The sequence below is a fragment of the Leptosomus discolor genome, chromosome 7 (assembly GCF_034619465.1).
Source record: "Leptosomus discolor isolate bLepDis1 chromosome 7, bLepDis1.hap2, whole genome shotgun sequence".
NCBI classification, from domain to species: Eukaryota; Metazoa; Chordata; class Aves; order Leptosomiformes; family Leptosomidae; genus Leptosomus; species Leptosomus discolor.
The window spans coordinates 41,127,484-41,249,487 of NC_141397.1; the positions used below are offsets into that span (position 1 = coordinate 41,127,484).

Genomic DNA, 122,004 nt, shown 5'->3' on the forward strand with positions numbered 1-122,004 from the left:
TCAGCTGGCTTGCTGGCAGCTGTCTGCTGGAAGCTCAGCCTTGCTTGGTCTGGGGGAAAGAAGCAAACTGTAAAGAAGCAGAAATTTACATATTTTCAATAAATAAATACATAACTTGGGTCAAAGTGCAGTTTGACTTAATACACCACCCCACACATGCTGTCTGTACAAAGCCAGTACATACATCTGTGAGATTTCCAGTTTATTTTTTATCTCCACAGCTATTTCGTTTAGCTCACAGCTAACCATTAAACTTTCAGTTTGATGGTGAGAAGAGTGGTGAACATCTGATGAATCTGAGTATTAGTTTAAAAAATTGATTATGGTGCTCTGCTAGTTCCGCCTCATTGTTACAGCAGCTGAAGTTTCAGCAAGTTTAAAATACTGTTAAAAAATGGAGCTTTTGCAATTTTTCAGCAGGGTATCTTAATTGTCTCTTTTGCAAGAAATTTAAACTTGCGTGAAACTGGTCTTTAGGCAGCATCGTTAGACAGCTTTCAGGACAATTCAACATTAGTTATACAGGAAGGTTCTTTAATCTTAACTCTGTATGCTGTGAGCCAGGGAGCTCAGGAACATGAATGAGCCCTACTTCACAGCTTCCAGCTACCTACAGCCTGTGGAGAAATTAAGTTGACAGATTGCTAGCTACGTAGCTGAGCAGGTGGAAAAATATTAATCTGAGCAGAGATTATGCTGTAGAAAAGTACATATTGCTAATTATTACCAGTAGTAAAAATCATTATTGCATTTTACGTAACTCAATGATCCAAAGTTAGAAACAGTGTAGGTGAGTTGTTAATGCCCTTATGCAAATAAAGGTATTGTGTGAAGTGCAATGATTTAAAATATAAAAAGAGGAAGTGCTGAAAAAGTTGTAGTATTCCTGATGAGGGAGGGAAATAATCTGAGCATGCTTTAACTGCCTGTGTACTGGACTTGAAAGTGTTACGCTGTTAGAAGCCTGCTCATTTGCTAGTTTGTTTTTTAAACTGATCAGAATAATCCCAGTTTAATACAGTCATAACTTTCTGTCTATGAACACAGCAAATTCCTAGCAGCTATGGTCAGAAAAGAACATTACGGTTTCCTAGAACAAGCCCTCCTTCTCCTGTGCAATGTAGGCCAGGCAGTCCCACACTGTGTGAGAACACATGCCCCAGGCTCTACTCTCCCCGGGCTCCTGGGGAGCAAGGGCACCAGCCCACTCTCCAGGCTGATCCTCCTGCAGTCTCCAGCGCCGCATGGGCTCCCACAGACCACTCTGTGGGTGGGCACCCAAGTGTGGCCAAAAGCTCATCAGCTGAACACACCAAGACTCACATACACTTTAGCTTCACTTGCCAACAGGTAGCCCAGAGAGCCTAGGGAGCCAGCACTGGCCGTGCCACGCTGCTGGTGAGCTGTGATTTACCTAGGACAGGAGCGTGCAGGGGAAGCTCAGAGAGCATGGGACAAGGTGTGCTCACAGAGCTCACAGGCTCCAATGCACTTGCAGTATTGACGTACCCCGAGCATCTAAAGCATTGCTGCTCCAGACCTTGGTGGCTGGCAGGAGCAAGGAGCCTCGGGAGGTGCTGTGGAAGCTCCACGGCAGCTGTCAGGTCCAGGGCTGTGCAATCAGCAGGGAAGCTGTCTGGAATGTAGGGCATTGGGACAGCTGCACCAGGCCAGGCGAGGAGCTCAGGAACAACGCTTTGAATTTGGAAACCGTGACAGATACTTGTGCTGGCTGGTATCAGGGCCAGGAGGTGGAGCCCAGCTCGCCGGCTGTGTTAAGTGTTACTGAGCGTCGGGGAGGGAGCTGAGGTGCATCTGACTACGTTTGAAATTTTGGAGGTATGACACTGGAGAAAAAGTGGACCAAAGTCATCTTAGACTTGAGAAAGCAGGTAACTTTTAAAAGTTTGTCAGTTCTAATATTAGGTTCTTAACTTTAGAAATGCTACTTTAATTTTTCTGCCAGTCAATATTAATTTAAAACAATTTAGCTTTCCCATTAAAAAGAGAGTGGAGAATTTTTGTATTCCAGTGCAATTTCCATTTCCGTGATATCTGCCCCAGGGAAAGACAGAAGAGCTTCAGAATTTCATACTCTTGTTAATATGCTTCTGTGTTAGAAAAAAGATGAGCATTATTAGGATTATTTAATTTTAGGAAAAAATATAAATAACATACGTATAATAAGCATCTGAAGAAATGAGGCATGTATTTACCTTTTTATTGCTTCCTGCCTACAGTAATGACGTGTTCCTCATTCCAGTTCTCCTTCCCTTTCAAAATTACAAAATACTGTCTCCTATATATTAAAATGTTAATATAAAAGGCTAAGAAAGCCTATCACAGCATATGTAATATTTTACATCTTCCATTCTTTTCTTCAAGGTTCTGTACCATACTGATGTATGCCAGAAAAGTCTAGTAGCTGGCCACAACATGACAAAACAATCTGTTTATTATCAGAAGCTCATCAACTAACCAATCTTAATTTTACAATCATTTCTGTCTAATGATACTGCTTATGAATTCATGGGTAGGGAAGGCTTAGGATCAAAGAGTAAACCACAGATTTCACAATGTTTTCTTGGCAAAACAATATGTTGATTTAGCTGCTGCACTGGAATCTGCAAACCTCCATTAAGTGTGTTTTTCCTGGGATTACTTTGGCTACCATTTTCTTTCCTGTCTTTGTATAACAAACCTTTGTCCAAGACCGTCGATCTGAAGTTGTTTTAGTCTGGTTTAGGATTTTAATAGAGCTGAGAGCTTTCCTTAGGAAGCATGCAACTCTTTTCCATAGGAGTATTTCAGGTCCAGAAACAGTCCCATTTTAGACCACAGAGCAGGTGCTCAAAATCTTGTTTACGAAGGAGGGGGTGACCAGGATGTTGATCTGGCCTGGGATTTTAAGTGCCGCTCCAATGCAGCTGTATCGGCACAGCAGCTGTTTCCACATCCCTCCCCATCCATCCATCCCCAAGGCAGCCACAGTTTTTTTTTTCTGTGCTGCTCTGCTGGGTGTAGGAAGCCTGGGACTTGAGGACAAACTTGCCAGTTGCCTTTCTGGCATTCCATGATCACTCCATCCTCTGAAAGCCAAGTCTCGGTAGTCAGCTTTGCACCACAATGCCAATAACGGAGAAGCAGCTGCATGTGTCTTAGAAAGCAGGTGCTGTGCCATTCAGCATACCTGGCTGCAAGCAGAGGAGGAAGAAATCATGGAGCTCCTGGTGAACTAACTCTTCCTGGGTTAACTTTACCCAATGAAGCTTTGTTGATAACCAAGGTGAAGGGGTAGCCAAAATTATAAGATGACAAAGGTCATCTAGAGATTTGCCCAAGCATCACCCCTAAGGCACAGCAGCAGCAGACCAGTGTGAGGATCTCCTCAGCATGCAGAGTGGCTGGTCCTGCAGCTGTAAGCTTGCTGTCCCACAGTCACTATTAGGGCTAGCAAGGGTATCAGTCCAAGCTAACCAATTTGTAAGCTTAGGATCTATTCCTCGACCTGTTGCTGGAGGGGTGTGTGTTGCAGAAGTAGCTGGTGGCATGGATCTGCAAGCGTGGAAGTCACTGGTAGCTTTGCAAGTCTGAGATTACTGAATCTGGGATAGTGGCACGCACAAGCCAGTTCAAAATAATGTTTATTTGAAAACTGCCTTGTTTTTTGCTTCACTGGCAGACAAAGCTTTTCACAATCACTTTGGTGACTTTCGGAGAAAAGATTTAACTAGTGAAATTCCCAAAGGTCTCGAAGATGAAGAGGTGCAATTCTCCCGTCTATTAATTGGTTGTGGCATTGGTAAACGGTTTGAGGAGAGAGCTATTAAGTGTGGCTGAAGGGCAGAGCTGGAGCTCTGCAGTAGGGTGCTCTGTGGTGGTGTGGCATAAAGGAAAGGCCAGTGGTGTTGGGATGTGTGAAAAAATACTCTTGTGAGAAAATACTTAATGCAAACAATTGTGGGGCTGTGGTCGGGCTTGAGGTTTCAGGGCTCAGTAGGAACATAATGATAACGCCACATCAGCTCAGGAAACTGTTTTTGCAGGTACCTACCTCATTTTTGCTAGGTTAGTGATGGCACAACATCTGTCTGCCATTCTGCAGCAACAACTGCCTTCAAGTCTTCACCTGTGTGGCCAAGAAGAGCTCAAACAACTTTTATTTCTTTGCTTCTTATTTCTCCCAGAAGAGAAGAACCATAAGAACGCCAGCAAACTCTATCTCCCTTGGTTAGGCACAGGTTTCATGGTGTCTCGATACTGTAAGTGTTGTAAAAAAAGAAACAGTTCAGTGTTTATAGCAGCCATGATGCAATAGGTTCATTCTTCTCAGCTCTGCAATTCCACTCCCATAGTTGTCTCCAAGGCTTGGGAGATGGGAGATATTGGGCGGAAAAATTAGACACACACTTTTTGCACAGGAGCACTATTGGCACAGGCCTTGTTTTGAGACACTTACAGTAGTGAATGGTTACTGGGATGAGTGGGAAGAGAGGGGATTTGCATGGGCTAGGAGCATGGGCTGGCCAAGTGAGGACCAGACTGTACAGGGGGATATGCAACACTAATTGCAGGGCTGAATTAGCAAACATGTTATTGATGTTCTGCCAGGTGTTTTTTGTGCATAAGTGAAGTAAACACTCCCTGGAATCCCGGTGTCTCCCCAGCTGAGCAGGAGCAAGCACCAAGTGTGCAGGCGGTGGGACAGCACCCAGCCCCAGCACTGGGCTTATGGGGACGAGCATGGCTGTAGAGGATGCCCATTTCATTCCCGGTGACAGGGCCTGCACTCATCCTGCCACCTCACCCTGCAGACGGGCACCCAGGGAAGCATTGCCAGCCTGAGCAGAGGGTTAGCACATGCAGCATGTGGGGCCAGAGGAAAGGGGATCTACAGAGTCAGCCAGCAGGCAGTAAAAATGGAAAAGATGAGTAAGAGGTGTCTGGGGAGAGGGAGTACTGGTTTGCCAGGGCCCTTCGCTATTCAAGCGCCAGTGCAGCAATCTGTATTGCAGATGACATTTCCTGGTGCGGCTGCCATTTCAAACAGGTGGTGGGAAAAGGAGAGGCCGAAAGGGAGCGGTCCTGGAAAAGTGCTTTCCACCTTAAATGCTTGTACCTGCTGATTATCCCAGCAGACCAGCTCAAGTCAATGTGACCCACAGGGCTTTTGGCAGGATGATGGTGTTCAAAGTCAAGCGAAGGATTTTAGCAAGTTTTGCTGTGTTCTTTGTATTTCTTTGAGAGGTCTTTTATCACATGAGGAGACCTCGCTGTACCTTCATCCTCATCTAAATCCAGCCTCTTCTTTTTGTGGCTATTTCTGTACACCTCTTCCTTTTCATGTACTGCATCTTAGCAGGTTTTCCTGGCATACCACTATCCCAGATTTGGGAATCTCAGATTTGCAAATACTTCGATAGTTACTGAACTCACTCTTCTGCTCTTCCTCACAAATTTCTATTAACGTCACCTTTCCTTTTGCTCAGTACTGACTATTGTTTGTAATCCTGCTGAATGGCTTCTGTCACTATGTTTTGTGCCTACTTGCGCCAGGATCTGCAATGATGTTGTCACTCAACACCACCTCTTTCCTTTTGAAGCTTTCTGTCCACTAAAACTTCTAGCAATGTCAGAATCTGTTCTCCCTTCTTGTGCTGAGAAGGATTTGTTCCACCTCTGCTCAATTCGTTGCACAGCTCTTCATAATGTTCCTTACGTGGCTTATTCGTTGTCAGCCATTAGCCTGCACTCATCCTCGTCTTAACTCAAATGTCTAAATTCTCTCTTTTATCTGATGATACAATCCCCATGTTGCATTCAGGGTTTTTAATGCTGTTCACTGTTTTATGTTGCTCTCTTCTCAGATCAGCAATCAGGGTTAGGGACGTGGTGCTTAGACTGTCCTCTCCCTTCGTATTCTTCTTCAGCTTCCTGCCCTCAGTTGCTGCAGCTCACCTTCATCTCTTCCTTCCTTCAGCTCCAAGTCCTTCCCCAGACTGGTTAGGATAGGTGTCCATTAGCAGTAAATAGCTACTAAAAGAAATAATGGATTTTCTTTGGTTTTGTTTACTGTGTGTATGAACTACTTGAAAACCACCTGGGGTTTACTTAATTTTAGAAAAATCTGGTAAAGGGTTACAAGGCTCCCCACAGCAGAGGAAAATTCTCAGGAGTACACTGGCACAGAACTTCCCAAAATAGTTAATGTTTCTATTTGGAGCAATGCACTGACCCATTTAGGTGGCATGCTGCATCACTGAAATGTGTCTGAAGAGTGGTGGTGGTGGTATTTAAATTTGACACCACCAGAAAAACACATCAACATCAGTGGATGCATGCCAAAATTTTCACGCAGACTTCTAATTTTAGGCTTTAACCTTTCCAGTGCCCTGAAGATGCCTTCAAAGCCTCCAAAATCACTGACCTCTTCAGAAAATATTGGCCTAAATGCTTTACAAGTACTTTACATTGTTAAAAAAGTAATAACTAAGCTTTATAGAAATGACTAATCTTTAATAATTGGCTCCAGCTTCTCAGGCAGTGTGCAACTGCTTATTTTGAAAGAAATGCTCAGCACAGCTTGAGAGAGAACAGCCAATCCCTCTGCTTGCAGAGGAATGAAGACCAATAAGATGTAGTAGCAACTCAAGTATCCTTAATTTCAGACATCCTCGGTGACGTTGGCTTTCAGAACTGGAAGTGCCTGGATGTGACTGCATGCATACATGTGCATATTATGAAACAATTGATTGCTCAATGAGTATTTGTAATTAGTATTTTCCTTTCAAATGCTCCATTGACCCTCTTCACACAAGATAGTTTTTATTGGAGTAAACATACTCCAATGTTTCAGATAGGTCCTTCAAGCCAATCCAGAGATAGCTTGACCCTCTTTTAATTTTCTTCCTTCCCATGACTCATTCCTTTAATCCCACTTATATTTTCTTAATTCTACATAGTCATACTGACCCCAAGAGTTACAGACTCAAAGCACTGGGGCAGACGAGAGGCTATATCAGACAAGAGATCTATTTTAAGTGAAACATTTTTCCTGGGTCATATACTTTTTAGATTTAATGTCTTTGCAACAAGTATGACTTTAGGTTATTAATCTTTTTGTATTCAGTGGGTGAAATAAGTTATTGCAATGCAACTGTACTATACAAGGTGAACTGTTGGCTGATTTCTCTTTGCTGTTTATGTTGTTTGGGTCCTTCTTGTTTTTCCAGCCAGAGGACGAAAAATGGACGGAATGATCTCACCTCTAATTAAATCTGTTAAGCAGTTCTGAGTTTTAGATTGGCAGGAAAATGGTTGAAGTTTTCAATTTTTTAAGATCTTTGTGAAAACAATCTACATACAAAAATAAATTTACATTTTCAGTCTATTTTCAGAAACTTAGCCTTTTAATTAGTAATTCTAGCTGTTTTGCAAAGCTGCAGTTTACCTGACCCTGGGGAAAAGCAGAGCTCATTTAGCCTATGAAAAACTGAGACTGGTTTGCTCCAGAGAGGATCAATCCCGGAGTCCTAAAATGCTGCTCCTCTACTAGCTTCAGTGAAGGAGCACTGTCATCTACTGCAAAGAGCACAAGACTGAGTACACTTCCTGAGGAGGGCCTAAGGAATAAAAGGAGTAATATCCTGAGGTCAGAAGATTCTGTACGTTCACTATAGGTAAAGATATATTAGCCCTGGATTGATATCTGACATTGAGGAGAGCAAAGTAGGTGGCAGGTAAAATAATAATTGATATTTCTTCCTTTCCCTTGGCAGTAAGGGGCAGGAGGGAGAGCTTATCCTTCTGGGAAGGAGAATGCAGCCAGTTACCTGCCTACATCAGCTCTACGACGTTGCATAAGGCCTCATTTAGTACCTGGTAATGAATTTTATTTAAGCGTGCATGTCCCTGCCCTTGCCTCAGTACTCTGCATTATGGACTTGCAAGTTTGCTTATGCTAAAGGGCAGAGCAAAAATAAATTTCCATACTCCCAGGCATGTTCCATCAGCCTGTGTCGGAGCATGGGCTGGTGTCCAAATAGTTTGGATATGAAGTGAATTTGGGCTCCAGGACAGGCTCAGACCTGCTTTTGAAATTGCATGGCAATGACACCAAGGTCCTGCTTTTATATTTGCAGTTGACTGGCTGCCACCACTGTGACCTCCAGCTGCGACAGTAGTGCTCTTCATGTCCCGGCTTAAAACTAACCTTGGTGTTCTCAGTTAGCAGGGAAGGGGGCACCCCGTTTCGTGTTACTGTTCAACTGGCAAAAAGCTTTGTTGGTTGGAAATTCAGTATTAATTAGGTGAAGCTGTAGCTCAGGTAGACAAAGATCCTCTTTTGGTTGATTTTGTTTGCATAACAGTTTCTATTTTGGTCATGTAGAGTGAAAAACTACAGAGGGACCTGGTGTTTTCTTCGGTCTGGGAGGTGGCTCCTGTTGGGGGTTTTTGGTCGGCCTCCCCAGATCTGGCACAAAGGAGTACCGCAGTGGAAGGTGCGGTGCCAGCGCAGCTCTTCCTCCTCCCGTCCGACTTCTGCGTGCTCACGGCTAGGGGACGAATACCGGCGCGGGGGCGGGGGGGCGATGCCCCCATGGTTCCGGCACGGGGAAGGCAAACGGTTAAGAGCTGGCAGCGACAAACGCCGCTAAGCGTGCGGCGCTGCCGGTGCCGGGGGCTCTCGAGTCCCCTCCACGTCCTTCTGCCGCTTGTCCTCGGTTCCTCCCGGGACGCTGCCGCCGCCGAAATCTAGCGCAGATCACGGTTTCCAGCCGCCCGCGGGCTGGTGTCGCGCCGCCCGGCAGCAGGTCCGCGGACTCCGGGCGGGGCGGCGGGACTACAGCTCCCAGGGCCGCGCGGAGCCGCCGTGACATCATGTGCGGTGGCTCGGCGGTCACATGCCCCGCCGGCCCCTTTGTTTTGAGCGCCGCTGGCAACGGAACTGGCGGCGGCGGAGAGGCCCGAGCGCACCGCACCGCATCGCTCCGCTCCCCACCCGACCCGACCCGGACACCCGGGTGGCAGCAGCTCCCGCGGGGCGCGGCGCGGCGGGGCCCGTTCCCGGCTGTGAGTGCGGGGCAGCGGGCCGGCTCGGGGGCGCGGGGCCACCCTGCGGGCGCGGGGCTCGGGCGGAGACGGGGCACCCGCGGCGGACCGGGAGGGCGCGGGGCCCCACCGAGGCGCGGCTGTTGCGCGGCCGGGACGCGGGGCATGCCGGGACCGTTAGCCGCTGCCGTGGGGACAGCGCGTCACCGGCCCTGATACGCAGCGCGGGGCGACCGCCGCGGCGGTGCCATGGCGGGGGAGGGCCGTTGGCAGCGCCAGTGCCCCGGGACCTGTCGGCTGTGCCTGTGGTGTGTGTGTGTCCCCTGCGTGCGGGCAGCGGGACCCGGCGGGCGGTGCGGCCGTCCCGGCCGGCGGAGCGGGACTGGGGGGGTGCCTAGTGCCCCCAGCTCTCCTGCGGCGGTTTCGTAACGCGGGTCTCCCCCGCGCCCCTACCGTGCCCCCCGGGCGGCAGCGGCAGCGGGGGGGCCCCGCGGCTGAGGATTGGGCGGGCAGGCAGAGGGAGGCGGGGCCGCGGCGCAAGGGCGGCCCGGGGATTGGGCAGGGCGCGGGAGGGGGCCTGTCGCTAAGGCAGCTTGGGGTGAAGGTGAGCTGGAGGGCGCGCGTGCGCGCGGCGGCTCCGCGGGGCGGACTTGTGCCGGGAGGCCGTGGCCGTGCGCATGCGCACTATGTTGAGAAGGGGGGCGGTCTCGCGGTGGGCGGTGCTCTGCCGCGGCGGGGCCGGCCGGTTGGGCGGGGACCCCGCACCGGGGGTGGTGTGTTTCGGTACGCTGTTGTGTGTGGGGCGCTGGCCCGAGGGTGCAGAGCGCCCGGGTTCTCCTGGCGGCTGTGGGGCCGGCCCGCTGCAGCACTGGGGATAAGCCACGGCCTCGGCGATACCCGCGGTGCGGAGCTGGCGGAAGGCGGTTGTTGCCCGTGTGTATTCTGTGCCTGGTACAGATGGCCCCCCCCGGGCTGGGAGCCGCTGCCGCCAGGCGCTGCCATTTTGTGCTGGTGCAGCCGCCTCCAGCCCCGCGAATAAACAAGGGCGAGCGGGCCCGCGAGCCGCCCTCTGCACCGGCCTCTTCCCTAGTGCGCGTGGTTTGCCTGGGGTATTTTTTGTTTGTTTGTTTTTGATGGCGCTGTGTTCCCTTATATAGCAAAAAGGGGTAGCAACAACTTCGGAACGTTCCGGGATAAAGCCGTGCGTGCAGGCGATTACCGTGGGGCACGAGAGCGGGCCGGGCCGCTCCGCGCTCTGGCACCGCCGGGGCGCAGGGCTGGCTCGGGCCGTGCCTTGGGGACAGCGGCGGCGGGGGGGCCGTGCTGACGCGCGTGGTTTTAGGTGTACGGGGTGATGTATTAGTCCAGTTTGGACATCCATATTAAAAACTCCTGCTCTTTTGGATGAAAGTAATCGCACTGGGTTGTGATATCGGCCTGGCTGTTGCTGCGCTGTTTGATTACTGCGGTTTGTTTGTTTCAAATTTACAGGCAGTTGGCTGACCTCCCTGAAGTCCTCGAAAAGCGTAATCGGGATGTGTGCGAGGACTGGGTGCTTTGTTCTGCTTTTTTTAAAAACAAAATCTGAAAATGTGTACAAATGTCAGTAGAACCAAGGTGGAAGAATGTTGACTTTCTCACAGTCTCTTCCCCATAGGTTAATGATAGTATGCAGGGCTTTTTTTCTTTTTTTTTTTTTTCCCCTCCTCCTCCAGTGGGTGTATTCCCTTTTAGGTGACTTTTCACTTACAGAAAGGTAACCTAAAGACTTCTGCGGAGTTTAAAGCTGTTCCTTTTTGTTGCTTGGATTTATTTTGGTTTGTTTTACTTAATAATCATGAGTGTCATGCCAGAATCAGTTCCTGGCTTTGCTGGTTCATTTTTGAGGGCAATTAGAGTGCTTTTTTGTGTGTCATTAGCTTGATTACTGTTGGATTTTGGTATTCAGAGTATATATTTTTTTTTTTTTTAGTCAAAATAGTGTCTTACGTTAGAATAAGAAACTTCTACAGTGCAACTACCTCCTTACCATGTCAATCAGCTTATTCACTTCGAATTCTTGTTTACTAGTTACTCAGTATTCTTAAAGACTCTAATTTTAAAGGCATTCATATCCTCAATTTATATTTAAAAAAAAAAAAGTCCTTTAAAACCAACAGCTTTTTGGTCTTTTTTGTGTATCACAAAGAAGAAGGAAAAATAAATGCTGTGTTTGTTTTTTGGTAGAGGGGAAGATTATGCTTTTCTTTCCCTCTCTCTTCCTCTAAAAGAAAAAAACCTAGAGCACATGTTGTGGTTTAGGCGGTGTGTTGCAGTAGATACAACTGGGATTTTGTTTTCTCTGAGCCTTGTGGTAACCAGATGTCTGAGATGAAGCACATTTGCAGATGATGTTGTCTGAAATCACAAATAGCTAGAACTGGCCAAGCCTGAGTTACAGTTCCCATGCTTCAGAATGAAAATACCATTTATTTTATTAAGCTTGGTTGCGTTACCTTGGGGGTGCTGTTACTAATGTTGTACCAGGTAATATAGATGTGACCAGTCAGTGAGCTTTGCCTGCCAGGCTTGGCACGCCATCAGTGTGCCCTGTGCCTGAGCATGCTGGGCTGCCACGGGGCTGTGCTGGGGCCCTGCGGTGGCTCTTGCCCTTCCCCAGGTCAGCTGCCAGTTCCAGCACCTCCTTTTCTCCCTTACAGACGGTCACCGGTCCGGCCACACCACACAAGTGCTGGTGCTGACATGACGCAGCGGTGAGCACGCTAGTGCTGAGTTGACGCAGCAGCGGGCACAGGTGCAGGGCGGAAGCCACCTCTATTGGCAACAGCAGAAGCCCAGCTCAGCTTCAGGTACTGTTGAAATTACACCCTGAGGGTGAGCTTTGAAGGTAGAGCTCAGGCACACCTGATGACTAGGTGTTACCGAAGGGCCTCGCCCTGGCGGTGTGTTTCCTCTGCTGCCTTCTGTCAGTTCTCCTAACGGACCAAAGGAGTTCTGTACACCAGGGTGGCAGAAAAACAGCTCTACCAGAAGGTGGCTAGCTGTTGCCACAGCTGGGAATGGAGAGGGGTAAATAAAGTACGTGAGGATATTTCAGTGGAGGAAGGAAACGTACAAGTAATTTGCATAGGAGGATTTACTGATAGAAGGTGTAAGGGCAAACATTTCATAGACCTCACTTACCAGCATCTAAATTGGGCTCTTGGATATTTCTGAGGAACATCTTGTGCAGACAAGCCTACAGACAATGTAGATTAAGGAAATAGAGGAACTTAATCTTCTGATGAACCCGGCTTAACTTAGAGATGCGCGTGTGCAGGTAACATCCATGTCTGAGCCATGTCTGTATTTGTAAGCATTTTTAAAACCTGTTGATAAAAGTGTTATTTGCTATTCCATTCCAGTTTTTTGAATGGGCCGACTCTGATTTGCTTAAGGTCCATCCTTGTTGACCCTTCCTCAGTCAAGCAACCCAATGTATTTTGTATTTTATTTATATAGTAACTTCCAGTAGTTGACTTTGGCAAAAGCCACTTTTGTTTTTCTTTGCTTCATTTAAACTTACTGAAGATATCTTAATGTTATGTTCTCTACATGATCGGTGCTTTATAATGCAGAGTCTGTAGGCATGCATGAGTACCTTGATATACATGGAAGGTGCAGACAGGTATATCTTCTTGTAAGTGTTCCCCTCCTTTGTGCACTAAACAAACAGCTCAGCTTCAGGCACAGATTCCCCTCTGCCTTTCCAGCTTTGGGGCTGAAGCATGGGGCAGGCAGCTGAAAGTGGTGACATTTTAAAACTGTCAGAGCAAGATTTGCAAGAATGTTGTATGTATGTTTGATAGAGCTGAACGTGTGATATTGTTACTGATAGTCTTATGGAATTACCTTGTTTAGGCAAGCCTACAGAAGTAATTAACTGGATAGAAATTAAAGCATAGTATATTCAAAGGCGGTAATTTCTGCAATGGAGTGAAATTCTTTTTCCTTTCTGTTTTCCTTGTGAATGTGCAGTATTTGTCCCCTTGATTAGTTTTTGCTCTGTGGATTTTTTTTTTTTTTAGCCTCCCATTTCTTTAAACCATTGGGACATTAGTGCTCGGCAAATGATCTCTTTTTTTTTTAATTTTGTGTTGTTACAAGCATAAAGAAGACATTGCTTCTTTCAGTGAGCAGTCTTAACCCAGAGCCCTTATTGCCATTTATTAGTGATTGCACAATACAGCATCATCTTAAGTCTTAACTTCTCATGTAATAAGAAAGATTTAATCTTGAAGCCTCTTTTACTTAGTTGCCATGTTTTGCCCTTTCGTGCAATATGCCAGTGTCTTGTTTCTGATTTCAAGCTAACTTTGCTTTGGAAAAGCTATATTAGCTTCAGTGAAATTCTTCTGATTTAAATCTGTGACACTAGCATCAAGCCTTTAAGGTTTATATTTATATTTTCATTATTACATTTCCGTTTTCTACTGCTGATGCTTCATTTCTGCCCCCCTTTCTCATGCTAAGTAGTGCAGAGTTAATCGTAGATAAAGTTCAGCGTAAGGGTTAGGGTGTTAGCAACAGAGCCGGTGAGGTGGTGGTGGTTGTTGTTTTTTTTTTTTATCCAGCCTGCATCATTAGAGGCTAAAATGATTGTGAAATACATCATGTGGAATATCAGCTACAGATTAGATGGTCCGTTTCTACCTCATTAAAATCTCTCTGAAGCAATCAGTTACTAGATAGGCTTATTGCAACAGTGTTTTTCAGGCATCAAAGTGACAACTGATCCTATTTAAGTCAAAATAAAATGAAATATTTTGTAGGGTAAACTAGCCATACCAAGAATATGCCTTGTAAATATGTGTTTAAAAAAAAAATTCTGTGGAAAATGATAATTTTAAAACCTCTTTCCTCAATGAGTGAATGTAGCGCGCACATTCTTTTCTTGCTCTTTGTTAAGATCGTGTCTTTTAAAGGTGCTGCGTAGAAAGCCTGTTTAAAAAGTGTTTATTGTGTTCTATATTAAGCGATGACGTAGCCAGACTAGCCAGACTTGGATTGGGTAAGTGCAGCTCTAAAGATGCTAGCACATCAGGAAATGAAACTGCTGCGAGGAGCTGATGTTTACTGACTATGTAAGCAGGGAATGAGGGAAACTGAATATAACTTCTTGGAAGCATGAAAAAAATTTCAGTAAACATTAAAATAATTAAGTGCATGTTCTTCTAGACATGCCAATAAATATTACATGTGTTGAGAATGATACCTATGTCAGACCCAAGGGGGCGTTTTGCCCAGCCTCTTGCTGCCTCCCTATGTTTTGGTGGACATTGATCCAGGTTGTTTTAAAGCTCAGGAGTGGCAAAAAGCCCTGTTGCCGCTAGGTTAATTGATCACGTTACCTCTAATACGCACTATATGCAAAATTAGCTGCGTTTTCTTCACCTACAAACTTCAATGTTGGCATATGCTAACATTTGAGTACTTGATTTTTGCAACTTCAGTGCAAATGTGAGCATATGTTTGCATGCTGGGGGAAACGTCATACACCATGTATGTCAAACTGGAAAGTGAGCAAAAAGTGTTGCTAATAATTATTTGCTAGTAGTACTCAGTTTACGTTCATTTTTAATTGAATCATAGATTATCAGTGAACTAAATTTTAGATGCTAGGAATGAAGAGGTAAAAACTTACGGGCGAGGTTATTTGTTGAGATAACTGAATGTTATTAAACACTAGTATTATAGGACTATGACTTCATTATGATAGACTTTATAAGGAAAACTGAGTGATTTCTCAACTGGATTTTTATTTTGAAAGTTTGTCCTTTTTTTTTTTTTCTTTTTTTTCCCCTCTTTTTGACTAGTGCTGTTACAGTAGTACTTGGAGACTCTAGCTGAAATAAGGATTACACTTAAAAATCAGAAAAGCCCAAGCTCTGGATCTTTATCCAGGAAATCTTTGGCTTCTGTCAGTCAGGTGATTTGCTGGAGCTGAGATCTCTGTTTTTATTATCTTCAAGACTAATGCAATGCCAGTGGTGCTGGGACATTCAGAACTTGCCCTCCATGACACCTGTTCTATGGGTGTGTTTTATGTTTAATGTGTAGCAGATAATGCTGCATTGCCCTGCCAAGGTGCACAGTAATTTGCCCTGTAATACTCTGTCACCTCTAGTAAAGGTCAAAAATTGTACCAGTTCTGAGAGTGACCAAACAATTACCTTGTTTAATTCTCATGATGAAATTAAGAATATACCAGACTGAATACTGAAGTGTTCTAATTTTTCAGACCGTAGCACTGAAAAGGAGAAACTGCAAATTCTTCTCAATGACTCTATAGCCAACTGATGTAACAATGGTACTAATATTGGGACGCAGACTGAATAGAGAGGATAGTGGGATACGAGATTCCCCTGCAACCAAGCGGAAAGTTTTTGAAATGGACCCAAAATCATTGTCAGGCCCTGAGTTTTTCGACTTTTCGTCGGGATCATCCCATGCTGAAAGCATTCTCCAGATCTTCAATGAATTTCGAGACAGCAGGTTGTTCACAGATGTTATTATCTGTGTGGAAGGAAGGGAGTTTCCCTGCCATCGAGCAGTTCTCTCTGCCTGCAGCAGCTACTTCAGAGCTATGTTTTGCAACGATCACAGAGAAAGCAGAGAGATGTTAGTGGAGATCAATGGCATTTTTGCTGAAGCTATGGATTGCTTTTTACAGTATGTATACACTGGCAAGGTGAAAATCACAACTGAGAACGTGCAGTATCTCTTTGAGACATCAAGCCTCTTTCAGATTAGTGTTTTGCGTGACGCCTGCGCCAAGTTCCTTGAAGAACAGCTGGATCCTTGCAATTGCCTGGGAATCCAGCGCTTTGCGGATACGCACTCACTCAAGACATTGTTCACCAAGTGCAGGAATTTTGCACTGCAGACGTTTGAGGATGTGTCCCAGCATGAAGAATTCCTTGAACTGGGGAAGGATGAGCTTATTGATTATATTTGCAGTGATGAACTGGTGATCAGTAAGGAAGAGATGGTGTTTGAAGCTGTCATGCGCTGGGTGTACCGGGCAGTTGAATTGCGAAGGCCAGTGTTACACGAACTTCTGACGCATGTCAGGCTCCCGTTGTTACACCCAAACTACTTTGTTCAGACTGTAGAAGTGGACCAGCTGATTCAGAATTCCCCAGAGTGCTATCAGCTGCTGCATGAAGCCAGGCGATACCATATCCTTGGAAATGAGATGATGTCTCCCAGAACTAGGCCACGCAGGTGAGGAAATTAATTTTTTTTTTTTCGGTATTTCTGTAGAAGGACACAGTTCAGTGTACAGATGTTTGATATACACGTGTCCAGAAAAAAATCTCTTGCAGTTTATTTTATTCTGCATACTGGAGCTTCCACAGTTACACTTCTGCACTTCCTCACAACACATAAAGCTTACACATCTTGAAAATGTGAGTCTTTTTGCACAGATCATTTTATTGCTATGAAATAAACAACTGTTCAGGTAAGTGAAGTTATATTACCTTGTAAGTAATATATTTTCTAAGGGTTAATGTTTGCTAGGTGAGATCTTAAGTTATTTCATACAATAGCAGTGTCTTGAAAAGAACCTACTGTACTACTGAAGCCAAGAAAACTCAGTAACAACTAAGTGTTGTTAAGCAGGTATTCTTTATTGTGGCACCAGGCAGCACGAGGGATAGCTCCTTCCATACATAAGTGCCCAAGCTTTAGGATTCTTGCCTTATATTTACAGCTTTCATGTTTATTCCTTAGATTTCTAAGAAAAGGTTGGGTTATTCTAATTATTTTATTAACATAAGTTCCTCGCATAGTCCCGCCTCAGTCCGCCCAGTTTACGCCCCCTATTGGGGTGCTTGATGGTCGTTGGGGATGAAGGTGCGAGGCTTCCTCAGGGTTGAACTTTTGAACTTGTCCTGTGGCGCATGCCCTGTACCATCCTGAGTCTTTTCCAATTCACAGAACCAGCTCTTGCTAGCTGCCCTCCCTATCTCTCCTGCTTAGTCTTCTGTGTTCCTTGAGCCCCACAGTCTGATTGGAGGATTCCACCTGCTTGGCGGATTCTGCTTCATTCTTATCTTTAAAGTGTTTGTTAGTTAGTCCACAATGGATATATGCATAACGGTTAGTACAAATCAGCCTCCCTCCCTATCTCTAAAGGCTGGTCAGCAGCAGTTTTCCAAAAGCCAGTTTTCCAAAAGCCAGTTTTCCAAAAGCCAGTTTTCCAAAAGCCAGTTTTCCAAAAGCCAGTTTTCCAAAAGCCAGTTTTCCAAAAGCCAGTTTTCCAAAAGCCAGTTTTCCAAAAGCCAGTTTTCCAAAAGCCAGTTTTCCAAAAGCCAGTTTTCCAAAAGCCAGTTTTCCAAAAGCCAGTTTTCCAAAAGCCAGTTTTCCAAAAGCCAGTTTTCCAAAAGCCAGTTTGCCATTCTTTATTACACTATAGCAGATAAACCATTCCATTTCCCAACCTTCTTTCTTTTTATAACCAAGTCATGTAGGTGTACAGCACACTATAAAGGATGTGGATAGGGTTATATTCAGAGCATTCAATTGCTACATCACAATACTTTACAGATGGAGCAGTACATGGATTTGTAATAGATAATAGACAGCAGAACAACATGTTCTTAACTGTAAATAAACTAGATCTTGCATTTTTTAAGAATTATGAAACAATTCCTGAAGCATTTCATGCTTATTCTATGACATATTAATAATTCAGAATTCCTGCTACTTAATAATGTGTTACACGAATAGGTGACTGAAGGTGCAAGGAGAAATAAGGAAGAGTCCATTAGTGGTGCTTATAAGCAATGGTGGTTATGATTTTTTTTCCTGAAAACTATTTTCCCAGTAAAAGCCTTACCTCCATGTGATAGTTGACATGATAGTTTATTGTTAACTCCAGCTGATTTAAACTAATTATAAAATCATGTGTTATATTAAGGTGATGCAATGATCTGGTCTGGAGAAACGGATTGTGTTAGGAGTTAGTCCTCTTTGTTCACTTGTATGACGTATGTGGTTGCTGTACAGTCACCCTTTATTTTTTTGGTTTTTGCATGTGTTAAAGGCATGCTTATGGGAGGCAAAATACTTGGCAAGCGTTTGCCCCGTTAGTGGCTTTCCAGTTTTTAGTCCTGCTGTGAGAGAAGAAATTCTTCTTAAACTCCTTGCAGCCCTGCTGCTAGGTTTTCTAAGCTGTACGCTGCCATGGAGGGTCTTTGGAAACTTTTGGTTCATGGAGTTTGGAAACTGGTGCAGTGATAGTTTGAGGCATTTCATAACCTGAGTCCGGGCCTGAGGGAGGGACCATGGGAATTCAGACCAAAGACCTCCTTGTTTCATGAGCAGTTGGAGGGCCGTATCTCGTGGTATTTGGTGTGGTGTTTATTGTACGTTTATTACTCAATTTGATAAAGAAAGCAAATACACTCAAACCTGCATGGTGTGTATGTACTTGAGAATCTGAATAGCCTCAGTGTAGCATTCCAGTTTGTAAATGAATCACCTAATCCAGGTGATTTCTGAAGCTGAGGGGGAAAGGGGGGTGTTGGTTTGGGATTTTGTGGGTTTTGGTGGTTTTATTGCTGAGCTTATTAGACTGCACTGTGAATTTGAGTAGGCAGGAACCGGAGAAGTAATTTACAAAGAGAAAAACTGGCTGGCCTCCCAGCAGGAATTTTTTCCCCTTTTCTATATTACATTCATGAAATAGTTTGTTGTCATTTTGTTTCTGTTGCCTGTTTGTTTGTGTTGCCTATAGCAAAAAGAGATCACGTTTTAAAAGTTACCAGCTCCTCCTGCCGCCATGTTTTCATCATACCTTTTCTGGGCATTTCTGGGGGGTTGGGGAACAGAGGATGCCGGAGAGCTTTTTCCCTTCTTTCTTGTCTTCCTCCAGTTTCTTTTTTTATATAAACTGTTTCTGAAAGGAGACAGGCTGCAGGATCAGAAATTTCACATGCCAGTGATTTTACTGAAAATTCTGGAAATTCATTGTGAACCCTTGTATGGGTATGTATACACCTACCAGCGAAGTGGGTTCTACCCACTTTTTTTAAAAGAACAGCATGGATTGCAATTTGCTGTTGATTTTTTTTTTGAAGTTAGTGAAGAGTTACCTGAAGCAAAAAAAAAAAAAAAAAGCTTAAAATGTGATGTCATGGTGCCTGCTTGCTCTTTTGCCACTAGGCATTGTTGACAAATGTAGAAGGTCTTTTTGAAAGATCTTTTCAGTGATGTACTTGCAACGACGTAGTGAAATCTTGAGGTTGTCTCTCATGCTTCTTTTAAGTCTCTCTTGTCCCCTGCTGGTTGTGTTGCACAGCAAACCCCCAAGCTGAGATCAAGCAGTGAGCAGTAATGTATTTCCATATACAAAACAAAACAGATCCTTCCTACTGTATGCTCTGAATTATCTTCAGATTTTGAACTACTGAAAGTTCTTCTGTCTGGCTGACGCTGTGCTGGTTGGTGTTCTTATCTGCCTAGAGGTCTGCATGTAGCTCAGGACCCCTTGGAAACCTCCTCTTGGGAATGCATGGGATTATATGACACTGTCGGTCATCTTCCAGTCCCCCTTTTCTATTTTGTGCACTGCTTTCTGACAGGAGGGTGTCTCCTGGAATCTCTCAGGTGTCTGTGTTAGTTTGCCTCTTATTTTGCTGACACCTTTTCTTCTGGGGGCTACAAGGAGGATTTTCTGTACCACTGAGTGAGATCACAGCTTTTTCTAATCTCCATTCAAATATATCTTTAGTCCTTGTTTGGAATTAGCCTTTGCCTGTATGTTCTTTTTGTGTACTCCCACTTTTTTAATTTATTTATTTTTAAACTAATGTGCACTCCATCATTTGCAAAAAATCACTTGGAACTAACCTTAAAACGTATAATGTGCAAGACTCTTTCAAGAAAATGTAATGGAGAAAATATTTCTTAACTAAAGAAAGGATATAGTTATATAGATACTAAAATACCGGGAAAATTTTTAGGTTTCCGAGGATTTGAAATAGTGTACTAAATTAGTACTTTAAAGAGTAAAACTCTTATCATAGCAATTCATAAAGAGCTCTCTGATAAAAGATTTTTGGTTCATTTAGCTTTAAAATAAAGATTGATAACCCAGTACAGTAAGCTTTTCAGTAAGTAAGTGGAAGCCTTCATTCTAATCTAGAAAGTAATCTAGTAATCAACAGGTAAACCTTTCGTACATACAGTTAGCTGATGTATTTGAGCTTGCTTTTAAGGCAAATTATGAGTATCTTCCTGGGTAATGCTTTGTTGGCACAGGAACTTCCCCTCTCTTATGCTTTGAGAGATTCTTTTCAGAGTTTTTTCTCGAAAAAGCAAAAAACAATAGTAGTAAATACCTAGAAACCAGGAATGAGCATGACTTCAAAGCTGAGCACCTGAAGAGGGTGTTTCTTCTGAGTAGTTCAGGTGTGTAAGTATGCTTGTTTGGATACATATAGACATTTATATAATCTTATAGTACATTATCATTTAGCATTGCCTTTGCCTATTTAAAATATTCTAAGTAGAAATATATAGGTATATCTAAATCATGGTGTGTGGTGACAAGGAGACAGAAGGGCTAACTAGTTTTATTCCTGATGTTCCAAAATGAGGAAAACATTATCAGGATTTATAAATTAATAAAGGATGTGCATAAGTTCACATGTTAGGAAATTTGGGGATAGATCACACAACTTTTGCCTCAAATGAAGTCATAAGTTTGGTTTTGTTTTTTTGAGAGGACTGTAGTATTCATCAATGGATGGCTATTCGTATTGGGGTCAAAGTTAAAGCACAATACAACAAAAAGACTTACAAAAATAAAATCAATCTTGTATTCACTTTAATATACAGCAGTCCTTGAAATACCTATATCAGTGCAAAATCCTTTAATCTAAAAATGCCCTGAACAGAAAGAATTTTGACAAATGTTTACAAGAATTTACAAATTTGAGAGAAGGAGTAAAAGTTGGTCATAGTTGGATTTGCACATTGAAGATGGTTGGTTGATCTCCACATTCAAACGTAGATTAACATTTAACGAGTTTTGTTACTGCTGTGAGTATGGAATATGTATAATGCAGAAGCATTAGGTTAGTAGAAGGAGAATGAGTGTGTGAAATAGAATTTAAAGGCTTATTTGTGTTCATTGCAGACTGCATAATGCTTAATTTTTTCACACTGAGTTTTAGTTTTTGTTTTAGGCTTGAATTTGTATTTCATCATTCCTTAATGTTTCCTTCTATCACTGCACTTGTTTTTCACTCTTAACTGTGCATTGGGTCTAAGGTCTGTTTCTTTTCCCTTATTTTGGTGACTATATGCCTTTAGCTTTTGGTTTTGTTTGTTTTGTTTTGTTTTGTTTTTTTTCAGGAAATAACCTAAAACATTTACATTTTCATAATATTTAAGCCATGTAAAGTACTATGAACTTTGTAAAATTCAGGGGGGCACTAGGACTCATTTCTCAGACAATCTGACAGATTGCTCATCTCATTGTCTCAGGCCTTGCTTAAACTCTGTCTCTGATGTCTCTACTTACAGTCAAAGCAAAAATATTATTAGAACAAGGGCTTTCTCTATTTTTTTAATTATTTGATTTTTACATAGATCATTGTGCAGTGCAGCTCCACCACTTAGAACATGAGTCGATGTGGTAGCCTGCTGTGTAGTGAGACAGCTGGAAACAGTGAAAACCTTTAGCTGTTTGCTGTATGACTCTTTCTTCTTTTTTCTTTGATGTAGAAGTTAATGCTAAATTTTCCAGTGTTCACACAGTTTCGAAGACGATGTTGTTTGTCCTCCATGTACTAATAAATATCTTCTACATCTTAGTTTTCTTTGTTCACTTTTTTAGATCAACTGGTTATTCTGAGGTGATAGTTGTTGTTGGAGGCTGTGAACGAGTTGGAGGGTTTAATTTGCCATATACTGAGTGCTACGATCCTGTAACAGGAGAGTGGAAGTCACTGGCTAAACTTCCAGAGTTTACGAAGTCTGAGTATGCAGTGTGTGCTCTACGGAATGATATTCTTGTTTCAGGTGAATAATCCTAAAAAATTTAAGACTTCTTTCTTTCCTTTGTTGTTTGGGTTTTTTGTTTTGTTTTGTTTTTTAAGTAGCGTGGCAGATCTTTGTACTGGGAACTTCCAAAGGCTCAACTGAAAGTCACTTTCTGAACAAAACAGTGAACACCAGCCCAAAACTAACCTTATTGTAGACAAAAGTGTTTTCTGGGTTTTTGTTTGGTGTTAATCGGCAGTTTTTTACAGCTGACTCTAGGAGATCAATTGTATTTAAAGAGATGAGCTTATGCTTGTTAAGTACAGTGCTTTAAAATAGAGTAGAGGCCTGTTTACAGCAACAGTTGGAAAAACTACAAGCAAAAAATCCCAAGCAGTCTTTTCCCAGCAGCATTTTCTCTGCTACAAAATGTGCTGTGTGCTGGTTAAAAACACCAGTTGCCTAGGAGCACTGCAGCACTGGTATGTTTCTGGTGACTTGCTTCTATCGTATGGCTGCCTCGACTCAAAAAGAAAAATAGTTAAAGCTTCTTCTCACCATGGGAATATAAAATGGAAACAAATTCCTTTTAGCACCTGAGTTGGGGATCCATTTATACCAGCCTTTTACAGTGAAATGTGCAATAGCTATAGGTTTTTAAACGCCTCTCATTTGGTCATTTAGCAAGGATAAATTGTAGGGTGCAGCTGATGGTTTAGACACCAAACCCAATGTGTTAGTTTAACTAAAGCATTTGTCTCCTCAGATGTGTAGTGCCTGTGTCGTTTGAACAAAATGTAAACCAAAGGACATGGATACACGAGTCAAACAGGGGAACAGCTGATGTTAGGGCTGTGCAGTGAGGCACATCAATGGTTAAGATTTTGAGTGTCTCATCTGGGTAGTGATGCTAAGGGAACTCTGAAGAGCATGGACAAAAGCCATTAAAATGCATTCCAATCTTAAGAAATAAACTAATGTGATCTCAGCATGTTAAGTGGAAAAGGCACACATAAGTAACCTAACTTACTGTATGTTTTCATGTTTGAAATCCACTGAAACTGACTTTTTCAGTCTAACTTAGAAATATAGATAGATCCTTATTTCTTGCCACCTAAAAAGGACAGGAAGTTTTCATTGCCCATTGTAGAGGGGGCACATTAGTAGTTAACATTTCTCATCCAATAATGAATTCATTCAAATTGGCGTGTGTGCTTTGGTTGTGGTTTTTTTTTTTTTTAGGTGGAAGAATCAATAGCCGGGATGTTTGGATTTATAACTCTCAACTTAACATTTGGATCAGGGTTGCCTCCTTAAATAAAGGCCGATGGCGTCATAAAATGGCTGTTCTTCTTGGTAAAGTAAGAGAGAGAAATATATATATATATAGAGAGAGAATTTTCTTAATAGTGGGGGTGTTTGCTGTATAAAAGAAAACAGTGGAGAAAACATGTACGTATGTAGTATTACTTTGTATTTCCTATAAAATAATGTTTAAAATATATTTTTTCCAATAAAAGAATATTTTAAACAATTAGGCTTTTTATCAGTCAGACACTTATCAGTGGATGTGAAAATCATGTTACCCCTCTGTTGGGATTGGTTTTGTCATTGAAATGTCTTATCCCCAAGAAGCGATTTTTTGGAAAGCAAAGAAGGGTCTGGAGTTGCCTGCGCTTCAGAAGTGCTGTCAAAAGTTTAACAGTTCATGCAGTTATTAACAGTAACTGGTACTGCTCTGAATGTTAGCTCTGTGCTCTTTTATTTGATGTTTTATATTGAAATTAACCAAATATATGCTGTGAGGAAACAGGAGGTTTTGCTGTATTTTGAAGGCATATGTGCCTTAACCAGTAGTTGGGATCAACTGCCTGTGGGGATTCCGTAATGAAAGTCAGGGAAGCTGTGCATGTGATGTCCCTTGGATTTCGTAGAGATGAGACTTGCAGCTGGAGCAAACAGAGGGTAGAAGGTAGACACAATAATGAGCTCTGCTTCTTAAATATGAGAGAAGCAACAGGAAAGTAGAGAGAAGTTTACAAACTGAGAGGAAGAAATGTTTTTGTAAGCAAGTAGGAAAAAAGGAAAACACAGAAAAGCAGAGGTAAATACAGATGGACTTTTGCTGCTGCTGTTGCTGAACGTAATCTGTAAAAACAGAAATGCAGAGAAGTGCCTTTTTTTACAAATGCCATTCAAATAGGAAGTTTCTATCTCAGTATTAATAATACTATGCTTTGGACGTGTGTTTGCAGTGTCATTCCACATGTGACTGAATGGAACTCTCCAGGGAGTCTGTACCTATTATTTTTAGACCATATCCTTCTCCTTCTGTGTAGAAATTAAAATTTGAGGACAGTATCCCTTCACAAACCTAGCAAATTAGGATTCCTGCAGCTTTAAATTAATTCAATTTCATATTTAAATGTAGTAATAGTAAAAATGAAATGATGATAGTTTTCACCACTTTGTATAGGTATATGTTGTTGGAGGATATGATGGGCAAAACCGCCTCAGCAGTGTAGAGTGTTATGATTCGTTTTCTAATCGATGGACAGAGGTGGCTCCCCTTAAAGAAGCTGTGAGCTCTCCTGCAGTCACCAGCTGTGTTGGCAAACTGTTTGTGATCGGGGGTGGTCCTGATGACAACACGTGTTCTGACAAGGTCAGTAATTGTATTTGACTGCGTCTTCTGTCCATGGTAAACAGTATTGCTGGTTGAAAAACGGATGATACAGAGTTCTGTTTTAACTGTTTTGCTGAATGGATTATGGAATTATTATAATACAAAAATACAGAGTAGAAAACGTTAATAATATACTGTCACTGTAGTCTTTCTCATGGATACTGTTAATGGCTTCACAAGTTCTTTGAATTATTCAACCTGAGTGGTAGGCAAATAATGTTGAATATAGTGCATATATAGATGTTATTGATATATGGACCTATATGTGTATTAACTTCATTTTCTTGGTGAGATATTGCCCACCAGGTATTGTTTCTTTGGCTCTCCTTGTATCACCTGTGTGGGTGTGCCAGGTTGTTATTTCAGTTAGGCTTTTAATCATAAATGCATGTATTTCTTTCCAGGTTCAGTCTTACGATCCTGATACTAATTCTTGGCTGCTCCGTGCAACTATCCCTATTGCAAAAAGATGTATTACAGCTGTGTCTTTAAACAATCTGATCTATGTTGCTGGTGGGCTTACCAAAGCAATATACTGCTATGATCCAGTTGAGGACTACTGGATGCATGTACAGAATACATTCAGCAGACAGGTAATTCACACTAAAAGGCATGTAGGCATCTGAAATGTATTTTCTTACGTGAGTATCTTGGCATGAAATGAGTACGTGCTTGTTTAACCCTGTTAAAATTGCATCTGATTCCATTCTTGCTTTACTTCATCTATATGATTGAAAACTTCACAGAAGAGGAAGTCTTTAAAGCAGTAGCTTTTCAGCTTAGTGTCACTGTTAGCCAGTCCATACTCTTTTGTTTGAGAGCAGTTACTGTTGGAGAACAGTGTAATAGTATAATGGATAATGTTTTAATTGTATAGAAATTGATCTCTGTCAAATTCTGCTGCATGTTTTAATTTAGACTGAAGATAGTAATTTTGTTATAATAAATTAAGGCCTTTCAATGTAACAAACAATACTGAAAGCTGTTCTTACGGTGTGAAAAAAAAAAAAAACAACCCTCACTGTATGACACAGAAAGTGTCTGACTTAAGCAGCAAGAGCTGTATCCCTTCCACATACGGAACACTGAGCAGAACTTAAAAATGTGTCCCCTCAGTAGTGAAGCGTGTGTGTATCAGTTAACTTTCCTTATGTTTTTAAAACATCAATCACATACTTTACAGTATCAACCTTAACAGAGGTTCTTTTTTTCCTGGCCTTCCCTCTACTCCTGTTTTGATCTGTGCCCTTTATTTAACTGGGTATTTTTTTCCATGCCTGCTTTTAAGGAAGAAATAAAATCCTCTCTCTCTTTGTTTTAAGTAAGACATAGCGCTGTCTTTGTCTTATGCACTCTTTTCTTAGTCATGGCTTTTTTTGCTCTCCCCTATTTACATCCTTCTTCACTACCTGTTACTCTTCTAAGGTGCTTCTCCTTGTTCCCATTTTTTTTGCATTAATAGTACCTACTGTGGTCCCTCTTCTGAAAATCATTGTTCTTTCTTCTTTCCTTATCGCAGGTGTTTAAATGGCAAGTACAGTGTTCGGCTGTATTCCATTGTATTCCTCATCTGAGCTATGTGTAATGGAGGCTTAGACCTGAAATAGTCTTTCCTGTAGGATTGTGCTGCTGCTTTCCCCAGTTATTGTGCTTCCTGCATTGGCCCTTTCGGGAGGGAATTGTGTAGGCCAGTCTGTTTACAAATGGTAGTCACAATGCTGGCCTTCTGCACTGGGGTAGATATGCAGGAATTGAGGTCTTGTTCTTTAAATGATCATATATTCTTTTGCGTATTTTGAAACAGGAGAATTGTGGCATGTCTGTGTGTAACGGAAAAATCTATATCCTTGGTGGAAGACGAGAAAATGGTGAAGCCACAGACACTATTCTTTGTTACGACCCTGCAACGGGCATTATCACAGGAGTAGCAGCCATGCCCAGGCCAGTATCATATCACGGCTGTGTGACGATTCATAGATATAATGAAAAAGGCTTTAAACTGTAATTTTTTTCTTGGAAAAAAAGAAGATGATGGCATGAATGAATCCAGTGGTCTGCTGCAAGACAGGCTTTTTAAAGATCCATGAAGTGGAAAGATGCCATTTCCCTACTTAAGCGTCATATGAAAATTATATCCTGTGACTTTAGAAAAATGGTTAATTTAACTTAAACAAGTTTACAAATCTATCCAATAACCAGAGTTTAGTTATATCTGCTGTGTGCTCTGATATAAGAGCAGTAATAGTACGTTGTACTAGGGTTCAGAAAGTTTGCCCTATGTGTGACTAGTAGTTAAAATCTTGGAAGCTTTTTGGGGAAAGTGCCTTCACAAGCATTTGTGCCTGTGTCCTGAGAAGTGATATCTGCAAGGTGTTGCAGGTTCTGTGAATTGGAAGAATACATAGGCAAGTAAATTCCAAAGAATCATCTAAGAGAATTACCTACAATTAAAAAAGCTTATATAATTATAATCCATGTGCACAGCATTTTTACAAACAGATTACTTGGATTAACCAAGTAGATTTTATGTCAGATCATGCGTAGTTTGGAATTAAAACAAACAAACAAGACCAACAAACAAAACAGCCTACATAGGACAAATATTAGAGTCTTTGAGGAATGGTGTGTTTTTTCTGAAGGAGAAACTGGTTGTTTAGTGAGCTGCTGCAACACGCTGCAGTAACGATCGTGTACCTTAACACCATGGAACTTATTCATAGTGTTGCTAAATGTTCATCAGAAGTACAAGGTACGTGACATGGAAAACTAGTGACCACTGGGCTGTAGGCATGCATCTGTGAAGCAAATTTTGAATCCCAGTTTTTAACTTTTTGTATGATATGGCTGAAGTCTGAAAGTTACTGGGTTCGCTCTTTGCTCATTGCAAAGTATGTCTAAATTATTCAAGGAATAAAGGGTGATGAACTCTGGATTCTTCTGCTTTTCTGAATCACATTATAAATTACCTGATGATAGAGGTAGGGACTTGGGTTGCACCCTAAATCTTATAAATTCTTTTGGTCATCTCATGTGCAGAGATGGCAGAGTATCTGCCAAGTATTTCTTGGCCTTTCTCCAGACAATCACTTAGTCTAGCACAGTTAAACTACTGTATAAGCTGCTTGGCCACAGATAAAGAAGTTCTGGAAAGATCCCTCCTGTCACCAGAAAAATATCTGTGGACCTGTCCATGTAGCCATATGAGGTAACTCCCACATAATGTTTTGGATGATTTTGAAGCCTAGGAAGCACCTGTATTTTAACACACACCCCTTTGTAGTAAAGGTACTTTTCTAAGTCCTCCCTAGATTTCTGTACTAGATCTCTTTATTTCCAGTACACAGTTGTATAGTTGAGGCACAAGTTCATAAAAACCGAAATAGCACTTGAGAGTTGGAAAATGAATAGGATTGTCTGCGTACCAATTTCCTGTTAATCACCAAACCCCTCAGGAACTGCCTTTCAAAGGAATTCTGAGGACAGCAGCCAGTAAGGAAGTTGGTCAGTGCCAGGGGAGGAAAAAAAAAAAAATAAGCCCCCTGCAGAGACAATCCCTAGGCTCGGGGTTCTGGTCTCTGCTTGCTCAGGAGGATGAAAACAAGCACCATCTCTGGAACGTTGTTTGTTCCATTGGACTTTCTTCATCTGTTTTCCCAGAATATTTCTTCGTAAGATGGAAATTCTGACCCTCAGTGAAGCTATGCCAAACTGGGAGTCATCATTTTTAGTGATATGTGGTTGTGACTTTTAAAGAGCACTAGGAGCTGCACTTTGTGATGCATTAACTTGTAACCTCAGGAAAGGACACAAATTTCAGTTTCTGGCTGAATACCAAACACTGCTCTGTATATGTTAAGAATACTGATAAAATACAAATCTCTGCATATCAGTGATGTAATTAGGAAGTCAGTCCCTGAGCATGTACATTCAAATTGCCCTAAAAAAGAAAGTCCCTCAGGAATGCAAGACAAATTAATCTGATAAATTAATCCTTTTCTAAGTTTCTTGTGTTACTTTGAAAAGGTAATTTCAGTACCTGTGAATAAGGTCCATTGATAGCAATGGTAATTGCCCAGTAACTGATACTATATATTAACACTGTATATAACTTTTGCCATCATTGTAAATGAAAATGTAAAAAATGATAGGAGCACTTCATTAGAGATATTCTTTCCTTTGATTTCTGTTTGTATTAAGACTTGTAATGTTGTCATGTTAAACTGCTTTTAAGCATTCTTTATTCTGTAGGTGTAGAACAATGTCATTTATGTATAGTTATCTCTTAATCTGTGTTTCAATACTGCACTAGTTGTAAATAACAAGATACTGCTTTCTATGGTTTTGAAGATCCATTTTATAGTTTAGTTGTCGTCTTAACAATTTATGACTCTTACTGTTACCTATTATTTTGAAAATGACAGTGTTTAATGAACTAGTAAATGCAGAAATGTAGATGAGGGAAGGAAACTTCTGCTTACAATTGAGAACCTGTATTCAGCGCTGAACAGCTACATGTGTGGAGCATTGCTAAATTGGCAGTTATTCATGCAATGATTTCCCTAAAACAAACAGTGAAAATTTTTTTGCTTGCTAACTTTGTAAATAATTTGCACTTATGGCCTGCTCTGTTAGAACAATTATTTTAGATGTACTAGAAAAGAGCAATTCAACTTTGGATTAATGAAAACACACCATTTTTCTAGAAGGATGCATTAATTTGGAAGTCATGTTCCTGAGCCACCTGTTCTCCAATGCATTTCACTTAGGTATAGATGAATTAAAAGATTTAAACTCTCACCGTTACGCATATCTAGCTGCTTGCAGTTTATGGCCTTGAGCAGCAGGTTGGGGCTTTTTTGTCTCAGCTAGGAGAGAAAATTATTGTCACTAGTATAATGGAAAGATTTCCATCATAAATGGTAGTAGGTTTGGTAGCTCCAAAGTAGAGACACCTGCATAAAGATGTAACTTCAGTGGAACCATACATGGGAAGAGGGCTCAAGTATCTCCAAAGTCACACCTAAAAAATTAATTCTAAGAGTTGTTAATATTTCACTCCACTAAACAGATAATTACCTTTTAAGAGTTTCACTCTTGAAAAGAAATGACAGTAAATGTTTTCCTTCTCCATTTTGATGTTCACTTCATGAATTACATCCTTCTGTTCTTAGCAATATGATGTTAATTGAATATTAATTCCTGGTAGCCTGGCTTCCAGAAGGTTCTGAATAGCTAACTTCAGTACTGTGTTGCAGTGCAGCCGATAGGCTTCTGCTTTTAGATATACCATGCGTTTCCTCATTTTACAGCCATCACGCATGTAACATTGCCTGGTAACCATTTAGTTTTACCTGCAGGCTCCCTTCTTGGTAATGCTTAAATAGGCATAATTTCTGGAATCTCTTCCATTTGTCCTTCAGATGGTTCATTTTATACTACATGCCTGGTATGCATTTTGAGGATTAGGCACTGTGCTTTCCAGTCTAGCACCAGGGGTCCAGAGTTACGGGTTTTTTTGGGTTTTTAATTGGCACCAATGCAGTTCTCATCAAAGGTTGCTTTTGTTTCTGCTCTCTGAAGCACAGATGTTTAATGCAGATTATGTTGATACGGACCCTTATCATAATTTACTGAAGCTTTTTAAATGGTATTTTTAACACTGCAAATTTTTGAGAGGCTGATGATGTAGGAAGAGGAGGTGCTTATCTTGACAGAGCTTCGGAGGAAGCTTTGGTCACCTGTACTTTGTCGCTTGTGCTTGAGAGCAAGGACGCTGCTGACTGCTCCATCTTCCTCAAAATAGTTGAGTTCACTACATTATCTTAGATAATTACTCAACTTATCCTGCTTTTGTTCTATTTGAGCTGCAAGGACAAAACAAGAAGCAGTCCCGCTCCCTATGACTTCAGGTTTCCCTCCTGCCCCAGGCACAGTGTTGTGTGTGCTGGAGCTGTCACTCTTAGCAGGCAGGCAGAGCTGTGAACTTAGGCTAGCTCCAAAGAGAGACAAGAGGGAAACTCATTGGGGTGGGCTGAGAGATGGCAGGAGGAAATGCAGTGCGTTGGAGGTTTGTGTGTTTGGCTGGACTTGCTGAAACTAAGATATTCTGGATGCTCCGAAGTTTGCAATTCCAGATGCTGAAACTCAGGTGGTAAAAAAATATTTCATGTTTGTCAACACTCTGAACTCAGTTGGAGCAATAAAGGTGCATATATGGTCACAGTTCCTCTAGTGGCAATGTTCAGGAAAGGCAAAGGTTCGTTTTTCCTAATTGCCCAATGAGGCAAGTACATGTGGTGTTTTTTCCTACCACTGAAGATGGGAAAAGCCCATTCAAGAGCATTAAGAAACTCACAAGACTTGGTCATTGTGAGGCAAAATGAATGTTTTCATCTGAAAGGAGCCTCTCGCACACAAAGTACAAATGAAAATTTGTTGTGTCTGGCTAAAAAATCTGAGCAACATAGAAAAGGAGTCTTCAAGGTAGGATGAGATTTTTAAGCAGAAATTTGCTGTCTGGTTGGGGGCCAAGCAGTAATTTTTTTTAAGTATGCATAACACAAGTTTCCTTACTGTTGAATTATTTCAGGTGGCATTAATGGATCTTGCTGTCACTTTATCATGATTGTGTCAGTGCTATGAGCATTGCCACAAAACAGTAGGCAGCCTCCTACCAACCCCGAATCACGTGTGAATCGCGTGTTCTCTGCATGCTGGCCTTGGGTCAGCTATCTTCCATAACTGATATTACACATAAGCTCATGTTACTCAAAGTATATAGCCCTGATAACATTGCTGTCTAAGAACTCTATTTACAGGAACACTTCATTTTCTACTGTAGTGCTCCAGTCTGTACTCATATGTTTATGTGTGCATATCTGTGCGTGTGAATAACTTTGTGATCATTTTCTGATTGTGCTGTTACAAGTAATACATGTAAAAGCCCCTGTGTACAGCATGTGGATAATGTAATTATGGCTTACTTTGTATTATTAGTTCCAAAGAAAATAACGTGTGGTGATTTTGAAAATACCTGTGCCTTGAATTCAGCTGTATTTTTATCTATTGTGAAAAAGAGCTTGGATTACTTCTCTCAGTTTATCTTTATTAGGATCAGTCTTACTGTCCAGACTGTGAGAGAGAAATAACTCTTGCCATCATTAACTAGAATAGTTAAACCTCTTGTTTAGAATATGCCTAGAATGCTTCCATTATTACAGTACTATGTCAGATTTAATCTAGGGAGATCAGCATTTGTTTTCCTATTTTTTATTTGCAGCACTCCTCAGTGACAGGGGATTTGAGTTTAGTCTTTGACTTCCTGTCCTTAATGTGTACAGTTTCTTGTTTTAGTCAGTAGCCCCTACGATATTTCTGAATGCTCCAACTTGTCAGTTACGAACCTCTTGTTCAATATACAGCATATGAAGCAATAATATGGTGCAGTATGGCAATAAGCAAATCAAGAGACTTGAATGTACTATTACTAAATTCATATGTGTAAATGCTGGACTGATGAGTCATTCTTTTTGGTGCACCTGTAGCAATTTGGAACCAGATTAACAGGAGCCACTTGGCCATGGAAAGAGAGTTTACCTTCTGAACTGTTACTCATATGATATTTTATCTTCACCTGAAATCATGTTTTGATTTTCCTTTTTTGCTGAGGAAAACAGCAGTTCATGTTATTCCTTTCCAGTTCCTGTATTTACTGAAACATAGAGGGCGTAGTTCCATGAAGAGCTGATCTTGTCTTCAAGAATAATCTGGTGCAGCATAACTGACATTTGAACAAAAAAAGTGCAGATCACTTACTGTGTGCCTGAGTCAACGTAATGTTATCTCGCATATATCATTAAGGTCTTCAGATTGCGCTGACAGTAGAAAAGTGATTTTGTAATGTAGCACAATTGCGATAACACCTGTTATTTAAATATATTTCTTGCATAATTCTTTGAAATTTTTTTAAAGTTCAGTGTACCTAATAAACATTTGCCTTTTGAATAGTTCACTGTGTTTTTTATTTAGGTTATGAGAAGTTCCAGGGTGGGGCTTTGTGGTGCAAGAAGGAAACTCCTTCCTCTTTTTTTTTCTGGGTCATTTTAACTTGTTGGATGCTGCCCCTTTGCAGTCTCTCTATCCATTATCTGTTCTGTTTCCTAGCCTAGGTATCTTCCCTGCTCATCTTTCTGCCCTTGTCATGGAACTTACTGTTGATGTGGATAAAGGCAAGCTGGAGGCTGTGCAGAAGAGTAAGCTTCAAAACAAAACTGGAAAAATGATAAAGCAGGGGGGTGGGACGTGAAACACTGGTTAGTCCTGGGTATTGCAATGGGAAAAGGATGTGAATGGACTTCGAAGACAAAACCAGCCTGAGAAATCAGGAAAAGGTAACATAATGCTAGGAAGGAGACTGGCAACAATTCAGGTTGGAAAGTATCCTATAGAAAGTTTATTCTCCTAAAACTAGTTAGTTGGCTATCTCAAGGTTCCCCCTTGCAGCTGGCAGAGTAAGGGTTCAGACTGGGATGGAGTGGCATGCTGTTGCAGTTGAATTGATACGAAGGAAGTATTTGGTTTAGTACCCCATTTTTTTTACAGATTACATCCATCTTACACGGATTTTTCGAGTGGAATACTAGCTGTACTCCTGGCTTTGCCTTCCCAGTAATGTGCGTTTGGGATCTTGGACTCGGAACTTGCCCTACATGTAAACCTAGTCTTGCCTTCTTCCTTAAAACCTTTCTTTTAGATATTGTGGCAATCAAATACAGCTTCCACGGCTTTGCCCTGTAGCCCACTGAGATCTAATCTGTGTCACAAGTCTATTCCATGTGGGGGGTTCTGGATATACCAAAATAAAGCCCAAGGTACGAGGGCCCTGATATTCGATATACTCTGTGTCTGACACATAGAACTAAGTATAAGGCAAGAGAAGTTCTTTTTAGAAATGGTGCCAGACATTCTGCATTTTAATATAACTTAAATGGACATGATACTGCTGCATCTTTCATGTTTTTTTCTGCAGCTTTGAGATGCAGAAAACTCAAGTAGTTGCATTAGTTTCAACAGTTTTGAACCCATGCCCCCAGAGATGAGAGGCTGTGTTGTACTATTGAGATATGTAGTGGTTTTCAAATAGTTTCTAACATGAAATAAAACATGGCAAGCCAACAGTGACTGCTGCAGTTCTACAGTGTGCCTGGGCTCATTTAGAGCAACTGTGTGGCTCTTGCTGTGGTGCCAGAAGTATGTTGGCCAAGTTCAACACTTGCAGAAGTTTACTTTCCTGAGAGAAGTAACATTGTCTGAAAGGGAATTCACAGGCTGCAAAGCAGGGGAAATATTTCTGAGGGCTGGAAGCCCGTCTTAAGATATTTTTAGTCTTAAACGTAGTCAACCGTCGGCAGTATTTTAACAGCCTCTTTCTCTTTCCATTAAGCAGGAAAACAGAAGAAAATAAAATTGAACTTCATTATATACATACTTTTCCCGATGAGTATGATACAAATCGAATCGAAGAACAGCCTCCATCAATTTGCCATAGTTCATGTTGGTTGCTTGGTAAGGGGTCGGAAAGCCATTGTAGTAGTGGTCCTGAAATCAGACAAAAAGAGGACTTTAAGCCTTGAGCATTCAGCATATACTTGCTAATTAGTGACCTCATAAAGAAATGCAAATGCATGTATGAGCAGGACATTAATTTATGCTGGTTAGCAGCTGACTGCATGAACCATGGGACTACCACAGATCAAAGCACCATTTGTCATTAGCCACACCTGACAGAGGTATTACAGCCTGGCCAAAACTGAACACAAACTGTGGTATTAACTACACTAATTTGGACAATTTTAGCTCCGATTTGAGAAACTATGAACTATGGTGAGTAGTAAGTAAAGTATAAAGTTTTTTTGAAGCCTGACTTCAGTGAGATCAGTGCAGAACTCCCTTCAGTGGCCCTGGTGCGCACAACGCATCAGGGGAGGCTGGGTGACACGGTGCTCCTGTGCACTTGTGGGCTCCTCGTGTCTTGCATCTGCCTCATTTCTTGGGGTGTCTTGCTAATCATCACCCGTTCATTGAATATCTTTGTATTAAAATGTCTTCCTCAAATTTTATTACTTATTAAAATAAGGTAGTTTCACCCAGTAAGTCAGGATTGGGCCAACACACTAATGTATCTAAACAGAAACGTCACAGCGTCGCTAATCTCTCTTTTGTCTGGCGTTGGGGGTAAATTGCCGTCCCCGCACCGCTCGTCGCTCCCGCGGCCAGCGCTGGAGCGGCGCCGCCGGGTCTCCTCAGCAGCCGCGACCCCATTCGGCCGCCGTCCCCTGAGGGACCCTCCCCGCCGCCCGGCTCCTTCCTCCCCTCAGCCGCTCGGGAACCGGCCCACGGCCCGCCCTCCGCTCCCGCCGAGACAGCACCTGCCCGCGGCGGCAGGTGCGGGGCCCCCCCTTGGGGCGGTCGCCGGCCGCGTTCCGCCCCTTCGCCGCTGTCCGCCTGCGCGAGCCCCGCCCCAGCCGCTGACGGGCAGCCAGGCACACGGCCCTGCACTCATGGCGGCGGCGGCGCTGCTGGCGACGGCGGCAGGACGGGGCGGCGGGGGCCGGCGCTGAGTGCCTCCGGGCTGTGGGCGGGGGCGGCCGGTGCAGGCGGCGGCGGGGCCGGGCGGCGCGCGGCGAAGCGCGGGTGAGCGGCGGGGGGGAGGGGGGGGGGGGGGGGGCGGGCGGCGGGGGGAGGGGGGGGGGGGCGGGCGGCGGGGGGAGGGGGGGGGCGGGCGGCGGGGGGAGGGGGAGGAGCGCGCGGCCGCGGCGGCTTTGTGTGCGCGGGCGGGGGGAGGGGAGCGGCGCCGGCCGCGCACGTGGGCCCAGCCGCGCGGGCACTGCCCCGCCCCCCGGGGCGTCCCGCCACCAACGCCGCGCGGCCCCGCGTAGCTCCCCGGAGTGCCCCGCTTGGGGCGGCCTCGGCTTCACTTCGCGCCTCCGGCTGCTGCCCCGCGGCGGTGGGAAGGCGGCAGGGCGGGCTGGGGCGGCCGCACCCGCTGGGCTCGGGGCCTCCCGCCTCAGGGGGCCGTGCGGGCGGTGAGGGCAGGCGGCCCGTTCCCGCGGGAAGGGCCGTGGTTGGGGTGAAGCGGCACCCCTCGGAGGGGGAAGACCCGCGGCGTCGTCTCCCCACGGTGGCGAAGCCACCCAGCCCCGCGGGGAAGCGGGTGGGCGGGGCCTCCCCGCGTTTGGGGTGCGGGTCCTCCCCGCGTTTGGGGTGCGGGTCCTGGGGGCTGCCGAGGGGACCCCCTCGGGGCAGCGGCGGCTGTGTTGAGGGGGGCCCGGCCCCTGGCGCCTCCCGGGGCCCGGCACGGCCCGCCGGGTGTGGGGCGGGGGGCGCCCTGTCCGGCCAGCAGCGATTTGCCATTGCAGCACTGCCCTGGCTGCCCGCACGCAGTCGTCGGGAGGCGGCTGAAGCTCCTGGCCTGGACGGAAAGGGACCGGCTCCGAGCCTTGCAGCTGAGGGTTAACCTGTAGCAACTGAGGGAGGAGGTGTCCCTGCTCTTTCTGGAGGTGCACCAGAGGCCTCCCCGCGGTGAGAGGTTGAAGCCTGCCCAGAAGGTCGCTGTGGGTGGCGTTAATGCTGTTATTTTTTCTCTCAGTGGAGAGAACATGTCTGGGATCAAGAGAGTGATCGCAGAGAAGGACCCAGACTATGAGGAGATCACCATAACGCATCCCAACAAGCGTCACAAAGCAGCTGAACAGTCAGGTAGGAGCTGTCTAAACTGAAGGGGGTCTCCCGGGTGGAAAATGCTGTGAATGTGCGTGCTGACTGCAAACAGGTCAGGGAGGACTGGGGCAGGATCTAAGGGGTCAGAGGGCAGAAACTGAGCTAGTGGTACCTCTGTATATGAAGAGGTGTTTGTCGTACCTGGAACCATTGCTACCTGCTAGCTGAACTGTAAGTAAAGCCTGAGGGTGCAGGCTTTGGTGCATGATAGCAGCTAGAGCACGAGCTCTCCAGGGCTCCAGTGAGGTGCTTTGGCTTCTGTTGCTTGCTGAAGTATTTTCCAGTGTATCTTATCAGTAGGTGCCGATGCTGAGATATGCTCCAGCCTGGGCATCTGTTCTGCAGTTGAAGTCTGCTTCCAGAAAGATTGGCAATTCGTTTATAGTTTGGAGGACACAGGTCGCAGTACAGCATGTAGGGGGCAGGAGGGGAGAATTCCATGGCCCTGCGGTAGGTAGGCTGGCTCTTGGAAGATGACAAATGTTTGCAAGAGTAGGTGGATGCAGTGAAACGGAGCAGTGCGGAAGGGGTAAGTTAGGGAGAAGGAAGGGGCTCTGAAAGATGCAAGGGAGGAGGAGGAGCAGCTACCCCACTGAAGAAAAGGTGGATAAAGTGTCGTGTTGAGAGTAGCTGGATGAGTAGGTTTGCATTTGGCATGCTCGGGTATGCTTCCTTTCGGAGCAAGTCTGTTGGCAGGGTGCCTGGGACAGGTTGCAGTCGTCTGGGCAAATGAAAGCAGAGCTTCTTGCCCCTGGGACGGGGAGTAGGCTAGCAATTTTTGGCATAGCACAGCTAGTGAGAGGATTGTGGGAAGAGCTGACAAACAGGGAGGTGAGAAAACCGAAGCTGGCTGTGGGATCTGAAGGAGATGCAGGAACAGACCAGGATGCCAGAGCTGCCAGTTGGAGAGGGACAGATGATGGCTTCCTGGATGATGTTTTGGAAAGTGGTGTGCAGCTGGACAAGTCTGAGGAGGCTGAACTCTGGGTTCAGTGAGTTGCTGGGCAGGTCCTGTCTGCCAGGTTGGTTCGGGGCCCTGACAGTGGAGCTGTGCTGGAGCTGGCCATGGCGGAAGAGCATCACCACTCCCAGCTGCCTGCCCTTCCTGCCTGCTAGAGGTCACCACTCTCTGTGGTGGAATGTCCCAGGGACTGCAGACGGGTTTTTAATCCGCTTCTGAAGCAACTTTTCAGAAGGTCTTAATAATTAGTGGGCAAAGCCTCAGGCCTTGGAAGGCTGTCCCTGCCAAAGTGAACTTTCTCTTCAGGTGATTCCTCCAAATTGGGTTCTTTCTTCCTCTCATGGAAGATCTCCAACTTTTGATACAAGAATTCCTTAAGTACACAAATTTAACTAACACGATCTTAATTAGGGACTGGTTGATGCTAAGCTGGGAAAAATACGCAAAGTGTTCTTAAAAGCCTCTGTAATATAACCACATATCCTAAAGTGCTTTAATTGTCATAATGCTGGTGTTGCATGGCATCAGTCCTGAGAGAGATGCAGTTGTCCCCATCTGAACTGTGCATCTCATACCTTAATATGTTTACGTTTATTTTAAGTGTAGACTTGCATGTGAATTTCCTGGGCATGGTCCAGAGGAAAATTAGATTTGTCTGTTTTTTTAATTTTGCATTACTCATACAGATTCAACCAGAGCTTTGCTTTAATGTAGGTTTGAACTATTTCTGGTCCTACTAAGTGTGTGTGTGTGTATATGTGTATATATATATATACACACATGCATCTGGAAATAAGTGAAAAATACTTAGGATACCCCTGTTGCATACAGAAGCATCAGTTGCATTAGTCCTGTTGTAGGTACCTGATCACACAGTAACATTATGTATGCTAGCTGTAACATACCAGCAAAGTTTTGATTTGCTTTTGATTTCTTTACTCTTTCTATTGGGATGTTAGAAACCTCTTCAAACAGATATGTACCCTTTAGTAAAACAAATGCTTCCTCCGAAGCTCAAAACAAAGTCTTGGTGCTGTTTCCCGCTATTCCACGTAGAAACAATGAGATTTTTTTTCAGAGGAACCCAGACTGTTTCTCTGATACGCTTTGCAGTGAGGTCACTGTACTTCTGACACAGGCTGGAGGACTTTTTCCAGGTTTCATCTAGAAGTACAATTCCGGCTTTTACAAGTTCTTGCTTAGAAGCTGATAAAAACAGATGCTGTTTGAAACCCCTTGATATAATGGAGGTCACTTAAGGGAAGGGTAATATTAAAGTCTACGGTAGGTGTAGAGCAAAAGGAATTGTTCTTCCTCTGTTTATATATGTTCTAGAAAAACACAATAAGATGCCAATTTAGTTCTTAGCCACTAACTCGCCACAAGGTATTTGCACAGTTTGAAATACGAAACTACATGCTTTCTACCGAGGTCAATAAACTCCTGCTGAAAAGCTAAAATGTTTTGACTGCCGTGCTGGAAGAGGATTTTGTAAGAGGTGGACCAGCTTTCGACAACGTAGTTTCCTTTGTGGGTAATGAAAGGCTTGTAGGCGCTTCAGAGCAGACTGCGCTTCCCACCAATGCTGAATGTACAAAGTATTAGTTTGCCTTATTATTGCTGCATGATGTGCTGTAAATTTCCCGGACATGAATCAGGCCAAAGAGAGCAGAAAAATGTACGTAGTGTTCCAGTGTACTCCTGCGCAATCACAGTGGTAACTGCACTTGGCTGTAGCACATTTGAGTTTTCCTTTTACTGTTTACAGCTTTACTGAGACAGAAGTAAACAAACTAGTCCTGTTCTTCCAATCTTCTGTTATTTGTCATCTCAGACCTAAAAAGGAAAAATAGCTCTTCACATAAGCCAGCTTTTAAAGATACGTATGTTTTTTGTTAAGACAAATTGCTTTCTTTTGCAGAAAAATGATTCTTCCCTTTCTTTGTGTGCGTGTGCTGAGCTTACTATCCCTTCACGTCTCATTCCATAATGATTTCTGATCTTTATGTTTTTCAAATAGAACCTCAAACATAGAAATACAAATCATTTCTCCTTTTTTATTTTCCATGTGTGGCCTTGTACAGCTCGAGATGTTGCTGTGCAGAAGATTGAGACAATTATAAAAGAACAGTTTGCCGTTGAAATGAAGAGTAAAGAACACGAAATTGAAGTTATAGATCAGGTATAAAAGTATTGTTCATGAAACTACATAATGTCCTGGTGTATTGGGGTTTGAGGGGATTGCTATAGTGGTTATCCTTTACTATATGTTACCTCCTCTTTTTGTTCGTAGCGCCTGATTGAAGCAAGAAGGATGATGGATAAGCTGCGTGCCTGTATTGTGGCTAACTATTACGCATCTGCTGGTCTCCTTAAAGCTGGAGAGGTAAAAATTACTTTGGGAATAATAAGACTTTAGGGAATATCTGCAAAGGAAGACGTGTAGTTCACTTGCTTATTCAGCTGATGTTTGATTTTGAGATGTGATTTTCTGAAATGGTGGAGTTTGAACTGCGAATGGGGTGGCAGTGGGAGAGGAGACCTGTGCATCACCAGCTGGGCCTCAGGTCCTCGGCAAAGATGAGCCTTCAAGGAGTGGTTGAGAAGTCACGCAGCAGCTGTTGGTTCTGGTTTCTGAAATACTTTGTATTTTTTTTCATCAGCTCTTGCACGAGAGTGCCTTGCTTCTCACACACTGCACAGTTTGTCCTTGCAAAGCCCTGAAAAGTGGGGAACATGTTTTCCTATTTCACAGGAGAAGAGCGGAGGGAGGTGGGTTTTGGAACTTCTCAGGAGGAAAAAAAAAATAAAAATCAAGATTTCTTGAGGCTTGGGCAGTGCCATGAAACCATCCTCCCTTTACCCTGGCAGCCAGTCTGTTAACGGTTTGGTGAACAGACTGATGGTAGCAGTAAAGGTGGAGGTAAATCAAGGCGATATCACAAAGAGATTAAAAATTCACAAGGAAATTAAAAAAAAAAACCAACAAAGAACCAACCAAACAAAACCCAGCCCAACCCCTATTAGTTAAACTCCAGTTCTGAGCACTCTGTCCTTACTGGGCTGGTAATCGCAGGGTGTTTGTGACTCATGGAGACTCCCCATTGACAGGTAGTTCACTACCAGTGTAGGTTATTTAGTTACCATCTTTTCAGTTGAGGGAGTTGATTTAATTTCCAGTAAAGATCTCAGCTGGGTTTTGAAAGCTGTAGGTGGGTGCTGCAAACCTTGGTTTTACTCTAGTCCGATGAGAATTTCTCTTCCAAGCAGTGGCTCGCACTGCTACTCCTGGTTTTCCTATTGTGGTTTCCAGAAGACTTGAAGTGGGGTAAAACCAAAAAGGTCCAGTTTAGTTTTCCTTTGCTGAACTTGAATTGAGCAACTGGAGTTGAAAAAGGTTATAGTAGTACTGGGAGGCTTGGAGATCTCTCTTCCCCCCTTGGTTTTTGTGTAGGCAGCTGAAGAATGCAAGCTGATCTTTGAAGGTGCTTTTGTCAATGTCATCATGTGACAGCAAAGAGCTGTGCTATCCCCTTGTTTGTTCTGCCATGTAGGGTGTTTGGTTTCTTCATTGCCGATTTTCGCACTTGCCAGAAATATCAACTTTGTAATTGTTTCAAAGTATTCAGAAAACTTACTGATACATCCTTGCTTTGTTTAGTTTTCCTGTAGTTTCTTCGAGCTTATGGCTAGTGTAGCTGTGTTTTTAATTTTTTCTGAAAGTCCCGATTTGCATGCAGGTTAAATCGGTTCTTTTTTTGTTTTGAAATTGTTACTAGTTTCAGTTTTCTTTGTTGTCGGTTTTTAATGCGTGGTTAATGTATGTTTGACTTGGCAGTGAAGGATTATCTTGTTTCTGCTTCTGGTAGAATGGGAGTCTTTGCAGTTTAATTCAGAATTTCTAGGAAGATGATTTGCCAATTCCTAACCTGATCTCTGGAGAAACAGTTCTCCAACCCGGTGCTGATAGATTTTGAGGCTTCTGGTTCCATATGATTACAGTTCTATTACATTTTCCCACAAATTAGTAGACAAGGTGTTGGTTGTTTTGCTTGACTAGGGGTAAAAAAAAAAAAAAAAAGAGATTCTTGGTGGTGGTTTGGTTTGGGTTTTAGGTTGGTGTTGGGTTTTTTTTTTTGTCATGTTGTGTGTGTGTCCCTGCCATTGGATATATGGATATAACTCTCTTGAGAGGTGGTAGTTGTTTGTCTGTTGTACCTAATGGACAATTGGAAAGAAACCTCTCAAATGAACCTTTAAAGTCCAAGGTGGGACAATGTTTAACTCCACTCCTGCTAGCACCTCTCAAGGGCAGTTCTGTTGCTCCATAGTGGTGCTGGTGTCTGTCCCCATGCCACACCCTCTATCACGTTGACAGAATTTTGGATCGGGGAATTTACATGGATTAAAAATAACCCTGCAAAGGAAAGAAAAAACCAAAACCAACAAAAATGAATGAACCAAACAAAAAAAAAAAATCCCAAATCAGTTTATTAATTTGTTTGTGACCTGCCCGTTCTCCATGAATAATTGTGCCAGCCTGGCTGATCTGGGTGGCTCAGGCAGGGAAGAAGGAAGCTGGGAGTCTGTGGCTTCAGAGCTGGACTGAGCCTCTGCTGGCACTCCGCTGGCTGGCAGAGCGGTGTTTCTGCTGACTTGACTCATCATCAAACCAAGGTGACAGGGAAGACTGGTGGCTGGGAGAAGTGGCCAAGGGACACTTGCTTTGAGTGATAGATGTTTTCCTTGTCACTTCCGAGGTTAAAAACAAATGCAGGAGGAAAAAAAAGTAGGGGCCTTTGTCACAGTAATGAAAAAAACGAAAGAGATTTAAGCACTCCCCTGCCCCATCGTCATCGGTGCAGGTTTGGGAGGATCTAAGATTAGCTCTAAGATGTCAATTCTGAGGAAGGTTTGCAAGCATGCCTAAGCACATTATTCATTATCCTCTATTAAGCTTTGGGAGCAGACAGGCTACTAATATATGTAGCTTGCCTTGTAGGCATTGACATGACTACCAGTGAGTATCAGAACTAAAGAGCCTCATGCATTTACATAGCCTGCTTGCCTGCAGGAATCGGCCAGCTGGGGCCTTTCTGTGTATGGCAGAAGACCATAGGTGTCTGCACAGGAAGGGGAGACATTATTTTCAGAGGGACATTATAGGTATTTGAGTAGGCTGCAGTCCTCCACTCCAAAACCAGGTGGGTTTCTGAGATCAAAAGGTCTAAAGGAACAGATTCAATTTGGGGTGCTGTTTCTGTAGAACTGTTTTAAGTTTTTATCTTTTGCAGCATATGTTTTTGCTGCAGGGCAGCTGATTAAATATTTGCTCTTTCTTCATATATTAACTTTTTCTTTTCTGGCACAGCTTCATTTTTATCTGGGCTGCAGGGAAAATAGTGACCAGATCTGCCTGACCTCTTTGTTGCAGGGGACCAGGTCATGTGATGCGACAATTCTTAATCACCCTTCAATCAAGAAATTCCTGGAATCACCCTCTAGATCGTCATCTCCAGCTAACCAGGGCTCAGACACTCCATCTGCCAACCACTCCGAGAGTGACTCTCTCTCTCAGCACAATGACTTTCTCCTGGACAAAGACAATGGCAACTTGGATGCAGATGAGCGGCTGACAAACAGCCTGGACCAGAGACAGAGCAGAAGTACTGGCCGGGTAAAGTAAAACTTGAGTGGTGGTCAATTTGTTGTGTGTGTGTGCTCTGTATGGACTCAGTGCTGGCACCAGGCGCTCTTCGTGTTTTCACCCACCTTACTGAAGATCTGTTTCTTACCCTCTCCAACTGCTTGCTCCCACTCTCTCAGCCTGACGTTGCTGTAAGGCTAACTGAAGTGTATGTAACTTGGATAGCTCCTCTTAACTCAGTCTTGCCCAACAGAGAGGTCAGCTAGGCAGTGATGACAGCACTCATGTTAGGACAGCTGTCTGCAGCTGTCTCAGTTCATAGCCTCTGGGGAAGGAGGTGTTTCACAGCTTGAGCAAAGGGTTTTGCCGTACACATGGAAGTCAGGTCAGGAGGGATAGAGCCTGGAGAGAAAAGCAGCATGTGTCATTCCCAGCAGTGGTTTTGAAAAGTAATGCTGCTGCCTGGCCCTGGGTGCCCATAGGCACTGCATAGCTTCAAGTGGTTGAACCACTGGAGTTTGGGATTTAGCTTCCACAGCAGCCTGGGGTGAAAACACAATGACACCGGTAGATTAGCTCACCCTGGCAGCATGAGCCAGTAGACACTAGGTGCAGAGTTCGAGTTGTTTTTCACTTGGTGGCGCTGCTTGCTGTTGTGTTAGTATCACTGTTTGCTTAATGGACCAGACTGACCCAGGTTAAAAATACCTTCTTTCATTATTCCTCCATACTTTTTTTCTGGGTAATTTTTGACCTGGATCCATTCCTTTATGGCCTGCCATGCAGCTACAGGAATGCTTCACCTGTTGGCTGCAGTTAGCTCCACTGGGGAGGCTCTATCACTGGCTGAAATGTGTGTTACTGCGTGAGGTGAAACTCTTCAGTTTCCTTGCAGTTCCTTTAAGCTGCCAGGCCTGCCACAGGAGTACAGCCTCTAACCCAAACCAGGGATGGGTATATCTCATTGCATATGACTGCATTCTGCAGCTGAACAAGTTGCAGTAGTAGGTGGCACAAAGAGCAATGATTCTGCCTCTGTTGAGCAGCGTGACACCCTTGATAACAGGGCTGCAACCCTGCCTAGGGTCCATAGCAGAAGGCAGATATACAATATATAATGTGGACCCACCTATATCATAAACCACCAGACCAGTATAACTTGTTTCTGCACTGGGAGCATTGACGGAGAAGTTGTATTGCTGGGGAGTAGCATGTTGGTACATCTTTGACCAACACAACCTGTGGCCCAGAGGTGGCTGAGGGAGTGGTGAGGAGCAGGAGCCATCCCATCCTTCTGTGGCTCCTTGCTCCAGTTTGGGGCATCACTGACTTAACAGAGGAGATGTAGTGGTTCCTGGTGAATCCGCTGCTCCCCGCACTGACCCTTATCTGACTAGTGCTCAGTGGAATACGCTCCAGGAAGCTGCAGCACAAACTCGGTTGTTCTCGAGAGAGTGGCAGTCCCTTATTCTCTACACAGCCACTTCATCAAACAGAATCGTAGAAAAACCTCTCATTCCCATGCAAATGACAGTGCAGCCTGCGTTGGCACGGTGGGTGGTCATGTCATCATTTTACCAGGGAGTCCTGGCCACTGCTTGATAGCTGAGGTTGTGTTATAAGGTTGCTTAGGCTGGATTTATTATGCCCAAGTATTGCAGTGGATTTGTAGGCTTATCTAGATGTCAGTGATGTGGCTGACTACTATCCCTGTTGAGTTGGAGCTGAATTCTTGCCTCGAGCCCAGCATGAAGCAATGCTGGAGTCCCTCAAAGCAGCAGAGGCTGGGAGTGAGAGAGATTTAGATTTTCAGATAGCAATTCAAGTATTTTTAGGTATGATTCATTATTGGTCTCTCATTTAACTATGCAGGTTTAGTTTTTTTTAACACCACCTTACTTTTGTAATGCCAAACAAAATTATGTTTAAGAGGAATGTTTGGTTTTTGTTTGCCTTTTTTTTTTTTTTTTTTTCTTCCCCTACCCTCAGGACAGTTCGGGTGTTTCAAGCTCTCAAAAACCAGGACCACGAAATGCCGGACTGTCAAGTGATGAAACTTCACGGCTTTATGTGAAGAAAACGATTGTGGTTGGCAACGTCTCCAAGTTAGTAACCAGAGTCTGAGGAATGGCCATTTATTTCAGGATTAAATGGAATACGAAGTTAAAATTAGGAGACAAATAAAATTGCTAGGCTGTCACAATATGAGGTATTGCCCTTGAATAATCACTGTACTCAAGACTACCTTCCTCAAGTGTCTGCATGAGTGTTTTTTGGTAGGAGGAACAGGTGTTTTAGTAGTTGTTTGTTTATATATATATATATATATATATATGTATGTATATATGTATATATATATAAAATAAAGATCCGTTTCTCTCAAGGGGAGTCTTTCAGCATTTTCTGACCAGTTAGAAATCCCAAGTTTTTCCATGAAAACTTGGAAAAGCAAGTTGTCCTCATGGCCAATTCAGTGTGGCTCTAGGGACAATGTGGTTTAAGACAAACAAACAAAACCCAAACCACCATAATGAGGAAAATTGTGAAAGTCCAGTATAGTCTGAAGAAATTAATTTGTACAGTTTTTATTTATAATTTTTTCCCCAAAAATTTTAGGACAAGTGAATATACATAACTTTTGAACTTTGAGGAAATTAGTGAAGAAAGGCATTCATTTTAGAAACCATATACAAGTCCAGGTTTTAACTCTCTACCCGTGCACTTCTCAAGTCACTCTTTTCCTCTTGCATAGAAAGTAGCAAACATTTGCTAATGAGACTTACAGCATAATTAATTCTTCCTAGTTAAGAGACTGATGTTAAGGTGGATGAATTTCATATGGCAGTCATGCACTAAAATAGAAGAAATGTTAGAAGCATAGAGTAGATTATGGGACCTTTATCTGTTTCTAGATGAACTGTCAGTGTAAGGAATAACGAGCAGAACTGTACAGGGGGCAGGGTTCACAGAGGCATTTTACCATCCCCAATTTTTATGTCTAATCTTTCCCACAATATTTTTTGTGGTATTTATCTGTTTGGGATTCTTATCTTGTGTTTGTTTTTCAATCTTTGCCAGGTACATTCCCCCTGACAAGAGAGAAGAAAATGATCAGTCGACCCATAAATGGATGGTGTATGTCCGAGGCTCTCGGAGAGAACCCAGCATAAATCATTTTGTCAAGAAGGTTTGGTTCTTCCTCCATCCCAGTTACAAACCGAATGACCTGGTAGAAGTGAGGTAATAAGGAATTATTCCGGTCACTATTCCGTCTTTATGCTTGTCAGGCTTACAGTGCCAAGTTTCTTAGAAAGTTATCAACTTCTTTTCCTGGTTTAGCATTCCATGTCTGTCTTTAACCTCTGTCTTGGCTTGACTTACTCCAAAATAATAGTGAAAATAAATTAGTTTTTAGGTAGCAGATGTGCCAAACAGGTTGGTTTGTTTGTTTGTTTTAATTTCCTGCTGAGAAAAAACATTCAGTTGTTGCATTTCATGTTTGTGCATCTCACGAGTTTGTGTGTGTATTACACAGCTGCTGTGCAGGTTAGGCTTCTGTTGCTAAAAGAGATGTTCTCTACCTCCCATCCATTCCATGGAAGAGAAAGAGGAGTCTCAGAAAGCTGTTTTGCCCATAGTTTTAATGATGCGTGTGCATTTGGACAAGAAATCATATGTTTCTCCACTGTAGTAAGATCAGTGGTGGTAGCTTCATGCTTCAAGGAATTTCCCATCACTGTAATGGTGCTGGTGCTACAGAAACAGGGCAGCTTCTCTGTCCTCTCCCAAACCTGTAATTGAAGCTGTGACCCTAATGAGATGAGCAGGGTTGGTTCTGTGTTGCCTGCTGCAGGGAAATGCCCTTTCAATCTTTTATTCTTATTCACTTGGACAAGGGAGCGGGAAGATGCCTTCAAACTACTTTGTGTCTTCCCAAAGAAATTATTCTCCACAGGATGGTCAGCCGCCTCCTGGAGGAGGGTGGGGAGACTGCCTAGGCAGCTTAGGTTTGGCAAAATTAAACTACTGAAAGGCGACTCCGGAAAAACTTATCTGAGATAAGAAGTGTTGGTACGGCTCAGTAATGTTTCTGAGAAGACAGCCCTGAGGAGGACAAAAGCAAACTATTGTATTTCTTGTATAACATACTAAATGATACTTGACTGCTTTTTGTGCCTTTCTCAGTTTCCAGTATCTGATGTCAGTGCTGTTTGTCTTCTGTTTTAATCCTGCCTGATTAATTGATTTCTTGTTGTGTAGTCATTGTAGTGAACATTAATGTTCTGGACTAAAAATAGCCTTTAAACCTCTTGCGTTTTGTTTCATTGCAAAACTACATTTGGGATTTACGATAACAAGCTGAAATACAAATGAAGTAATGGTAAATGTTAGAGATAATGACAGTGGCTGGGTTAGCTTTTCCTTGTTGTCTGTGTGTTGTTCTCTTGGCGTTGTGAAGCATGTGCCTTCTTGCTACTAGATAGGGAATAGCAGAAAGTGATTGCAAAATACTGCATTGAAAGCTCACCTTGCAGCTGTGTCTGAGGAGCTGACTTGGGGTTTTTTGAAACAAGTATTTTTCATTTGGCATTGCACAGGTTTGGGTTTTTTTTTTATTAAAGACACTTGTTTCCCATGTTCTCTGATCCATCAGTGTTTTACCATTTTCTTCCCTGTAACCTTGTGCAAAATAAAAGTATGTTTTCAGCTGTCCAAAGCCATAAAATTCTCATTTCTGTGATTACATTCTCTCTGTGGTGAATAGCAGTCCTGAAGAGAGCTTTAGTTGTCAGCCAGAAAAGCAGTCTTTGGCTTTCTGAAAAAGAGGTAGGTGAAAGCTGTACCTCTTCTGCATCCAAAATGTGAATCACCATTTGCTTCCAGAGAACCTCCGTTTCACCTGACCAGGAGAGGCTGGGGAGAATTTCCTGTGAGAGTCCAAATACACTTCAAGGATAGCCAGAACAAGAGGATTGATATCATACACAATCTGAAGGTATTTGAACAACATATTTGAGAGAGAGGCAATTAAGTGAGCTCTCCTGCATAACCTAGAAGAGGCTCCGCCTCTGTGTGTGTGCTTCTGCCTCCCTCTGTTGTGTCTGTGTCCTGCTGGTTGTTTGCCCATGAGTAGTTGAGCTGGAGAATCAAAAAAGATCCAGGAAAGCCTCTTACGTTATATGGAGTCGATGCCGTAGCCAAGGAACCCAGCCTTGCAGAAGCTGGAACTGTTTCTGCTCAGAGCAGCAAAGCATTTACCTGTTGTTTCCCTGCAGTTTGAGATTTTTATTGTACTCCCGCTGGCTTTAACTTGACAGAGTGCTGCAGGGCTATCTTTCTGTTGGTCAAGTGATTGCTGTATCTGTTCTGTTCCTTTAGCACTTGCATGTATTGGCTAGAGATTATCTCTGTGGGCAGGGAGGGGCTGAGATTCCCCATTTGTTGCATGTTCCTTTTGAAGAAAGCCTTCTTTTTCACCTGCCCTTTGACACTCAGTAGGATTTGCAGTGTTCAGCAGTCCTGGTAACTAGGCCATTGCTCTTTTCCTTTTAATTAGTAGTCCCTAGTGTTAGTGGAATTAAGTCCTGAGCTGATTCAGTTTCCTGTTTCTTTGAGCAGCATGATTGGTTTTATTTAAACTCTGCCTGCATTAATGAATTTCATGCTAATGTAGATACCTCATTGCAACCCCAAATATAGACAGTAGAGTAGGCTGGGAACGTTCCCCTGGAACTTAGGGATGTTGGTAACAGTATGATGGACGTTGTGCAGCAAAGGAAGCCCAGCCTACAGGAGAAAACTGAGCCAGTCTGTGGCACACAAGAACTCAAATCAGCAAATCTTTACTGCTTGCATACTGAGCCTGTGGCTGCTGTGAGGTGTTACGAGTGCGCTGAGCTCTCCACCGTGGCTGGCAGCCTGTCTGCCCATCAGACTCCAGGGCACCGTGAACCTGTCAAACCCAGCTTCCCTCTATAATATCTTAATAGATGCTTCTGGGATTTTCTGCCTCTCTATCAGCTGATACTCAGTGTGAATAGTTATTTAATCAAAAATCATAGTGTAAACATAGCCTTCATGCTGGTCAGTTTAAATCTCTTTAATGAGTTTTTTCTCATTATTATTTCCTTATATTGACATCAGGAATAAAAAGGACACTCCTCAGAGACTCTTCGTTGTTGGGGAACTATTATTGCAATCTGTCTCATTTCCTTCAGCTTTTTTGTTCCTTTCTGCTTGAGTGTGGGCTTTGGGTTGTTGTTGGCTTTTTTGCAGAAGAAGAGGTACTTAATAAAGCACACAGATTTCTGACCCTGTGGCCTCAAAAAGTTGGATGTGCTGCTGCTCAACTTAAATAGCTTCAGCTCCTTTCAAACAAATGGTATTGTAAATTCTAGTTGATATATTGCTTTGCCCTGTTGGTTAATATAAATGTGTTGTTTTGCCCAGTTGGACAGGACCTACACCGGCCTGCAGACACTTGGTGCAGAAACGGTAAGCATGACGTGGAGTAGATGTACTTTGATTCCCTTAAGGATATTCAAAAAGAAGATGATACACAGGACTAAGCACAGAGTCAGACCCATATGATTTCACAATTTCTGGAATGTAGATTTTGCTCTCTTGTTAAATGAAGTGACTATGACACCTTGTCACTATTCATGACAGTCATTTTTTCCCCTTTCTAGTTCAGGGGAGACTGCTTCTGGCTCTTCTTTCATAAAGAACTTATACTGCAGTTTTAATTTTTATTTCTTTATGGAGCTTCTGGTGCCATATGTCTTGTTTGCATTCTGACATGCTGCAGATCTCATATATAAAGAATTTAAGTTAAAGGGGTCACCCAGCTATCCTGCTGAAATGTTGCAGTGTTTTTGCACATCTGTTAAGATTCAGTATCTTCATTGAATATGAACTCTTAAAATTTAAAATGAATTAATAACTCATAGTTTGCTATATTCCTAAAGGTTTTTTGTATTATTTTCCCATTGCTATACTGTAGTGAATGGAAACTTTTCTGGTGAAATTGCATTGCTTCAGCTTTTCAGTCTGTGGAGAAAACACTAATGTGAGATGTCTGCTGTGATTAAAGAACACTTTTGAAGAGTAGTTAATGTGGTGTGTTTCTCAAGGCCTTATCAGAAAAGGCAAGCTGCCGTTTTGTGCCTGTCCCTAAGGGGGTATGCAGTCCTTTCCTTAGTGGGATGCTTGGAGCTGGGCTCTGTATTCCTTCCAGTGTTCGCTCTTCAGAGTTCCCCACAGACTGAGGGGTGTGCCATTTTACCATGGGGTTTAAATGTTGCAAGATTTTTATCTTCGCTCAGGTGCTTCTGGACCTCTAGGAAGTGGCCCTGAAGTGAATGGAAATGTTATGCAAGGGTGGGGAGAGGAGAGGGAGAGGTTTCTAGACATTAAAATAAAAAGAAAAGGCACAGTTGTTTTCACTTTTTCTGTCTTTACCTAGCTACCAAATAATAATGTTGTCCTTTCTCCTATTTCTGGAAGGTAGTGGATGTGGAGCTACATAAGCATTCCCTTAGTGAGGAGTATCTCTTCTCCCAGTCTTCAGAGTCTGACCTTTCTGACGTTTCTACATCTTTACCACTGCCATTGAGTATCCCAGCACCAGTCAAAGCTTCTTCACCAATTAAACAGTTGCAGGACTCCAGCCCAGATGCTTCTGTGGACAAAGGTAAATCAAATGTGTATTGGTGAAATTCGAGTTCTTGGAACTTCAGCTCTTCTGGATGCCTCCTCTTAATTGCTCTTGTGCCTTAAAGGTTGCCAGTGCTACCGGATCCTTCTCATCCCAGATGATCGTTTCCTCAATGTACTCTGAAATGTAATTCAGAAATTGTTATTGTTTATTTTTTGGGTTTGGTGGTTTTGGGTTGTCTTTTTTTTTTTTTTTTTAAATCTGGAGTTTGTTGAGCTGGTTCTGTTTTGCTAAACATAGTGAATATGGAGCTTTATGCAGAGATGCAGTTGGAAAAAAGGTTGTTGAATAGCACTGGTAGTTTTGGTTTGGGCAGGCTGTTTTCAGAGGGTTTTTAGGTTTCTGAGTATTTTGTGGACTATGCATTTAAGAAATTGGTCTAGTGGAGCGTTCAGTTATATATGTTGGTGCCTAACATGAGTTGACTTGGGGGGTAACAAAAATGGCTACATAACTGTGGTGTTGAAAACAGAGTGAAAAGGATGTAGTGTATGTTTGTGTGAGGGATGGCATCTGTGCATGTCATGGTCTCATTCTCACCTTCCCCTGTAAGATCAGGAAGTGCACCGCCCATTGCAATGGGGCAGCAGTTGATGCCTGTTGATCATTTGAGTTGCCTGAAACAAGCTAGTACTGGCCTCTTGGGCACACTGTTACAATTTTTAGTTTGCGTGAAGTAGGAATAACTGTGCCTCTGTTAGCATTTAGCTTTATTTCTGAAATACACGGTGTCGAGGCTTACATGACAGACCTTGGTTAAATGGGCTGAAAACCAAGGATGTCTCTTACGGTTTGCACATTTTAGTGTGAGAAACTTGCTGGAAACAGCAACTTTATATTTCAAAATACGGTTGCATGCAACTTGATCTGATGCCTTTCTTGATTAATCCTGCCATTCCAGTGTTCAAGGAATGGCTTTAACCTCATGTCCTGCATGGTGTGCTTTCTGGTAAGTGCCATAATGCCACTGGCAGTGTTCTGGCTCAGCGAGAAGACTGTCCACTGTTTAAACGCAGTGTTTTCTTGTTGCCAAAAAAGGAGAGAGACAACCAAATTTTACATGCACAGGCTTTTTATTCAAACAGGAAGATATGCAGGACCTTTAGGTGAGCAGTGCTACAACCAACAGGAAGGAAGTAAACCTGCCTCTTACCATGGCAGGGAGTGGCTTATCTCTCAGCTCCAGGTTAACTCCTCCTGCTTCAGATAAGGTGGATTCCTTAATCCAGGTCAAAAGGCAGTAGGTGGTCTCCTTGTGCTTTTACCCCAAAAAATGGGCTACAAGATTATCTGCGAAGGAAATCCAGCCTTAGTCCTGTGGAGGCCTAAACAAGGGCACTTGAAACTACCAGCAGCTTTTGGTCAATGGAAGCGTTGTTCCAAGAAAATGTGTGAGAAGTGGCTGACCACCTGCCACAGCTGAACAGGCTGTGCATGGTACATTTTTATTCTTCTGTTTAGAAACAGATCCAACAGGCTTGCACAGGAGGAACCCCATACCCCACTTTGTCCCCGTTTAGCACTGCCTACCCTTTGCTTTGCCTTCCTTCCTTCAAGAGCATGTTTGTCGTACCTGAGTTTTGTTTGTGTAGAGAAGCACAGTAAGGAATTAGATGTCTTCGCCTAAGAACTGTTTCTCTTGTTTTCCGTGTTTTAATCAGGATTCCCTGGGAATGCTGAAACCGAAAGACATGCCACGTTTTATTCCCTGCCATCTTCGATAGAACGGACTCCCACCAAGTTAGCCACACAGAAAGTTGCCTTTGGCTCTCATGGAAATTCTGCCTTTCAACCCATTGCAGCTAGCTGTAAAATAGTGCCTCAAGGTCAGAGTCCAAGCCCTGCAGAGTCACCAGGAAAATCCTTCCAGCCTATCACCATGAGTTGCAAGATTGTATCAGGTGAATGTTAGTTTACTTATCCAGTGCTTCACCATGGAAAACAAGGGAGTGAATCAGTTGGACTTGTTTTATGTCCTTCCTCTGAATTCCTGCCGATCTTTGAATATCAGGCAGTAGGAAACTCCAGAATAAGGAGCTAAACACACTTCTTAATGTTCAAAGAAAAAAAAAAAACCTAGTGTGAAATGCTTCATATCAGATGAAAAGCAGGATGAGAGCTATTCTCTCCCTATTCTTGAATACTTTTAAATATCAAAAAGATAGTCTTTAACTGGACTGCAACCCACAGAAAGGCCCATGCAAGGACCTGTCTTCCATGTGGGGTATTTCTATGTGGGAAGAAGCCATTCTTCTCCCTCCTGCTTTCAGACAGCTGGGATGGATTAAGAAGAAAATTTGTTTTCTGATTATTGGGCAAATAATTAGATTCAACCTTGTAGACTCAAATGGTCCCTCTTGTACTTGCGATATCTCCTCAGATGGAACAGCTTTGGTCTTCTTCCAAAGTCCACCCTCTGTTGGATTAAATTGCCAGCTGACTGCTGTGAGCAATGTGATACTCTCTTGATAGCTTCTGAACCAAACACTGTCAAGGTGCTGTTTACTCATTTCACTTATAGTCCCTTCCCTGCTTGGTCATGATGCCATCCAGTGGATGAAGTTTTACATCAGAAAGTTTTAATGTGCAGCTCACCATGTCACGTGTTGTGAAGCTGAAAGATGACCTGTTACATCCCTTCATTTTCTGGTGTTCAAAGTAGAAAAGGTGAAGCACCAGCTCCCAGCATGTGTGACTTCTGATGATCTGCTCCCAGATAATTTTCCTCAAGCGTGTTTGGTTTGTTGGTTTTTTATTAAATTTCAATATTGTTTCTTGACATCTTAAAACTGTACTCAGGCTGATTTACATTTGAACTTATGCCAAGTACTTTCTTCTTTCTTAATAAGCTCTTCTCTTGATCTTCTTTTCCCAAGGCATCCCAGAAAGCAAGAATTACAGGGCCATCCTATCTTTAAAATCCTTGGACTATTCTCTGTTGATCTTTGCTATTTGGGCGTTTCCCTGCTAAATATTTTTCCAGGGTTCTGCTGTCTGCTGAGAAGTGTCACCCCTTTCAGATTTCAAAAGCTGTTTATAAGACAAGGGGATTTTATTTGATCAGCATTTGTGTTCTATTTTAATTGTCAGTCACTGCCAAGAAAGCAGATTAACAGGCAGTTGAAGGTCAGTGTGCTTGCTGCCATCTCTTTTTCTCTGATCACTTCCTTGCCTGTCCTTTTCTCTGTGTTTCTTTTTTACCCCCTCATGCAGCTTTTCTCTGGTTTTTCTCTCTCCTGGTCCTGTTACCCAGAAGTTGCACATTTTACAATTTGCTTTCAAGGGCTCCTGCTGTAGTGAGAGCAGTGAAGAGACAAGATCACCCATGCCTGTCTGCTGGCTGCTGTATCGCACAGCCTTTTTGTGTAAACTGCTCGGTTCCTGTCTCTGAATGCTAGTACCATGGGCTCCACATGGGAAAGAGAGTGCCTATCAAGGAGTCTCAGCTCTCTTTCTTCATCTGCTTGGGTGGACTGGTCTTGGCAGTGAGAATGATTTAGGTAGCATCCCTCAGGATTCGGGGATGGACCTTCTCAAGGTCCCTGTGAACCCTGCTTGTCCTGGTAGGCAGAAAGGGCCCAGGGTAGGTATGAGCCATAGTGCTTTATATGCATTTTCCTTTCCTTCTGTCTCCTCTTTCCTCCTCCAAGTCCTGTGATCTCACTCAGGCTGGGAAATGCATCCTCAAAAAATGTTCCTTCTCTAAGCCATTTTAAAAAGTACTACTTCTGCTGGTTTTTTATGTTCTTACAACACTTACAAGATAGAAGCATTGGACTTTTTTTCTTAAGGTTCTCCAATATCGACCCCTAGTCCATCTCCACTACCTCGTACCCCAACCTCCACTCCGGTGCACGTGAAGCAAGGCTCTGCTAGTTCAGTCATTAATAATCCATTTATTATTGTGGACAAGCCTGGACAGATGGTTGGAGCAGCAGCCACAAGCACAGGTGTGTAGTGTGATCACAGAAGGCAGTGGCTTAGTTTTACCCATTCAAGTTTACTCTCCCTTTAAAATTATTAGTATAATGACAGCATTTCAGCTTGTGAAGATGAAAAAGTACTTATCAAAGAAAGAGAGATGTATTGTTGGTTTGCACAACTGGCCTGTGTGAGGTGGTTAAGGGTATCTCAGGCTGTAATGTAACTTCCATTAGGAAACAGCACATAGTGTAAGGCCGAATTGAATTCACAGATACTTCTTCAAAGAGAGCCTGTTCTTTGCAGGCAAAAAGGGAAGGGGAGAAAGTAATGTAGACTGTGGTACACAAAGATTTAGGCAGAAACAGTGCACAGGTGTTTGTGTGAGAATGGTGTTGCTGATGTGGGCAGAAGGCATGGGGGGTTTGCAGTGACTTGCAGATCAATCTTCGGTCCTGGTGTGTGGTGCTCTAGACGTGTTGAAATACAAAGACCTAGGTTACCAGGGTAACAGCCATGCTGGTTTTTGTTACTGCTCTCAACTTCTAGTTGGTCCTATTCCAGCTGGTTTGGATTCCTCTAACTGGATTCCCTCTGCACTTCAGTGGTGACATAAGCCTGGGGTGAGGGGGAACTCTGAACTGCAGGAGACGGATGATGAGTATGGGAGTCAATTGGTAATCTTTGTGTCAGGGCTAGAGGAAAGGTCACTTAAAAGTAATTTATTTGTTGCAATTTGTGGCTGAGAACTACTGTGTATTTAAAATCATGCTTGTTTGTGTATCTGTGTGCTTGCTAGCCATCTCAGAAGGATGCTCAGGGCCATGTGGTGAAGTGCAGCATCCACGTAGCACACAAACCATTTGCTGGACATGATTGGAAAGCACAAAAATTCTCGTCTTAATAACAGTTCCTCCTTTTATCTGAGGGAACACAGCTGTCATGTTCATTTTAACTTCATCACAGAGGGAATTGGTAGGGGGAGCATAGTCATAGGTAAATGGTTTAAAGTATGTTTTGGGGCTTTCTTGGTAACACTGAAGCTGTTTCACCAATAGAGTTTTGTTGATTGGTTGGTTGGTTGGGGGGTTTCTGCCTTTTTTTTTTTTTTTCTGTTTCTTCTTTACCTTCAGCCTGACTGTCTCCTCTGCTTTATTTAGTTTGTCATGGTTTGAGTAACTTTTTTGTTCTCCTAGTAGTGGTTTGTACATGGAGGGTGGGATCTGTAGATGCCCCAGATGGTTTGGACTTCAAGTCATAATGCCATTAAATATACAGTTTCCCACCACAGTAGTGTGATGTAAGAACAGACTGGCTTGGAAGAAACTGTCTGCTACCTCTCACTCCCCTGCACTCCTGCCGCTTCCCCTGTATTCCGCATGAGTCAGATCAATGGCAGAGCAGAAAATTAATACCCTCCTCTCCCCAAATGGAGCTTTATTGTCAGAAAGCCTCATCACCAGATCCTGTATGAGGGAGCAAGAGGGAATGTGGAACTGGCTTTTTGGCAACAGCAGCCAGGCTGGACTGAGTGTAATGTGATACTAAAGACAAAGTCACTGGGATGTTTCTGATAAGGCTGCAGATCATACTTGAAAAGAGGGGTGAGATCGTTATGCTCTGTGAAAGCCAGCCTTCCCAGACCCCATTATTGCAAGAAATGGCTGCTCATTTACTTTTAAACTTAAGTACAGATTGTAGTATAACTGTATGAGAGACTATTACTGTGTTTCCGTGAGCGTAATCCACGGCTTTGGCGTGTTTTGAACAAACGAAGCTAACCAACCCAACAGCAGTAACAAAACCGCTGCTGAGCAACAAAATGTTGTGTACACACTCTGATAATGCAGGGTAAGTTTGCCACTGAACACCAATCCATCTCGGGGGGTCAGGAGAGTGCTGTGGCACATGTATCTGTATGTTAATTTTGCAAGAGCAGTCTTCCACAGAGGGCCCTATGTCTTCATTCTTTATTTTTGTTTCTTCCTTTCCTGCTCACTCTGTCCCTTCCTCTTGTTACTCCTCACTTTGTCTCCCTCCTTTTCTGGCCTTCCTTTTCCTTCCCGCTCCAGCCTCCTCCAAGCCTTCCCCTGTGCCAGTGTCTGAGGCTAGCGTAGGTTCAGAGGGCTTCTGGGCAGTGGAGGACGCTACATCTGCAGCACCAAGTTCTGACTGGTGGTTCATTTACTGTCCTAATTTCACATATTCACACCTGTAGCCAATATCCTCAGCCACCCAGGAGGGTGCCTGACCATTTGCTTGCAGCAAACAGAGCTGTGGGTGGAAAGTGCCTTCTCTGGGGTGTGGATTCTGCAGGTGGAAGTTTGGTAGTAGATTTGTTTTGTGCACATGCATGCCAGCTCCCAGTGGTGTACCTCTGTATACAGAGTTGAAACAAAATGCTGTGTTCCTTGTTAGAAGAGGTTGCATGTGTTCAGTGTCACTGCTCCCCAGCCCTCACCCAGCATCTGCTTTATTTCCTGATACACAGGGAGCCCAAACAGCAAACTGACCAGTGTTTGTCAGGCCTCTCATGGAACTGCATCTCCAGTATCAAAGACCCATGGGAGCACTCTTGTCACCTCAGTTGTCAAGGTAATGTTTTCATTAGGTGCGTACTTCCCATTTTAAAATCCAGCTTCCTATTAAATAGGGCTTTTTAGTATTCTGAATTCTGCATTTTGGGCAAGTTCTTTAGGTTGTCACTTCATAAGAAGGTTTACTGTGTCTAACAGATGGAGCCATATGAGAACATGGTGGTTATACAAGATGATATTGTCACTTTGTGCAGCTCTGATTACACTTGCCTACACCTCTGTTAAAGCCACTGCCCTTTTCCTTCTCTATAAGGAAATCCATGGAAGGCATAGCTTTCAAAATTTCCTTCAAAATGTCTTATCTTTCAAAAAAGCGCTTCTATAGCTGACTCTGATCCTCTTCACTTTGTGACTTTGCAATTCAACCAGAGGTGCCTACCTCAAAAACTTCACTTTTTCCATTATTTTTGTACAGCAGCTGCTCCTAGCAGCATAAAAATAGCTCATTTAGTGGTTTTACAACTGCCTGCATTTAGAAAAATGTTTGTGTAAACAGTGGAGTAATCAAATGTGTAAACAAACAGTGATAAATAGTGTTCATGCTTCTCATCTGCAAAGCCCAAAAGGTACAGAGCTGAACTGTCTCACATAAAATCTCTCCCACATCTTGTGCTAGGAAGGATATTTCTGGGAGGGAAGTGGCATCAGTGAGGCTGGTTCTGAAAGCAGCTAGTGGGTGTGCTGCTGAAACAGGAGAGTTTCCCTGTCTCCAAGTCACAAGAATATTAATGCAGGATATGGCGGGGGGTGGGAAGGCTTGCCAGTCAGCCTGCAGAGAACAAGTCACTTTACATTTGGAGCTGAAATGCTTCCTATGTCTGTTAGTGAAAAAGTGTTAAAGATTGCTGTCTGAAGCAATTAGTTTGGAGTAGCATTTTAAGCGTCAGGTGTGCAGATAGCTATTCAGCTTTCAAGAATCTGCTTGCTCAGATGGATTTCACGTAACTATGTTGAAAACCATTCATTAGTCTTTGTTTTTCTCTGATTTGGGACCATTCTTTCTGAAAGGTTTTCAATGAGTCAGAGTAGGCATGTGTCATTAGTAACAGTTGAATTCTGTTTTTCTAGGGCAGAGTTAAAAACTGAGGATAATTTAAATATATGTGTATATATATATATAAATCATAGCTCTAAACAGAAATGTATTTTGATTTATGTCTTCTGGTTGGTGGAAAAATTGAAAAAAGTTTTACCTTTTCTTTAAGGAGGAAGAGGTGTCTGATGGTTCGGTGGTGTTACAGATTGTTCTTAACTTACTGCTTTTTAATCTCTTCAGTATGTACTAGTTTTCTGGTTTTGGGTTTTTTTTTTTAGTGCCTTAAGGCTGTGTTTCTTCAGCCACTTTATAATGACCAATATGCAGGCTGCTGTTGAGAGAACTGCTTATGCCTCCAGCCTTGTCTTTACACCTCTCCCTGTTTGCCACCAATTGTGCAGCAATGTGGTGAACCAGAGCAGACAACCAATCTGGTTGAAAACTAATCTGTTTTCAGCCTTTTCAGTAGAAGGAAGATGGCAGGACTATTAGATTGAAGTCTGAGGGCTTGCTTTCTGTTCATGATCCAACACAAGGATGGGCCAAGTGATTGCAAAACCATGGCTTTGGAATCCACATTGGTTGTAAAAGAGTACAATTATTTTACTTAAACAAAATGGAACTGTAACAAACTTCCTGAAATGCATTTTGACTTCCTTTACCAGCCTCAGATCCAGAAATGCTAGGTGCATCATATTGCAGGTGTGGAAATGTTTTTTACTTCATTTAGTTATATAGCCTTGCTGCTTCTGCCAAATGTTGAGTTCTGCCTGGAAAGACTGTATGCCATCACATCTTCCTAGTTACATGAGAACAAAAATTCATCTGAGAGAATTTTGCTTGCAGTCTTAAATTGAACATTTTCTTCCCCTCCATAGCTTGTTTCTTCTTAGGTTGTCTTTTCTCTCTGAGATTGCGTATAGAATCACAGAGTGGCTGAGGTTGGCAGGGACCTCTGGACATCATCCAGTCCAACTTTCCTGCTCAAAGTGAGGTCAACTGGAGCAGGTTGCTCAGGAATGTGTCCAGTTGGGTTTTGAGTATCTGCAAGGCTGGAGGGTCCACAGCCTCTCTGGACAACCTGAAATAAAAAAAATCACTGTTTGATTACCATTAAATTTTAAAAAAAAGTCTTATAATTAAACAGAATTTCCTGGGTTTCCGTTTTTCAACTTATGCCCATTGACTCTTGTTCTTTCATTGGATACTATTTAGCATTGGATACTATTCAGCATTGTCTGGCTTGATGATCTTTACACCTTCCCATCAGCTATTTTTATGCATGGATAAGATCCCCCCTCAGCCTATTTGAATTTTACAGCTCTGAAATGCTTTGTATAAAAAGCTGGTCAGGGAACATGGGTCGATTTCTTTCACCTGTATATGATATGGTGAGAAACAGTTACTGCTGTTGGCAATGTAACTTTCCGAATAAAATTTGCTTTGTAGGTTGTATTAAGTATGTTACGCTCCTTTTGCTTAAGTGTGGACTGATCTTGGACATGTCTTATTTGTATGAGTAATTTGGCCTGCCCAGGTGGTCCCTGATACACTTTATTAGCAGTCACTTGTTTTATTTCTTGTATTGGACATTTCACCGATTTTTGTGCCTGTCTTCCTATTTGCAGCAGGAGGATTCTCTGTTTGCCACCATGCCACCCCTTTGTCCCATTGGGAGTCATTCCAAAGTACAAAGCCCCAAATCAGTCACTGGAGGACTTGGAGCTTTTACAAAGGTATTCCTCTTGGCTTTTGTGCCAGGACAAGGACCCCTGTAGTGCCATTTCATGCTGACTTGTGCCACAAACCGTGTAACTTCCAGTGCATGTAAAACTGTTACTGGAACCAGTGTGTCTTGCTGCCAAGGGCTCTCTAGCATCTCTTAAAAATGTATCTTGTTTTGGTTTATTTTTTTTCTTTCCCTGTGGCTCTACTGTACCTATGATCTTTGGTTTAGCTCCTCTTTCATCCTTTCTTGTTTTTCTTTGAATCGCTGTCACATTGAGGCTGGTATTTTAAAAGCTGATTTTATTGGGAATTCAGTAAGAGTAAGCTGCAGATCTGTCAGGAGCTTCTTAAAAAATGGTATAGTGATTTCTGAATCTCAGATGTTGCCACTTCTGAGTACGTTTCCTTAAGTGTTACCATCTGGCATTTAAAATTGTTTCTGGCAATCTTAGGTGATCCAAGTAAAAGGTGGAAGAATGCTTCCTACCAGTTACCGTACCTACAGTAATCTTAACGCAAAAAAACACCAGCCTTTCTTGAGTTGCTGCTCTTAGTAGACATTAGATTTGAGGCCTGTCGCGGAGGATAGTGTCAGCTGTAATAATTTACAATATCTGTAGCTATAATAGTGGTTGTAATTTTGCAGGATAGAAAAAAAAAATCGATGTTTAGAATGTATTCTGAGCAGGAGGGTGCTTAGAAATTTGAAACCTTAAAGTGTGGTGGCTCCATGCATAGATGCAGGGCCTGAAGAAGTCAGGTCTGGCCAAGTCCATTGTTAGTATGACTATTAGTTGTAATATTACCAGCATTTCTGTGATTATGTCGTTTCTATGAGCACCTCTCAAATCTGGAATGCTTTGTAAATACAGCCGTTCCCCCACACACTTATGTGTTGGGAGTAGCACTCGTCTTGGAGCTGAGTTAGAGTCCAAACAGTGGCAAGAACCACAAGTGAGTTTACTGACTGTTGCCTGCCTTTTCCTGCAGGCAGGCTGTTCCAGAAATGATCCCCAGTGATTTAAGGTGTTTGCTTTTCTTCTTATTATTTTTTCCTATTTAAAAGGTGATAATAAAACAGGAGCCGGGAGAGCTGCCCCAGCAACCCCAACTACCAGTGACAGGGACAACCACGCAGACCTCTGTGCAGCAGTATGTCACTGTAAAAGGGAGCCACGTGTTAGCCTTGTCACCACAGAAGCCGGTCGTGAGCACAGGCGAGGGGACGGTGCAGTCTAAGGTATGAGGCACTTTGGCATCTTTGGTGTGGTGTAAGCTGTCTTTCTTGTGGTTTTATTGCAACACTTCATGCTTCTCTCAGCGGTGTAGGGTTGCTTCTGTCTCAGACCCAGGCAGCAGCACCATGGTTAGCTCGCTTCCCCATATGCACAGGGTGGCTCATACCATGCTTACCTGTAGTCCATGAGAAGGGAGCAGGGTGAGCAGGCACTGTCGCAGGAACACCTCCCACTTCCATCTAACCCATTGCAACAGTGGGGTGAATGTGGTTTTGAACTGGAGCTTGTCAACCCAGAAAGCTGGCTGCCATTGTCAGCTCTTGCTGAAAGTTGTCCAGGTCTTTCTGTAAGAGGAGGCAAAGTCTTCACTAGGACTGCAGGCCTGCAACAAAAAAGAACAGGACAAATAGGGAGTGGGCTGGAGCCTGAGCCAGAACTGGCATTAGGTGGAAGCAGTCCTACTTGAGTGGCAACTCCAGTGTTTTATTGTAGGAGTGTGTGCCAATGCAGTGCTTCTATGACAGGAGTGACGCAGCTTCTGAGAAGGCACAGTAACTGTGTAGTGACAAGATGACAGATGTGTCGGAAGTTGTCTCCCATTCTTGCCTGTTTCCATTGTGGACAGAGTCAAATCTTGTGCCAATCACAACAGACTACATAGGGAGCTTTCACTTTAGCATAAGTATATATATATATTTACATTTGCAACAGTTTGTTATCCTTTTTACTGCTTTATTTGCCTGATTGAGCAGGTGTGCAAACTTGTGTTTCCCTGCAGTTATTGTCAACCTGTAAAATTGAAGCACTTCAGAGATTTTACTTTGAGACCATAGTTTTCCCAGGGAGTCTGTTCCCATGAATGTGTTGAAACTAAATTTCTGGATCTCTGTGCTTTGCCAAGGCAAGCTTTATATTCAGCTGGAATTAAGCCATTGCTTATACATAGAAAAAAATGGAAGTGCCCTGTAATATGAATGTACTTAATCTTTTGTGGGTGCTCTGAAATCCTGGTTGTGTTGAACAATTTATCTTTTTACTTGGGATTGGCCTCTTGCCAATTTAATTCTGTTTCTGAATTAATAGCTTTTTTACGTGACTAGACATGTATAAAGTGTCCTGAAATGTCTAGAGATTGAGGTAGTGTACAGCTAGAATTCACATGATTGCTCTTGCCAGCAGTACTTCATCCAATGCTTATTTGTTGCAGGTTGTTGGTGTTCCGGTTGGTTCTGCTTTACAGTCTACAGTGAAACAAGCGGTGGCTATAAGTGGTGGCCAGATACTTGTGGCAAAATCTAGCTCTTCAGTAGCAAAGGCTGTTGGTCCGAAGCAGGTTGTGACTCAAGGTGTAGCTAAAGCCATCGTGAGTGGAGGCGGAGGGACAATTGTTGCTCAGCCTGTGCAGACTATAACAAAAGCACAAGTTTCTTCCACAAGTGCTCAGAAAAGTACATCTCAAGGCTCAGGTAGAGTAATTTTACACCTTGTTGATAGCTCATGATGGGTGCACTTTGAGGCTTTATAATGATTTCTTCAACTGCAAAATAACTGTGTGTAATTGAAAAACCTGAACTTGATAGAGAAGTCTGTAGGCAAATTCAGGCTGACTGGGATTTGAAATAAAGAAAATGTTAACTCATTATCTGTAAGGGGGAAGAGGGAGCACAAGTACTTTAAAACGTGCGGTGTTCTACGAGTGGAGGTCAGACAGATATGCTGGGGGATGTGCTGGAGACCTAGTAGACTTTCATTTCAAGGAGCCAGGTCTCACATTTTTGCTCAGCATTGTAGTCCTTAATACTCAAAGGGCTCCACAGAAATCCAACCAGCAAGAGCCAAACTGTCCTTACTGCACCTTCACATCTTCCCCAGTGCTTACAGTTATGGGAGTATGGGCAGAAGCACCCTGCCTGCTTCTGCACACAGCTGGCTTTATCTGACCATGTTAGCTCAGGCTTGGACTCTTTGAAAGGTGGTGTGTGGCTTCTGGGCTGGAGTAAGCCTGTAGGACCCATGGCTGTGCTGCTCTAGCCTGGAGCTGTAAGTGGTACTGCATGCAGAGATATTTTTTTCTTGGACCTGTTAAAAAATGTGTCTGTGCATCACTGGTGGAGTTAATCTGCAGTTAAGACAGCTAACTATAGATTATTAAAGGCTAGCTGCATGTCACTTCTAGTACTTTCATCCTGTGCAGATTTCAGTGCATGCCACTTTCTCCAAGCAAGTAGTTTTATTTCTTTTTATTCTTTCTTTCTAGTGATGGCTACACTGCAGTTACCAGCCACCAACCTGGCAAACTTGGCAAACTTACCACCAGGCACGAAACTGTACCTCACCACCAACAGCAAGAATCCTTCTGGGAAAGGAAAACTACTTCTGATACCCCAAGGAGCCATACTGCGAGCCACAAATAATGCTAGTTAGTCTTGCAGGGAAATCTAATGAGTTAAATAATGTAATCACTGCATAATTAATGTGTTTGGCTTTTTTGCTGTAAAGCATCCTGGTACCGTGGAAGTCAGTAATGGGATGGGGTTTCTTTGTTCACAACAGCTCAGTATGTGGTGCTTTTTAAGACTGAGATCTCACAAGTGTCTTCTGTTTTAGATTAAACTGCTTTTCATGCAGTGCTCTTGATGTCTTTCTCTCTATGCTGAAAGCAGACGGTGTAATTTTCCTTCAAATTCAGCAAACGATTGTCTTTAGCTCTTCTTTGTAATCTGTAGGAAGACAACTACATTTTCATGATGTAGAGCTGCGATGGATTTGAATGCAGTTGTGAAAGCTATAAGTAATGGAATGACACCCTGAAGAAACTAGAAGCATTAGAAACTAACTTTGAAAAGGACAAGCTACTGGATCTAGAATGAGGGAAAGAAATTGTTTTGATTATTGATATAAGGTTGGCCTCAAGCTGTTGAGACCAGCAGAAACACTTTTTTTATTAATGGGCTTGTGAATCAAACTTGCTGTGAAATACCTGCAGAATATCATTGCTAGAATGGTTCCAATGGGTGATACTTCTTTTATAGTATGCTGATGCTGCAGGGAAAGAAACTACAGGTTTTGACTGTGTAAATGAAGAGTTTTGTCATGAGCCTTCTCCACAATGCTCCTTTTGTGGCTGGAGTTTGGGATGGCAGGTGGATTTGGAGCCAACTTTTTGCTCCCAGTTCTGATACTGGCAGTGAGGAAGAGGTATTATTCAGTATAATATATAAGGCTGTAAGTACCAGCAACATAGCAATGGAGTACATGTCAGTGAAGAAGCAGATTCTCTGCTGAAGGTATTTTTGGACTGTAGAACTTGTGATGGGAGGGAGCCCCATTGCTTGAGATTCAGAGAGGCAGCTGGGGCAGTCCAACTTTGACAAGGAAGTAGTCTCATAGGCATCAAGGAAGAGCAAATACTTGTGATTTTTGTGATAGAGCCATAAACACTTTTTTTTTATCCTTGTTTCTTAACAAGAGACTGCGAAAAAGTCAGCGTTCAGGCTCTTCCTTCTGGAGGCAGAGCAATATCCAAATGTCACTGCAAATTACCACTGCTTGGTATCCACAATCTAATACTCTGTTAACAAAATTGCATTGGAGCAGCCAACGAAAGTAAATTTAAGAAGCCAGTGGGATTCAGAGTGTTTCTAGGCCGTTTGCTGCAGATTCATAACCTGCAGAAGACTGATGAAAAGACTGTTCATCAGTTGGACAGCACTTTCTTTTAACAGAAAATTCAAAACATCCTGAAATGAGCCTTGCTTGTCCTTATTTCCCCCACAGCTCCTTTTGTTCATGGCATTTGCTGAGGTGTAAGGGAGCGCAGCAGCACATCTGAACTGTGCTGTACTGGGTAATAATGTTACTCAGCCACAGAACATGTGGCAGCAAATGTCTTGCAAAGTGTTTTCAATTACTTGTATATACAGGGATGCTTTCACAGCTGACATTGTCTGGTTACCAAGCCTTTTCTTCTGGTTACAGGTCTCCAGTCTGGTTCTTCTACGAACAGTGGAGGAGGAGGAACCCAGAGCACAAGCAGCAGCAGTAACTTGTCACAGCACCTCACCTATACATCGTATATCCTGAAGCAGACACCCCAGGTCAGTGGCATAACCATCTCAGTTGAAGCGGATTGTCATTTCAGGCTGCAGTGGTGTTAGGTGGATGTCCTGTGGTTCTGTAGTACATGAAACATTCTTGGACTATGGGATCTAGATCCTCTCTAACAACCCTTGCATCTCTTCCTTCTGCCAGGCACCTGCTTTACCACTTACTGTTGCTATTGGCCTATCTCTGCCTCTCACCTCCCATTGCAGGGTTGTGCTCTCATGGCCCCTTGCTGGCTGAGAAAGCAGCACTGAGTAAGGCCACGGTAAGCAGTGGGTGGAGAAGAGACAGTGTGGTTAAGAGTGCCTGGTGGCAGGGCTGCAAGGGTCACAGAAACAAGAGAGGTGATATGACGGTGATGATGTTGGAAGAGCTGTCTTACAATGAACGATACATAAGAGTTGGAGGAAAGCACAAAAGATAGGGGAATAACGGAGAGTTATTGGAGTGAAACAGCAGGCTAAGTAAGAAAGAAAAATGAGGAAGCAGAATATTGTGCGAAGGGATCCATGTGTGACAGTGGGTGAATGAAGCCTCTGAAAGGGTAGCAGCTGAACACTGATGTGAAGCAGGAAGGGTGTCAAGGTCTCAGGTTGTAGGTTATTAGGATACACAGCTCCAGTTGTTGCTGTGAATTCTGCATGCTGAGCTCTGGATATATAGCCTTTGGGGGGGCGACTAACTACATTTTGAAGTGAGAAGATGACAGAATGTCTCTCTTTTTTTTTTTTTTTTTTTTTTTTGCTTAGCCCAGCAGTACCCTCTCTCATATTGTGTGCTAAGCAGCATTTGTCACAAAGAGTAAACTTCAAGAGCATAAAGTGTGTTAAATTGTAGTGTGACAGGAGGACAGGAAAATGATTGTGTCTTTTTCACCCCTTCATTCGCATCAGAAGGTGTTCTTCGGCACAGAGAAGAGAAGGCTGTGTCCAGTTCTTAGTGCAGAATCATCCCCTGTAATTAGCAGTGCCGTGTTTTAGAAGGTGAAACGTTGTTGTTGCATTATAGCTGCAGGCTTTTGTTGGGTATTGACACTCCTAGATTCATGTTGACTCTTAATTGTGTTTCAAAGTGCTGACCTTCCTAACTTATTTCTGGAGCAGGGCACCTTTCTGGTTGGCCAGCCTTCTCCTCAGAGTTCTGGGAAGCAGCTGACTCCAGCTTCGGTTGTTCAGGGCAATGTAGGAGTTGGAACATCTTCCACACAAGGACAAGCAGTAAAAGTGATAACTGGACAGAAAACAGCTCTGTTTACACAGGTAATGATGTGTTCTCTCTTACCAGTCAGCATTTTGTCAGATAGAGGAACCACAGCCACACATTTTGAGAGCTTTTCCTTTTGTAGTTATTCCGTTTGGTTTGTTTTTTGTACAATTCTGTTGCTGGCTGTACTATGGTGAGGAAAGCTCGTGAAGGCCTACTTTCATATGCAGATATTGGACCACAGTTTTCCAGCTTTATTTCTGTCCTCAGAGTGGGTCATGTGTAAGCTTGGGTTGCTAGTTTGTAAATGTGCTCTGGGATTTCTTAGTAAAATGGAAATAGAGAAGTGAATAGAGTCAGGTGCAAAAATGTGTTTAAATATTTGAACCTTAGAAATGGGTCACCTGCTAAAGCTCTTCAAAAACTTTTGGTTTTGATATCCCTCAAATGTCCTTCTATTGAAAAGTGTCTCCCTGGGATTATTTGTAATCGATCATCCAAAATTCAAGATTGATAGGCATATTTTTGCCAAGTCAACAGTTTGATAAAGTTGATTTCTGAGGTGATAATTTTGTTCCAGCTATTATTACCACATGTCTATTCAAAAAGTATTTTGAAAATATTTTTCAGTAATCTAAAAAAGCATTTGTCTCATTTGTTTTGTTATTGTTGTGTTTTGGGATTTCTTTAAGTCATTTAAAATAAAATCCAAACAAATACACCATTTTCCTTATCCTAAATGCTTTTTCAAAGGCTGCACCCAGTGGGCAGACATCGCTAGTGAAAATATCAGATGGGTCTATAAAATCAGTGTCTGCCTCATCCCAGCTCTCCAAACCTGGCACCACTGTGCTGAGAGTATCAGGAGGTGTTATCACCACGGCTGCTGCTCCTGCCATGGCCCTTCCCACAAATGGGGTGGCCCAGGTGAGTAACAACATTGCCAGTGTTCTCTAATAGAATGTTTGCAGTCTAGCCGGTATAATCCACAGGAGAGGACTTCCACTGTTTTCTTTTCCCCTATTGGTGGTATTCTTCTCAGTCAGTGTTGCTGGTGGGTCTGCTCTTACTTGTGTACTAGCACAGTGTATGCAGCTCCTTTTCTGTTCAGTTGTTCGGCGTAAAGTAGTATCTGCAAAGAAACAAGGGGAGAAGGAAACTGAAACTTGCACTTTCTTGCTTTTAACGTTGAAATTCAGGTAGGCAGGGAAGACTATCTGAAACAGATTTTGCGATCATACAGATAAAATTTTTGTGCTACACCACTTTCAAACACCAAATCTGCTGCTGGCACAAAAATTTGCAGAAGAATGTGAAATGCCTGAAACTCTGTATCCAGTAGGCCAGGGAAAGCTAGTGGTAATGAAACTGTGGATCCCTCCTCTGAGATCACAGGCTCTGCACAGTGCTTAGTGCCCAATTTGCTATCAGCAGATTTCAGAGGCCAGCAGTAGCCAGAGCTCATGGTGCTTTGATCCCAACTGTGTTCAAAGGATGTCAGTCCTCTCCGCCAGGGGGGTGTTGTAACAGCACAGCCTCAGAACCAGGTGCAAAGAGTGCGGTTGGAAACAAAACACTTATGTTCCTAGAGTGAACACTTTTGTGTACGGATGCAGCCATGTATCCAGTTAATGCAGATTGTCTACCTGCAGTGGAGTTGGAGTTCACGGTGTGGGGAGAAGGCAGCAAAAAGGATGGTGTATCATTCACTCTGAGGGTTCCCCTAGCCTTGTTGCTTTTGCCTGTGAGGAGTCAAAGGTTAAACAAGTGGAGAGTTGACACCATGCTGCCCTCAGAAGGCTGAATGCTGGTCTATGCAGTATATATAGGTGAAAGTGCTAAAATTTGTGTTAAAACCCACTCGGTGTTCTTACAGCTCTCAGTGAAGCTGCAGAGATAGAAATTTTCCATCCAACCTCTTTATGACAAACTTTTTTTTGCCCATTTGTCTACTGTTACCTCTGGACTTCTGAGCAGCAGGGAAATATGAAACGTTCCTGCTTGCTGAAGTTAAGGGACCTGCCTCCAGATACTATCAGAGCACTTGTGGTAGCAGTTTCTGCATGCCCAGTTTCACTTTTTCTGCTTGAAAAAGCCTCCATTCTATATGTACCATCGTTGCATATGGGCTTTTGGATATGTGCTTGAGAACCTCTTGCTTCTTACTGATTGATAGACAAACATTTGATTTTGCTACTTCTAGATAGTACCTCGTTGTGCTTATTGTTGAATCATCTATGACATGAAAAGGAATTTATTATCCCTCTCTACCTCTTTTGTGCAGCAAATAGATAATGCAGGTTCCAGTTCATCATCATCTGGAACTCCTGCAGCAAAAACATCTGGACAGCAACACCAAATCTGTATTAGCCAGAGCCAGTCTACTTCATCAGTGGTGAATAAGAATGCTACTTCCACTGTTGTAAGTGTTGCTTCTCTGGTGACTACACCAACGCCTGTGACTGGAAAAGCTGCGGTATCAGGTATTAAACTCCGTTCATGCCTTTCCTATAGAAAGTTAGAATCCATGTGTGAGTTCTTTAGATGTCTTCACTGTAAATGGAAGAATATAGTCACCTGCATTTGTGAATGTGTAAAGTAAAATCATGCTTTCTAAACCATAACTTATTAGCAAAACTTTGGGCTTGGCCAAAGAGGATGTCTAAATAATTTGGCATCCTATCATATGAGTGCATTGACTGTGTCTGTTACAAATAGTAGTGCAACTTGCCCATTGGCATTGGAGAGGGATTTTAGTTTTCATGCCAAGTTCTCTTTAGAAGATACATTCTGCCTGTTCAAGAGCACAGTGTGTCACTGAATGCTGAAACTGTCCAGGTACCAGCAATACTACAGACTTGATTAGTTTGTTAAAGTGAAACTCACCGAAGCCAGAGAAGCTGCATGAGCAGAATTTGGCTCTGAGGCTTTGCATCTGCTCTGTTTGACTTGGAAAGGAGAGGGATGTTCATTAGGGGGAACTGAAGTCTTTGAAGTCAAAATCCATTAAGTACAGTGAGGTAGGCTGGATATAAAATGTTTTAAGTTAATAAAGATGAGGTAATAAAGATGGACTGCACTTATGTAGAGGGGAGTTTTCCTTATATAGTTTTATTGTCTTCCAGTATCTTCTGTATCATGGAGAGCAAATACAGCAAGTATTGCAGGTTAAAATTTTCATTTTGATTAATTTGCCTGCTGGCATGTTCTGTTCACTTCAAGCGGCTTCTTACTAAGTGGAAACAGAGTAAAAATACAGAAAAGAGAAAATAAGCGATACAGAGCTCATCTGACAGTGTGTTTTTAAAGCAGCTGTTGTTTCCTGTGTATAGTCTTCCAAACTCCTCCTTTTTCATCACTATGTTTTTCCCAGAGCTTAAAAGTTAACAACATAGACTGCTAAGACTGCCACAATTCTGCAATAAGCAGTTGAGTACTTTCCTCTCTGCAAGCAAATCAAGTGGGGTTTTTGGTAGAAAATACACCTTTCTAAATAGCTTATAGGTTAAAACTCCCATTTAGGTGTGAGAATGTTACTAGATTTTGGTTTGGTTTTTGTAAACTGACGCACTGACTTCATCATGAAAAACTATTTCTTGAAGAATCCCAAAAGAAGCAGTGTCTATAAAACACGTTATTTTGATGTTAAAAAAAAAAAAAGATTCTGAAGATTTGTATTTTTAAAGGCAACTTTTCAAAAAGAATCTCAAATTTTCCCTTGTTTTGCAACAAACAATATCTCCCACCCATCAGGCTAATCAGGTTAGTTGAAAATGTCCCTTCTTACTTGCCTTGCTGTTTGGGTCCCTTGCTGTCCTATCCTGACGCATCTGTGCGTCTCACACAGATGAGTTGGTCATGATACTAGGTTAGCCTTCTTGCCTGGAGGTGAAAGCCTCGCTGCCCAGTGCTATGTATCTTTCAAAACCGAGAGACATCTCCGATAGACCTTGCATGTCTAGTGCTTGGAAGGCAGCTGTGTTTCTTAAACAGTAATAAAATATGAGGAGAATGGAAACTGTCTCAAAACAAATCGTGAGTATAAAATTACTGTTGTGAAACTAAGGAGTCAACTGTTATCAATGTTCTAAAATAGAAGCCTATTAAATTTCCACAATCTGAAGACAGGTTAGCTATAGGTTGAATACAATTATATTTAAAATAGCTGGTTTACCAGTGGGAAGGATGGACACAGGCCCAAGTCACGGTATTAAGAGTGCTGACTGTGGTGGCTTTGGGTTGTCATCACGTGGCACTGTGGCATGGCTTGGAGCCATGCTGATTTCCACTGAAGATAGTGGGTGCTGCCGTTGATAATGCTGTTAATATCTGAATGTCCTGCTTGTTCTTTTGTCTTTGACTAAAATCAGTGATTTAATTCAGTTCCCACTTTAATATGCTTCATAGCTTGATTAGCCCTCCTTATGGATGTATTCAGTGCATGTCACAGAAAGACACAGGACACTCAGTTCAGGTATGTCCATCATCAGACTGGCTGCACACCCCTGGGCTTGTCCCTTAGTTAAAACATGGTGGATTGTGCTCTGCCGACTGCAGTGGATTCTGCTAAGTTGAATTGCAGAGGTGCGTGCCGCACTTGGATACCTCAGTGAGAGTGGCTGTGTAAGTACAGCAGAGCTGTAGTTCACTGGCTTGCCTTGAGCACAAGGTCTTGTTCTGAGAGAGTGTTTTACTCTGTGCTGAGCCTGCTTCAATTGAAAGGTTTGCATTACATCAACTTTTGCTTAAGATTACTTAGATAATTAGGAAACTTGCTTTACAAATGTCGGAGCACTGTGCAGCATGTAGTACTGCGCACACCTCAGTATTTTAGCAATCATTTGTATCGGTAAAAACTTGTCTGACAGTTCACTGAACTGTGGCTTGTTAAGAGGGTGGCAGTGCTAGCTTACATGCAATCCTGGTTCAGGGAGAAAGGAAGAGAAGTAGCTGGAGATAAACTAAATGGTATGTTTTATTTAACATTTTGTCTTCCGTTCTTCTTGCAGGGTTGCTAAAAATCCACTCAAATCAGTCTAGTCCACAGCAGGCTGTTCTGACAGTTCCCAGCCAGCTTAAACAGCTCGGTGTAAACACAGCTTCTGGAGGTGTTCAGACAATACTCATGCCTATGAACAAAGGTAAAGGGCAGAGGAGGATGGCAGATGGTGTTTGAAAATCCCCTTTGATACAGGGTAGCTCTCAGTCACTGTTGGCGTACATGGTCCAAAGTTAGAGATAGAAGAAAATGTAGCAAGAAAATTCATCCCTAAACTTTGTGCTGCAAAAAGACTGTGTTGCTTCTGAACATGGTTATTTGTCAAAATGTATGAAATTTGATTATTTTTTTCTTCTTTGTTGTTCTTTTCTTTTTCTTTTCCAGTGGTGCAGTCACTTTCTACCAGCAAAGTTTCAGCTGTTTCAGCTGTCTCAGCAGCAAGTACGGTTGTCCCTAGTCCCTCTACAGCATCAATCACTAAAGGTAACAAGGAATTTCTCAGTAAGATAAGTAGTAGAAATACGCTGATGCTGCTTTATGCAAGTGGCCTGACTGTGAAAGTAGATGCTGTGACTGTGGGCTCCTTTATTTCCATTGTTAGTAGGGTTTAAATCAAGTAAAAATGGCACGTGAGGCTTAGGAAATTGACAGTGATTTCCCCCTCAACAAATCCCAAGGCAAGTACGGAGAGAAATGAGGATGTTCCAGAAAGCTACCATGAGTACCTTAAGCATTCATTGTTTCAGTCTGTTTTTGCAGAAATGCGTAGAGCAGCCTGTATTTAATCACAGTTACTGCTGTCCTCAGAATAGTGACTATGGTGAAATGTACTGGTGAATGCTTTGCAACAGCACTAGACGTAGACAGCATGTGTGCGTGTGCGCACACACAGAGGAAAGACGTAGACAGCATGTGTGCGTGTGCGCACACACAGAGGAAAGACGTAGACAGCATGTGTGCGTGTGCGCACACACAGAGGAAAGACGTTCGTACAGTACTTCCCAGAATGATGCATAGGCCAGGGCTGAGATACTCAAAGTCCAGGTCTTGCAGAACTGTCATGCGTCTCCTAAGATGAATGACCAGACTGCCTGGCTGTTCTGGGTTGGGTACGTCTCTCTCTCTGCTCCTGTCTCACCAGAGTTCTATCCTTGACATGAGAAAGTTCACTGATGTCAAAATCAGTGATGTCTTCAAAAAAGTTATCACTTTGAAATGTCACTTCTTACTAAAAGTGTTAGTAGTTTTCTATCCAGCCCTTTGTTTACAAAAAGGCCAAGGTATGTTTGCGGGCAGTTCAGTTTAGATCAGCCAGTTGTATGTAAAACATCAGCAATCAATTATGCACATTTTCTAAAAAGGATGGGATGTGGGCATGTTGAGATTTGGAGCAGGAGAATGTGTTCTGGTGGCTTGCTTTCAGCAGAACTAAAGGTCAAATTTGTTCATGCTTAACAATCAGAATGCAAACAACGAAGTGATGTTGTGTAAGCCCTTTGTCTTACTGGAATCTCACAAGACGGTGTTTTATCAAGCTGACTGGTACTTTCTGTCTTTTAAAATGTGCTCTGTTTCTTTGAAGTTAAGATGGAGCCTGATTCAACAGGACAGAACTGCAGTTCTGTGGGTACCCAAGAAGGACAAGCAGCAGTAAAAACAGAAGAGAGCTCTGAACTTGGGAATTACATTATCAAGTAATTGTTCATTTCTCTACAACCATTTATGATCTTTGAAATACCAGGGGGAATGGAGGAGATCTGGTGATATGTACAGTAGTGTTAGGTTTGACCTAGAAATACATTATAAAATCTTCTGTCCCATATGTTGCTGTATCAATGCTAGTCCCATTGGGTGGCATTTTTTTCAGACAGTGGTGCAATATTTTATTTGTTAAAGGGATTTGTATGCAGGGCTTGTGAAAAGGGAAAAAAATTATTTGAAGATTGGCATTTATTTTGGGGTTTGCTAAAGTGAAAGGCAGGTCCTGTTTGACCAACCTGATCTCCTTCTATGATCAGGTGACCCCACCTAGTGGATGAGGGAAAAGCTGTGGATGTTGTCTACCTGGACTTCAGTAAGGCGTTTGACACAGTTTCCCACAGCATCCTATTGGACAAGCTGGTGGCTCATGGCTTAGACAGGCTGGATTAGAAAGTAGCTGCATGGCCGAGCACAGAGAGTCGTGGTAAATGGAGTTAAATCCAGTTGGTGACCGGTCACAAGTGGTGTTCCCCAGGGCTCAGTACTGGGGCAGGTCTTGTTTAATATCTTTATCAACGACCTGGATGAGGGGATCAAGTGCACCCTCAGCAAGCTTGCAGATGACACAATATTAAGCAGGAGTGTCAATCTGCTTGAGGATAGGAAGGCTCTGCAGAGGGATCTGGACAGGCTGGATCAGTGGGCTGAGGTCAGTTGTATGACGTTTAACACGGCCAAGTGCCAGATCCTGCGTTTTGGTCACAACAACCCCATGCAGTGCTACAGGGTTGAGGATGAGTGGCTGGAAAGCTGCCCAGCAGAAAAGGACCTGGGGGTGCTGGTCGACAGCTGGCTGAACATGAGCCAGCAGTCTGCCCAGGTGGCCAAGAAGGCCAACAGCATCCTGGCCTGTATCAGAAACAGTGTGGCCAGCAGGAGTAGGGAAGTGATCGTGCCCCTGTACTTGGCACTGGTGAGACCACACCTTGAGTACTGTGTCCAGTTTTGGGTCCCACAGTATAGGAAAGATGTTGACGTGCTGGAGTGGATCCAGAGAAGAGCAGCAAAGCTGCTGAGGGGTCTGGAGAACAGGTCTTATGAGGAGTGCCTGAGGAAACTGGGATTGTTTTAGCCTAGTGAAGAGGAGGCTGAGAGGAGACCTTATGGCTCTTTACAACTACCTGAAAGGAAGTTGTAGTGAAGCTGGTGTTGGTCTCTTCTCCTGAGTAACTAATGACAAGATAAGGGGAAATGGCCTCAATTTGCGCCAGGGGAGATTTAGGTTGGATATTAGGAAAAATTTCTTTACTGAAAGAGTGGTTAGGCATTGGAACAGGCTGCCCAGGGAGGTGGTGGAGTCACCATCCCTGGAGGTGTTCAAAAGATGTATGGATGTGGTGCTTAGGGACATGGTTTAGGGGTGAGCTTGGTAGCATTAGGGTAATGGTTGGACCTGATGATCTTAAAGGTCTTTTCCAACCAAAATGATTCTATGATTCTATGAAATCTCAAGCTGTTAAAACCTCTTTATCTGCTTATATAACTCCCATTGCCATTATGTGTCCTTACTCAGGTCAAACTGCCCACTGAAATGCAGGTCAAAAAAAGGACATCTGAAATAAGTAGAACTATCTGTATTCTTGCCTCTCCAGTCTTGTTAAGTTCGTATACTTCTGTAATTACTTAGTATGCCTTGGTTCAGAATTGAAATTAAATAATAAAGGTGATTGGAGTATTTGTTCACTGGATACTGTGGAATCAAGTGTCTTGTTCATGATTCTCTTGCAAGTGTTTTTTCACCAGAACTCAGTTTGCAAAGATTTCTCTGCGTATTTCTTGAAATGTGTAGGATGTTTCTTTTGCTCTTGATTACTCCAGTAGCTGACTTTTCTGTCTCCGTGTTCTGAAAAGTTTTGTTATCCCAACATGTCCTGCAGATGTTACCCTGGTGGAGACTGTAGGAGGCAGGAATAAATCTTAAGTCACTACACACTGGAAATTATCTTAGTTACTTTATAACTAATGGAAAATACAGTTCTTGCCAGTTAAATACAGTATGGCTGGTTAAGTAAAATTTACCTAAACTCCCATAAGTACAAAGTTTCTTATGCAGTACCCCATGTTCCTACTGGGACAGCCTGCACTAATAGGTACGTCTTGTCCCTCAAAGTAGTGTTGTAGTTTGCGAAATGATACAGGGATTTCTTCCAAGCCTACCCAAAAAAGCCTGGCTTCAGTTTCTTCAGCTTGACAAATGCAGCTTCAGATGTGGACACTTTGGGAAGAGGAACAGCTGTTTAAAATACCTTCTTCAGCCTGGGGCATAACAGTTTATCCTCACACTGCTATTGCTATAATGCCTTGGGGACTTCAAACCATGCAGTGATTTTGAAACCTTTTGCATCTGATTCATTGCTTCCAACAGTATTCTTCATTGTGGTTCTTTTTATCCCTTGCAGCATAGAATATTTGGAGAACATCCAGCAGCTTTTAACAGCAGTAGTGAAGAAGGTTCCATTAATTGCTGAAAAAAGTAAGCAGAAAATGAAAAGGCTTTGCTTTCTATTTTCAGTGTGTCAACAGAATGCCTTTCATACTCTGTAGCCACAAAAATTGGTATAAGGCAGAATGAAATGAAGCCATTCTCCTAGAGACCTTACTCCAGGGGTTATTCTAAAGATGCTTAGAGTGAGGTTCTTCCAATAAAGCCAAATATGTTGTCAGCAATTACTAACTTTCATCTGTTTTTTGCTTAGAAGTAGATTGTATTTCCTCACATAATGGCTGCAAGTAGGTCTTTTTTTCCCTGGTTTGTCCTTAATAGATGTGCTTTTTTCTTTTTTTTTTTCCTTTTTCTTTTCTTTTTTTTCACTTGTGTACAAAGCCAAATATGTACCATTTTTCTCTGTTAACCAATGCACTTTGATCAAAGTGGCCCTGGAGACTGGGTAGAGCAGACCCTCTCAAGATAAGCACAATGAGCAAAGTAGGAGTGGGTGGGACAGTAAAGCTTTCATTGCATACAGCTGTCTGGCCTGCAGTAGCATTCATGAATCTGTTGCTTAGGATTCATATTCCCGCCTCGTGTTTTTGCCAGGAAACCTTTTCACTCTTTCATTTTTATGTTGTAATTTGTTTGCAAAAAAAAAAAAAAAAAGGACCCACAAAAAAAAACCCAAACACAACAATAACAACAAAACCCCAAAGAGTTTTCCAAAGGAAGAGACTTTGACCAGTAAGACAGACTTACAGGTCTGCATCATTACAGTTTTGGGGGAAAAAGAGGCTTAAAACAGCCATAGCTACAGTTGTCTGTTGATGTGACCAAGAGGGATGCTGGTTTTGCATCCAGAAACCACAGTGTCTGCTGCATGTATCTGTGCTGTGTTCAGAGAATGCGGCATTTGTAAGAGTTAGAGAGTTACAGTCCTTGATCCTGTGAGCATGAAAGACATTTCCCTCTTCCTCTCCACTAAATAACATCAAAAAAATAATTTATCTTCCTTCACTTACTAAAATGTAATGCTGGTTTTGGCTTTGTGTTTTGTAGGTGAAGATGCAAGCTCTTCCTGTGCCAGTTCAGTGGAACAGTATTACAGCTGGAATATTGGGAAGAGGAGGGCGGCCGAGGTAATCTTCTCCTGTGTTTCATAAGCAGTCATTAAGGACACAAGAAGGATTTCTGAATTATGGAGCCTTCCTTGTTGTTGGCTGATTTGTTTTCTGAAGCAGTCTTTCACATTTTAAATGGAAGCATTCCTTACTGCAAGACACAGTGATTCAGAGACTTTCTCAAGCAGAAGGTACTCTGAAGGTCATTTTTTGGTTGATTCAAAGAAAGATGTTTTTGAAGCATTTTAGAAATCAGAATTTTTGCGAACTGTCCTGTTAGCGCTTTATCCTCATCACTCCTCTGTGGCATTTTATGATCATGGGAATTTTACCCAACATGCTTTGTCTGTCTTTTCATGGGATTGTGTCTGCTTTCTGTGGGAAGAGAATTGAGGGATCATAAGCAATGCTAGTGCTGAAATACATTGTCAGTTCACCAAAGATAAATATTTCAGTTAATCTGAACCTTTTTGTATTGTGGTTGTTATGTTTCCCCATTTCTTCATTATTTTGTCATCTTGCTAAGGAGTTTTATGGGGAAGGTGTTAAAACTGATTAGACCCTCTGCTGATGCCAACTTAAATGATTAGAGTTCAATGAAAACTTTGAGAAGCATATTTTGCTCAAGTGGGTATCTTGCACTATGCCATATAAATAATTTTCAGTGTTACTTGGGAGATGAGACATTTCAAGACAAATGTGTCTAGGCCTATGTAAATGTGTGTCCCTTTTTCTTGAGGTTTAGTTTGGATGACAAAGCAGAGTTTAAATGACCTGCTGACAGCTGCTTAATACCAGAATTAGGACCATCTTCCACATTTGTTTTTCCTTGTCATTCTGACTTCTGAGAAAATCACGTTCCCTGTAACCTGGATTATTGTTCTGGGCCGTAGTCTAGCTTTAAACATTTTAGCCAGAATGATGAGCTTTCTCTTTGGTTTGTCACAGTGGCAACGAGCAATGACAGTGAGAAAGATCCTACAAGAAATCATAGAGAAGCACCCCAGGTTTCACAATATTACACCCCTGAAAACAAAGCATGTGGTGCACTGGTGTCGATGCCATGGCTACACTCCACCTGACCCTGAGACCTTGCGGAACGATGAGGACTCAATTGAAGACGTGCTGACACAGATAGACAGTGAGCCAGGTGAGTATGGAGGGACAGAAAGCTCCTTTCTGCTGAAGACACTGTTTGTTAAATGGCTCAAGACTGTTTGTGTGCACACATGTGCTGCTGCTTCAGGAGAAGGGGATTCTTACTTTCTTTGTTTTTAGCATAATTCACTCTGGAATAACAGAAGCTAGAGATCATAAGGGCAAACCTACAAGTGAGGCTGTCCTGTGTCCCTATCAGTCCTGAAGTTTTCTGGGGTCTCTTTCGGGTTTTATTGTGCTTTGGGGCCCTTAGAGTCCCACTGTAGATAAATCATACGAATGATAATTCTTGCCCTACAATGTAATCATAAGTGGACACACAAACTAAGCACAGGGAATAATGACACTTGTGCCCTTGGGTAAGATTAGCCTCTCTTAAGACTTACTGTGCAAACAGTGTGAATGAGTTCCAGTACAAAAAAAAAAAACACCCCAACCTGGCAGTGGCAGTGTAGGTGGAGCTTGGTGGGGGTTGATTTAGCTCCAAGTGAGGTGTGTTGGCCTGTGTGAAGCTCCACATTTTGTTATTACAGCTGCTGCATTATTCCACTAGGCATGGCTCTGGGATCTCCACAGTCCATTTTAGTATGTGTTAAACATACATCTTTAATTTCATCCATTCTTCACAGTTAAGCTCCCTCGTTTCACCTTCAAATAATCCTTTTTCCAAAGCGGAATGTTTTTCTGTTCTGATGATACAGGGATTTAAGGTATTTCACAGAAGTGTATGGATTTGATTATTCTTTGCTAAATCTGGCGCTGCATTGCAGTTGTTGAAGGTGGAAAGGAAGCCTACACCCACCTTTTAATATTTATATCTAAATAAGTAGATTTCATGTTTGTCTCTGAAGAAAAGAATCTGTTTATTGCCTAGCTTTCCACTAAAGGTTTTACTGGCAACTGTTGAGCATGCAGAGAAGAGATCACCCTTCTGTAATTTCACTGTGAATCTGTGGAATTCTGATTTTTCTTAAAAAGCATGATAATACTTGTCACAATGTAAAAGGTGATTTAGTGCTACGTGGTGACTACGTAGTAAAAACTCCATTTCTCCAAGCAAGTTGAAGAGCATCAGACTGCTTTGCCACTTGTCAAAAAGCTTCTGTGAGAATGTTTGAGACTCACATTAGCCTGGTTTTCTTTGAACTGCAGCCTTCTTGATTAGTATAGGGGCAGATGAGGGAGAGGACCATGAGTGTCATGAAGATATAATTAGAAGGCTCTCAACAACTGCGTTTCTGTTCATCCTTATATTTGGTAGGAACTACAAAAATATCTTCCAATTACCTTAATTTCTTACCATATTTTGAGTGTGCATCTGTTTTATAAACAGCTTTCCATAACCTGTCATGTATTTAATTGATTGCTTCTTTTTCAGAATGCCCTTCATCTTACAGCAGTGGTGAGGAGCTGTGCCGAAAACTAGAGGAACTACAGCAATTTTTGAAACGAGAACCAGAACACGAAGAGGAAGTAGATGTTCTCAACTTCAGCGAGACATTAAAAATAAACATTAAGAAAGAACAGGAGGAGAAACAAGAGGAGATGAAGTTCTACTTGGCTTCCTTGCCTGCATCAGAGTTCGTGAGGGACACTGCAGAGAAGGTAATAAATGAATCATAAAGCTAATAAGAACTGTTGTTAAGCTAGTTGTCGTCTTACATTTAGTTAGTTGGGTTTCTTTCATCTATCTATATGGGCCTGTGGATGCTTTATGAAAGTTTTTATAAATGCCCTGGAAAAATTGGACCTTCAGACTCATGAACTGGCCACTGCTGGCAGGAGAAGGTCAAGCATGCCAGCTGGGAGGTCATTTCAGAGTAGCTTTGTTGCAGGGCTTAGTACCAGAAAACATCCTGAAAGGCTAGACTCAAGGCGAAATGAGGGAAGAGAAGCCCTAGCACTGAACTCTTCCTGTCCCATCACGTGAAAGATTCGGACTTGTTGCTTAGACCAGTGCTGTTTAATAGCAGCTCCTGAAAAGGGGTTGAGGTAAAGCTTAGACCACAGCAAACTTAGGTACTGCTTGCATTTCTTCCCACTATTCATACTGGGGTAAAAGAAAGGGAGAGTGTGGGTCTTCTGTCATAGCAGCAGGAAGGAAAGAGAGGAGACTGACTCAGCTTCTAGGAAAGAGTGCTCGCCATTGTACCAACAGAGGCAGGAGCAGCAGGAGGAGTTCGCATGCAGCAGTTGTTGGAGAAAGAAAGGATCTCTGTCTCTGCCTCAAATGCTGACATCAAGGGACAAAACTTTAGTTCTGCAGTGTATCTAGTCTCTTGCTACAGAGGTGACAAGTGCATGGGCATGAGAGTGAGACTGGGGGATGAAACACTTTTGATATGGAACTTCTGTGCCAGTAATACTGTTTAAAGTGATTTCAGTTGCCATAGTTGGGTGCAAGGAAGATAATGAATAGATTGATTGAATATATGTACAGTTCTAAAACAGAGCTTCCATTCTCAATCCAAAGGTACCCAGTGCAGCCTGTTTTTTGTGTGGACTTTCTGAAACAAAAATTAAAACCTGCTTTTGTTTCTTGTGTTTTAGAAGCATTTCTGCATGCTGTTCTAATGGTCAAGCTTCATTTTCTCTGATTTTTTTTAAATGAAGCCTGAGATTAAAATGCTTCTGCAGTGTCTGCTTGCTTGGTTTTTAACCATGCTTTGTAATAGATTATTTTCTGTTACTCTCATTCTCGTCTAATCTGTAGTACAATGTGGGTTGTGTTATTTGATGTACTAACTTTTTTCTCTCTCGTATTTTATAGATAGGGATTTCTTTTCAGCCTGCTGAGGTACAAAAGAATGTTTATGCATCAGTAATAGAAGATATGATTTTAAAGGTAAGAAATTACTTCACAATAAGCTTTTCTGTAACTGTATTAACCCTGTAATGTAGGAAGAAAGGTGGAATATCCTTATTAAAATGCATTTATCAGATCAGGAGATGCAGAGTTTGATGTCTCTTTGTACATATATAGAAAGATATATGGCTGGCCAAAGACAGTCATACACTTCTGTGTGTGTTTCCAGCTTTCAAAGTGATTTGTTGTCTTGGACATAGAATAGTGGTTTGCAGATTCTCACCACCAGTACAACAGTGACTCATTCTGTAACTTTGAAAGTACCCATTACTTTGTCCCCCGCTTCAGAATTGGGGGGGCAATCTACTGGGGCACTGCTAAATTCCTGCAGACAGTAGCAATTCTGCCTTGTGTAAGAAACCGTTTCTCTATCATAATCACTTTTGGAAAAACAGACTGTTTCTTACCAAAGACTTGAACAGCATTGAGTTAAGAGATCTTGGGTTTGGACTGAAGGCTAACACAGAGTATTTTTAGCAGTCTACTCTGCTGTGTTTCAAGCCAACAACAATTTTTGGGGTTGTTTATACAGACTACTTCTTATCAGAAGTTCAGTTTCACAAAAGCTAATTGATTCCAGGTTACACACGCACTCTTCTGCTGTGCTCTCTGTTGCTTACCATGGTTGAACTCAAATACAGATACATCCATTTGTAGGCACAGATTGTAACCATCAGATTGCTCCATTATAATTGTAGAGTTACGCCAACTTTCCTGACTGAATGTCCCGGAAACCTCTTCTCTAGTCTTGATACAGGCACAGAAAGCCAAGAGCCTTAATTAGCTTTTGATTAAGCCAAGTGTGTAGGGCATACGGCTGCTGTCTGCTTGCAGACAAGCTGGGACATTTTTGTGAAGGTGTCTTGACATAAGCCTGGTGACCACAGGGAGTGGCTGGCAAGCACATAGCAGCTCCCAGGAGAATATCTGGAATGAAGCTCTGGTATGTGAGAGGAAAGGTCCTAAAATGCTCTTGGAATCACAGGCTCTGGAACATAGGACCCACCCTGTTGTGCACATAATGCTCTGCAGGTCCAGAGGGAAACCAGACTGGGCAGTTGCAGCCTGAGCTCTGTGCATCTATAGGTTTGTCTCTTCCTGTTAAATATATTCAGTTCTTATTACTGTGCTAATAAAACTCACTTAGGCATCTTGAACTGCCCCGTGCTGATCAAATACAGGATTGAAGTGTGCCAGAACTTCAGCTGCTCTTACACTGACACTTGAGCAAATAGCATGTCCCTTTCCTCTTTTCATAGTGCTGTCTCCTCATGTTGTCTTTTGTCACAGGCCACTGAACAGCTTATGAGTGATATCCTACGGCAAGCGCTAGCTGTGGCGTACCAGACAGCTCCTCACAACAGGTACAGCAGCTTGTTTCCTTTTGGACCACTTATGCCAGCAGTAATGGCTGAACTGCTTGAGGAATTTAGTCAGATTTTGCGTGGCTCAGACCATGTGAATGAGGAAATTTATGAACTATATTCTGGGAAGATCCAAGCACTATGAGGGGATTTGTCATCTCCTAGCTCCATAGTGGCAAAGGATAGAAATATAGACAACATTAAAAACTGGGGCAGGATTCTCTGGTGTTGCCACACTCAAAGGCAGATGACCTGTTTCTACAGACCTGTGTTGAAGGACTTCAGGTTACCATGTAGACAACTGACACATGGCCTGCCAGAACTTAAACAACCTAAATAATCTATTATTTATTTTACTGATATACTCTTTTCTGGTTCAGATACTGAGTGATTTTTATGGTAACGATTAGGCCACATTTTGATTTCTGTCCAGCACCGTGATTTGGGATAGCTTGAAAACAAAACCCAAAAACACTACAAGAAAATGCTTAGTTTAAATATTTACTTGTATGCAATATATATTTATATACTAGACATATGTTTGTTATATATAAAAATATATACACATATTCTGTGCTATAGAAGTTCAAGAATTAGTACTTCAGTGCTTAATTTTCCTGTCCCAGTGCCCAAGATGTTTCCCCCAGTCAGTTGAGAGTGGCTTTTTTTGTGCTGTGACATTTTAATGCTTTTCCTGTGTTGCTCTAACACCTGCTCTTTTATCCTTTTTTTTCATAGATCTTTTTTCTTTTTTTTTTCTGTTGGTAAATATATTGACTTACTGCTTTATGGGCATGTGTCTTTTCAGTATTATAATAAATAAAGTATTATAATAGCATCTCTGATGTGTTCCCTGCAGGACTCCAAGAGAGATCACAGTGATGAATATTCATAAAGCTATCTGTAATATTCCCTTTCTTGACTTCCTCACAAACAAACATATGAAGATACTAAATGAGGAACAATGAAATAGAGCAGAGAAGATGCTACAGGAAAGGTGGATTTATGACTGAGTTGACAAATCCAGTATTTCTGTAGGACACTATTATATACATTTATAACATTGGGCTACTAGATTGTTACCTCCAATTAAAGATGCACCTTAATGCAACAAAATAATGCTCTGTTCCAAATCAAGTTGTTAAATGTCGATGTTTACTTGGTAAGTGTGTGTTCAGTGGCTGAACAAACATTGTCAGTTTGCATCAAGTTGCTAGCTGTGAGAGACTCCACAGGCTTGATCCCTCTGAGACCGCTGTATTGATGAGATTGAACTTTTTTTTAAGAAAAGAAATTATGCTTTTTGATGCAGTCTATATATATATGAGTTGATTTCCCCATGCAGTGGTCAGAACACTTGCTTTGGCAGTCAGAATATGAGAAAAGTCAAAGCTAGCTTTTAAAGGTGGGTCATTTGAGTAGATGGGTGGGTTGGTTGGTTCAGTTTGGGTGTGGGGGAGCAGAAGGCTGATGACTGCAACAAATTCTGCCAGTCCTGCTCGAGCGTGATGTATGTGACTGAAAACACAGCTAGGAGGCTTATCATTAGTTTATTCAGCTAAGTGTTACCTAACCAAATTCCTTGCCTCTCTAGAGGAGGTGTCAGATGCTGCCTTTCTTAGTCACTTCAGAAAGGATAGACTGGCACATGCTCAACCAAGATGAATAAACCATGGTCAGGCTTGGTAAGATTTGATTGACCACTTGTCCTGCTTGGAAAGGGAGAGGAGCAAGGACAGTATTCACTGCTTGTGGGCTTGGACTGGCTGAAACCCTTTGCTTGCCCAGCGAGTGCCTCCCTGGGCTGCCAGAAGGTTTGGAGTGTGCTGGAGGGCGGGTAACCAGCTGTGCTGTGCAAGTCTTAATGCTCTGACAGCATTCACTAGTGGTCAGCTTGGATTGTGAAGTGGTGTGAGAGCAGCACCACTTTGGCTTAAATTCTGCTCAACACAGAGAGCCCTGATAGGATCAAAAAGTCAGAGATTTCCTTCTTGTGGGGAGCTCTTGTGATGTCTTGACTTCAGGAAGAAGTTCTGCTACTAACCCCAGCACTTACCTGTCTCAGGAACATCACTGGTGTAGGAGATGTGTCTGCAGCCTGGCTATCAACACCTCGCTGAAGAAGGCTTCGCTGACAACATCCTGACCACCCTACATCCACCACCCCTTTGTCCTTGCCCATGGGTGCTTGTTAGTAGTGTGAATAAGCCATTGTGAAGTTGGTGGGACTCCTGTTGGACTGTCATGCTTTCAGGGTGCTTGTTTTGTGAGGCAGTGCTGTCATGTGAGTGGAGCATGGGTCAAACAGCCAGAATCTCCAATGCACTGATCTCAGCTGGGTCTCTGATCTGCTGCATGGCCTTTGATTTAATCACTGTGTGCCTCAGTTTCCCCGTCTCTGAGCATGGGGAGCAGGATACCTACCTCACAGGGGTGTACTGAGGCCTCACTCTTGTTGGTGCCGTGCTTTGACAATACAAAGCCTTTTATAAACATTAAACTGCAGTTACCTTTCCTGGCCTGGGGTAGGAACAGAAATCTTAAAAATGTTATCTTTTTGGTGCTTTTTTTGGGCTAGAAGACAGGTGATGGTAACTCCAGTAGTGTGCAGGAACTGTGGAAGACGGTTCAGTCAGAGGGTGGTTTTAGGCTTCCAAGGAGAATAGCATAGGTTTGATGCCGTTCTTAAACTGAGGAAGGTACTGTGTACCTCAGAGGAGATGCTGCCTGTCTTCTCCACCTTAAATAAAACTAGGGTCTGCAGGAAAGCCCTTCTCAGTTTATCAGAGCTAACAGGGAGTTACAGTTCACTTGAATATAAGAGTGGCAGAACCTGACCCTTGAATCTAGGAAATGGGACCAATGGAGAAATCCAAACACCATTCAGAGAAGGACTTAAATGCCCCCTAGAAAGGGTGTTTCAGATGCTCTGGATTCAAAAGATAATCCTGGCTTGTTCTAGTGAGCTGAGTGCAGGATTGCCTGCGCAAGTAAAGTGCACAGCTTAGCCCTGACATTAGTTTTTCAGCTGAGGTCAGTGTGAAGGAGTCGAGCAGTGGTGGTTATGTTTGAGCTCAGTTTTGAGAGTAGGGAGGAATCCAGGTAGCTGGGGAACTGTAGGCCCCACACTTTGTTTGCAGGCTGTGGTGACTGTGTGTATGTAAGTCCATACTGCTTTCAGGCACCCCTTTACACAGCTTTTACAAAAGAGAAGGGCATTTTCAAGATATCTTTCACTATTGTTATGACAGCCTGCAGGTTGTGTGGGAACAGCCTTCTGGGCAAACTCAGTCGTGCTATGAGCTTCTGCAATGACACATGCATTTCCAGCCCCCGTCTCTTTTGGGCTTAGTTTCTGGGATTTTGAAACGCCCAGAGCAGCTCTTGAGGATGCAGGAGCTCATCTTTGGGCATCTATTAGCATACTTTTCTGTGAGGAATGGAGTTTCAGAATGAGTCCTGAACCTGGCCCTGAAGCAGGCAGGTAAATGCCCCTTATTCTTAATGGGGTTCTTGCAGTGGAGATATGTTGCTACATTTCTGAGTGACCACAGGTTATTCTCCTAGGAGATGCTATGTTAATAATATATAAAGTTTGCTGAAGAAAAATAAACTGTTAAATGCAGATAGAAAATAATACATTTTAGTCCTTCAGATAGGAAACGTTTGCAACAAGTTCTTTGAATTTTGAAAACTGGTGGGACAAAAAAATTGGTTGGTGAGAAGTTCCTGTGGGAATTGCTTGGAGATGAGGTAGATGTTGTGGAATTTCATGCACCCATTCAGGTGTGTGTGGAACGCTGCAGATGATACAGTGTGTTTGAAACGTTACAGTATATTTCTCTGGATTTCTAAAGAGTCTTGATACAAGTTAAAGATACCTTTACAAATATTGCCCCTATTTGTAATGTTGAGTGTTTAAATCCTTCATGTTATCTGTATTATACTGTATAATTGTGTAAGATAACGTATGTTTACAATAAATTCTTTTATTAGCTGTGCAAGGATTGTCTTGACTGTCATCTGTCACTCAGAAGTTCCTTCAAATCTGTAGATTTTTATGTGCTCTGTATATTCAGAATGTTTTAGTTAGTTCTGGATAAAAATTGGTAGTTGTGGAATTGATCTGAAAGAAAAGGTAACTTTTCCCTTTTCCAGTTATTTTAGAAAGCTTTTGGTTTTGGAGGTTGGAGGAAGGGAAGCCAGGAGCTCCACAAGCTTAGCTCCTCCACCTTCTCGTCCTCCAGAGCAGCCTGTTTAAACAGCAAGTAGTTGTGTGGAAGATTGAAAAGCATGGTGGGTTGATGCTGGCTGCCTGCCAGATGCCCACCCAGCTGCTTTCACTCCCCTCCAGCAGAACAGGGAGAGAAAATAGATAAAAAGCTTATGGGTCAAGATCGAAAAAAGGGACATCACGCAGCAATTACTGTCATAGCAAAACAGGCTCAACTTGGGGAAAATTAGTTGAACGTACCGCCAATTAGAATGGAGTTGGATGGTGAGAAACAAAGACTGAAAAAAACAAAGTGTCTTTCCCCCTACCCCTTTTTTCCTGAGACTTGACATCAGTCCTTCATTCCTGTCTCACTCTGCCCCTGCCAGAGGCACAGGGGAACTGGAGGTTGACCTCAGCAGTCCCTCTGCTGTCCTCCCTCCCTCCTGTACAGGGAGACGGCTCCCCTGAGGGGCTCTGCTCCCTCAGCTGCCCTTGGGCGGCTGGAACTGGCCAAGTCGGGCTTGGCAGCCCCTGCCTTCTCTCAAGGGGACCCCTGGCCCCGCTGCCTGGACACGGGCACCGCATACAAAAAGGAATGGAAAAAAATAAGAAAAGCTAACTTCTCCATTTTCCGCAGGTTGTGGGGAGGAATTGTAGGTGTCTAAACAGGCTTGATGCTCTGTTGTCTTTCAAAATACTGCAAAACTCGTTCTTGTTTGTACTAAATCCTGTAAAAGTGCTGCCTAGTTGAGCACATGCTGCAGTGCCCTTACGCTGCCAGAGCCAAACAAATGGCAATGTGAAGCGGCCAAGGAAGGCTGACTGCACCCTGTGGGCTGGACTGTTGGCACTGACCCCCCTGATGCCTCCTCCTGGCTGCCTTGGACCTGCCCTTGCATTCCTGAACACATCTCCGGGACATGGTGGTCAGGTGCAGCGTGCCCAGAAGGTGCAGGACCACCTGCTTTAGAAATGAAGCTGTTGGCGCAGAGAGCTGGCACAGGAGCAAGCAGCGTGTCTGGGTCCCAGGGTGCAGTCTTGGCGACACTGAAGCCAGCAGGAGCAAGGGATCGCCCATCCCTTCTGTGCCATCTCTGCCCTGAAAGCAAATACGGCCTCTCTGGGCTACGTGGCACCAACACCCATTTGTGTCAAAACAGTATGGTGCTTAGGATTGTACGTTGTTACTGCAGTGGCCAAGATGGAGAAAATTGGTGTGAACAAGGCAGAGGTGATAGGTTTGCATCTGATTGTTCACACTTCAAGAAATTAGTGCAATGCAAAGAGAAATGTGCAGTTTGTGAAAGCAGGTGAATCATTAATGTGCTGCTTGTGAACTTGTCAAGTTCAGATGATGAGAACTGTCCTGAGTAACAGAGTATTTCCCACACCAGAGCTTCACCTGAGCATGTGGAAGTGCAGGTGTTCACAGCTCCCTGGCATAGTGGATGTAGCTGGCACAGAACTTGCTCTCAGCATCCCAGCAGGCCAGGTGTCAGCAAGATGGAATGAAACAAGCAAGTTCAGTGTCACCCTATAGGCAGTAAATTATAATGCCTCAGGTGTAAAACTTTCCTTTTAAAGGATGTTTCATTATGTGTCAAATAACCCTTGTTTGCAGTGTGATTCACAGTTGGAAAGCTTTGATGGACTTGGACATAAACCTAGAGCAATGGGGAAGAAAATACTAGTGTGAGAGCAGCGTTGGAAGCAGCCCTGGCATTGTGACTCACTGGAGCCTGCAAAACCTGTGTAGATTTGCCCTCTTCGGAGGAACTTGGTGTGATACATTTCAGTTTGGTTAAGGCAGACACTTTCTGTGCAAAATCAGGTGTGTTGCAGACATCAGCAGCCAGTTGCATCACCCTGTCCCTGCAGTGGTAAGTACCTGCTTGGGTTTCCTTCCATTTGTCCCTCCTGTAGTTGGAGCCAGGCAACAGTTCATTATTCTTTGGCTTTCTCCTGGAAGTCTTCTGAGGCATAACCAGAAGAGCTGGCATCGCACTGTCTAGGGAAGCTGGTTGTACCTTCAGCACCTTTATTCACTGAAATGTTCTTGGGAGCAACTGTAAAGCCATGATCTCTCTTACAATTCAAAGCTAGCACCATTTTCCTGTGATGTGTGTGGTGTAGCAGAATGAAACTGAGGTGAAATGCAAATTGCTTGTCCCTTTCTGTTAATAGGGCATACTGTGGGCACTGCTGAAAGGGGGTCTTGAGAGTGTGGCACCTGCATCAGAGTAGATACGGCCTCTGTGTGTCCAACAGTGAACATAGCAAGTTGGTATCATTGGTTCATCCCCTTTCCCCCTTCGTGTTGATGGACTGCTTGCTGAACAATTTGCTTTCCCTTTGAAAATGGCTGGGAAAAATCCCGTACGTGATTATGAATTCTGCAGAGCAATGGCTTCCCTTTGGAAAGCAGCTGCGCCTTCAAATCAGCAATTGGGCCACAGCTTAAAATGTGCCTTGGAAGCCATTCCTGGGCTGGGGTCTGTGCCTGCAGGTAAGATTGAGGAGTAAGGAATGGGCTGCTGATGGCTGTGAATTCAGTTGGGCATCTGCTTGACACCTTGCTTGGTGTCCTGTGTGCCCTGCTGTCCTGCACATGCAGCTGTGCAAGAGAGAAATGCAGTGACAAATTGTCCTGCAAGGTTGAATACCCAAGGGTTATGTTTTACAACAAAGAAATTTGGGAAAGAACAATAGTCAAAATACATTTTAATTTATTAAATTAAATCCAGTCTATTTAATAAAATACAAGCTTATTATAGTACCATTTTTTTTTTACAGCTGGGTTGATTTTTTTTTTTTAAGAAATACAGTGAATTAAGAAGAGAGACCGAATAGATGATTTATCCTTTTTTTTTCTTTTTTTCTTTTTTTTTTACTGTTAATAAAGTGTAGGATTGAAATGAACTTAAATTTTTTGAACAAAACCATTAAAAACATTATAAAGAGATTAAACAAGCAGATTGAATTCTTGGAAACATGTAACATGCAAAAACTTTAGTACAGTTTGAATGTTTCAAATTAATTTCCTGAAAAATGAATCTCCTGAAAAATTATTTTGGCAAGCACTGGTATTACTGTAGGTTCCTCTGGGTCCAAGGATGAGTGTGGGAAGTGCCATCCCTTGTACCAACCAAACGCAGCTTACTGCAGGTGTTGCCTATTCTTGTGTTGTGTTCAGTCCTGCTAGTATAGTGAACAGAGGTGGCACCATTAAATTCTCCCATAATGCAGTGAGAAGATGCTGTCTCCATGTATTCCAAATGCAATCCACATGCCAACAGTTCAAAAATTGTTCTTATGGGAATTATCAGCAATGCATATGTGTTTGCAGAATCCCCAAAGTTCAGCTAGTAGGAAGGTTAAGAAAAAAACCTCCTGTGGTAAAGTCTATTTCATTACAGATGAATTAATATCCAATCACTGTTCAAGTCTAAGGATAGTTTCCTTTCGTTCTAGCCAACACATTTCTGTGTGGAAAACACATAAAGTAAAAATTTTTCAGGTTTTTTTTTTTTTCTTCCAAAATAATTAGGAAAACCATGAAATAAGCAGTAGACTAATTATATTGCATAAGTCATTGAGATAGAAACTGTAAACCCACTATAATCTCAATGAACAAAGGCTAAAAAATGGTGTCTTAAAACACATGTACCTCAGCAAAAGTTAAATGCACACCAGTCTAAAAAAATCAGCTTCAGAACAATGACACTTAAAATGGCCTGTCTTAAAAATGAAGGATGTCTTACATTCTATGTTACATTTTTCTTTAAGAAGAGTTTCTAAGTAACATTCATTTCTGGTTGTTCCTAGTATTAGCATTACCAATATACAGGCAATAATTTAGGATTTTCAAGGCAATATTTTCCACCTTGCGTATGCAAAGAGTTAACATTTATTAAAAGTATAAGCATGTCCTTTTCATTAAAGGATCACAAATTGCTTTAGGTAAAATCCATATACAATATTTACACCCACCCTAACAGCTATACAGATTACATAAACATCTTCGATCCTCTGAAGTTTGGCAGGTGCCTAGCTGACTCCATCCATGTAATCCTCTCCAAACCTGGTGCGTTGCTGTCAGGGCTATCTCCAGAAATTCAGTCCCCTCTTGCTCCTGTGTCAGCCTCCCAGTTTTGGAAATACCCAGCTTTCCAGCCTCAAGACACTGCATGTGCCAGATTTATTTTAGAGTTCAATGATGCTACCTTCCTCCAGCTTCTAAAGCAACCCTGGAAGTTCAGACCAGCCTCTGTGATACTGTGATTTCTGGTGATGCCATTTGAGGACCCATTTCCAAAACCCCTCAAGAAGCTCAGAAGCCAGCCAGATGCTCCTTTCCTTTCACTGGCCTACTTAGAGGGTTCTGCTAAATAAACTCTTTTTGGTTTTAATTATCCATCCCACTAGTGATTCTTTTCCCTCCCACCCTGTATAGTTAAGCATAGGGATGTTGCCCACAATACTGCCTTTGCTGCCCAAAGTCAATCTCCTAATGTGATGCCAGCTGGCACAGTAATGAACTTGCTCCTGTGAAAAACTAGGTCACTCCTTGGCAGCGTGTTTTGCCAGTTCCAAACCAAGCGCTTTGCGGTTTGTTGTGTTAACAGAAGCTGTGTGTGCATATCATTAATCACTGGAGCTGCTTTTGATAACACTGATTCTTTGATCTTAACACTGCTCATGAAAATTGCATAGTGATACATCTTAACAGAAAGGCCGTGTTTAAGCTGCCTGGGTGTGAGGAGCATCCAGGTTCACACATTGAGGATTCGTGACGGCGCCTGGAAAACAGCAGAAGGGTTGGGGGAGAACCTGGTCTTCACCTCTGGGATCTAGTGGGGTGAGGGGAGGGAGAGAAACGTTAGTGCAACACAGGATGTGACTGTATGGAGAGCTTGAGGGGTCTGGAGAGTTGTGACAATCTAGCTGCTCTCCCCTGTAACGTGCCACTACCCGAAAAGCGTTAGCTTTTGGCTGGGCATCAATGAGACTGGCCTTGGCCTACAGGGTGATGCAAGGGCATGTGAGATGCTGTGCCACCAAGGAAGGCCTTTGATGTAACCCAGCCCTTGGACCTTGAGGTGTGTGATGTGATGGGGGGATAGCCATGGCTGGGCATGGTCCGGAGTGCAGTGCCCTTGGTGGCGTGTGTTTATATCCGGGATTCCAGTCTTCTTTCCCTTCCTCGAGAACTGGGGTAGGAACTCTGAGGGGTTCATCTAGGACCCTCTGCTTTGCATCCTGTCTGCCAAATAGGAAGATACTGTATTTCGCCCTTCCAGGGTCAAAATATAAGGTTTAACGGTTAGATACCCTCTGTCATCATTGCTGCACCTCAGAAAGCAGCTCAGACTATTCAGAGCAAGGAGGAAGTTTTGGCGAGGTTTGCAAATTCTGTTTTGCCTGAGGTCACTGTCCCACTTTCCGTGGAGCTGGATATACCAATCGTGTGCCTTGATGCAGCAGTGTGCCAGCAATCCTCTGCGGAGGAGGTACTTGACTGTCTGCTGATTAAACACTTTTTCCTTGTCTCCTCCAAGGCAAAGATTTACTTTCTACATGTGGCCCTGGAGTAGCTGCTATTACCTCTAATAGCAGAGCGTGCTGTGGCTGGGGAATTCAGCCCCAGCCCTGTCTCTGCTTTCCAAGTCACTTGGTGCAGCCTGTGAACGGCTTTTGCAGTTGGTTGTGAAACACCATTCTCTTTGGTGGTCTAATGCAAAAAGCAGCTAAACTAGACCCTTGTCAGTGGGCACTTTCCTTTCTCATGGGGACAGGGAGTGTGTGGGTCCCACCAGGGAAAACACCAAGTACAGAGAGAACGTTTCCTTGTGGGATTTTCAGTAACACTTAGATGTATTTTGCCAACAAGAAAACAATCTTACGCTGGTGTAAAGACTTGCAGAAAAATCCCAAGGAAGTTTCAGAGGCCCAAGAGCTGTGTGGCTTGGTTGCTCACCACAGCTATGTCCTCCTTGGTGTTGGTAGTGGGGACAGCTCCTGCCCTTACCATCACAGGGGAGTTTTGTCCTGTCTGGGTGGGTGCTGTTCCTGAGGCAGTGATCTACAAATGTTCCCATGCAAACACCTGGGTCAGTGGTTGATGTTAGCACCAGAGGTTGAATCTCGCGCTATGACCCTAACATTCGTGCACACTGACGGCTCTGAGTGTGCGCAGAGGGTGTTAAATGCACCTTATGCAGAGAGAGAGAATGACACATACCTTGTACATAAGGTATCCAACTGAGGGAATCACAAATCTTGAACTTCCTGACTGTCATACAGTTTAAAATCTTGGTCTCAGGTTGAATTATGACAAGTTACAGTATGACATGCCCTAGCATATCTCTGAAAGCAAGAGATGGCCACGTTACTTAGTGGGTAGTGATGAAAGAGTGGTCAATGAGGACATGGCTTTATTCTACATGCACCATACCAATAAAAAAAGAGGATTTCCTGATGTGTACTTTGGGCTTTACTTACGTTGACTTCAGGATTTTAAAATGTTAATTACCTTAAAATCTGCCTTGTAGCTTGTCTCTTGAACAAAATGGTCTTCTGGGATAATGAAGCCTTGCTTTGTCTTTATAGGTTTGGATGGTTTTGCTCCAGTCCATGGGCGATACTCTTGCCTGAAATGAGATTGTCAAGACAGAAAACCCCATAAAACACAACATACTCACAGGCTACTTCTGCTCAGAGTAGGCAAACCCAGAAGGCAAGGCTGGTTACAATCAGCTCATAACATTGAACTTGTCTAAGGTATCGATTGTCTAAGATATACTGAGAATTAGAGAAGAACTGAGCCTAGAGGCCTGCCTCTCTCAGAAAGCCCAGGCTGAAAGATGCAACAGGGCATAGACTGGGCTGATTGGCTGCCCCGACTTAACTCTTCCTTTATTCCCGGCAAAATGTGCTCTCTCCTGGAGGTGCTTGGTGCTTTCCTCCTGGATAAGAAAAGGTCAGGGTGACTTTTTGCGTGATGGCTTATTGACCACTTACAATGTAAAACATTGTCTGGCTCATTGGCCACTTACAATGTAAAACATCTTGTTCTGGAGCTCCAAGTGCCCAGCCCACACACGTGTGGAGGGAGGCTGCTGATGTTCCCTTACTTGGCTTTATCTCTCTCAACAGCAGGCATGTTTGCCAATGCGTGCTGCGCCTCTGTGGCAACTCAGTCTGAAACGCATCCAAAGGGAGACACCATGTCAGCTGGCAGGTGCTTCCTCTGATGATTTTCCTTCAGATAGGGGCAAGTGCTTTGACTTTGCATGATGATGGCTGAGAAAGCATTTGGCTGACTTACTCTTGGAGCAGTGACATCTGAGAAATAGGTGCAGAGGCCTCACTGAGAAAGGGCAGCACATGTTTTGAGTGAGTGCACTGAAAAACAGCATGGGTAGTCTGGCTTAGCTCAGCTGCCAGGTCCCTTCTGGGGTGAGGAGTCCCTTCAGCCTTCCCTCTGCTTCTCTGTACCTCTTGTCACAAACAGGTTTCACTAATGCCCTCTCCATTAGGGCTTTCTGGATGCTGCAGTAGCAGCCAGCTGAGCTGGCTTGTTTGCTCTCAGGAGAAGACAGAAGTCTGCTCTGTTTGTGTGTGTACGTATCTCTGGCAACTAATTCAGGCAGCTTCTGTAACAAAAGGAGAGGCAACTAACCAAGATGTGGCAATTGTATGTTCATATCCTGGCACACTTAAACAATAACTGCATTTTACTAGCTGCTTATACACAGGATCAAGGGGTGAGACTGAGTCCTGAGCCATGGCTAGGGAAATAGTCTGTCTTTTAATGAGCCAAGCTTAGCTTTGATCTTTCCGATCTTAGTTTTTCCCCAAGCATGCTATTTGCTATTTTGATAGAGGCTGCAAATTCCTCTTCTAAAAATCTTAAAGTATGTAAGTGTGGAGTATTATTTTAGAATGTGTAGTTTGGTCTTGATCCTTTTAGTATGCTACGAAAATATCCACTGCCTGGTTTATGCTTGGTTTCTAAATATAGACTCAGTCTTAAAATGCTACCTATTTTCTTGGTTGATTTGTAGATACAGTGTACAACCCTGGACTGTATATAAGCCAGTGAGAAGCCAGCATGCTAACAAAACTAATTTCAAAAAATTAAGTAACTGTTTCTTGACCGAGTTAGCTGCCAGCACTGGTCTCCTGTCAGGGCAGATGGGTACGAGTGCAGGCACAAGGAAATGGGCAAGAGCCTGCAGCCGGGGCTGACAGCAGTTTGTCAGCTTCAGTGGAGGTGAGGTGAACTCTTAAATCCGCTCAGTTAGTAATGGATATTGCTCTACAGAAGAGCTTCCTGCTGTTGGAAAGCAAAACTGGGGCCCTGTCAGGGCTGACTATGTGCACTGCAAACCTTGTCTCTAATCAGTTAGCTCTCGCTGTTCTGAGCCACAATCTTCTGCCTTCTCTGCATCTTACTCTTCAAGCTTGCTTAGGCGGCAGGTAAGTGCCTGTACAGCTCTCCCAGTGCTGGTGGTGCAGTTCCTGCTTCTTTAGCACCTCAGGATAAGGATGCACCTTTGCAGAAATGTAATTTTGGCCAAGTGATGCCCTAAGAAGGCAACCTTTCAGCAGGGAATCCCAGACATGTCTGAATGCTGAGTTAAACCTGAGCTCTGCTTTGCTGCACAGCCACAAGGACACAAAGCTACTGGGCAAAATGCCAGCAAAATGGTACGAAGCCATCAATTATGTCCCAGCAGTTTCCAGGAACTGGAACCTGCCGCCCCACGTAAACCTGGATTGCCTCAAGGATGCTGGTGGCATTGATTCCCAACCATTCATCCTTATGCCAGCTGGTCTCTCTGCTGCAGTACGCTGCAATGGAGTGTGTGCCCCAGCTTTCAATGAATGACTGTGCTGCCCGTCTCTGCAGCCAGCTCTGTCTCACTGCTTTTAGTAGCTCATTTGCTGATTTGGCAGGCCCCCAAACACAGCCCTTTTGGATCACAGGACCCTCATTTTGGCTGTAAGCCAAACTGTTCTCCTCTCAGCCTGGATAGCCAAAACTATTTTTGAGGCACCTACATGAAATGAGGAAATGCTTTGCCTTCACCCATGGAAACGGAAACATGAGGGCAGCTAAAGTCACAGCTCAGACCCACAGCAGCATTTCTTATTTGGAATTGGGATTTGCCCCTGGGGGAACCCAGGACCCTGACCCACATGGAAGGGCTGGGCAAAATGGAGATTACTTGAATCCTCTGGGAGCTGAGGTACTTGAAACAAAACAAGAAATAAAAATTATACCCTTTGGTCCAGAAAGTACAGCTAACAAAATTTGCTTTGCCTTTCAGCTTGCAGGACACATGCACCCACCTCCTGCTGTATAGCCAAGAGTCAGAAGGAACACGAGCCCAGATACCAGTTTGTTAACTTGACTAGAAATCGGTCCTGGAGTGCATGAACTACTTGGAGCCTGGGGAAAAGGAACAACCTGTTTTTAATGTTACTTAGTTTAAGATGTCAAGTGTCAAGATCCAGTGGCTGCCGCCTTCTTCCTTGTACTTCCTGGTGCAATATTTGCTCCCTGTGCTTGAGGAATGCAACACATCAGGTCCAGCTCAGCGAGTGTACTGCCTCTCCTTCCCTTCCCCATGTCTGTCGCCACAGGTGGTGTCTCATCCAAGATCACACAAGTAGCAGTTAACAGAAAGAGAACAGCATGGTGGGGGAGGAAATTACAGAAATGGCACGGAAAAGGGGAGAGCCCTGTGTGGTGTGACATCCAGCTGCTGCTGGGCGTGAACACAAGATGTTGCTGCTGGAGACTGTCATCTTCATCCTTCCTGCTGTATGCCTCCTCCTCCCTTTGTCCCTAGACAGCAGCAGTTGTCAGAGTACTTTGGGGCTGCAAGGACCTGCAGTGGAGGAGAAGCAGCCTCCAGGCCCATAACTCAGTGTCCAGGCTCTCTTCAGGTTCTGTTTTGTTCTCCATTGTTACAGCCTAAAGGTGAGATTTTGATCTCCATAAATAGAAATGACCCAGTGGTACTTAATAAGTACTAAAGCACTGTGGTTGTGAAAGAAAAAGGCCTCATGAGTTGTACATAGGCTTTAAAATAGTAGAGATCAAAAGGGAAGGGCTGCTTATTGTGTACTGCTGTTTCTTTACCTCCAACTCACTCTAGCAAGGAATAAGAAGCAGCTTTTTGCAGGTGATTGCCCTGTTGCTCTGTGGCACTGCTTTCATCACATAAATCACTGCTTTGTTGACTGTTTCTCTGCTCTTTCTCATAATTGGCTAACAGAGCCCAGGGAAAGAGGTTTCTTTTTTAACGTGTCGGGATGTGTCTCAGAAGGAAGGTTTGGATCAATGCAGTGTGGAGAGCGGGAGGCTAGTGGCCTGCTGGGACAGTTTAACCCCCCAGCAGTGATGGGAAATGGAGCAAGTGGGATTACAGCTAATGTATATGCTCAAAACACAAAAAAAGCTTTGGACTATTAATTACTAGGAGGTTACTATGAAACCCAGCTTTGAAGAAAGCTGTTTCAGTGAGCTGGTGGCTGTGTGCCATCTCCCTCCCTCGATGAGCAGGACTGCCTGTACCAGGGCTGTCAAACAGCCTAGGCAGGGGGTGAGGTGGAGGGATGCTTCCACCATGATTCACCATGTGACCTCGCAGATTTCAGGGCATGACTTAGGAGTGATGGATTCAGGATCGGTCTTCCTGTTCATTGCAAACACAATGTGCTGTTGCTGCAGCTGGGTGTGCTTTGAGTGGAGGAAATTCCTCCTACCTTTATACAACAGCTTTGAATCTTCCCGATTTCAGTTCTGTAGCATACTTTGCACAACAAACATCCTCTCTTGAGCCACTATTTCCAGCCCCTCCTCCTCTCTCGTCCCACGGCTCTGTCCCCCTCCAAGCCCTCCCTTCCCCCAGCCAGGCTATGCAGCGCACAGCGAGCCTCTGGATCCATCCCAACGCCTGCACCAAGCAAGCTTACTTCTTAAATAGCATAAAAATCAGGGGCTTCAGTATTAATTTTCCCAAGCAGCAAGATACTTAAGAATGTAAAGATAACTGTAAGCCTTGATTATAAAAGCTTTACTCCTATTATTAAGGATAATCAAGTGTTTAAATATCTTGCTGGATCAAGGATGGAGCTCTTCATACACAGTACTATTAACCCTGCCAGCTCAGGTGTGTGCTGTGATCCCACACATTGCTGAACCTTAGTGCAGGTATTTTCTCCGTTTTCTTCTGCACAGCTGAAATAAGATGTTTTTCAATGTGAAGTAGTCACCACAGTTCACCTTGCCTTTCTGCACAAGCACTATTTGAAGGTGGGTGAATAGCATAGACAGCTAAGTAACATGCTCTGTGACTGCATCCATAGTTACGGGGAAAAGTATAATTCCCCTTCATTCTGTGGTATCTCCCTGGTGGGATGTCTGCTCCATGGTCACAGTGCAAGGAATGGCACAGGCTGAATACTCATGCAAGAAGGTAGGAGTTCAGTTTGCTGAGGGATCTTCCACCCTGCTGTTCCCAAAATCATTAGCAATGGCACATCTGGCCCTTTCCCCTTAATGACTCCAGCCCTTTATGCGTTTTCTTTTAATGAAAAAAAATTGTTCGCACTCTCGGTAAGCAGGAAACCCCACTGATTTCAAGGCCCCCAGTTTGGTCTGCTTTACTGCTATGCCTCCCACCTGCAAACAAGTCGGATGCTCTCAATTATCACACCTGCTCAAAACACCTATAGTGCAGAAACACCAACTGCAGAGATTAAGCTCTGCTCGGGGCTGGTGTGTGTGTGCAGAAATTTGCAGTCATCCTCCCCCTTCCCTGAGTGCTAATACAAGCAAAACCAACGGGCTGGGGGAAGAAGAGGCAAAACAATTGCTTACAGCTCTGATACGTTTTCACTTACACATTTGAAGTGCTTTCCAAAAGCTGGCAGGTTACTGAAGGGGAAACTGAGGTCTGAAGTGACTTAAAGAAGTGCAGCTGAGCCTTGAACAGTGTTCTTCTGCCAGCAATACCAGCCTCAGCAAAAAGGTTGTGCCTTCATCCCCATTGCCTTCCAACAAGGTAAGAAGATGACATCCAGAGAACAGAGACAGCTGGAGATAACCTGCTGGCAGCACTGGCTTCCCTCATCCACTGTAGAAAGGAGCTAAAAGTAAAGCACTTATCAGTTTCTAAAATGTCTGCTAAATGCAATCAAGACCTAGTACTACAACTAATTGTGTTCAAAGCCAGAAGTACACAGCACCTGCAACTTACTGCTGAAAGGGAGAAGCCACTTCCATGACCCCAAAGGACAAACCCTTGGGAAGGTGCAGAGGGAGCCACCCAGTGCTCCCTTCCGCCTCCTCCAGCATCAGTAAGGTGTAATCTACTGCAACCCTCTGCAGCAGTCCCTGGGATCTTTTCACAGTTGGAGCACATCCCATTTTAGCCTTTCCAGTGCAGTTTGTACTGATCTGCCTCAGCCTGTCTTCCTGAGCTCCCCCCGTGTAGCCCAATTGGGGTTTGACTTCATCCAGACCCTGCAGAACTCCAGCCAAAATCCAGGGACTGGAGACAGGAGTTGCCCCAAAGATCCGGGGGCATGGGGTGATACTTTAGAGGGCAGGCAGCTGTGCTGTCCTTCCACCCTTTATACAGAGTTATTCCTTTGAAATTAAAAATCTCTTTGCTTCCTCAGAGGTACAGGTATTCTTCCAGCACCCCCTCCACCTTTATCTTTCTTCTGGCCATAGAAAGGCTCCCCCAGCAGTCACTAGGAATGGGACTGGTCTTTTTGTCTTGGTCACTGATCCTGGGGGTGGGTTTATTTTGTTGTGGTAGATGCCAGATCAGGCTGACTGGCTGCACCATGTACAGCCAGTTTTGTATGCAGCTGAGTTTTCTTCTGTCCTTAAAAAAAAGAGTGCAGAGAGAAAGATGCATCAGGAACTTGCAGAATGAAGTCTCACGGGAGCCATGTGCTGATGCACAAAAGCATATCAAATGGTGCCGAATGAATACAGGGGACTCACTGCTACACTTGGGTGTTCCACAGAAACAAACATTGTCAGCTGCTGTAGAACCATGCAGTCAAAAATCACTGAATTAAAAAGAAACAAACAAACCACAAACCTAAAAGCCCCCAACACCTTACAGAATTAAGCAAGAAATTGCCATTAAAAGCTTAGAGTGGACCATGTATCAATGCCAACTTTTCTGCACTGCTTTGTTCAAGCCAGTCTTTCTCTCCCTTCAGATCTTTTCTCTTTCATGTTAAGCAAGCCCAGCCAAGTGCTGAGACCTGACAAAGTCACAAAAGGCAGCTGGAGGCTGCTGGCTGGCAGTGTCCACAATGCAGAAGCCAATCCTACTGGCAAGAGCCTCGTGGTGCATGTCTGACCTGGCTGGATGCAGAGCCTGCTGAAGCACCTGTAGCACATAGGACTCAAATGACCCATTTCTTCTGAGAGCAGATGCAGCTCCCCACACATAATGCCCAGTCCTCAGGGCCACTCAACCTGCTTGCAGGGCTGAGCTGTAGGGAAGGGCTGCTATTCCTGCAACAGCAGAAAAGGGGAATCTCCCCAAAGTTCTCCCTAAAAAGAAAATTAGAGGTTCTGACAAAAAAATGTGTGTCTTCCACACTTTTGCTCCTCTCTAACCTACCTGCAGTAGTCCCTGCCTGCATGTTTCTGTGCAGATCACCCTTTCCCTTTTCCCAAACCCCCTAAAGGCATTACGTAGTTCATACCCAACCTCCTCCTCAGGGCCCAGCACCCTCCAGCTGTCCCCAGTAACAGAACGTCCTCCTTGATCTGCTTCTACCCCAGCTGATCTGCCTTTCCTTCTTCCCCAGCACTGCCTCCTCACCTGTGGGTGGGTGCAGCCTACAAGAAACCTCTGTCTCTACTGACAGAGGTTAGTACAGCTGTGTGTGGCCATCAAGGGACAGCTTAATGCATGAGTAGGGTCTTTTTGTCCTTTGTTAGGAAGATGAAGAATATCAGCCCTTAATGCTGCTGCGCGGCTAATGCCTGAAGAGGAGAAAGATGTTTGCAGACTGCAACTGCTGCCTTTGGAAAATAATAAGGTAAGAGAAAAGGAGGAGTGAACTGCAGCAGTGTTAGTGGAAATCTCCTTGTGGTTCTGGGTGCTTGGCTCGTAAAGGTTGGGTGTGCTGTGCATTGCCCCTTCCCTGCCCCAGACCAGTGGAGCACTCCTGGGGCTTTGTCATGGCTGAAGCTACCAAATGCAAACCTAGTGCCTCAAGCAAAACTGAAAATGAGTGTGAGTAACTCTGCAAAGTACTGACCACTCCACTCCTGCTTAGCCCTTCTTTTAAAAAAGAAAGGCAACAAATCCAAATAGACTCTTACAGCATGTGAAGCTACTGTGAGCTTTTCTCCTGCTGCTTGTTGAGACTCCTGTGACTTTTCTAGGGTGCATTCAGTGGTATGGGGATTTCTTAAATTTGCGATGTTGAACTGGGCAATAACTCAAAGAAACTGTGGGAGCTGCTGGAACAAGACTAAGGCGGTTTGACTTGTATAGCCATGTCTGCATTAGTTGTACCGTATAGCCTTCAAAAAGCTTTAAGGGTGTTAGGCGAGAGCTCTGTCCTGGTGTGGCTGCCTCGGCTTGGGCCCCTGTCCTGGTCCTGTACTGCTCCTCCTGTCAGCCCTGAGGAGTTCCCCAGCTACCTTGAAGTCTTACTTTTTCTAAAACTTGTTTTGATTTGGGTTGTTATCTCACCATTGCCAGTGCTTTGTCCTGCGATTTGCAAAATTTTGCTCTTTCATGACAGTAGTTGAGGGCCTGGGTAAGAACAGACAAGTCAGAGGGAAGAAAGGTGTGAGAAGTGACTCTTTGCTGAGAGCTGGAACAGCTGTAGGGAAGCTGCAGCTCTAATGCAGGTTGATGTGCTCTTCTGCTGGGGTCAGGCTGGGGAGTCTTGTTGAAACAGCAATGTGGAGATGGACGTGTTTCTGAAAGAAATCTTGCTAGTTTTGTTCTAGGCAGTTTCTCTGTGCTGCTCGGAAATTTAAAAGTGCTTTTCTTTCACTCTGTGATTGTCCTGCGAGATGTGGAAAGGATAAAATGGTGCATAAATTCAACCACTGCAGTTACCCCTTCCAGAGTCCATATGTTAACTGCACTAGTACCAGGGCAGCTGCCTGTGTGGGGAAGAGTGGGATAAGCGATACACTTTCTCATGCAGGACTGTAATCCTTCCCAGGGCCCCCAGTGTGTTTGTCTTAAAAGCCCTTTGATAAATAATCTAAATAACTGCAATTATGAAGAGAAATGTCTCCTAGGTATGTAATAGATAATAAGGGTCTAAATACTTGGAATAAAAATAATTACTAATATACCTCGTAGGTATATTAAAACCTGCCAAACATCATCATAAGGGAGTGTGTGATAACAGTGTGAAACCAGTATAATGTTCAATGCCAGCCTTGTAGGAGCTGAAATCCTCTCTCCTCCTATGGTGGCTGTCGGTGAGAAGAAGGGATGAATTTATGTGGTACCAGCCTGATTACTGGTTCCAGAAGATAAATGTCTGTAATCAGTCATACTGATCAAAGGGAAAGGAAGGCATCAATAACATAAAAGTCACTTAATCGTTTTTAAAAACTCTTTGGGAAAGGTGGTTTGTGACAATTTTTCCCATTACCCGTACTGGCATGTTTTTGAGAGTGTATCCTCTGTGTCTTGGCATCTGACTAATCAGTAATTTGGCTCAACTCGAACGTGGCGTTCCAGGAGCCTCAAAGGGAAAAAGATGATGGCACTGCCGGATTCCGGAAGCGCAGCTCGGTGCGACTGTTGAGGTCGGACAGGTCCTGGGCAGCTCCAGCTGCCAGAAGCCCTGTGCCTCCCAGCAGCGGGTGGGTGAAGCCCCGCTGAGCTAGGGATGGCATTGTGGGTCCCACCCCGGCTTGCTCCCTTCTCTCTCCCTCGCCCATGGCAGGAGCTGGGCAAGGCAGTGCGGCTCAGCGGCGGCCGCCCCGCGCACCGGGGCAGGCTCCGCCGCTGCAAAGGCGCACAGGCGGTGCGGGCCGGGCCAGCGCAGCTGGAGAGCAAGTGACGCTTTTAAGGACCGCACTTCCAGAAGCTAAACGCGGCTTGGGCGACAGATTGAGCTCGCTGGCGAGGCGGCAGCCCCTGTCCCCCTCTCCTCCCCTTGGTTACGCCCCCGCCACGCCGCGGTCGCTCGCCTGCATCCCCGCCCGCGGCAGGGACCCCCCACCCCCGGGGCTCGGAGCGGGGCGGTCACCCGGGCCCGGTTACCTGTAGGAGGTGGTGTGGCCGCCGTCCGTCTGCGAGCGCGGCCGGAGATGCTCGGGGCCACCGCAGCCGTCCACCGACAGCCTCCCTCCGCCGCCGGGCAGGGCGTAGGCGGCGCGGCCCGAGGCGGGCTGGGGGGCGGCCCCGTCCCTCCCGCCGCCGCCACTGCTGGCGCTGACCCAGGGGAAGGCGTCCTTCCTCGGGAGGGGCCACGCTCTGAAGTCCCGCCGGTACTGGGTCTCCGCCGCGAAGGGCTCTCCGGTGGCGACCGCCCGGCCCTTCCTGCGGCCGCCTGGCTTCCCGGCGGCGGGGTCCCGCGGGCGGGGGTCCGGGGCGGACGGGCGGGCGCTGCCCCGCGCGGGGGGCCCGCCGCGCTGGGGCGCGCCGTCGTCCGGCTCCTCGATGTCCGAGTAGTTGTGGATGGTGAGCGGCACGGAGAGGTCGGACTTGTCCAGCTGGCTCCAGAAGCGGGCCAGGCAGCACACCCGGCTGATGCAGGGCCAGGCCATGGCCGCGGCCGCAGCCCCCGCCTCGCCCGCAGCGGCGCCCGCGGCTCCGGCGCCCGCAGCCGGCCGCGCACCCGGCTTCAGCCCTCATCGGCAGCGGCCCCTCCTCCCGCCGCCCCCTTCCCCCGGTAATGACACCCCCTCTCCGGGATTACGGCCCGCACACGTGACCCGGGCTGCCGGCAGGAGCTCCGTGCAGGTGTCGGCGGGGGCCGGCGGCGATGCGGGGAGCAGCCGGGCCCTGCGCGGCCCCAGGCCCCCGTCGGCTGGCTGCTGCCGAGTGACGCTGCGGCGCCGCAACATCCGAGCCGAGCCGTGCTGTCCCGGCGGGGCCGGGAATCTTCCGCGAGGGAACGGCTCTCCCCAGTTCGTGCGCCTTCCAGCCCGGGTGTCTCCTGTGGCGCCTAGGATCCTCTCTGCTCCCGGGAAGCTCCGTAGCCTCTGTACCCCATCGCAGACATGGGCCAAGCAAGGACTGTTACTCTGCTCTAGCTGCGTAGTACTGCTTAATTATAATTTCGAGTTATCTGTAACCCTTTATCATTACAGAAAGCGTTTGAATATGAAACCTGAAGTTTATAAAACAAGTGATCTGGATGAGAAATATTGCAGCTTTGTAATGTTAGTTTCCAATAGCTGTGTACAAACCCCCCCTCTCCTAACACCACCCCCCCCCTTCTATTTACATTGACAGCTTAACTACTTCACTTTTAAAATACTACCTATTGACTAAAATCCGAGCGTCTACTATATACCTTAATATATGGTCCACATCATTTACTGTTTGCCAGAGACTGGAAATTACAGCTTTTCTTTTGTACATTCAGGTTCAGAACCAAACATCCCCGGCACAAACCACTCAAGCTGACAGAATTACATCGCGGGTAAGTCTGGCTTTTGAAATTTGACATCTTATGTAATAAGTGGCTACAGGCCATAATGCTCCTCCACAATTCCCCATTCAGTGGGTTATTACAGAAGCTGAATCTCCCCACGGGTCACCAAACTATGAAACACAAGGCTGTATGAAGAATGCAGATAAACTGAGATGCAACCTATCAGAAAATCATCTGTTTAAAGGCTAACTAGACAGGTACCTCATTTTAGAATGTAATAATCTAGTTACAGGTGGTTATCTGATAAGAAATTCTAATACAATCTGATAATTCTGATAAGAAATTAAGTAGTGGAACTTGAAAAGCTAAGATTTACTGCTTTATTTCAGCTGAGCAGTTTGTAGCATATTAGCACCTTGGACTTCAGTCCAGATTTGCACCTGCTTCTGGTGGGGAGGAGGGCTAGAAATGTGGATACGGACTGAGGCAGAACTCCGTCCTTGAGTGTTTGGCTTCTCTTTGAAACACAATTATCAAGAGATAGAAAGAAATGCCTTTGCAGATGATCCCATCATCCTAAATACCTGATTTAGCGCTTGCTGGTGCTACTAGCAGTTTTGATTTCTCTCAGACACACACACACGCACACAGAGCCGCTGCCCCACCTCCATGTGTGTTCGTTAGGGCAAGAAGACTCAGAAATTTCAGGTAACAATGGTTTGATCCCACACAGAAGTCTTGACACAATAACATATGGGATATTGGATGCTGCATTTCATTTGTTGCCCAAAACCCCCACAAACATAATTTCACTTTTAGGAATATGCAGGGAGACATTTTGTAATTTTCTGCTGCCTTGTTGTTTTTTGGGTTTTTTTGTGGGTTTTTTTTTTTTTTTTTTCCTGGAACTACTCTGCTCTACACAGTAATTTAAAAAAATAAATCATGTTTGTATGAAGTGTAGAACAGTACCCTGGTAAAGGGAAATGGACTTTACAGCCCTGGGAGAAAACAGAACATCTGCTTCATTATCTTTTAGTACTGGCACAGTACAAACAATGCTCTGATCCTTCTTGCTAGGCCTGACTTAGCAAAATACATTGGAGAATAAATTGGATGTCTCTGCTCTTCCTGTGCCTGCCACTTCCTAGTACTGAGTTCAGCTCTGGCACTGCATGTCTCGGAGCCCACCTACAGCATCAGGGAGTGCTTTGAGTAGCTGCTCATCATAGCCTTTGTGCCAATTTCATCCTACAAACTATCTCAAGACTGGGAAACCAGAAGAAGGTGGATGAGATTAAAAAGTTGTCTGCATTTAGAACAGATTTATCATGATTAAAAGCGGGGGGGGGGGAATAATGCAACAGTAAGACAAAGGAAAGCCATCAAATTGGAAAGCAAAACAGCTGTTGTTGCCAGGAATGGGGCCTGAAAGCTCAGACAGTTAGTTTTAATACTAAAATGAAATTTCAATAGAGCAGATCACTACACTGAAGCAAAATATTCCTTAAACATGGCAAGGCCACAGCAGACTTTCTTAAAGCCATTGAAAAAAAGATGAAGGTTCATGTCTCTATGCTTAACCGTGACTTTAGACTTATAGCCATTTTCCTACGCAAACACTAGCTGCTGTCTCTGCCAAGTGTCCGCATAATTATCACATTGTATTTTTATTCACAATAATAAGCCCTTTGAAAAGGGAGAAAAAAGGCTTTCCATGTGGTTAGTTTTGGTTTACGTGGTTGGTTCTTTTTGTTGTTATTTTTTCCTGGGTTTGGGGTTTTTGTTATGTTTTTTCCCATTCTTCTGATTTCTTTGCCATTCAAAGGTGTGACTAAATACCGAGACACTGACATATACTGATGCCAGATTTGGCAAGAAGGGTATTTGCTTGCAAGAAAGGTATCTTATTACTGTAGTGAGCTGTCATAACTCCAGGCTGTTCCTTGTCTGACTGACTTGAGTATTGACTTTCCTATGTGTTTGAACATTGTTTTGGACCAGAGAAGATAGTTTACCTTTGGCAGACGATGCACAAAGGCTCAAGTGCAAAATGACATGAAAACAACTGCTTGTCCACGTGAACATTTTTGTACAACCTTATGTACGTTAAATACCCCTGGGGTTTCTACATGAGGAAGATTCAAGTATCAAACAGCCTTTAGACAGGTGAATGCTGTTAGGCCTAAAATTAAGGTGAAGCTTAGGCATGAGACCCTCAGACCAAGACAGTGACTTCTAAACCTCACCAGCAGTTCCAGGCTGCTTTTTGAGGAGCCCCTGCAACTCTGAGAATCCAGTGGAAGTGCAGGCATTTCTTCTGAAGAGTCAGCCTGAAAATGTCATGGTGCTCATCTGCACCCTTCCTGCAAGCTGAAAGGGTGCAGACCACAAGTGGAACTTCAGTCTCTGCAAGGGATACAGAGACATGACTTTAAAACTTCGAGGTAGGCACTGGTTACTATGGTGAAGAACTTAACTGTAACCTTGGGTTATTCTTCCAGATCTGCAAAATACAATGTCCTTCAGTGGTTATATATTGTATTTCCTGCAATGTTACTTCTGGATGCTTTTAGCCAGGATCTCTTAAAAAAAAAAAAATAACCAAACAAAACCCCTCAGCAAATACAGAAGTGTTGAAGAGACTAGGTAAGTTGAGTGGATAAGAGGTAATGCAAGGAAGAGAAGGGTGGAAAAATAAAAGGAAGCAGACAAAGACAACATGTAAGTGTTAAATAGGTGTAAAACCAACTTGTAAAATATTGCGAGCTGTGGCTTTTGAGCTTTTTTGGCATGAAAGACTCCCTTATGACAAGCTTGTTCAGTGGCCATCTTCTGATGCTGCTGGCTTCTCCCTGTCTCCGCGGGAGGCGGCTGCTGCTGGGAGCATGTCTGGCTGCGTGTTCGGCTGCCCTCTGCTGTGGGCAGGGCAGTGCTGTGGCTGGAGCCCTAAAAACAGGCGTGTTTGTCCCAAGTATCAGAGAGGGAAGTGGTAAAGGAGAAGTGACAGATCAGAAACAGAAAGCTTCTGGAGCAGAGGAATATTAGCTATTTCAACTCTTTCATTTTTTAAGTCGACAGGCACTTAAAGGAACAAATCTTCAAGTGTCTCACTCTCCAAGGGAGAAAAAACCTTACACTTCAGCACCAGCCTGTGGCAGTAAGGGAGTTTACAGCAATTTTGTGTTCCATCATTTATTACAACTGGTGCCATTTAGCATTATGTATACTTTATCCCCACAGGAAATGTATTTTCTGCAAGGCACTGTTGCAAAGTAAAAAGGCACAAGTTGCTTGTTACAGATGCAACGTGTTCTTTGGCAAGTCAGTCCATCAGGAATGGCTAATTCAGCCTACAGGGAAGAGTTAAGGGTTTGAACCCACCAGCTCGTATCTGGGCAGAGTCCTCAGCCCTTTGCAAGGGGTTCGGTAGTCATCCTTGCAGGACAGAGTAGCAGCATACTCAAAATCCAATTTTTGCTTTTATTTGTGTAATAGAAACATTGGTCATGGTACTACCCTCTGGTTTACTTTTAGTAGTTACCTCCAGTTACAGTGTTGCTGATCTTAGGCACCTCATCTATTTCTGCTGAAGCTGCTTATTTTTCTAGAACTGGCATGTTCTGAACCAAATGTTACTGTTTTAAAATTCTTAGAAAAACCTTAAAGGAAATTAGCAATACAGCACAACTTTGGAAAAAACCAAACCAAAACAAAACCAACACCAAAACAATAACCCACAAAACCCAAAACCAAAACTAATGCAGTGAAAGAATACAGAAAGCAATATAACTCACAGTAAAATATCCAAAACTACAGTGCAAGTCATTCTTCCACTGCACATAATTATGAGAAAGATATCATTGTAGTAAATTCTAACAATATGACAGCATCTTGGAAGTGGATAGAAATGAAAAACATAGGTTGAATAAGCCACAGCTGACAAACAAAGCTGGACCATTAACCAGTATGTAAGATGTGGCAAACAACCCAGTATTGCTTCACATATGTCAAATTTAAGATCAAAAGAGTCCATTGGCTTATCTCATCCAATCTTTTCAACAATGAAGACCACTGAACTTCACCACATTAGCCTTATGTTGAGTCCAATCGGTCTAAAGCGTGCCTTCTAGGAAAGCCCTTAGTGTCATTTGGCAGACATTAGGGGGATGCAATGATCCATTATCTTTCTCAGATTTAAAAATGTTTATCTAAGTATTAACGAGTTTACGCCATTTTGAAGATTTTTGACTGAGCTTTTGGTCACTTCATTGGAAAGCTTTTTTTTCATTCCTCTTTTAAAAAACATAAGGCAGACTGTCACCTCAAAAAGCAAGAGGATAAAAACCTTTATTGTTCTACCTTTTTCAGAGTTCCTTTTCCATTGCTATGCATTTTTGTAACTGTAGTTGACATTAGAAACTTCAGCTCCTTAGAGGCTTAATGTGGAGTAGCAAAAAAACCTTCAAACCCAATTCAATTCCATGTCTTCAAGTAGTATACCACTTGGGCACAAGGAATCTCTAGGTTTATAATCAGTTAGATCTTCCACCTCCTCCCTTTCCTGTGTTCTTTGTCCTCATTTCATGCCAAGCCTTCACCAGTGGTTCTCTGTTTCTCCATATGAGCTCATGGCCATAAGTCACGTACCACCTGAGAAAGAAAACACTAGTTAAAACTAACTGCAACATTTCTCTGTATCTGAGGAACAGGCTGATCACTTAAAATCAAGTAACTCCGATGCTTAGTATAGCAGACAAGATAAACTGAGGCAGAAAGAACAATATTCTTGGAAAATAGCATTGACAGGTGAACCACTTGTTCTCTTGACTCCTAATAGTTAACTTCTTTGTGTTCTTGCTTGTCTCAGACCTGAGAATGAACGGTTTTCACACCTTTAATTTCATGCTCTCATGACTTCTACTTAAAAAAGATGCAAAAACCTATTTTCGTTTAAGAGGCTGTTAAAACAGTACCGTTGCTTGTGCTAATCTCTACTGACAACACCAAGTAAAAGCATTTTTCTCATATGTAAATATAACTGGCCCATAATGAACAGCCACATCTCATTTGAAGTGGATTTTCTTCTATAAATATGTGAATGAAGATTTAATCTATCAAAGTGTTCTAGCTGAATTCATATCCACAGAGATCTATATATGCTGATATAGGAATATAAGTGATTAAGCAAGGGAGGTTATCGTGGCAAGGAAAGGCAGGAGGGGAAGCAACTGCATGGAAATAGGTTGAAGGTTCTCCCACAAGCCTAACTTCACACCTGAGTCCTGAATAACAGAAGCACTTTTATATGAGCCATTAGCCAGTACTAGGTAAACTGGCCATTCCTTTAAAATCATATAGCCACTTCCTGAAGGGGACAATTGTCTATGAGGCAACATATAGAAAATACTTTGGCCATTCAACAGATGCCCTAAATAGAGGCCCTATTTTAGGACGAAGTGACCAAAATGATCACAAAGGAGAACACGTAGGTAGAATGTATGTAGGTGAGGAAGGTAAGATACTTGTCAACTCAAGACAATTTCTACTGCAACCTATTTTAATAATATGTGAATCTGCATTAGAATGAACAAGCTCATACATATACAACATGGCAGAAAGTAGTTACGAATCAGCAAGACTACATCAAATGCATTTGTGATGCCACAGAAGAGGAGAAAAGGAGACTGTGCAGCATAGAACTGACACCAAAGAAAAGAAATAGCAAACAAAGGCAAACCAGTTCATAGGCGAAAATAAGTGTCCTCCACCAGTTTGCTATCTGGCCTAGTTAAATCTCCGGTAGGCTTTTAAAATGTCTACATAAAATGTTTAAAATGCTCTTAGCAATAAGCGTGCAGATTAAGACAACATTGCAATCGGGTAGAAGGGGAAAAATTCATTAGGAAATGTACTTCAAACATTGAACAATGCAGAACTGTTTCCTACAAACTGATTTCTAGTACTTCTTCCCAATTAGGAAGGCTCCACACAAAGACAACGCAGCAACACTGAGAAACAGCAGTAGAGGCTGCTCAAAGGAATTTGGCCTGAGCTTACAGTATCTCTGTAGCTCTCTCTAAATGGGCAGTTAGAGGAAAAAAAAGAAATTTTCTTAGCTGTTGAATTCTAAAGTTATTTTAATTTGTCCATGCTGCATTTTGTAAGAATCTTTTCTGCTTTGTGACTCTCTTCAATATACTGGGGAGAGCAGGACAGAGATAGCCAGCCCAGGTTATGATGACAGGACAATCTGACATCTAATCTATCATTCTAAGGCAGTGCAGCTCAACTTCCTTCAGTTCTAAGCATTTGTTAACAGTATTTTCCTCACAATTTTACAGCACTACAAGGATAACAGTGAGTTGTCTTCAATGCTACTTAAGACAACTTTCCAAAAATCCCCTACGCTTCAGAGATAAGAGGAAGTAAAGAGGGAAAAAGAATATAGTATGAATTTAAATACAAACCAAACAAAATTAGTAAATAGACTTACATTCCAAAGAGAGCTCCCCCAAGATGTGCAGCATGGTCAAAAAGTCTCCAGCCTAGAGCAAGCCCTGCGGTATCAAATGCAATTACGGCTTTCAAAGCCTGAAAAGGAACAGAACATGGAATGGACAGGATCAGTCACAGCATATGAAGGCCACTGACAACAGAGTTTCCTATTCTGTCAGAGAGCAGAAATTTGGGATCAAAAAACATCCCATAAATTTTATAGCAAAGCAATTACTGTAAAAAAAAAAAAGTTTTAAAACAACAGACTCGGTCCTTGGCTGTACTGTGCTGTCAAAATAGAGACATGAGCAGCTAGAGAACAGTGCAGGGTAGGAATCTGTCCTTTACAAATGCTCAGTCTCTTCCAATCTTCATTTCTAAAGCTACGTGTACATTCCAAACTCAGGTCATAAAAAAAAAGTTACTTGCAAGGGTACATGCCATAAAAGACACCACAAAATATGTAATTGCAACATTCTCAGTCACTAATTCTGACATAGCTTTGATTTATGTGCATCTGTCCTCCCAAGCACAACCCTCTAGTGGATGGAACATGTGGGGCAGCACCCCTGTCATCCTATCTGATATAAATTGATCATCGCACTCTCCTAAATAACCTATCTGTTGGAAGGTAGAAAATCAGGATGATTGTGAACAACTCCACAGCCAGAAACAGCACAAGCAACAGTGTACTACCCTCAGGAGACGCAATCCAAACAGACCATAACTGTAATTATGCAAAATTTTACTAAATGCCTCATTCCAAAAAGACCAACAGATTGAACGTTAGCATGAAACATTACTTTAAGTAGAAGTTCTTTCCCTAAGCATAGGTGTTAGAATAGCAGCTATATTGCTACATTGGCTTGTTTATTTTAAAAGCTGATTACAGTATATGTAAGGTAGGCTAAAGGAGTACATAAAGTTTAGAAACAGAATTACATAGTAGGGCTAAAATTATTCCAACGTTTATACTGCAATAACCCACGTTGCTCTTGTTTTACTGTTGCAATAAGTACTTGCTCATGGCAAGGCTCCCTGTGGCTCTGCCAATATTTCTATCCTGGCTCTCTTTTAGGAAAGATGCGGTTTAAAGGGTAGGATGCAAAAAGCCACGTCCATTCAAGCAGAAAAACATGAAGGCTACATCTAAGAACGCTTGTCCAAATTGTAAGCTTTATTTACCAAAAACATTAAATGTCATGACCTTGAAATGACAAAACTTAACTGCTTTAAGTAAAATAACTTTAAGTAGTGGACCAAAAATGATTAACTTATTAAAGCAAGTCAAGATACACATAAGCATTTCTTAAATAGGGCAGTGGATGTGATTAAAAAAAACTTAATGAAACAAAAAAAGGAGTCCTAGTACTACACATGCAGAAAAGCCTCAGTAGTTTATTTCTAATCACAACTGTGTTCTTAAAAGTATCAAAACATGGTATCCAAATAAGACAGGTATTCCTCCAGTGCTGGAATGTTACTTCCCTTGAGAAGTGAAATTCTGTTTTTCCCATCTTGATAAATTTTTCTTCAAAAAGAGTGTATCGGTATTGGACTAGCCTGTAACAAGTGCTGCTACAAAAAAACATCACCCATCAGAAAGAACAGTACATGTATGCATGCTTCCTCAGACAGGTGAACCTGAGTCCCTCCAACTCCTTTCACCTCTTAGTATCAGATTTGAAACAGACCCATGGAGGACGAATTTAGGATAATTCTAAATTCACTGCACATTCGTGTAATGACTGTGCTAGGCTGCACCAATTCAGAATTGGTCTCCAGGAATTCCATGACCTTCAAAATAAATTTAACAGCTTAGAAACACAAACAGAGAGGACTCAGACACTGGACAGATATGGGGAAAATGTTTTAAGAGTAGGATTTCTCTGAAGTTCAAAGGCACTTACGTTTCCTGCTGTAAATGTGAACATTGGAAGAAATATGATGGCTAGTTTTGCTTCTGGCATCTTTGTACATACGGCTGCAAGGACGGTCATTATAGCTCCTGACTGTAAATACATTAAAATACATGACAGTAAGCTGAGATGTTACATAAGAGAAAATATTTTTTTCTGCATGTGAACCTGTTTTCCTTTCAGCTTTTATTTTCAAATGCAGCCCTGTGGTAAACCTCAAAGTACAAAGCACCACAACAAAGTTCAGAATAAAAATAAAGCAAGACACCATTATTTAATTTCAATATCTGAAATTATAAATACTGGGAAAAAAATACACCTCAGATGCTCTTATATTTTTAAGATAACAATTTATGTTAATGTGCTTTTTTACCAGTAAACCCTAGAAATCTAACATATATTATCTAACACAGATACCTCAGATGAAGGGAATCATTCTGAACCTTCTACCAAAACAAGGAAAGTAACAGATGGACAGGGACAAGAAATCTTTTGTCAATGAAACAAGTGATTCCCTGGTCTGCACTAAATTGACCATGGGCTTTTGTATTCATGCAATATCTCAATGGAAAGGCTGTGAATACAGTAAAAAAAACCCCAATCCCAGAATACACTAATGCAACATGTGGCAATTTCAGCAAGTTCAGATCAATAAGACTAATGGAAAGTAACTTGCTCCAGATGTAGTTTATTCACAAGATGAATGGACAATATGTAAATAGGACTACCAAAAATTCTAACTGCAGGACAGCACAACAGATTTTTTTTTCATTCCAATTGAAAAATGAGAATCTGACTTTTGTCTTTTATCAAAATTATCTAGTAAAGTAAGCTAAGAAGCCTTTAAAACTTCTCAAATGGCTAGGTTCACCTCAAACTTACATCAAGTTAAGTGTTTTAAGATGCTCTGCTACTAAAAATACTTGTCAAGAATGGAGAACCACAACACCTCCTCAGCCTGCCTTGTACTTTTCATACTGTGAGACTTTTGGCAGCAGTGCTGCCCTTTCTGCCCAGCATGCCCTACAACTTCCAAGAGATTCACATGCTGACTTTGATTGTCTGAATACATTATCTCTTTCTAAAGTAAAATTAGAGAAGACTGACACACAATTATGAAACAACATTTATGAAATAAGTTATAGAACTGAACTATCTGCTCAGTGACAACAGGTCCTGCTGTTAAGTACTCATTTACAAGTCATTAGCATTAAGCGGCATTAGTTCTGGGCTGCTGCTACAAAAGAGTGAACGTATTTGAAGAACAGTCAAGCTTTTGCAAAGGAATCACTGCCTGGATACTTGGTTTTGGTAAACTTTGCTAGTTTCCATTATCCCAAGCACATTCCTGGCTTTTAAGCAGGTTAAAGAATACAGCAGGCTTTGAAAATGGCTTCAGAGATCACAATAAGGTCTCCCACATTCCGAGATACTTACAGCTCCAAGGGATGGTTCAAACCTTCCAGTGGCCATTTTAGCAACATAACTGACAAAAGTGGAGATAACCCCTAGAAAGGAAAAATGACTATTGAAAACAATGCCAGCAATGCAGACAAGCATCAGAAAGCACAACAATATTATCTGAACAGCTTTCTAAAGAAGCTAGTGTAGGTGGTGTGATTTTTTGGTAGTGGGGTTTTTGATTTTTTTGTTGTTGTTTTAACTTGAATTAACTGTCGTCTTTTCCCACGAAACTCCCATGAGTCTGTATTAAGAGCTATTTTATTTTGGTAGCTAAGCATGAATTAAAACCAGATACTTATATTGTCATGGTATTTTGAAGCCAAATATTCTAAACACATCAAAATTCTGTATGGCAGCAAATAATACTGCTGTTAGGTTAGAGCAAGGTGTGGAACTGAACAATGGCCATCTGTCATCATACATCTATTAACCAAGCACACACTTTACTTGCATGAATAGATATTTCTAGTTTTTTAAGGGTTGTAAATAGACATATTTAACATTACCAGCAGAAAGATACACTGCAATGAACTGCTCACATCCCAGAAGAGAGACAATGCTGCTGGAAAAACTCCATAAAACATACATATTTGCTGCCATGTGGAATAGAGAGAAGTGACTAAACGTAGAGAGGAGCATGGGAGAACACAGGGCTCCTACAAAAGAGGAAAAACATTAATGAAAAAAAAGGCAGTATTTTAATTTGCTTCAATGTACATGTCATGTAGACTAGAAATTCATCAAAATATACTACAGCCTAATAGTAATTATTCTTAGTATTCTCAAATACAAGCTATGTAATAAACCCAGAAACGTAACATTTCTAATTCCATGCAATACCTTTTCAAATGCAGAACATATACTCCAGAGATACGCAAGCTGTACAAACAGCTACTTTAGAAAGTCGTAATTACCTACTTGGAAATGTTACATATAAAACATTTATCTTATGACACCTCTCCTATGCTTTGAAAGGAAAAAAGAGATTTTATTTATATATGTATATGGAGAAAGATTTTTAATCTATTATATGAGCACCTATATAAAATTATTTTGCTACAGAGGACTCATAAATAAAAACTAGTTTTCTTTTCAAAAAGCTACTAGCTCTCCTCACTGCAATAGCAGCCTTGAAAATGCAAAAAAGCCAATTAGCAGGTTTGAAGGTCAACATTATTTAAAACAGGAGTGTTTGGGGTGACTGATGCTCAGATCTGAGTAACAGCTATCTTCATCTTTGGACTGTGTGTGGTGAGTTGGTTGAGTTTCCACTTTTTCAGCAGAAATTAAGTGGATACCAGGAAGTACTCTCCTAACGCATGTTTGTCTCATCCTTTTAATTCTTTTCTCTACTGTAGAAATGAAAACTAACTGTTCTGCCATTAAATACTAGTAATGTGCTTTCCTAAGTTAACTTCTTCAAACATTTCACACACAGTGAAAGCCAAGTTTGTGTTGTGTTTTGTAGTGGTGTTTTTTTTGTGACCCAAAGCACAGCTTTGAAACAAGGACTCCATACGTAACACATCAATGCTTGCCTGCTGACAAAAGCGCACATGCATGTGACTGATGACTGTTCTATCTGCATCCCATAGAACATTAAGAGGGAGAAAAAAAAAAAAATCACATTTGAGTCTAGTTTTTGAGTGGCATTACATAGTACAATTGATTTTCCTCCTTCCCAAAGAGTGGCATGATTTGCATTCTGTCCAGGAAAGCGGTAGCAGTGGGTATCACTGCGAGAAATGCCTCTTCACCTCTACAAAGGCAGGAGCTGCATACTGCTGAATGCAGTAAAAGGCAAGATAGCAGGCAACAGTTCTGACATTACAGTATTTAGAAAAGCATTAGTGATTTGTTTGTTTGTTTTAACAAATTAGATCCACTACTTCTAACTTTTTTCCCCCCTTAACCTGTTTCCTGTCTAGACAAATTGTGTTTGGGCACGACTGAGATTGCTTGTGGGTGACAGAGCTACAAGTGAGCCATGCGCCACTTGAAGCTTCTACAGTACGATCAGAGGTTCTATTATATCCCAATGTCGAAAAGCCACCCAAACTACTGTTCACTCACTGGAGGATGGATCTGAGGTGAAATACGTAAACATAATCCGTCGCATGCCAGGCAGCCTCCATAAACAGAATACAAAGACATTTGCAGCTATAATACCTATTAAGAGGAGGGAAAAAAATGTATAAAAAGCAAATTATGAATGTAACACACCATAATGCTTACAGTAAACAAACATTCAAAAGAAAGCTTACAAGAATCATATTTTCTCTTCGCTATTCCATTAAAAGCAGTATCTACTTCTTGCTTTACAGAGTTTAGAAAAAGTAAAGAAAAATACTGGAAGTTGTATTTCTATAGCGGAAGTCTTTCAGAAATATGACATTTAATTGCAACGGTTTTAACATACAGTGTAATGAATGCAACAGCCCAGAAAATCTGTACTGAAGACACTCAAGCTAGGGTTTCAAACTTCTATTCCACTGCAGAACCAATGAAACATGAGCCAGTTTCTCGTCTCCCTAGCTGCTTATTCCCAAATGCCACCACTCTGCTGCACAGCTACACTTAACTGCATGTGGAGGGGAGAAGACTAGGGGAACCACAGAAACACGCAGTACACATCCTGTTCATTTTGGCAGTAGCTTTGGTTTTGAGGGAATTGTAAAGATACTGTTTAGAGACCAAGCATAAGAAGTTGAGTTGGCATTCCTAAGGCATAGTCACCTTTGGGAGACAGTAAACACGCAGCTTTTTACTTCACAGATGTTTATGGCGATCTTACTTTATTTTAAAGAAGAATGTAAATTATTAGAAACATAATGATGCAAATTTATTGTTTAAAGTGCCTTCTCTACTTCTATCCAAGCATTTAGGGATTTAAAGTGTTTTATAATAGCTAGAAACGTTAAAGGGGAAAATAATGGTGATTCCTTTATGTGATGGTAAATGTCATATAATTATTCTCTATTTAAGTTTGCAACAAAACGTAAGAATAGTGGAAAACTATGATATATAAATCCTAGAACCAAAATTTCAACAGATCTCTTCTTTTGACACTCCATCCTATTCCACCATGCTCTTTCATTAGAGGAAATATTTTCCCTGCATGCTAAACCAAGGTGTTACAGATCTGCCAACAATTTCAGTACAGTAAGCTCAACCTTGTTATGGCAATCAAGGGTAAGTATCTGAATGGCTCAGGGCCTACCAACTAGAATTGGCATTGCTTGTTAAGATTAACTTGATGTTGAGGGATGCTCTAGAGACTACAGAATACGAATCCTACCCCCACCCCAAAGCAGTATTTGTATATGTATCGTGACCTGGCTTGCATGTTGAAGAGCAATTCAAAGCATTGTACGAAACTTCTTGACAGTATTTGTTAATGGAGCGGCCTGAGATTATTTTTGTCCAAAACATTCAGCGCTTATGCAATCTGTTCTCAGACTGGGAGTCAGCTCTTCCAAGAGTTAGTAAGTTTGTTAAAAATTTTTTTCTAAAGTGTTTCTGTAGAAAACTAAATGACATAGAAATAGCATTTAAGTAACCTTATGCTAACAACCTGCTAATATAGATTCAGCTAATACTTAACGTAGAATAGGTAACAGTGGATATGGCTCAGCTACTTTATTTGGATTTAAATTGGGTTCTCATCAATTCCTCTCCACACATTACATTTATCCTGGGGATTTCAAGTGAGGTTAGGCTAACCAATCAAAACTACATCATAACCAAAGGAAAGCTCACCAGACAATTTTTTGCTATTTTCATACATCATGCTGCAAACAAGATGCAACTATTTAAGAATTTTATTTCCACATATCAGTGGAATAGATACATCTATTCCTTCTAAAAGCATTTGCTGTTTTTCACAGTTTCTAAGAAAAATGTTGCTTGGAGAAGATTCTAGCTAACCCTCCACACTCTCTCACACAGATGCACGAGAATTTTTTTAATGTGTACAAAAATAGTTTGTGAGAAGGAAGTGCAGCACAAATAGAGTATGTGCAGGTGTTAAGTTTACACATGCTTTGTGCTTAACAACCTAAATGTGGTACGGAAGCTATCTGTTTTAACATACTGTACCTGTTCGCCACATTTCTCTTCCTGTGAATGTCTAATACTTGTAAGCTAACACAAACCTGTCACAGTCCGCTGACCCTCAGTTAGGTTATTCCACCAGCTGTTAACCTGAAACGGAATCGATGAACATCAATGCCACTGTAGAGTATTTGCAATTCCAAAACCAGTCACACAATGTTCTACCTTTTTAAGGTTGGAAAGCATTTGTTTTAAATTGGTTAAGTAAATCGGTTTCAAACTTTTCCATTTCTGACTGGTTTAGCTGTCCAAGTTGGCATCTTCTTGCTCAAGAATAGATATATACTCTCCTTTTCATAAAATATCCCACCATAGATGAAGACTTTCTTCAAAACCAACGTGGTTATATCCTTCTACACAACTCCATGGGTTTACCTTCACTTGTACTAAACAGGAATCTAGCTCATAATGCTTCCTTTAGCAGATCAGCCAAAGTTAGCACAAACCCTGCCTGGACTAAGCCTCACCCTAATGCTGGCTAACATCACACCACCCACCTTTGAGAGATTCCACTTTTGTGCCAGGGTCACTCTTGCAGAGGTGGCTCACAAGATGTGGAATCCATTCCCCCTTGCGTCCAGCTCACCCAGCCCTCCTCCAAGTTTAAAACCCCTGAAAAAGTTTATTTTGAGCGCAGTCAGCCCACAGACAAATTCCACCCCCCTTTCCCTTCCTCAGCTTTCAGAATAATTTTGGGCAAATATTTTATTGATAGCTCAATGACCTTCCAACCAAATTGATGGGGACAATGTCATAAAACATATCTATAGGTTGGAAGTGGGGGAAAATAATGCTGTACGAAACAAACCTTTTATTATTTGATATCAAAGTACCTTTCTTACATGTTTTTGTTTAATTCTCTGGCACAGGATAGATACCAGTACTTCCTACAAAGTTGTCCAGTATAAGAACACTAAACAAACATAATTTTTCTACAATACAAGAAGCAGATGCCCTCAGAAGCCATTGGGGGATCCTGAACTTTTAAAAATAGGATTTACCAGTTGAATATGGAGATTGGGAATTTAAGTCTGTTAACAACAGGGCAATTTTTAGTTTAGGGGTTTTTTTTGGATAGCTATTCACCAGATAAAGATCTGGAAGAAAGGATTTTTCGGAAGGAAAACAAGAGGCTAAAACATTAAGTGGCAATCAGTTCATCTACAACAAGCAAGGAAGCGTGCTGTACTGGCCCTGGCTAGGACAGAGTTAATTTTCTTTACAGCAGCTCCTACACGGTGCTGTGTTTTAGGTTTTTGACTAAACCACTAGTGATAACACACTGATGTTCTAGCTTTTGCTGAACAGCCTTTGCACAGCATCAAGGCATTTCCCGTTTCTCACTCTGCCCCTGTAGTAAACAGATCGGAGGTGTGTAATGGGGGCTGGGAGGGCACACAATCTGGCAGATGACCCAAACTGACCAAAAAGATATTCCTTATCATATAATGTCATGCTCAGCAATAAAAGGGAAAAGAGGGGATTTTAGGAGGTTTAGCCACCGTCTGCTCATGAACTGGCTGGGAATTAGTCTACCCATAGGAGATGCTGAGCGATTGCCTTTGCATCACTTGTTTTGTTTTCTTCTCTTCTCTCTTCTCCCACTTATTAAACAATTTTTTAGTTGTTTTATCTTTACCCCCAAGTTTTCTTGCTTTTATTCTTCCTTTCCTCTTTACCCATCCCACTGGGGGCTTGTGGGGGAAGTGAGCAAGCAGCTCTGTAGTGCTTAGCTGCCCAGCAGTGTTAGCCAACAACACATGCCCGTTTCAAAAGAAGTACCACAGCTCACACAATTCACATTACAAAAACAGCTCCTCTGTGTCCTGCCCAGGACCTCGTGCTTCTCCAGCTCCACATTCAGCCCTACTTCCCTTGGACAAGCAGACCTGAAAGAGTAATCAAGCCTGGTCTATCACAAGCCACAGTAGTAACCTTGAAACACACGTAAAACATACACGCATGTTTAGTTTAGTTTTAAATACACTTCACTGAAAACTAAATGACTGATACTTTCAGGATGTCAACTAAATTTATAACAAGTCTTGCAGCATTTACGTTGCTCTTACTGCCCAAACTCCAAAGTATTTGCATGGAAATGTCAGCTCTCATAGAAAAAAAACCCTCATATTTGTAAGCTAAAGGTTGAAATAAGAATTTCAGAAGCCAGACCATTAAAACATCTTATGCTTAAGGTTCGGAACTTAAGCTAGCTCTGTTGTCTTTGGGAATTCATACTCACTTTTGAGAACACTTAGACATAGGAATAATAGATTTTTTTATATATATACTGAAAAAGCAAGAGGTACTGTTTAGATACACAAACTACTACTACCGACCTCTCTTCCCTGCATTTCAAGGTGAAGATGGCATTTTTCTCCAGTATGGCTTCTGCAGTGTAATTGTGAGTTACAGTTTTCTAAAACTAATTCCGTCAGTTTTTCCTGTAAACATATCTACTGTAATTTGCTGAGAACCTGTTATTTCTCAAAGTTACAAATCAGGATGAACAGGACAGGTATCTGTTCTCCAAGTGGTGCTCCCAGATGTGCCTACACCAGAAGAAAGATGCAGTCATGTGTTACGCTCCCGCAGCGACCCACCCGTGTGCGAACAGGCCGGGCCTGGCTCCGTGTACCTGCTTTCTGAAGTCCCCCCTCTTCTGCGGCCGTATTTTATCCAACCAGTCTGCTCGAGCTTCCTCAAAGTAAGTCTGGACCCGCGACTTGAGCGACTCATACTGCCAGATGGCGGCGGACCCGAAGGCAGAGCCTGTGAACTGAGCGACACCGGATAAAGTAAAAATGAACGCACCATCCCGTGGCTTCGGCCGAGGAAGCCACGCTCGCCCTGGGCTTACGTTACATGCCATTCCCAGTCGCCCAGCCCTCGGCAATGCTTGCGCGTTAACGGGAACTAAGGCACCGCTGACAGACGGGGGTCCCGCCATGGAGCCGCCCGCCGGGGCTCCCTGCCGACCCCGCTCGCCCCCGGCTCGCAGGAGCCACTTACCCCCACCGCGAAGAGGAGAGGCTTGACCAGTCGGCGCGGCGAAGGGCGGCCGGCGCGGGGCGGCGGCGGCGGGCAGAGGCTGCGGCGCGGGGGCGGCGGGTCGGGCCGCGTCTCGGCGGCGGGGGCAGCAGGGGGCTCCTCGGGCCGCGGTCGCGCCCGGCGGAAACCCTGCCGCTGCTCCAGCAGCACCGTCAGTCTGCGGGGGAAGAGACGCGGACCGTCAGCACCGCCGCGACCGCCCGCCCCCCTCACAGCTGCCCCCTCCCCAGCCCGGCGGTACCTGTGCGGCCGCGGGCACCAGAAGCCGACCCAGCACCGCCACGCCATGTTGGGAGCCTCCCCGCGCGCCAAGCTCTTCCGGAGCAACCGGACGCCATCTTGCGGGCGCTGCGCTGCGAGCCCGGCGGCGGGGCCGGGCGAGCCGCTTGGTCACCCCCAGCGCGCCGGGCGGGGGGCGGCCCGGGGGCTCCCCAGCGCCGCGGGATCGCTCCGCACGGTATGCCCCCGCGGGGGTCTCGGCGCCGTGCCGGGAGGGACATTCCCGGCAGCGCCGCAGCTGCTGCCGGCCGCCGTGCCGGATCCGCCCACGTCCTGCCGCGGCCGCCATGTCGAGAGGGTCGTCCCGGCGCTGCCCCGGCCATAGTGGGAGTGGCGCTGCAGGGCACCTTTGGCCGCCATGATGAGTGTGGCAGCTCCTTTACCTCCCGGGCCCACTTGGAGTACATGTGGCGCCATGTAATTAG

The 122,004-nt window shown here is 43.2% G+C and overlaps 4 protein-coding genes across 5 annotated transcripts; 2 read left to right on the plus strand and 2 right to left on the minus strand.

Moving 5' to 3' along the window:
• The first annotated feature begins 15,397 nt into the window (after positions 1-15,397).
• Positions 15,398-27,034, plus strand: KLHL24 (kelch like family member 24). The gene is made up of 6 exons (XM_009952069.2): positions 15,398-16,317; positions 21,944-22,128; positions 23,332-23,450; positions 24,566-24,754; positions 25,180-25,368; positions 26,580-27,034. The coding sequence occupies exons 1-6, from the start codon at positions 15,398-15,400 to the stop codon at positions 26,778-26,780; spliced, it is 1,803 nt and encodes a 600-aa protein (XP_009950371.1). The 3' UTR covers positions 26,781-27,034.
• Positions 27,035-36,432: 9,398 nt separating this feature from the next.
• Positions 36,433-83,383, plus strand: YEATS2 (YEATS domain containing 2). Of its 2 annotated transcripts, XM_086467768.1 has the most exons (31): positions 36,433-36,532; positions 39,599-39,696; positions 39,808-39,900; positions 42,949-43,191; positions 45,151-45,266; positions 46,240-46,401; positions 48,046-48,157; positions 49,612-49,656; positions 50,668-50,854; positions 51,095-51,097; positions 52,540-52,779; positions 54,670-54,828; positions 57,291-57,394; positions 60,061-60,168; positions 61,227-61,400; positions 62,606-62,864; positions 63,656-63,817; positions 65,377-65,495; positions 66,606-66,761; positions 67,459-67,632; positions 68,990-69,188; positions 71,715-71,846; positions 72,089-72,187; positions 73,287-73,398; positions 75,865-75,938; positions 76,956-77,035; positions 77,966-78,167; positions 79,554-79,780; positions 80,946-81,020; positions 82,332-82,405; positions 83,265-83,383. In XM_086467768.1, the coding sequence occupies exons 1-31, from the start codon at positions 36,433-36,435 to the stop codon at positions 83,371-83,373; spliced, it is 4,197 nt and encodes a 1,398-aa protein (XP_086323894.1). In that variant the 3' UTR covers positions 83,374-83,383. The 2 variants fall into 2 exon arrangements, with proteins under 2 accessions (XP_086323894.1, XP_086323893.1); XM_086467767.1 differs by lacking the exon at positions 51,095-51,097.
• An 8,010-nt stretch (positions 83,384-91,393) lies between these two features.
• MAP6D1 (MAP6 domain containing 1) lies at positions 91,394-103,422 on the minus strand. Its single transcript, XM_086468480.1, has 3 exons — positions 102,917-103,422; positions 93,154-93,271; positions 91,394-91,471 (listed from the first exon to the last, which is right to left on the minus strand). Exons 1-3 carry the CDS (start codon positions 103,420-103,422, stop codon positions 91,394-91,396), a joined length of 702 nt encoding a protein of 233 aa, XP_086324606.1.
• A 4,302-nt stretch (positions 103,423-107,724) lies between these two features.
• Positions 107,725-121,588, minus strand: PARL (presenilin associated rhomboid like). The gene is made up of 10 exons (XM_086468080.1): positions 121,542-121,588; positions 121,262-121,457; positions 120,888-121,028; positions 118,291-118,339; positions 116,210-116,305; positions 114,643-114,792; positions 114,110-114,180; positions 112,664-112,765; positions 110,752-110,849; positions 107,725-108,908 (listed from the first exon to the last, which is right to left on the minus strand). Exons 1-10 carry the CDS (start codon positions 121,586-121,588, stop codon positions 108,791-108,793), a joined length of 1,068 nt encoding a protein of 355 aa, XP_086324206.1. The 3' UTR covers positions 107,725-108,790.
• Between the last annotated feature and the right edge of the window lie 416 nt (positions 121,589-122,004).

What these genes read in the sequence shown, in the direction of transcription:
- KLHL24 (XM_009952069.2), top strand. Translation starts at nt 15,398, where the DNA reads ATGGTACTAATATTGGGACGCAGACTGAATAGAGAGGATAGTGGGATA. An exon ending in CCCAGAACTAGGCCACGCAG is followed by an intron (nt 16,318 to 21,943) that starts GTGAGGAAATTA and finishes TCACTTTTTTAG; the next exon opens with ATCAACTGGTTATTCTGAGG. An exon ending in AGAATACATTCAGCAGACAG is followed by an intron (nt 25,369 to 26,579) that starts GTAATTCACACT and finishes ATTTTGAAACAG; the next exon opens with GAGAATTGTGGCATGTCTGT.
- YEATS2 (XM_086467768.1), top strand. Translation starts at nt 36,433, where the DNA reads ATGTCTGGGATCAAGAGAGTGATCGCAGAGAAGGACCCAGACTATGAG. An exon ending in TCCTGAAGCAGACACCCCAG is followed by an intron (nt 65,496 to 66,605) that starts GTCAGTGGCATA and finishes TTTCTGGAGCAG; the next exon opens with GGCACCTTTCTGGTTGGCCA. An exon ending in CCACAAATGGGGTGGCCCAG is followed by an intron (nt 67,633 to 68,989) that starts GTGAGTAACAAC and finishes TCTTTTGTGCAG; the next exon opens with CAAATAGATAATGCAGGTTC.
- MAP6D1 (XM_086468480.1), bottom strand. Translation starts at nt 103,422, where the DNA reads ATGGCCTGGCCCTGCATCAGCCGGGTGTGCTGCCTGGCCCGCTTCTGG. An exon ending in GGCCACACCACCTCCTACAG is followed by an intron (nt 93,272 to 102,916) that starts GTAACCGGGCCC and finishes ATCTCATTTCAG; the next exon opens with GCAAGAGTATCGCCCATGGA. An exon ending in GCTACAAGGCAGATTTTAAG is followed by an intron (nt 91,472 to 93,153) that starts GTAATTAACATT and finishes TCACCCCACTAG; the next exon opens with ATCCCAGAGGTGAAGACCAG.
- PARL (XM_086468080.1), bottom strand. Translation starts at nt 121,588, where the DNA reads ATGGCGTGGCGGTGCTGGGTCGGCTTCTGGTGCCCGCGGCCGCACAG. An exon ending in CTCTCCTCTTCGCGGTGGGG is followed by an intron (nt 121,029 to 121,261) that starts GTAAGTGGCTCC and finishes GGTGTCGCTCAG; the next exon opens with TTCACAGGCTCTGCCTTCGG. An exon ending in TGCAGTGTATCTTTCTGCTG is followed by an intron (nt 114,181 to 114,642) that starts GTAATGTTAAAT and finishes TTTCCTTTCTAG; the next exon opens with GGGTTATCTCCACTTTTGTC.